Genomic DNA, 144,179 nt, shown 5'->3' with positions numbered 1-144,179 from the left:
TCTTTTTTTCTCCAGCATTGACCGACACATAAACATTGAAGAGGCAAAAGGTTTCTTTAGTAACTAAGTGTTGCATCTTTAGCATCAACCAGTGGGTATTTGAAATCTCAGTTATTAGCGAAAACGTGCTATCATTCCAAAGAGTTCCCAACCCTCTTGAGGCTCCTCGGGCTGAGACAGCTGCTACTTTTCTCTTATTCCAGAGTTTTTTACTTGAGTGGAGAAAGTCTGAATCCTCCATCTTAGTCTCCTGGAGAAGGAGTATGTCTGGGGCTTCTATTCTTATTAAATTTCTTATAGCCTCTTCTTTGATTTTGCTCCCCATACCCCTACAGTTCCAGGAGATTATTTTCATTATTTACCTTTGCTTTGCTAGGCTCCCTTGGAGCCTTGATGCTGGTTTCTTGCCATCTTCAGATTTTTTGCTAACAACCTCTCCAAAGTTGGTTGGCTTCCCTACAACTTGTCCTTGTACGTTTCGTACTCCCTTTTCTCCCGATCTGTTTTGCGCCCTCTTGTAGATATCCTTACAGAGGCTTGGGAATCACCTATTTCTCCTTCCTCCTTCGAGTCTTCCGATTCTTGTTCCTCTTCCTCAACTTTTTCTGGGGTTCCTTTTGAGCTTTCTGCAACACCTGAGTCCTTGGAAAGATTGGGCTGAATACCTTTCTCTAGAGTCACTGATTTTTGGACCACGACTTCATGGGTGTCCTATAATTGAGAGCTAAGAGGATCGAACCTATTTTCTGGGGAAGTCTTAGGCGGGATTTGTTGAGCAAGGGTCTGATGAGGACCTTTTCCATTAGTGCCTCCCGCCTTCTGTGTCTTATGAGAAGATTTAGATCGTTTGAATTGGTTCCAGTCGTCCTCCTTCCCTTGCACAGTTTCAATATTGGATGGGCAGCTTCTGGCGAAGTGGCCATAAACATGGCATTTCCGGCATTTGAAGGGCAGTTGTTCATAGTCTAGCTTCTGCATATGCGTCCAGCTTCCTACCTTGATTTTGATGGCCTCTGGAAGTCCCACCTCCAGATCTACCTCTACGCAGATCCTGGCACAATCATATTGGTCCTTGTTATTCGCTCGATCTATGAATTTCCCCAGGGCGTTTCCAATATGCATCAAAGAATCCCAATTCCAGCAATGCACTGGGAGGTTTGGAAGCCTGACCCACACTGGGACAGCTTTGGGTACATCTACTGCTGGATCGAAGTCCGGAGTCCATTTATTTAGGTACAAACCCTGAGGGCCCATGAAGTAGGGGCTGTTTCGAAAGATCAGATCTTTTTCATCCTTAGAAGTGAATTCGAAGAGGAAGAATCCTCGCCCCAAAAAGTAAGAGGTCATACTTTCTTTGATCAGCGGCACCCAATTTCTGTTGACCCAGCTCTCAGTGGTTTTGGGGGACTCATAGTCTAGTGAACTGGCCGATAAGAGCTTGTTCGGACAAAGACAATGCAACTTGAATCGGGGTTTCCGGGGGAAGAGAGATCTCTGGAATATCATCCAGTTTCTTGACGAATTTCGCAGCTTCAACATTCTTCTTCTTTGGGAGTCCTTCCAAGAGCCGGTTAAAGGCCTCAGCTGATGAGATCGGCGGAGGGGGGCGTGCCCAGCACCTCCATGGACGCAAGCCCAAAGGGGAGCCTGCCAAAAACTCAAAGAGCAGCTCAAACCTCCATGTATCAGGCCGACCGCAGGATGGGGAGGAGCTTCATGCGGGCACGCCCGCAGAGGGCTGGACGACATAGTGCGGGCTCGCACGCTGTCTGCAGAGCGCGCGAGGAGCGCACGCTGTCTGCAGAGCGCGCGAGGAGCGGATCTCAGGGGGAGCCGAGGGCAAGCTTGTTCTCTCAGAGCCGCAACTGCCTTCCAAGCGCGCGATCTGAAAAGTTCCTACTCAACATTTATAACATCTTACAAAATAGATTAAACATTATTTATTGCTTCCAAGTGAGTTGGGTAGTTTGTGTTTTTATAATTAGTAATGAATTCATATAAACATTACACTCTAACGTTATAATAATAAGAAAATTAAGAAAATTGAAATTATAATCTACCTTTTGAGTCTATAATATTTCATGAATATATTATAGTACATGTGTATGTACTCGGTGTTTGTTTGAGTACATCATGTTTTATTAATTTTAAAAAAGTAGTGAATTGGATTTGGGAGTGATGAGGAGCATGGAAGGAGTGGAGGGTTCAGTCGTTGGAACCTAGTCGTATTTCCCTCTGGTTCATGCCACTAGAACCCTTATTTCCTTGTCTTCTAGTGCATTTGGCGTGCATGCATCGTTCGTTCTTGGGGGTTTATGATGGGTATGTTGTTGTTGGTTCCGAAAGTCTTCGTTATTGTTGTTGCCTATTTTGGGTGTTGGATTAGTCATGGTCTCCAATCTTCACTGCTTAGGTTATCTTCCATGTCTCTCCTTCATCTGTTGGTATCTGCATCGTCATCCGCTAATTGGGGTTTGTTGTAGGTGAGCATTGTCGCTTCTCTTGGTTCTGGCAATGGTTTTTTTTCTACCACCGTTATATTTTGTTATGGGCTAGATCTATGGTTGATCATTCGTTGTCAAAGGATTTCGACTTGGTATTTTTTTGTAATCAACGGTTTTGTTTGTGGGTTTGTTGCACACTTGTTGGACATTGTTTTGTATTTACTCTAGACCGTTTTTCGTTTTTCATGTTCTCTAGGAATTTTGACCTTTTTTTCTACCTGTTCAAAGTTGGTTTGGGCTCTAGGGTTTTTGCAATGCAGGGTTCTTTTTAGAACCCCTTAGGCCATTGATGTATCACATTTAGTTCCTCTACTAGGGGAAACATTTTCTTTGAACCGAGTGCTTAGTTGTTTTCTGTTCATGAGGCATATTTCTTGAATGTCTTCAACATATACAAAATGTAATTTTATCTTTCGTTGAGATAAATAAACTTACAGGGGTCTTTTTCTCCTGAAATAAAAAGAAGTAATGAATTTGGAAAAAGTGGCTAACTTGAAATTTTGATTTATTTTGCATGCAAAACCTTAATTGGTGTTAGGTTCCTATAATGCTAGTGTAGAACCCATATTGTATTGTTGTGCCCCATGTAGCTCCATATTGTTATTGTTGTGCCCCATAGAAATCCACTATTGTTATTGTTGTGCTCTTACATTATTATTGTTATGTAGGCCTTGATTATATTGTGACCCTTTAGACTTTTACATATGCCAAGGAGGTCATGTCATTTGTATCATCTAATAATTGTTCATTTATGTGATGTAAAAGGAGATTTCCCCCTTGAATAGGCATATTTTCAAGTTGTTGGTCTATATTTTCTTTTGTTTTGTGATCTGGTTACATGACATTTGGAATCATGGCCCTGGATCCCAAGGTTTTGTTGTTTCAAACAAGTTATCTTGGAATTTTCGCTATCTTTTTTCTTGCGAGGCTTCAGGAGCTAAAATTTCAACCCCATGGATTTGAAATCTTGATGAACATTGTGCAAAAAAATTAAATCTTTTTTCACTATAGTTTCAAAGATATGGTCCAAATAATTTAAGGTTTTTGCATGCTCCAGAATTCAGTCTAAAACAACTTTTCCAAGAAAAATCGTCATAACTTTCTCTTCGTGCATCAGAGTTAATTTCTTAAAAAGTTATTGAAAACGCATAGAATTTAGTTTATCTTGTATCATTTTCAAGACCGAAGGTCGAATGAGTGACACATTGTATCTCGTAAAAGTTCACTCTACTGAACTAGTCCGTAATCAAGTCATCATGGGATATTTCACATAACTTTATCTTGAAGAACAAATCTTGATCTGACTTGGGGCATTAGAAAGATGACTCATAGGGATACCAAAAGATGAACTTTCAGACCTTGGAGAGCCAAAACTACAAATTACAACATTTTCAAGATCGAACTCATAAATTCCAAAAAATGGTGTGTATTTTTTTAGTTTGCATAACTTTTGTGTGAAAAATCAGTTTGAAGTTATTCAAAGGCCATAGTGAAGAATATATGTCATTATTTGGTTCCAAAATGACAATAATAATAATAATAATAATAATAAATTTTGAGACCAAGTGCAACAAATTTCGCTCTGGCAAAGAGTAACAAAAATTCAATTGGAAGCTAATTTGGATGATTTAGAAGCAAAAATAAAAGGGAACATGGAATTTTTGAAGGATGATTTAAAAGCAGAAATAGAAGGTTTGAAGGAAGGTGTAACAAAGTTGCTACATGAAATGCTTCCAAATGGTTATAAGGTAGTCCATGAAAAACATGATGAGAACAAAATGAACGTGAATCATGATTTTAGAGGCTCCAACTTTGGGCTGAAGACCAACCATATCCCAAAGATCAATATGAGGAAGTTTGATGGCAAGGATCTAGTAACATGGTACTACAAATCGAGCAATTCTTTGATCTACATGATGTGCCACACACATAAAAGGTATGCATTGCATCTTTATATTTATAACTAAATCAGTTTGTGTGGTACCGATGGCTTTGTTCTCGTAAATCAATTGTCACTTGGACACTTTTTATGGAGGAATTGGTAGCACATTATGAGGACACAAAGAGCAATACCTTATTTATCCAATTGATAAATCTCAAGCAAAATGGTTCAATAACGGAGCACATTAAGGACTTCCAAAGATTGAATATCAAGGTAACTGATATTCCAAAGGCATATGAGTGATGATCCGGATTTAAACAGGAACGCAACAAATTACAGATATAACCATAAATACATAGATGTAACAGAAATAATACTTCATTTCATTAATATCAAATACTCAATTATGCTTACAAAAAAGATGGAAATAAGACGAGCTCGAGCAATGGTACCTTATCTCTCATAAGAGATGTGACGGCTACATGCCTCTAAATTGTGTTACAATGAGGCTTGAGGGCCTATTTATTATTGAGAAACAATGGAAAACCCCAAACATAAAAAAACCTAACCCTTGGAGATGAAACACCAAACTATGGGCCCCGTTGGGGTAAATTAGTACATCAACTTCCTGGGGTCATAACTTTGGCATACGATCTCCATTTGACACACACGATACCTCACTAGAAATATCTATTCGATAACTACTACTAATCATAATAAATAACACATTACAGTAAATATTTGCCATCGATTATTTTCCAAAAAAATGTCGTTTAGGGCCTCAAAACGACTTTGGAAGTTCAAGACCCGAAAAACTGCGAAAAATACTACACTGTGCTACAATTAAGGAAACTAAAAAACTGAAAGAAACAATGGTGGGGGTCCAAGTGGAATAGGCGGGTGGCCACCAATATCCACCTGGAGTATTCCTTCCCTCTTAGGAAGCAATGGTTCCCATTATGTTGAGTCCCTCCATGAGATGAGGAAACTTCTGTTGAACTTGGTCCCTCGTGAGCCACTTGCCCTAGTGAAGGAGTTGGCCTGCTTTGAAAACTCGATATAGTTGGATCCTTTGTTGTCAGGTGTTCTTTATCTATGTGTGAATGATCCTATCAGTTGTGGCTTGTTCCATGCAGTATGGATTTAACTCTGTAGGTGTGAGTTGTTATGCAATGTTTGATGTGTCCAACAATGGTGGGAAGTATGGTCGAAGGTGGTCCACATTGAACCCGGGTGCAGGCCAAGGTGGGGGAATGATGAGCTCAAAAGCATTGTCTCCCACAACCTTAATAATGGTGTAAGGACCATATCGGAGTGGTCTTAGCTTCCTATGGGCTCCGGTAAGGTGTTCTTTCTGAAAATGTAACCAAACTTTGTCACCCACCTGAAACTTTTGTGGAACCCAATGTTGATCATGTCATTGCTTGTACTTGGTATTTTCCATAATGGAGCGGCAATATATCGGCCCGTTGGGTAGAGGTTCCCTGGGAGTTAGATCGAACGAATGCTCAACCTGACAGTGCAACGGTACCCCTGTGGGTGAGGAGAAGATGTCCCTGTATTCTTTCATGACTGTATCCACTTGCTTTTGTTGTGTGGAGGAACCCTTCTGGGGGCCATGGAGGTGGCTACGAGCTTCCCCTTACTTTGAGAGCGAACCAGAAAGAAAATAAATTTCCTAGTTTGGTAGATGATATTACTGCATTGCTTCACAGAGATCAAACAGGTGGCAGTAGGTGGGGCTACCTCCAATATTTTGTATAACGTATTACCCAAAGAAATACTAACAGAGATAGGTCTAGACTCATATACAACATGTCGCTTCCACAAGTATGGTTGTCCTAATAATACATCACAAACGTCAAGAGTAGAAACATCACACAATACCTCATCTGTGAAGGGCTTGATGTTGTAGGCAAGGCGACACTGCTGGCTGACTCGAAGATCTCATCCTTGGTGAAGCCACCCGATGCTATATGAATGCAGTTGTGGTGTGGTCCGTAGACCCAGCCGATTCACGGCCTTTGCTGAAATGAGGTTCTTTTGGCTCCCATTGTCGACAATGAATTGCAGCGGTGAATCCTTCATCCACATTTGTGAGTGGAAAAGACTCCCCCCCGGTCTGGATCTTCGGGCTCATTCTTATGGATCTTGGTGGTGGCAATAGTGGTGCTGGGCTTTGCATCAACAGTCTCCTTCCCTTTGTCATTCATCTTGTTGGTTTCTAACTCAGAGTTGGAACATGCATCTGATTCTGAAGCATTCAACTTGCCCACCAGCGACTTCTTGGCCCGACACTCACTTGTGTTATGAGTGGGGCTCTTATGGAACTCACACCACTTTCCTGTGTCCTTCTTTGACTTTGTCGCATCATTCTTTTCTTACGACTTCAACGAGTTGTCTTGGGTCACACCACCTTGGATTTGTCCTTTGTTCTCTGGTTTGGGGGCACCTTTCCCTTGCTTCAAATTTGTAGATCCAAAGTCTTGCTTCTTTTGTTTAAACTTATGCTCGATCTTGACAGTGTATCGGTACATCGTGCTGAGTGAGGACATGTCCAGGAACTCCATATCGTCCTGGATGTACCTATGTAGGCAGTCGTGGTATTTGAGTACCGAATGTCGCTCTGAATCCTTGATACCCAACTTCCTACGAAGGGTATGAAAAACATTGGTAAACTCTGGCATGTCTCGGTCCCTTCCCTGTCATAGCATGGTCCACTTTATGTATTTATCTTCATAGTTCCCGACAGGATAGTACTGCTCCTTGATGGCGTCTCAAAATGAATTCCAATTGGGTGCAGATGAAAATAGTGAGGGTTCCCTCTCGTCCTTCTACTCGCAGTAGGTTTCCCACTAGTCCTTGACGTGGGGACGGCTTTGAGAAGAGAAAAAGTAATCTTTTCCCGGTTGGAAAAATCATGAACAAAAAAATATTCTTCTAGAAAATTTAACCATTTATCTACAACGTCTGCATCTGTCTAACCCTCAAATATGGGGATGTCAAAGTTGAATTGTACTTTAAAGGGTATGGCACTTCTAGAGTAGCCGCTAGAAGTAGATTTGTCGCCCTTGGGTAGTCGCTGAAGGATCTAGGCGAAGTTGTCCATCATCGCGTTTCTCTGTTGCTCGAGGGCTTCTTCGAGCAAGATTTTGAAAGGATCTCCTACCCCTCGTCTTTATTTTCTTCCGCCATGGGAGGCCATCAAGATTTGCGAGGTTGGTCTTGCAAAGGTTCAACCAGTTCAAGCCCTAACTCCTTATATCCCGACCTCGTTATGGACATGCAAACAAAAATAAAGAAAGAGCAGACCGCTCTATACCACTGATCCAAATTTAAACAGGAACACAAAAAATTACAGATATAACCATAAATATAGAGATGCAGCAGAATAACACTTCATTTCATTAATATCAAATACTAAATTATGCTTACAAACATAATGGAAATAAGACTAGCTCTGGCAATGGTAGCTTATCTCTTAGAAGTGATGTGGTGGCTACATGCCTCTGAACTGTGTTACAATGAGGCTTGAGGGCTTATTTATTTTTGAGAAACAATGGAAAACCCCAAGCATCCAAAAACCTAACCCTAGGAGATGAAACACCAAACTATGGGCCCCATTGGGGTAAATTGGCACATCAACTTCTCGGGGTCGTAACTTTGGCATACGATCTCTGTTTGACGCACACGGTACCTCGTTAAAAAGATATATCCGAGGACTACAACTACTAATAAAAAATATCATGTTGAAAACTCATATTCACCAGCAACGATTTTCCAACAAAAAAAACGTCGTTTAGGGCCTCAAAACGGCTCCGAAAGTTCTGGACCCGAAAAACTGCCAAAAATAGTAAATTGTGCTACAATTAAAGAAACTAAAAAACTGAAAGAAACAATAGTGGGGGTCTAAGTGGAATAGGCAGGTGGCCACCAATATCCACCTAGGTAATTCCTCCCATCTTAGGAAGCAATGGTCCCCATTGCATTGAGTTCCTCCATGAGATGAGGAAATTTTTGTTGAACTTGGTCCCTGGTGAGCCACTTGCCCTGGTGAAGGAGTTGGCCTGCTTTGAAAACTCGATAAAATTGGATTCTTTGTTTTCGGGTGTTCTTTATATGTGTGTCCATGATCCGATCATTTGTGGCTTGTTCCATGCAGTCTGTATTTAACTCTGTGCCTGATGTGTCCAATAATGGTGGGAAGTATGGTCGAAGGTGGTCCATATTGAACACTGGGTGTAGGCCAAGGAATGGGGGAATGTTGAGCTCAAAAGCATTGTCTCCCACAACCTTGGTAATGGTGTAAGGACCATATCAGAGTGGTCTGAGCTTTTGGATGTTTGGGGTTAGGTTTAGAAGCACATACCACTCTGATATGGTCCTTACACCATTACCAAGGCTGTGGGAGACAATGCTTTTGAGCTCAGCATTCCCCCATTCCTTGGCCTGCACCCAATGTCAATGTGGACCGCCTTTAACCATACTTCCCACCATTGTTGGACACATCAGACATTGCAAAACAACTCACACCTACAGAATTAAATCCAGATTGCATGGAGCAAGCCACAACTGATCGGATCGTGGACACATAGATCAAGAACACCTAACAACAAAGGATCCAACTATATCGAGTTATCAAAGTAGACCAACTCCTTCACTAGGGAAAGTGGCTCACCAGGGACCAAGTTCAATAGAAGTTTCCTCATCTAATGGAGGAACTCAACGCAATGGGGACCATTGCTTCCGAAGGGTGAAGGAATGATCCAGATGGATTTCCAAAAAAATGTCGTTTAGGGCCTCAAAACAACTCCAAAAGTTTAGGACCTAAAAAACTACCGAAAATAGTAAATTGTGCTACAATTAAGGAAACTGAAAAACTGAAAGAAACAATGGTGGGGGTCCAAGTGGAATATGCAGGTGGCCATCAATATCTACCTAGATCAATTGATGTCTCTATAGGGACTTTAAAGTATAACAGCCAACATGAGGTTCACCTTTGAAAACCTAATTCATTAGAGAATGCATTCAAGGTGTCAAGAAAAGTTGAAAGCAAAATTATGGCAACAAGGAGGTCTACCACTCACAACTAAATATGGAAGTGTTACTACTCCTAGCCTCCCACAACCTACAAGGTTGACACCACAACAATTGGAGGAAAAAGGAGCAAAAGGGATTTGTTATAGTTGCGAGAACAAAAACACTAAAGGTCACAATTGTATTGAGAAGAAATTATTTTACATAGATTGTAAAGAGGAGCAAGAAAAGGAACAAGACGCATCAAAGGAAGAGGATATACACCATGAACTAACCCCAAAGGAAGAATAAATGAATCCAACCATATCTTGTAATGCATTGGCGGGAATTACCACTCCTCAAACTCTCAAGATAAAAGGATATATCAAGAAGAAAAAGGTAATAATGTTGATTGATTTGGGTAGTACCCATAATTTTATTCATTGTAAGATAGCCAAGGAATTGAATTGCTTCCTATATCCAACACCTGAGTGTCAAGTGATGGTTACAAATGGAGGAACTATAAATTGCTAAGGGAAGTGCCATAATATCAAGCTAACCATGGAGGAATATGTATTGAATAGTCCAATGCTTTCCATTCCAATGGGTGGGGTTGATGTTGTATTAGGATTCTAATGGTTACAATCTTTGGGGACAATAGCTTTTTTAATTTCAAGAACTTTTCTTGAATTTTTTCTAGGAAGGAAAGGACATTGAATAAAGGGGTATCGCAAGGAAATTGGGGAAAATAATCAACTCTAACGGCATGACAAAGTTTTTGAAGAAAGAACAACAAGGTGTAATTGCACAATTATGCTCACTATATGTTCAAACATAGAAATCATCCATTTCACCAAATCTCTAAAGAAACATAGACAATCATTCCAAGATATTTGAGACTCTCAAAGGTCTCCCACCTATTCATGATCGTGATCATGTTGTTCACTTGATTCCAGGAAGTTTTCCTCCAAACATCATATGTTACAAATATCTCTATGCCCAAAAGAGTGAAATTGAATGTATGGTTGTGGAAATTCTAGAGGCACATATAATTCAACCTAGCCAAAGTTCTTTCTCTTCTCCAGTATTATTGGTGCACAAGAAGGAGGATCATGGCATATGTCTCTAGATTATAGAAATCTCAATAAGCTCACTATTAAAGATACATTTCCCATTCCTGTCATTGATGAATTGTTGGATGAATTACATAGAGCAATTTACTTCACGGATGCTGATCTTCATTTTGGATATCATCAAATTAGAATGAAGACATAAGACATTCCAAAAACAACATTCAGAACTCATGAAGGTCATTATGAATTTTTGGCCATGTTTTTTGGCCTTAATAATGCACCTTCGACATTTCACGGTTTGATGAATTCCACTTTCAATCCCTTCATTAGAAAATTTGTGTTAGTATTTTTTGATGATATACTAATCTAAAACAAGTCTTGGAAAGATCATTTTCAACATATTGATAGGAGCTTAAACTATTGAAGGATAAACAATTGTATGCAAAACCCTCCAAATGTTGCTTTGGGGTACAAGAGGTGGAATATTTGGGTCATATTTTAACTCATGAGGGTGTTAAGGTAGACAATAACAAAATCAAATCCATCAAGGAAGGAAAATCCCACAATCCTAAAGCATCTTTGAGGATTTCTTAGGTTGACAGGGTATTGTTGCAAGTTTGTTAAGAATTATGGGAAAATAGAAGCACCTCTAACAACATTATTGAAGAAAGATGCATTTTCTTTTTACTCCAGAAGCAACTAAGGCCTTTGAACAACTGGAAGAGGAAATGTGCCAAGCTCCGGTCTTAGCTACACCAAACTTCACAAAAGCCTTAATTGTGGAATGTGATGCCTCATGAAATATAATTGGTGTTGTTTTAATGCAATAAGGAAGACCTGTTGCTTTTGAAAGTTGTCCAATCAAGGGATAGTATTTACAAAAACCTATTTATGATAAGGAAATGTTTTCAATACTACACGCCCTAAAGAAATGACACTCTTACCTAATGGGAAGGCACTTTAAGGTAAAAACAAATCGCGATAGTCTTAAATACTTTTTGGAACAAATATCTTCTTCAAAAGAGCAGCAAAAATGGGTCACAAAGATGTTGAGTTATGACTTTGAAATCATCAACAAAAAAGGGATGCAAAATGTTGTTACAGATGCACTCTCATGAAGGGATTAGGACATGGAATCATTGTTATGTGCCATTTCAATTATACAACCTGATTGGATAACTTAAGCAACAAATGAATGAAAGAATGACGAAGAGATGTGGACACTTATTCAAAAGTTGCAGCAAGATCCCAATACATTTGATACATTTATATGGAAAAATGATTCATTATGGTACAAAGATCACTTATATCTATGTAAGAACTCCCAACTCAAACAAAATATTCTTTTTGAATCGCACTCCTTTCCTTTTGTAGGACACTTGGGTTTTTTAAAAACTTACCATAGGGTCAAGAAGGAATTTTGTTGGGATGGCCTTAAATCTAATAGTTAGAATTTTGTGGTGGAATGTTTGGTTTGCCAACAAAATAAAGTTGAGACAATTAGAGTATCCCAGGTCTGTTACAAACTTTAGTCATTCCAAGTAAGCATTGGGAGGATATCTAAATGGATTTTGTCACAGGTTTATCCAAGTCCGAAGAAAAGAGTGTCATCATGGTATACCAAGTATGCACACTTTTGTGCACTATCTCATCCTTTCAAAGCTAGTATAGTTGCTACTGCATTTATGGACACAATTCAAAAGTTACATGGAAACCTAAAAAATATTGTAAGTGACATAGATCCAATTTTCATTGGAAATTTTTGGACATAATTATTTTCTTGTCATTGTACTCAATTAGCTCATAGCTCATCTTATCATCCTCAATCCGACGGGCAGACTTAGATAGTGAACAAATATTTAGAAAAATATATTTGTTGTTTTGTATCTAATAAACAAACACAATGGGTCAAGTGGTCACCTCTCGTAAAATGGTGCTATAACACTTCCTTCCATACTGCAACAAAAATGACCCCATCTATGGCACTTTATGTATATCATCCACCATCTGTCACATCACCTCTAAGAGAAAATTCTAAGTTTTAAGTAGTGGAACATCACATTGAGCATCAACAACAAGTTCTCCAACTCTTAAAGGATAACCTAACTCTGGCGCAAAATCGAATGAAACAACAGGCATATCAACATCATAGTGAAAGAAGTATCGATGTAGGCGATCAAGTATTTTTATGGCTACAACAATAAAAACAAATGTCCCTCAAGTAAGCTAAGAAAGACAATAAATTATCACCCAAGTACTTTGGTCCTTACAATGTGTTGCAAAAGATTAGTACTATGACATACAAATTGGATTTGTCTGCATCTTCTTGAGTACACCTAGTTTTCCATGTTTCATGCTTAAAGAAGCTTATAGGTGACAAACTCCTAGTTCAAACAATATTGCCAGAAATTTACAAGGAAGGAAACAAAAACCCAACAACTATGGAATCAATCAATTTTAGAGTATCTAATTAAGTGGAAGAACTTATCTGCTAAAGGTTCCACATGGGAGGATGAGTCTTTTGTACAGAAGCATCCAGAACTACTCAAGCGTTGAGGACAACAATTTTTTGAAGGAGAGGGGCATGTTAGGTCCCTATAATACTAGTTTAGGCCCGATATTGTTATTGTTGTGCCCCATAGAAGCCTACTATTGTTATTGTTGTGCCCTTGTATTATTATTGTTATGTAGGCCCTGATTATATTGTGACCCTTTAGACTCCTATATATACCAAGGAGGTCTTTTCATTTGTATCATCCAAGAATTGATCATTTATGTGATGTAAAAGGAGGTTACCCCGAAGAGACATATTTTCAAGTTGTTGATCTATCTTTTCTTTTCCTTTGTGATCTGGTTACATAACAACTGGATTCAATCCTTTTTTAACCTATAGTTATTTTTCTTGATTTATTGAAGCTCTATGCTAATGAATTCTCTTCTTGATGTACTGAAGCTTTGTGCTATAATAAAAGTCATTTAATATAACTGGTTCTTGCTTCTCTTCTTACCTCTCAAGGAAATTTGAGATTAATACATACCATTGCCTCTTACATTGGAGATTATCATTTCTATCATTCCAGTGAGCATCAAATTATAGATGTCTTGTACTTATAGAATATTTTCCCCATACTCATGGGGAGGACAAAGTTCTCGTCAATTATATTCAGAAGAATGGGGTTGGTAACTAATGTGCTCTTTCCAGGCTTACTGGTGTGTAATAGATATTATATTTATACATACATTGTACGCACTTTGTTGATTGTTTTAGTGCTTCTACATGTGCGTATACATAGAGTATAGGTACAATTTCGAATTTTCACTTATTTTTGTCAAAATAAATTGATTTCAGATTTTGAAAAAGTTCAAAATATGAGAAATTACATCTTCAACAATGTCAATAATTGTGTATGCATAAAATGTAAAACTATCAATCACAAAATTGCTTATAAAGATGTGAGATCCCAAATATGTATTACTTGGTGTTGGTTTCACCGATTGTTAACCGAGCACTAAGTCTTATTGTGTTGTGTTGACCTTCACAATCTTAATTATCATATTACATGTTTTATTATAATTGTTGTCCATCGTGACTATCATTGGATATCATGTTGGATGTACGGTAGCTAGAATTTGTTTAAGTCGTCTCAGGGTTTATATTTATGTTTATGCATAGGAGGTTAGCCTCAATGTGAAAAAGGTTTTATACAATGTGTATACTAAAAGTACATATGTTTTGATTGCATAACTCTTAAATATAAATTTAATATGTTGAGCCAACATTTAAAAATGTTTATATACTTTCTTACATTACATCTAAACATCTCTCCTATACTAAGTTGTAGAGTGTCTCTTGACACAATCATTTTACCCACCACACAATTTTATTTTTGAAAAATTTATTTCATTATTCTATAATCTTTTTCCAAAAATGAATTATTAACAATCATTTACACTTTTTGGAAGCTCTGAGCGATTAGCCCGAACGCTGCTCCTCGGCCCTCCTCGGCCTTTCCAATCCCTGCGAGGCCTGATCTCCCCTGATCCATCGCGGGTCTGCCCGGTGGATCTCATCCCGACGAGCAGTCTCGGCACTGAGGCTATCTTGGAAGGCCACCCTCCTCTGAGATTCTGCGAGTTCTCAAATCGGTGGATCGGCCTTTTTCCTGGGGCTCCTCCTGAGCGACTCTGGGGGATATGATCGCAGGTTCTAGGTGAGCTCGATTAGATCGAGCTATGGCTGCCTCATCAGGGTCTCCCTCACCCCCTTCTTCTGAAGTCGAGGCTTTTGTCAATCTGTTGAACTCTCTTCCAAAGAAGAAACCGACCGAGGCCGCGAAATTTGTAAAGCGTCTGGATGACATCCCTGAGATCTCGCTTCCCCCTGAGAAGCCGATCCAGGTCGCCCTTTCATTAGCAGAGCGAGCCTTGGTTGGGCAGTTCACCGGGCTCTGGCCCTCCCCCAAAACCACGGAGAGCTGGGTAGCAAGGAACTGGGCGCCGCTCATTAAAAATAGAGTCACCTCGTATTTCCTGGGGAAGGGTTTCTTCCTGTTTGAGTTTGCTGAAAAAGAAGATAAGGAGCTGATATTCCGCAATGGTCCCTATTTCATGGGCCCTCAAGGTCTATATCTCAACAAGTGGACGCCCGACTTTGATCCATCAGTTGACGTCCCCTCAACTGTTCTTGTGTGGGTTCGTCTGCCCAATCTGCCAATGCACTGCTGGAACTGGGAATCCCTCAAACACATTGGAAATACTCTAGGCAAATTCATTGACCGCGCAAATAGCAGAGATCAATTTGACTGTGCTAGAATCTGCGTCGAAGTGGACCTCGAGGTCGGTCTGCCTGAGGCAATAAAGATTAGGGTTGGAAGCTGGTCGCATGTTCAAAAACTGGACTATGAACAGCTTCCGTTCAAGTGCAGGAAGTGTCAGGTCTACGGCCATTTTGCTAGGGACTGCCCAAAAAACAGTGAAGTAGAGAAAAGCAAGGGGGAAGGATGGATGCAGGTCAAAATATCCAAAAGCAAAGCCCCAAGAAATGGAAACAATAATACCAAGGCTCCCCAGACAGGCCCTGGGTTTTATACTCCTCACATGGAAGATCAAGGAAACAAATACATCCAGCTAAGCTCAGCAACAGAGGACACTCAAGGTATAGAGATACAGAATGAAGGATCGCCTCACAAAGAGCCCCCCCTGGAGCCAAAGCAAGTCGAAAACAATGCAGACAAAACGGAAGAGATACCCTCAGAAGAGGCTGAGGAAGTGCAAAGCTCGGAGGACTCAGAAGAAGAAGGTGAAATAGCAGGCTCGCAATCCTCGGCCAAAAGATCACTGAGAGGCCGAAAAACTGCCCACGAAAAAAGGGAGCATGAGACTTACAAGGAAAAATTGCAAGGAAGTCAGCCTACCCTTGAGAAACTGTTGGCTAAAACCTCAAAGATGACCAAAAATCAGCTCCAGAGCTCTAAAGGAGCTCCCCACTCCAAAAGTAAGTGATGAAGATCGTCTCTTGGAATTGTAGGGGTATGGGAAGCAAAAGAAAAGAAGAAGTCGTCAAAAGTCTGATAAGATCTGACTCTCCCGACATACTCCTAATCCAGGAGACCAAAATGGAGGATAAGGTCTTCCTCCATATCGGAAAAAACTTATGGAAAAGAAGTGAAGGACAAGCAGTCTCAGCCAGGGGGGCCTCAGGAGGCCTGGGCACTCTCTGGAATGCAAACAAATTCTCAAAGGTTAAACAGGTCGCCAACCCACATTGGCTGTACACTAAGCTGAAACATGCAGACTCAGTGGAGACCCTCTGCCTCTTTAATGTGTATGTTCCAGTCAGCGCAGGAGAGAAAAAGATCTGCTGGGATTCCATCAGAGGACTGGCAGAATCTGAAGACTTATCAAATATCATCATTGCTGGAGATCTAAACCTCACTTTATCTCTAGCGGAAAAATGTGGAGGAAGCATAGTAAGGGATCCGGTGCGCGAATGGGTGGAGGATCTACTCCAGGATTGGGATATGATCGACATCAAGCCTTCGGCGGGCAAGTACACTTGGACCAATAGAAGGCTCGGCCCGGGACACATAGCTGCAAGGTTAGACAGATTTCTTGTTCAAAGTTCCTTTCTTCTTCTTGGTTTAGAATCTAGAATGCATATTCTCCCTTGCAGTGTTTCTGATCACAGACCCATCAAACTTGATCTGGTGGCCCACATGGATCAAGGCCCCATCCCTTTTAAATTCAGTTCCCTTTGGGTCAAGGAACAGTCCTTTCTGCAATTAATAAAAGACACTTGGAAGCATCTTGTTAACAACTCAGCCTTCTTCATTTGGGAAGAAAAGCTTAGGAGAGTGAAAGCAGCCTTGAAAACCTGGGCAAAATCCCTTCCTAACCCAGCAATGGAAAGGAAAAAGATTCAAGAATGCCTTGAGAACCATCACCTGAAATCGGAAAAGGAAGTGATCACAAAAGAAATCCTTGATAAGGAGGCAGAGCTTCAGCAAAAACTTCTCAAAGCAAGCTCGGCCGAGGAAGAGTACTGGAGGGTCAAATCTCGGAGGCTTTGGCTCAAGGCAGGAGATAGAAACTCTGCCTTCTTCCACAAGCAAGCTCAAGCACGGAAAAACTTCAACTCCATCTCAGAAATTAAGGTAGAGAATATCACTCATAGAGATCTGCAAAGCATAAAAAAGGTTGCCTTCCTTCAGTTCAAAAATTTGTACAGTGGGAAAGAGACCCTGGGGTAGACTTCCTCCTTATTCAATGAGGTGCCCACTCTGATATCGGCTAGAAAGAATCAGTCCTTGGAAGCAGAAGTCACCAACGAAGAGATCAAAATCGCTCTTTTTGCCATGGAACCGGACAAGGCCCCGGGCCCAGATGGATTCACTGCCAGATTCCTGCAGAATTGTTGGCAGATTGTGGAAAAATACTTGTGTAGAATGATCCGGAAATCCCAAGTTTGTCAGAAGTTAGGGGGCAGTACCAATTCAGCTTTCCTGGCCCTTATCCTTAAGGAAAAAGGTGCCAATACTTTCTCCAGGTTCCGCCCCATCTCCCTTTGTAACATCAGCTACAAACTGATAACAAAAGTGATTGCCAACAGGCTGAAAACTATCCTTCCTTCCATTATCCCAGAGAATCAGGGAGGATTCATCGAAGGAAGACAGATAGTTGATAATTATATCCTGGTCCAAGAGGCGATTCACTCAAGCTTGACCCGGAAAGAGAAAGGAATGGTGGTCAAATTAGATCTGGAGAGCACCTTTGACAGTGTGAGACACAGATTCTTGTTTGATGTTCTGCATAAGTTTGGATTTGGGGCCAAATTCATCAGCTAGATCAAGGCATGCATCAGTGAGCCATGGATCGCCCCCTTGGTGAATGGGAGGGCCACTGACTTCTTCAAATCTTCTAGACGGCTGAGGCAAGGGTGTCCCCTATCCCCCTTGCTCTTTGTTCTCCAAGCCTCTTTCCTCAGCTTCCTCCTGAATAAAAAGCAGACTGACCAAGAAATAATGGGCCTAAACATAGCAAGAGGTGTAAATAGCATAAATCATGCATTGTTTGCGGATGACACTCTCTTGTTGGGTCCTGCCACCTTGCCCTTGGCTATAAGATTCAAAGAAGTGTTGGATGTCTACTGCGAAGACTCATGAAGTAGCCTCAACAAAGGCAAATGCCATATTTACTGTTGGAATGCAACGATCAGATCGGTCCAAGCCATATCTAACTGTTTTGATTTTGCAGCTTCTTTCACTTGGTCATCCTTCAAGTATTTGGGCCTCCCGGTCTTCCAAAAAAGAGCCCTCAGCAGAGATTGGCTGCCTCTGATGGAAAAGCTCAAATCTAAAATTCGTTCATGGGGCTTCAACTCGCTCAATTTAGCAGGCAAGACAGTGCTTATAAAGGTTGTTCTGAATAGCCTTCCCATTTACCAGGCTGCAGTGATGATGGCTCCCATTGGCATCACAAGGAAAATGGAGGAATATATCAGAAACTTCTTTTGGAAAGGCAGCAAGGTTAATGAGAAGAGAATTCCATTAATAAGCTGGGATACAATCTCCTTGCCCATAATGGAAGGCGGATTGCATTTTAAGAATATAAGCAATCAAAATATAGCATTGGGCGCAAAGCTATTATGGAGGATAATTGCCCCAAACCCAGGCTGGGCTCAGCTTGCGCTCTGGAAAAAATACTTCCGTGGGCAAAGAGTACACTGCCTAGACAACCCTATTTCCTCCACTGGTACCATGATACATAAGTTGTTCGAGAAAGCCTCAGCCTTAATCAAACAGCACGTTCATTGGATACCTAGCAACGGAAAGCATATTAATATTTGGGAGGACCGTATTATGAGCAGTGATCCCATTGCAGATGATAGTTCCCTGTCTCAGTTAAAAGAATGGATGGATCGAGCAGGCGTTAAAACGTTGTGGGATCTCTCGCAGTGGGAGAACAGAAGCTGGCAGCGATGGAGAAATCTGGAGGTGCCATCGCATTTATCCAATGATTACGCCTCCCTCCTCACTCACTTAAAAGGTAAAGCCCCTTTGAATACCAGAAAAGCTGACACGAGGGGATGGGGCTCGGTCCCGGGTACTTATACAGTTTCAAAAGGTTATAATCAGCTCTCCTAGAAACCGTATGCGCCGCCAGATCCAAAGCCATGGCAAGGGGTATGGTCTCAGCCAACGTTTCCCAAGATTGACATTTTTTGCTGGCTCCTCTGTCATCACAGGATCTTGACTGAGGACAGGCTCCGTAAAAGAGGCGTAATTGGTCCCTCGCGTTGTTCGCTGTGTGAAGGCCACGAAGAAACCGCCGCCCACATGATGCTCTCCTGTAGTTTTGCAGCCGATCTATGGAAAGAGGTGTTAACGCCTTTAAACATTGACTTCGCCCCACCTGTTCACTGCTCAGAATTGTTCTCTATATGGAAGCGCATGTACCCAGGTGGATCACCTTAGAACCTACACATCAAACAAGCGTGGCTCGCCATTCCTAAAATAATTTTCTGGCACATATGGCTGGAAAGAAACCACAGGATCTTCAATGGCAAGAAGAGTGATTTCAGGATAATCTGGACAAAAATCAAATGTCATTTGAAAGAATTCTTGGGCAATCAGCTAGACAGAGCAGACCTTAGCAATCAGGACGCTGTCTGGGGCGATGCTTTGGGCCTCCAATTCATTGAAAAAGTCAGTCCCCCTCATATCCTTAAGCATTGGCAAATACGCCTCAATGCTACAGAGCTCGTGGATCTTTGCAAAAGGAAGGCAAGGGAAACTCTATTCTTCGATGGTGCTGCTAAAGGAAACCCCAGCAGCTCCAGAGTAGGGGGTGTTATTAAAAACGTAGATGGCAGAATCGAAGCCAGATATGCTTGGGGAGTGGGGTTTAATTCCAGCATCCAAGCCGAAGCTCTAGCTCTTCTCCAGGGCCTCAAGCTGCTCCTTTTTCTGGGCATCAAAGAAGCAACTATTTTTGGAGACTCCCAATCCATTATTAAGGCCATGGTGGACAATTCTTCTCCCACAGACTTAAGATTATCAAGACTTCTGAGCAGAATCAGATTCCTGACAAATACCTTTCAGAATGTGGAATTTCTTCATATAAAGAGAGACAACAATAAAGATGTCGATGCTGAAGCCAACAAAGCTGTTCTCCTCCCTCCTGGAGTCCTTCTAAGAGACGGAGACGAAGGTTGGGACTCCATCCCTTAACCATCTGTTCAAAATGTTTTATTGCCTCTTATTACAGCAGTTTGTTTGCATTTGTAATTGAGGAAAAATAGACAAAGCTACAAGAATCACAGCTAGTAAAAGTCGTAGGCTTATTAGAAAGGAAGTCATGTGGTGCCCGGTAACTGAGAATTCTGATCTCTGTTCACCTCATTGTAACCTGAATTAAGGCTTTCCAGCCAAAAATTAATATATCAACATAACCGTCCCTGTTACAAAAAACAATCATTTACACTTTTTAATTTGAAAATTGTAAATATTTTTAAAAGAATAATATTTTCCCAACTTGTAACATTATTAACCCACTTATAAAGAAATAAATACTTCATTAAATCATTACCAACATCTAATATCTTTTCATACGAATGGCATATTTCCAACCTAATGTAATTAAATCAAATACATTTTCTTTTCAAAATTTAAGAGTTTTATATTTATTTGAAAATACAAAAAAAAATCACAAAACCTTCCTCTTATTTATAAATATGGTTTACAAATACATTTTATTTTCAAAATTTAAGAGTTTTACATTTAATTGAAAATACAAAAAAATCATAAAACCTTTCTCTTATTTATAAATATTGTTTATTGATTTAGTATAAAGAACAAATATACTCTAACTAATATTAGAGATAATGAAGTATTTAATATCAAATTATAAATATTATATATTTATTATAAAAATACGAATATTTATTTATTATAAAAAATATAAATATATTATAATCCACGTTTTAAAATGATTTAAAAATTATATACATCAACATTGTTAACTTTTTTTTAAGAATAATATATATTTTTTAATTACAAAAAAATCTTCGTATGAGAATTACATTATAATAAAAAATAAAATACAATATAACAAAGAGCTATTATTTACACAAACATAGTGACCATAAGATAATTTAAAAAAATAACACGCCACAAATATCATAAGGGGAATCGTTACAATGCAATATAGTTCATGTCTCTACCGCTAGTTAATCGATTAAAGGTTAGAAAGCTCTCCGCATAAGTGTGTTGCAATGTTTCGCACTTGAGTATACGTATTATTGCTAATATTTTGATATTAAATAATCCATATATTCATATTGTCGTGTTTTTTTCGAACTTGCGTATACGTATTATTACTAATATTTTAATATTAAATAATCCATATCTTCGTATCATGAATATCGCTAGGTCTACTGTTATTCACAATAATACCGATGCGAGCTCTCCGCTCAATAAAATCTCTTCACAGAAAACTCTATGCATAAGCAGTGCAAGCTTTCTTTATGGTTCTCTTTGTGAAATTAGGTTAAAGATATAAAGTTACGTAAGCAATGGACCCATGTGATATTTTTTTTTTTAACAAAGTCGGTTGCTATATTAAGGGCTGAAAAAAGGAGAGGAGTCAGAGCTCCTGAAGTACATTAGATATCAATAGTAGCTTGGATCAGGAGAGTTACAAAATAGGGATCTCTCCTTGATCCTTTTCCTGCTTGTTCTAGTTCTAAAACTACCTGAGCTGTTGTAGATTCTTACATATTGAGATAACCAAAATTGACATTTACAAAACATTTTAATCTATTTCAATATGGCTAATTTGTCTTGCGGTAGATTCCTCCGGATTTGGATCCACTTCAGGCTGTTTGGCACTTGAGGAACTGGGAGCAGCTTTGTTTCGCTTATCCATCATATACTGCAGGATTGAAATCGATTCTTCCGCGTGGCTGCATCGGTTTGATAAGTGACTGAACTGGTCATGCAGAGAGGCCACCCTGTGCAGAAACAGATCTATTTCAGCCCGGTATTTCTCGTTCAAGATGCGGTTCTGATCTTCAAGCCTCGTCTCTAAAATCCTTTGTTGATTCTCCAGAATGCGTTGCTGGGCCCTGACTTCCTCTAGCTCTGCTTGCAAGTCTGCACAGTGCAGACAATCTTCGCTGCGTGCCATAGAAACAGTTGCGGGAGATTGGGAGGATATGAAGATGCGAATGAAGGAGGATGTAAAGCTCACAGCGCAGTGATCCGAAAGGGTGGGGAAGGTAAAGGGTTCAGCGAAGGATATGAGAGTAAGACGCCTGTAGGCGTAGCAATCTGAAGAGGAGTAAAATGAGACAGTCCAGAGGCTCGTGACAGAGCTTTGGGGCCAGAGGATGATTAAGACGAGAATAAGCTGATCCTGATGAGTAAGACGCCTGTAGGCGTAGCAGTCTGAAGAGAAGTAAACTGAGACTGTCCAAAGGCTCGTAACAGAGCTTTGAGGGCAGAGGATGGTTCTGGGACAGAAGCAGAGAATTCCGCGGGAGCCAAGCGACGAAGGGAGATAGCAGCAAGAGAGAAAGGGAACCAAGCGACGGAGGGAGATAGCGCTGGGGAAAGAAGGAGGGGGGAGCTGGGATGAAAAGAGGCGGGAGAGGGGCCGTCTAGTCACGGGGTACTGGAGGGTGGTCTGCTGGCAGACCTGAATAAAATCCGAGTGAATCCAAGAGACAGATCTGTTGGGAGATCTGCCGGCGGGCGTGATACGATTATCCCACTTGATGATTATCCTGTGGATTTCGTGCCCTTGTGCTATCTTTTTGCAGAGGTCAATCCCAATGACAGCCCAAGTAATGTGACTAATTTCGGGCCTGACACCGATTTTGGGCTTGATGTTGATGTTTTCAGCTGAGATCATGGCAGATATTGGAGAGTTTCCCTGGAGTTGCATCTTAAGGTGCCAACAGGTCTTCCACACGCATTGTTGGCGTTATCATCAGCCTTCTTGTTAAGGTTTCGGAGAATATGATAGTATTGGATGTCTTCCATCGCCTGATGAAGAATTTGGTTTCGTCTGTTAATTTGTTGGAGCAGAGTGTTGGGGGAGTTTTGCTGATGAACCATTAAGCGAATTATAACTGAGGAGTCCCCAAATACCTGTGCTTTCTTTATTCCCAATTTGCCTAGCTGAGTTAGGCCTTGAAACAAAGCTAGAGCTTCGGCTCTGTTATTCGAAACCTTCCCTAGGCTCCACTCATATTGAAGGATACACTCCCCTTTGGGATTAATAATCAGTCCCCCTGCTCCAGCTATACCAGGATTTGATTTGGATGCCCCGTCGAAGAACAAGGAGTAACAGTTGCTCTTTTGAATCCAATTGGCAAATTCCTGTTCTTTTAGTCTGACTTTCCATGATCTAGCTTCTGCTTTGTTCTGAACTTCGCTCCTGTTGCCTTCCAATACTTTATGCTGTCTGTCCAAGATGTAGCTTATTAAATCTCGTTCCTCGACACTATATTGTGTTGCATCGATTTTCCCAGTGGTGTTGGTTGAAATAGTTTCCAAAGCGAGAATTTTAGCTTTGCTGCAGGTTGTTCTTGTATTTGTGCTCTTATCTTGGAATTTTTTTTTGTTTCTAGCTAGCCAGATTCGCCACAGCAAGGTGTGGGGGAGAGCGTTCCATACTCTCTTCACCAAGTGACTTCTTTTTTCTTTCCAGGGACAGCATTTTCTCCACTTATAGATTGTCTCAGCTATGGTATGCTGAGGGTCCCAGTTTAAATTGCCAATGAAGGACATCTTTCTCCAGCATTCTACAGCAAATGGGCATTCTATGAATAAATGATACATTGTCTCTTCGGCTTTGCAGCAATTGGGGCATCTGGATGGCCCATTGATGCCTCTTCTTTTAAGGTTCTCTGCTGTTAGAATTTTGCCTTTCAGCAGAAGCCATATAAAAAATTTTATTTTTGGGAGAGATTCTGTTCGCCAAGCAATTTTCCAATGAGGCCACAGATTAATCTGAAAAGTGCTGTTGCATATGTGTTGGTGGCCTACTCTGACTGTATAATCTGTTCCTGTTGGATCCCAACGAAAGTCGTCCATTTCATCTTCTTTGATAGGAGCCTTGCTACCCATGTGATATTATTGATAATATTTTAATAGTAAATAATGCATATCCCCGTATTATGAATATCACTACTCAATTTAGTAAAGGTTGTGCTAAGTGTGGACAAAACTGTGTATAATGAAAGCTCTTTGCACAATGAAATCTCTTCGCAGAAAACTCTCCACATTGGCACTATAAGCTTTGTTTATGGTTATCTTTGTGAAATTAGGTTAGAGTTATAAAGTTATTTTTGCACCTCTACTTTCTCGCACATATCGTGCATAGGTAAATCTGTAAAAGTTTTAAATGGAAAATAGTTTAAGATTAATTTTCCCTTTGCACACTCATTGTCTCGTGTAGCTTTACACAATGAAAGCTTCATACAAGGAAACATAATAGTACTAATTCGAAATTTGTTCAATATTAAGTTAATTATGCATCGACATTGTGCAATGTTTCTAGTATTGCATTTGATTTTCTTGATTGTTTGGTAGTTCTAGAGGCTTAAGACCGTGGCACAGGTTGAAGTTTATGGAGCGCAAACAAAAGTATGTACAATGAAAGCTCTCCGCACAATGAAATCTCTCGGTAGAAAACTCTCCACATAAGCATAGGCTAAGTGATTTGTTCGCAGCAGAAAACTCTTCGCATAAGCACAAATGTCAGTGAAAACCTCTCGGAGACAAGTATTTTTTTGTAGTGTAGCAGAGGCAAGTTCTTTTGTGCTAAAGACTTTGTCAATCAATTGATTAAAGGTTGTAATGAAAGTTCTTTGCACAAAGCTCTTTTATATTTGTGTAATTTGGCATATGTGTGGGGTTGTGCAGGAAGTCCATTGTGCAGAGGAAGCTTTCAAGGTTTCATTGTGCGGATCTATGCATTTCTTTCAATGAAAAACCTTCTGCATGATTCATACACATTCACACTTATAAACAAGTTTTTTAATCACAAAAGTTACAAAAAATGTTGGTCCCCACCACTATCTTATCTTTTACAAAATTATCTATGCAGGAGAATAGTGGCATAGAGCTAATTAATTTATCAAAGGTTGTGATCCCATAATAAAGGCTCTGCACACAGTGGAAGTTCTCTCCACAAGCATTTGTTAATATTTATGCGCAATTACAGTTGCATAGAGTTGTGAATAAAATTTATTATTAAATAAATTTGATTTGGTTATAAAGTTAATTTAATTTAATTTATATTTATGATTTTTAGGTTTATAGTTTTTTAAGTGGGGCTTTCCTTGTGCAAAGCTTTCACTATGCAGAAGAAGCAACCTTTACACGATGAAACTTTTCATTGTAAGCTCTGCACAATGAAAGTCTTGCACAAGGAAGCTCCACATAATGATCCCTGTTGAATAAAGTTCCCTATGCACCCCTGTTCTACCACACATACCCCATCCTTTGCATAATAAAAGCTTCGCACAATGAAACATAATAATATTAATTTGAAATTTGTTCATATTTAAATTAATTAACATTCCCTTTACATCCCCGTTCTGCTGCACATAGCCCATCTTCTGCACATCCTTCATTCTGCAAATATTCATAGCTCCACGTACCTTGAAATGGCCTATCAGATGTCTGTAAATAATTACAATCTATTTCTCGGTTGAGTTTGAAGGAGATAGCATGACATTATGCACTCGACCAATCAATGTAATAGCGGTAAGGTTGTAATGAAAGCTTTTTGCACAAATCTATTCGCACAGTGAATGCTTTGTTTATGGTTATCTTTGTGTAATCAGGCATATGTGTGTGGGGCTGTGCAAGAAGTCCATTTTGCAGAGGAAGCTTTCAAGCTTTCATTGTGCAGACTTTTGGATTACACACAATGAAAGACCTTTCACACGATTTATACACACTCACACTCATAAACAAGTTTTTTAATTAAAAATTTTACAAAAAAATACTTTTATTTATGTTAATACCTATAGATATTGTTGGTCCTCACCACTATGTTATTAAGTGGCTTTAGGAACAAGTGTGGAATACCATTGAGGCAAATGGTAGGTCCATATGGTATTATTGGTGATATCTTAATAACAAATAATCCACATTTCTGTATTCTGAATATCATTACTCAATTAAGTAAAGGTTGTGCATAGTGCGAAGAAAACTTTGTACAATGAAAACTCTTCCACACAATGAAATCTATAAACAATGTAAGTTTTGTTTATGGTTATCTTTAGGAAATTAGGCATATCTGCAGGAGTCCTAAGGAAGTCCATTGTGCGAAGGATGCTTTCAAGCTTTCATTTTGTGGACGTCCACACTCTTCATTCGAATGGAAAATGACATCCACCCATGATATTCATCCACCCCTGGTATTCATCCACCCATGGTATTGTAAGTAGCATCCACCCATGGTATTGTAAGTGACATCCATCCATGGTATTCATTCACCCATGGTATTTTTCCATGATATTGTAAGTGGCATCCACCATTTGTATTCATCCTCCTATGGTATTTATCCATTCATGGAATTTACCCATGATATTGTAAGTGACATCCACCATGGTATTCATTCGCCCATGGTATTTACCCACCCATGTTGAAAATAGCAACAAGAAATGCTAAATATAGAAGTGCTAAATTTAGTACTACTATAAATAGCATTTTGGGATACCTTCCTATTTTAGTCAGTCCCTAAAACTTAAATAGTGAAGTAAAATTTGAATTTGATCTTAGCAGCTGTTTGTAAAATAATTAATTAATTCACCATGAGTTAATTAGTCAAGGAAAATCAAACATGAAGTCTATGTGGGGACATGCAACAATTTCTCCATTAGTTGAGGAATTTATCCATCAGTTAAAGAGATAAGGATGAGTTGTAATTAGTTAGCCCAGTTAACTTAGTCAAGTCCAGTTAGATTAATTCAAACAATTTGTTGAATTAATGTAAGTTCAGTTAGTTAATGCATGCATGCATGTAACTACTGCACTTTAGATAACTGAATATTCTCTCATAAATAACTCATGCATGTCAGTTCAGTCAGAGACCCAGTTGAGATCAGATGGAGGGAAAGTGTACTATCAGTTGCTAGAATATTCCATTGTGAATATCCCTTGCATGCAGAAGGAATTCTTTCCTTGAGGATTGCGCAGTTACTTCTTCAGGTTTTGTGAGTGTGATGAGGCCAATTCACACATGTGGCTTCACTGGACCCCAAGAAAAACTGCGCAAGGAAGTAGGAGGCTTGGAGGGCTTGAGGAGGACATATACTATGTCTATTCAGTTTGTGAGTTGTATTGTTTGATTGCAGAGAGAGCAGGATAGCTTGAGGGCTGATTCTTTTTGTAACTTGAACAAGATTTCCACTTGTATGATAATACAGAGATTGGGGTTTTAGGCTGAGGCTTTGCCCGGGTTATTTCTTCTGTGTTATGTGTGATTGATTTCTCATTCTTAGTTATATGTGTTCTCATTGATCTTGCTCAATTCGATTAAGCTTCCGAAAAGTGTTGTAGAAGTAGATCTTGTATTTTGCTTTAGTCTATTCAATAATCTGTTGATCTACAGTGGTAATTTCTACATGGTATCGGAGCAAAGGTAATCAAGGCGAAGAAAAATATACAAGAAGGGAGAAGTTTGAAGTTTGAGGTTCATGAATATAGAAATCAAGTTCTTATCACATCTCAATTTCACCAATGGCGTTCAACGGTTTAAGACTTGAGTATGCCCTTGATGGAAGCTTGAATTATATAGCCTGGAAGGATCGCATGGAGGCAGTATTAGAGGATAACGGTCTAAAGGACTTCATTGATCAAGAAGTCCCCACATTAACTGATGCTACTCAACTGGTGGAATGGAAGAAATGTGTAGCTAGAGCAAGGAGAATCCTCCTGGAGGGAGTTTGAGACCACATTGTCTCAAGCCTCCATGGAAAGGAGACATCGTTTTCGATGTGGAAAACATTGAAATATCTATATCAGAACAACAACGATCAGAGGAAGCTGGCGTTGAAAGACAAGCTTCGTAAGATCAAGTGTGAAAAGGGCGACACGATCTCTACATATCTGAACAAGCTCACCGCCTGCAGGGAAGAGCTTGGAAGTGTAGGGATCACAACTGCTGATGATGACATGGTGAGTCTTGCACTCCTCAGTCTTCCTAAGAGCTGGCATAGCTACCAAGACTCGGTTAATGGAAGAGGAAAACTGCCAGATTGGGAATGACTTTGGTCGAATCTGATGCAGGAGGAAATAAGAAGAAACACCAGAGATGGATCCTCATCGAAGCAAGATGATGAGGAAAATCTAGCCTTAGAGAGTAAGGCGAGGAAAGGGAAAGGGAAGGTGTCCCATCCCAAATCCGGTTCTTCCCATGATGTGAAGAAGATTGACAAATCGAAAGTGTGATGCTTTCATTGTTGTGAAGTGGGTCATTATGCTACGAATTGTCAACAGAAGAAATCCAAGAAGGGTTCCTCGAAGGGATTTAATGGTGAGGCACTGGCCTCACAGTTTGAGCTGGATTTCTCGCTTATCACATGCATGGTTTCATCCGTGGTGGGATGTGTGTGGTACTTGGATAGTGGAGCTTCATTCCACATGTCAGGTGACAAGAATATTTTCAGTACCTTGGAGGAGAAAGATCTCCAGATGTGGATCGATATGGGCGATGATGGAAAGTACTGTGTTTCAGGTGAAAGTACGATTGTGTTTCAGAGGGAGCATGGAGCTCCCCTCACCCTGGCTGATGTAAAGTATGTACCAGGCCTGAAGAAGAATCTTGTGTCTGTCGCTATGCTAGAAGATAAAGGCTATGATGTAGTCTTTAGTAAAGGAAAGGTATTCCTGAGGCATATCGGTACTGGACAGACAAAGTGAATTAGGATTCGAGTGAAGAATCTTTACAAGCTGGAGGTAGACGACTGTGATACATTGAGTTCCAAAGCTGAGATGGTGCAGAGCCAAGATATTGGTGAGCTATGGCATAGAAGACTGAGCCACTTGCACCATGGAGCCCTGAAGATCATGCAACTGATTTCTACCGGATTACCTTAGGTAAGTATGCAAAATCTTCCTTTCCGGATCGAGACAGTAGAGCTAGAGCAATCCTAGAGCGATTTCACTCAGATGTTTGTGGACCATTCTCTACAACCTCTACCGCTAAACAAAGGTACTATGTTATTTTTATTGATGATTTTTCTCGTAGATGCTGGATCTACTTTACGCAAAAGAAGGATCAGACCTTCTTGAGGTTTTGTAAGTTTAAAGCCTTGGCAGAGAAAGAATCTGGAAAGAAAATAAAAGCCTTGCGTAGTGACAATGGTGGAGAGTATGTCTCCCAACAGTTTAAAGACTTTTGCATTGCAAAAGGAATTAAACGAAAATTGACGGCACCCCATAACCCACAGCGGAATGGGGTGGCCAAAAGGAAGAACAAATCGATTGTGGGAGCAACTCGAGCGATGTTGCATGACCAAAGCCTACCACTACATTTGTGGGTTGAGGCATGCCATACAGCAGTATACTTGCAGAACAGAAGCCCGCACTGTATACTGGGGATGAAGACACCTATGGAGGCCTTTTTCGGGAAGCGACCTGATGTAAGTCACTTCTGAATCTTTGGATCATCAGTTTACTATCATGTGACCAAAGATGCTAGGAAGAAGCTAGACCCAACAATTGAGTTGGGAATACTTGTGGGCTACACCGATACACCCCACAACTATCGAGTGTACCTGCCTTCCACTCAGAGGATAGTGGTACGCAGGGATCTTAAGTTCTACGAGTAGAAAGCCATGCACTTATCACTTGAGAGGGAGCTCAAGTTGCATGTAGAGGAGGAACTTTCAGTTCCTAAGGAGGAGGAGCCTCAGATTGATGCGAGCAGTCGCATGCAAAGGATCCGGGAGTGGAGACATCCACTCATGCTGATACTTCTAGAGATGGGAGGAAATGCTCAATGGAAGCTAACAGGTTGATGCTAGATACACGGGAGAATGTGGGACAACCATCTTCTTAGCGTAGACATAGGAGGTCACCCGAGCGGTACACTGGGTACATGGCCCTAGTTGGGGAGTGTGTAGATACCAAACCTTCTTCATTTGAGGAGGTAGTGCAGTAACCAGTCTGGGTTGACGTAATGGTAGAGGAGTACGACTTTATCATTCAAAAAAGTGTGTGGGATGTTGTCCCAAGACCTCAGGGCAAGTCAGTGGTGAGTTCTAGATGGCTTTACAAGGTAAAGCAGGTAGCTGATGGTAGTGTTGAGAAACATAAGGCAAGGTTTGTTGCCCGAGGTTTCTCATAGGTAGAGGGGATTGACTACGATGAGACTTTTGCTCCTGTAGTAAGGTACTCATCGATTAGATCGATATTGACACTATCAGCTCAGATGGGGTCGAAGATCCACTAGATGGACGTGAAGACAACATTCCTCAATGGGAAGATTGAGGAGGAGGTGTACATTGAGCAACCAGAGGGTTTCAAGACCTTCGATTGTGAGTCGCATGTGTGTAGACTCAAGAGGGCTTGTATGGGCTGAAGTAAGCACCTCGTGCTTGGTACACCAGGATCGAGCTATTTCACCGGTTTGGGCTTCACCAAGAGTGAAGCAGATACGAACCTTTACCACATCATGGTAGAAGGTAAACCATTGATCATTGTTCTTTATGTCGATGATCTGATTTTGACAAGTGATGATCAGCCAATACAATCTTGCAAGGAGGACCTTGCAAGAGAGTTCGAGATGAAGGACATGGGCCTTATGCACTATTTTCTAGGCATGGAGGTGTGGCAGAAAGATGGTGAAGTATTTGTGTCTCAAGGCAAGTATGCAAATGAGATACTTAGGCGCTTTCACATGGAGAAGTGTAAGCCCATGCAGACTCCTCTAGCTAGGAACTAGAGGAAGGAGGATGCTACTTCAGGTGAGGTAGTAGCTGCTATTGTTTATCGGCAGCTGGTGGGTTCACTTATGTATTTGGTGAACACATGACCCGACTTATGCTTTGCGGTGAACTAGTTGAGTCAAGCTATGGTTCAGCCTACCAAGTTGTTTTGGAAGGCAGCGAAGCATGTGTTGAGATACCTCAGAGGCACATCTCAGTTTGGATTGTGGTACAGACGGACAGAGGGAGTGAAGCTTCAGGGCTTCACAGATGCGGATTGGGCAGGGAGTCCATCAGACCGGAAGAGCACTTCTGGAGGAATCTTCAACCTTGGTTCAGCTGCAGTTTCCTGGTACAGCAGGAAACAGAGATCAGTTGCACTTAGCTCAGTAGAGGCTGAATACATGGCTGCTAGTCAAGCTGCATGTGAGGCCATTTGGATGTGAAAGATTCTAGTGGGATTGTTTGGTTAGAGGATGGATCCAACTGTGATCTATTGCGATAATCAGAGTTGTATCAAACTCTCTGAGAATCTAGTTTTTCATGACAAGTCCAAGCACATTGATATCCGGTATCACCATCTTCGAGACTGTGTGGTCAAGAGGATCATGTTGTTGCTGTATGTTTCGATCGAGGAATAGGATGCAGATATTTTGACTAGGGCATTGTCAAAATCCAAGTTCGAGTTCCACAGAGACAGGATTGGGGTTACTAATAATCCCTTTCTTGTTGAGAGGGGGTGTTGAAAATAGCAACAAGAAATGCTAAATATAGAAGTGCTAAATTTAGTATTACTATAAATAGCATTTCAGGATACCTTCCTATTTTAGTCAGTCACTAAAACTAAAATAGCAAAGTAAAATTTGAATTTGATCTTAGCAGCTATTTGTAAAATAATTAATTAATTCACCATGAGTTAATTAGTTAAGGAAAATCAAACATGAAATCTATGTGGGGACATGCAACAGTTTCTCCATTAATTGAGGAATTTATCCATCAGTTAAAGAGATAAGGATGAGTTGTAATTAGTTGGCCCAGTTAACTGAGTCAAGTCCAGTTAGATTAATTCAAGTAGTTTGTTGAATTAATGTAAGTTCAGTTAGTTAATGCATGCATGCATGTAACTGTTGCACTTCAGATAACTGAATATTCTCTCATAAATAACTCATGCATGTCAGTTTAGTCAGAGACCAAGTTGAGATCAGATGGAGGGATAGTGTACTATCAGTTGTCAGAATATTCCATTGTGAATATCCCTTGCATGCAGAAGGAATTCTTTCCTTGAGGATTGCACTGTTACTTCTTCAAGTTTTGTGAGTGTGATGAGACCAATTCACACATGTGGCTTCATTGGATCCCAAGAAAAACTGCGCAAGGAAATAGGAGGCTTGGAGGGCTTGAGGAGGACATATACCATGTTTATTCAGTTTGTGAGTTGTATGGTTTGATTGCAGAGAGAGCAGGATAGCTTGAGAGCTGATTCTTTTTGTAACATGAACAAGATTTCCATTTGTATGATAATACAAAGATTGGGGTTTTAGGCTGAGGCTTTCCCCGGGTTATTTCTTCTATATTATGTGTGATTGATTTCTCATTCTCAGTTATTTGTGTTCTCATTGATCTTGCTCAACTCGATTAAGCTTCCGCAAAGTGTTGTAGAAGTAGATCTTGTATTTTGCTTTAGTCTATTGCATAACCTGTTGATCTACAGTGGGAATTTCTACAACCCATGGAATTTACCTATGGTATTGTAACCAAAAAAAGACTATTAGTAAAAAGTCACATTTTTTAAAAGGACAGAGTGTCCACCACAATGTACCTTTTACAATTATTCTCTAATTTAATAAAAAAGATTCTTTGTGGTTTTGTTTACTGTGTGTTCTCATATTTTTTTATCATTTCAATTTTTTAGATATTGGGGGTCTCCCCCCAAGATATGGATCAATGGTATCAAATTCAGGTTACGACTCCATGGGAATGAGGGTTTGAAGCATATTTCAATTTCAAAATTTTGCAGCAATCTTCAGAAAAATTTATGCAAGTGCTACGACCTCCACAGATCATTCTAGAAGGTGAAAAATAGCTCATTTGAAAGTATTTTTCGTTAGCTCAAATGAATTTTTTTATGGAATTTGATTTCGTTTCTTGGTTTGAGAGATATGAGCAATTGAAGTTACACATGTCTGGAACGTTGTGCGATCGCGCGTACCATGAGTTTCTGGAATCATTTTCTCACTCCATGGGTCATGAAATTTCAAGTGTCTTGTATCAATGGAAATATCTCTTCAATACCTCAAATGGGTCTTTGAGGGATTTGATTTCATCACATGTAGCATAATTTATCAGCAAAGTTGTAGCAAGATGTCTATAATGTGAAAGAAGCCTTTACAACATCTCATTGGATAGGAGAATCTACAACACCCATGACCACTTTTGTTACATGTCCACAACACATTTATAGTTTAGATACATCTCAGGTGTAAACTGGTTCTGTACCCCACCCAAAATCCATGAGTTTTTATATTTGGAGCAACATTCAGAGTGGGTTCCCTTTGGAGACGTGCCCTCCCACCTTTCTTTAGTGGGCACCTGCTTCACATTCATCAGTTTCAGCATAGCAACATCTGGCTTGGGTTCTTGGAGGCATGCCCTTCTACCCGAGGCTATGTAGGAACCTGCTACTTCATCAACAATTAACATCAAGGTTATGGGTCAACCTCACAAAACCCTTGTCATTAAAGTCCATTTGTAGGTCGCACATTGTTAGTATCACAGTTGGTCATAAGAATTACAGGGTATCTCTATCCTCAGATCTTCATTTTTCATGGTTATGGGTCATCCACAAACCCACGCTTCATCAAAGTCCATTTTCTAGGCTGCACATTGTTAGTATCACAGTTGGTCACAAGCATTACAGGGTATCTCTATCCTCAGATCTTCGTTCATCATGGTTATGGGTTAACCACACAAAACCCTTCTCTTCAGTGGCTCTTCATATTCAACAAAGGCTTCTCAAGAGGGAACTTCATGCAATGGGGACCATTGTGGTGGACAATCTGTCATTTTACAAAATGCGACTTCTTACTTATAACCTTTTTTTGGTTACAGTACCACATGTAAATTCCATGGGTGGCTAAATACCATGGGTGGATGTCAACTTACAATACCATGGGTAAATTCCATGAGTGGATAAATACTATGGGAGGATGAATAGCAAGGGCGGATGCCACTTACAATACCATGGACAAATACCATGGTGCATGAATACCATGGGTGAATGCCACTTACAATACCATGCGTAAATTCCATGGGTGGATGAATACCATGGGTGGATGCCACTTACAATACCATGGGTAAATTCGATGGATGGATGAATCGCAGGGGTGGATGAATACCATGGGTGGATGCCATTTTCCATTCGGATCAACCAAATGGATGTGAAAACTACATTCCTCAATGGATTTATTGAGGAGGAGGAGGTGTATATCAAGCAACCAAAAGACTTCGAGACTTTTGATCGAGAGTCTCGTGTGAGCATACTCAAGCAAGCACCCCGTGCTTGGCACACCAGGATCGATCGCTATCTCACCAGTTTGGGCTTCACCAAAAGTGAAGCGGATGCAAACCTCTATCATATTTTGGTAGAAGGTAAATTGTTGATTATTGTTTTATATGTTGATGACTTGATCCTTACTGGTGATGAGCAATTGATCCTTACTAGTGATGAGAGTTTGAGATGAAGGACATGGGTCCCATGCACTACTTCCTTGGATTGGAAGTATGCAAGGTGATGGGGAATTGTTTGTCTCTTAGGGGAAGTATGCCAACAAGATACTTTAGAGGTTCCACATGGACATGTGCATGGAGACTCCTCTAGTGACCAACTGGAGGAAAGAGGATGCCACTTCAGGTAAGGAAGTGTATGAGATTGTTTACTGACAATTGGTGGGTTCACTCATGTATCTTGTGAACACACAACCATACATGTGCTTTGTAGTCAGCTAGCTAAGTCAAGCTATGGTTAGGCCAACCAAACTGTTTTGGAGGGAAACTAAGCATATTCTACGGTACCTAAGAGGCACTACCTAGCTTGGACAAACAGACAGAGGTAGTGAAGTTGTGTGGCTTCACCGATGCAGACTGAGCGGGGAGTCCATCAAATTGAAAGAGCATATTAGGTGGAATTTTCAATGTTGGGTCTGAAGCAATTTCTTGGTACAACAAGAAGCACAGATCAGTGACACTCAACTTAGCTAAAGCAAAATACATGGCTGTAAGTCAAGCAACATGTGAGGCGATCTGGATGAGAAATATGCTTGTTGGCTTGTTTGGTCAGATGATTAATCCTACTGTGATAATTAGAGTTGCATCAAGCTCTCTAAGAATCCTGTTTTTCACGATCGATCCAAGCATATTGATATCTGGTATCACCATCTACGGGATTGTGTGTAGAGGTGGATTATGTTGTTGCAATACATTCTGACAAAGGAACAAGATGCTGATATTTTAACAAAGGCCTTGTAAAGAGGGAAGTTCGAGTTCTAGAGATGCATGATAGGGGTGGTTGATAATCCCTTTCTTGTTGAGAGGGAATGTTGAAAATGTAACAAGAAAATCTCAGTTTGACTTTTCCTTGGTCAAACTAGAGAAAAATCGAATTTCCACATCAACAGACAACTTGGATGTTGTTAACTGATGTGACATGGCTTGTGTCACCTAGTTTACTAAGTGAATTCGAGTTCGAAGAGTTATATTTCAATTCTGCATGTTTGATTGCTAATTTGTAGCAATCTATGTCAGTTAATTTGAGTTATTGTCAGTTTAACTAGTTCTAATTGTCAGAAGAACTAGTGGAGGTCAAGTTGTGGAAGTGAAACTTCAACCATACTCAGTGATCAACCAGTTAATTGATCAATCCATCCAAAATAATTGTTCCATGTAGAGAATTCAAGTTACCCAGTTGGGATGGAGATTCCAAGGCAGTGTACTATCAATTGTAGCATATTCCAATGTGTACAATTGGTGCATGCACTTAGAGGAAGGACCCTAGGGAATTGTGCAATTCAATAGTGGAAAATTCCTAAATAATAGGGGCCAATTTCCCAAGGGAACAATGCACGGAAATAAGAGCTTGGAGGGCTTGAAAATAAGCTTAGTGTTGGCCAGAGTCAGTCAATCAAACAGAGGGATAGACTATACACTTGCAAGTTGTGCTTATGCTTGAGCAAGCATATGTATTTCATCTCTATTACCTGATTAATGCAATATACATAATAAGGGGTTTTGAGCAGTTGCTCTCCCCTAGATAAATCTTTGTGCATGTGTGATGTTACTTTTGCATGTCTATGATTTTCGTTCTAGATGGTGATTAACTTCCACAGACCAGTAGAGTAGCTTCAAGTCTTGTGATTTAGCAGATTTCATGATTTAGCAGATTTCATGAGCAATTTTGAATCTACACATTAATTTCTACAATTTTACCGAGCATTTTAAGGTTGCTTTAACAAGTTTCAAATTTGTCTCCCAAACATAGCTAGGGATCCATTGGTTCTGGTGGGCCAAGCTAGTTGGATTAATTGTTTAACATCCTCATTGGTGGAACAAAGAGGGTTATATCAAAATGGGAGTGGTCTTCAGTTGATGCTTTCGCCCAAGATTAAAGTGATGGGTTTATGATTAGATGCAACTATTGAAATAATTTTAGATGAGGCCGTTCGAACATTTGCGGTTAGACTCATAAGGATTAAGAATTGATCCAACCTTTCTTGTATATTACCCAACCCTATGCACCTATTGCTCAAGGTATACTTGTCATTCTTTGGTTTGACATCCATTAGGCTGTGCTAAATTATTATGGCCTCAAGCTTATCTTTGCTTAGATCTAGAAGGTATAATCCACCTCGCTTTTCTCTAGCATTTATAACAAGTTTGAGATCACCACCTAGTATGACATGTTGATTTCCTTCAACTTCTAGATTGGTTGCTAGTGAATTCCAATGTGGTTCTTTGTCTATGTAATGTGTAGGGGCATATATGTTATATACTGCAAGGTCTTTCCCACTTTCTTTGTTATGGAAATCCGTGTTAATCCAATGTTGGTCTTTGTAAATTATTTGTATATCCATGATTATTTGGTTCCATATAGTGCAATGCCTCTTGATGCCCTTCTTACACTAATTATTGCTTCTTTGAAATTCCTAGTCACCTTGACTACATATGTCATTTCCTCCTCACTAAACTTGGTCTCTTGAAGTAGTATAACTGTAGGGTTTTCTGATCTGATTAGGTCTTTAATTACATTTGTTTTGGTTGCATGCCCAAGGCCTCTGCAGTTCCAAGAGACCATATTCATTATTTACCTTATGAGGGGGTGGTAGAGCCCTTGCCTCTCCCTGCCTAGGTCCATGTTTCTTTCATTACTGTTCCTTTGTCTAGATATGTGTCCATTGGTTGTTGAACATCCGTTGTCATGTCTTTTTGCACTGCTTCATCTCGAACTTCTTTATTGGTCTTTCTTCCAATTTTTTTTTTAAGCATTTATGGAGGTGCTAGAACCTCTTTAACTTTGGTTCTTGTTAGAATCCCTGCAAAGGAGGTTGCATACGAGTTTAAGGGAGCATGAGGCGTCTTCAATGGGAAGGAGGAAGGATCTATGAGAGTGAGACCAGATGCGGGAGAAGAGAAAGCATGCGATATTTACCTAGAATGGATGGACATATTTGACTAAAGGTAATGAATTAGACTCTTCATCCAAGTTCATTATGGAATATGTGTCAAATCAACAAAAAAATATATTTAACAAAACAAAAAACAATTAAAGGTTTAATGAGGGAATAAATATATTTACCTAGAGTGGTGGGTGAATGGACTTATTTGACTAAAGATTGATAGACAATCCATAACCGTCATGCCAAACAATATTAAGCGTTGCATAAAGTCACATATACACCTTTAAATTTAAAAAACACTCTTTGATTAAATAAATCCTTTCACATAAATAATGCACACTCCTTAAAACCTTAATTATCTCTTATTTTATCAAAATATTCTTTATTATTTTTACACTTATTCCACCATAAACTTGAATGAAGAATCTAATCACCACTCCAAACTAATCATTACTCCATTTCTTCGTGATAAACATTTTGATATATAAAAATTTAATACTAATAAACTTGAATGAAGAAGCTAATCACCACTCCAAACTAATCATTACTCCAACTTGAATGAAGAAGCTAATCACCACTCCAAACTAATCATTACTCCAACTTGAATGAAGAAGCTAATCACCACTCCAAACTAATCATTACTCCATTTCTTCCTGATAAACATTTTGATATATAGAAATTTAATACTAAACTCTTCTCTCTTTTAAGTGCAGGGATATATTTCAACTTAGATCGGTGATTCTTTCTTGATTTATTGAATATAAATGACCATCCTGTCTTAAATAACTAGGAAATTTAATTTATTGTCCACTTTAAATACCCTTCATGTTTTTTTTCATATTCATTGCAAAAACATTATTAAAATGTAGAGTATATACATTTAAATATCACAATAAAGAGTTTTATAAAAAAGAATGTACCGTCTAAATGTGATACATAGAGGTTTAGTCGAAAAGTAAGAGAGTACATGCATGGCCATAACGTCTATCTTAACTATAAGCGTCTTACAAAAAAATTAATCACGGAGGGTTTTAAGGGGTTTTTACTCGCGGCATTTGAGGTCGAGGAGTGCCAGGCAAGATTGAAGGGTAAGAAAGGACAGTCTGTGTGTCGGGGTAGATCGAAAGGTATGGAAAGCAGAAGGGCGTTGATGTGGGCATGCAGAGTTCTGCAGAGAGGATTTAGCGCCGCCGCTGCTAAGCCCACTGTAGGGGAAGGCGCAGTGGTCAAGAAAAATAGGAATAATAATAAGAAGACATTATTGCAAGCTGCCAAGCCGCTCCCCGAGTGGGGAATTGGCTCCAATTTGGCTAAACGCTATTGGAAATACAAGAACTTCTACAAAATCACACGCATCAAGCTCAACAGAGTAAGTCATGCGATTCATTCATGCCTAGTTTAGCCCGCTTTTTGACATCTTAAATGTGATGGAAATGTGGTTTGCTTTCATTGCTTCTTTACAGGATTGCTGTCATGGAAAGGCGTGGGGGATTTTCCACAGAAATGGTGTGTCACTCTTTATCACGATCCCTTTCTTCATCTTTTCAACGTTTAAAAGAATGATTCTTTGTTTAGCTTTTGCAATGCAATATCCAGAACAATGCTTCTTTCTGAAAGCATTACCAACACTAATCCAACGAACTGTAAAATGGCAAAATCCCATAGATGACATACTTCTTTCCAAGAACACAATTTTCAGTCACTATTTTTCTGCGATGGATAAATTACACACAGCCCTTATATGTAGTTTTTTTGGTTTTGAGTTGGCGAAGCTCAAGGATCAAACACAACTTCATACTCATTAGGCACCTGCATTCTCACATTGGCTCATGAGGTTTGCACTGGTTGCTTATGAATTTTCCATCATCACAATTCATTCGCTTCTGATTGTGCTCATGGTGGTTCAATGACCCATGACACTCTCTACATTCCTTGCCCCCAGAGGGGTGAATCGTAGAAGTCCATAGTTTGCCTTGGCGTGCCCTGAAGAGAAGGGAACTTTACCCACACGGCATTGGTTTATGGAAGGGCGTTAAAGTCTTCAAAGCTTGTCCACCTGTTTGTACTAGTTCAGGCAAACCCTTGTCTGTTTGGGCTTCTGTTGTAAATTGCTTTAAGTGCTCTGTCTCGAAAATGATCTTGTAGATGTAGAGTATTTGGCATAATAATTGATATGAGATTAGTTGTTGCATATTAAAGGAAATATATGGTTTTGTCGCTACAAATTACGTGTATTTGTTCTCCATGTCTTTTGAGGGCAATGTTGCCTGTGTCTCTACTGGAAGCTGCATAAGCTGCTTCCGATTGATGCCAGTGTCTGTTCTCTGCAAAAACCTTTAATTGATGGAATGGTGAAATCCAGACAAAATCAATGCATTCAATTGACAGAGAACTATAGCAAAAAGCTGCATGGTGAGAGAAACACAATCTAAAAGCTATTTGTGCCACCAGTCAGAGGATTAAAGTTTGACCCATAAACAGTTATGCAACAGTCCAGGAGGCATGCCACTTTTGTGTCTAAAAACATGGGAAGTAATGAGAAGATAAATATTATGACATATAATGCTGACAAAAATATCAAGAGAATTTAGATGGATTCCATTGCTGACTGCTGTAAGATAAGATAAGGTAAGATAATTATATTTATGTCCAACTATTGACTACAAAGTAGGTCAAAGGGACTGTCAAGTACAATGATGTCTGTACAATGTGGGAGAACCAAACGTTCTCCTATAAAAGTTACAATGCATGAATATAAAAGATACAATGCATGAAGTATAAAAGATACTGTGCATGAACATAAAAAATACAATGCATGAAATGCCTTATCGGAGAAGATCCTGGAGCAAATGGGTCTGAGGATTAGACCCATCTCTCCTAACATCCGAGGTTGAATGAAGAACGCTGAAGAAAACTCAACAGAGTTTGTTGGCCGATGAAGAGCCGGGGAAAGTGCGCACTGTCTACTAAATCGTTGCCTGGGGGAGTTCGCACGCCACTGAGGTCTGGAGGACCTACTCCGTCTCCCAAGAATGGATCTGAGATGGATTTGCTACTGAGATCTTGTGTGGTGGGGTGAAGTTCCATGGATCCTCATTGATCTAGAGTCTGGATATGTACTGGTATCAATCGGTCTCTTGGTGCCCTTGTTTGAAGGTAGTACCCTGAAAAATGCCGTGATCCTCTGTGTGGGGTTTGGTCTGATGGGAGGCTAAAGAATATGCGCTTGGAACCTGAGAGTCTCCTGCATATATAGGGCCAAACATCTCTGATCAGGATACCTGAAAAAGTCAGCGAGGGTCTGAGAATCTCTGAACAAGCAATGGAACCTTCCTTTGATCTCGTAGTAGACAGGGCAATGTTGTACGAAGCGGGGACGAAACAGAGACGTTTTTTGGAAGTCGGGGACGCGGAAGCGTCATTTTCCAAAAATCTAGGAAGCGAAGCATCTGCTATATATATATATTTATATTTTTTTGCATTTATACTCAAAACAAACATCCCAAATACCAAATTAGTTGTAGAAGACATGAAAACATGCATATTTTTGCATAAATCAAGATAGATATGGCATCCATGATTCCATTGTAGTTACTAGTATGTACATCAATGATTAATTATTCGAACATCAATCATCTATAATATATATTCTAGCAATTACGAACATACATCAAATTTTTAAGCATATTATAAAACATAAAACATTTAAGCATATTATAAAACATAAAACATAGAGCATATTATGATTTATCTAGCAAGTGAGCAACTGTCAACATTTGTCATGTCCAAAATTCAAATAATAATGTTTACAAAATAGGTCACTTGGTCACTGCCAAGACAAAAAGGTTCAAATTCACAAGCCTATCTAATGATTAATCTATGACAAAAGTAGTAAATTGTGAATATATCTACTAATCTCTCCTCCTTCCACCACGAAGAAAACGTGGTGGCGGGCCTCCACGTGTTGGCAATGAAGAAGATGGTGCCTGTGGAAGTTGTGGCACTAAAACTGATGAAGACGAACCCCTTGCTGTTGGTGTTGAACCATGGAACCTAGGAACCAAGGGACCAGATGGGGGTGGCATCTCAACACGATCATCATCATCCTGGAATTGCTCAAAAAATTCATACAAAAAAAAGCACTAGTTAACAAAAAAATTAAAAACATGAATTAGAGAAATGCTTTATAAGCAAAATTCATACCACAATGGACATACCTGAATAAGAGCATCCTCTAATTGCTCTAATTGCAACACTCCATCCTCCAAATTGGGTTCCTCTGGATTCTTTTCCCAAATCTTAAGGTCTTTATTAGTTTTTGCATCATCACAGTAATGGGACAACAATCGCAAGTTGTAATGAACATAAACCAAGCTCTTTGCCCGGTCTAAACTCAACCTGTTCCTTTTAACACTGTGGATGAAAGAATAAGAGCTCCAAAACTTCTTTGCAGAAGAAGTGTTTACCACCTGTGATAGCACCCGCAATGCCAAAGTCTGTAGAAGTGGAGTAGCCCCTCCATGCATGTTCCACCACTCAAGAGAAGAAAAAGTCTCTCGATCTCTAATTGCATGCATGCTCCCAAATGGACCAGTGTCAAGCGTATAGTTGCTCAACTGTCTCCGTACCATGGCAGCGTCTTCCTCATCAGGGACTAATTTACTCAACGCAATCATATATTTTTTGTGAACCTCTTGATCTTGGTGTGGTTTTCTCCTGCTTTCCCCCAAGGTGCTGGTGTTGAAAGCCATGATGTATGATAGTATTTAGGTGTCAAAACATATGCTAATGCATGCAATGGAACATTTAGCATTTCCCATTGGTTTCCACCTCTGCACGAATATAATTGTACAAGGTGATATCTCTAGGCTCAACAATGTCTTTAATCTGCCCCAACATGCTATCCATTTGCTCATACACCTCCCCAATTGTTGGTCGATCTGAATCTCCAAACTTGATCATGTAATAAATTGGTTTGGTGAATTGCAAAACATATTTAACCTGTGACCAAAAGTACATATCAAGAATAGTGTCCTTGGCTGCATTAGCACCATCTCTATCAGTGTTAATTTCATCCCATGTTTCAGCACACACCATATTAGTTAAAGCTTGTCCCACCTTCACTAGCCAGGGAAACATGAGGTAATAACTGGCAAATCTTGTCTTTTCAAGTTTAAGCAACTGCAACTTGGAGTAAGTGCCATAGAAGTAGTTTACCCTTGTATGCCCTGTGATGAATTTAATGAGTTGCTTCCTTCTCCTGTAAAGCTCATTAATCCACCCACGTTCTTTATGCTTCACAATATCATGCATCAAAAGGTTCAATGTGTGAACCAGGCACCCAGACCAAAAGATGTGTGGATGAGTACGCTGAATAATTTTTCCTGCTGCCTTACAATTTGTTGCATTATCTGTGATCACTTGAACCACATTATTCGGACCAACATCTTTGATTGGTTGCAATAGGAGATCTGCAATGTTTTGGGAAGAGGCACTAATGGAGGAGGAGTCATGACATGTAATAAACACTGCACCACTAGCAGAAACACCAAGAACATTTATCAAATGTTGGTTTCTAATATTTGTCCACCCATTTGATACAATGGATACCCCACAATCTACCCACTCATTTGTAAAACGTGTCAAAGCTCTTTGAACCTTTGCTTTTTCTCTTTCTAATAACACTGTTCTAGCTTTCTCATAGTTGGGGGACTTGTATCCTTTTGGGACTTCATTGATGGCCTTTACTAGTTCATGCCAATAGGGAGAGCGAAGCACATTGAATGGTACACCGCAAGCACAAAAAAATCAGACTCTCTTTCTATCCACATCATTCCTCCCAGCAACATTAAGGAAATCCCATATGGTTCTTTCACCTCCAGAGCTTCCAGAAGTACCATGAGGAGATGAGCTACCAAATCTAGAGGTTGCACTTGATTCAGAATGAGTTTTTTGTTTCTTGCTTTTTTGTTGTGCAACCTCCTCTATTTGGATGTATTTTTTTCTTTGTTCAACTGAAATGTTTGGGCAAATTTGTATTCCCACAACACCCTTTTTATCATCACTCTCCATCACCCCACAAAGATGTCTCCTCACACGGGTATATGAACCACCAAATGGTTTTCCTCCATGACAACCAGGGCACAAAAATTTGTAGCTTCCACCACCCTTTCCCCCTTCAAGTTTGGTCACATAGTTCCACAAGGGTGTTAATGCAGCTTTCCCCACTAGTGTTTCAGTTTCCCCTTCAGGTTCAACTTCATCCCCTTCCTCTTCAAACCCTTCCGCCTCATCATACATTGGGTCACTCATATTGGGACCACTATCCTCTTATGCTTCTTCCCTTCTATTCCTATTCCCCCCTGCCATCATTAAAACCAAAAGTGGAATGATACATAGAAGCCAAAAGAACACCATCTTGGAATATGGATATAGGTGGTGGACAACCTGTAATTAAATGATCAAGTAGAAACAATGGTAAAGAGTAGGAGAGGGAGGAGAAAAATACAAAAAAAAATGTCAAAAAAATAAGGGAGTTTGGGTTTGCACTTACCTCTTTAGCTCTTGTAGATGGAAGTCCTCCAAGCTCCTACTCCAAGCTCCTTCTCCTTCTCCTAGCTCCTCCTCCTTCACTCCTTCAAGCTCTCCTATCTTCTCCTCTCTTCTCTTCTCCAAGCTCTCATAAACTCAAAGTGAGAAAATGAGAGATGAATGGGGGGTTGAATCCCTTCATTCCTCACCCTAACCCAAGGTGGACCCACCCCAACAAAGCAAAATGCCAAAAATAAAATAAAAAATTAAAAAAACAACGCTTTTTTTGGCCGCGCGGCGGAAACGGAGGAAGCTGTACAGAATCGCTCGCGATCTGTACGCGTTTCGATCACACACTTCTGAAATTTCCAGGAAGCGTGTTTATCAGCCCGAAACGCATTTCGGTTTTTCCGAAACGCGCTTCGTACGATGCTTCCCCCACGCATCTGTACGGATCACGGATCGGGGTTTTGATCCAGGGGGGCGGTTCCTGCAACACTGAGACAGGGCATCCAAAAATGAAGTGCACCTTGGTCTCCACTTCCTGTAAATGACATACCTGACAAATTTTGTCTGGTCTATCAATCTAGTGGTCTGTCTTTACCCGAAGTCTACAACAACCTACTTTGAATTGGTCTAGAGGAATGTGGAGAGCATGCATCCAATGGCGAAATGTATACTGGGGTCAAACAATGAGCCCATCTCTCAACTCCAAGAAGTGCTCAGTGTAGAAGGCCATCTTTGGGCGCAACCCCTTGGAGGATTGACCTAGGTGACCTGGATGAACTGCTTGTAGATGTCCTCTCTGATGATCTTGTTCAACTCCTGTCTAGTAGGTAAAAGGTGACCAGGAGCATCTAAGGAATATCAGAAAGAGGGGAGATGATCCGCCCACTGACTCTAAGAGATCTGAAACTCTTGTAAAGCAACATCTGGCCCGACTCGAGGGAGTAGAACGAACAATAGTCTCAAAAGAGCAATATGCCAAGTAAGGATATCGGTCCCTACTCTTTATCGAGTTTGCAAAGCCCTGGACACGATGTAAAAATGAAACCAATCTGAAGACTGTTTCAAGCCGAAAGGGCTAAGCTCCAAACTTTGTAAGGATGATGTGCTAAGGTACTGTTTGTTTGCATCTAATGATGCGTTGGAGAAGAAGAATCTAGACTCTCTCAGCTGAAGCCCACTCTGGCTTATGTAAAGACGGTCCCCAAATCTTTGAGCCATATAGAACAGTGGGACGGATCAAGTTGTCCATGAGGCTCATTTTGGACGAGATGTCGTGGAAGTGATGTCGAAAGCACTGTCTCTCAAGAAGGGCTAAGGATCCATATGAAGCGCTGGTTGTAAACTGAAGCAGGGACCTAAGAATTGCACCCCCAAGTAACTATACGTGCTAGTGATCTCAACCTCCTCCCCTCTGAATAAGGTGTGAAGGTCCGAAGTTTTATTCACCCCATTGAAGATCATAACATTGGTTTTACCCAAGTTGACCGTCAACTGTCGAAGATCACAAAATAGAGCTAAGGCATCCAACTGCCTCTGTAATCCTTTTGGGGATGAGGAGAGGAGGACCACGTCGTCAACAAATAGTAGAATAGATATTAGAACTTGGTGAAGAAGGTAACCATCGGTGTCCTAGATATGCTCGTGTAGAAATGCCTCAAACTCATCAATATAGATCCCAAACAGGGTAGGGGACAATGGAAAACCTTGTTTAACCCCGATAGTGCTTTGGATGAAATCAGACATCCCATGAGCCGTGCGAAGACGACCAAGGACGGACTCATATAGGCGCATAATAGCTATGAATAGGGTCGCGAAGATGTCAATATCTCTGAGTCTCTGGCGTAAGGCTTCCCTCGGAACAGAGTCAAAATTTTCTGAAAATCTACGAAACAATAGTAGACTTTCGAAGAGCGGTGTCGTGCCTCCTCAATCACGGTGCGAAGGGTGAAGATGTGGTCAATGGTTTGATTAGCCGGTCGAAAACCTGCTTGTCCCCTAGCTCCGAGTTGTCTTTGCTCAATGTCATTGGAGAGTGTCTTATATAGAACAGTAGTATACAACTTCGAGAACGTGTGGCACACCATGATTGTTTTGTAGTTATTGGGATTTGAGATGAAACCTGATTTGTGGATTAGATGGATGATGTGGTGTGACCATGCCAGTGGAAAACCTTCACGAACTACATGGTTGAAAAGATTAGCCAAGTAGCTAACCAACACACGGGAACCATGCTTAAAGAACTCTGCTTGGTGTTGATTTGGGGTAGCATCGGATGTGCTCTAGCCACGAAAATTGGTGGAGAGGCTAAGGCACATGAGATCTCCAATACCTAGAAAGGGTTTGGGCAGATTCTAAACAGTTTGGGAGATATTAAAATAATTAATATTTTTAATGGAGTCCCTAAGTCTAAACTGACTTAGGGAAAATAAAATATTAACGTGTATTAATATAAAACTGTGTTAGAATGGTCCAAAAGTCATGGATCAAGCCAGATCTAATCTTAGCCGTTGATTAGGGACTTAATCTCGGCCGTTGATTTGTCAACGAGAAAAATATAAGAGGAGGTTTGAGGGTCACTTGGAGAATACATCAGAGTGATCAATCATTCTTTTCTCTAGAGTGGGGTTTGCTAAGAGAGATAGAATCAATGATCAGTTGCAGCGAGGGGCAGTGAGTACGAGGCAGAGAGGTAAAGACAGTGCCGAGAGACCAGCGCAGAAGCAGAGAGAGGCAGACGTAGAGCCAGAGGGAGCCACGTAGAGGCAACAAAGATTGCGCAGAGCCAGAAGGGCCTGTGTCATCCACGTAGGGGTTGCAGGAGTGACACAGAGAGCCAGAAAGGCTACGCAGAGCCTCAATAGGTTGATGCAAAGGTTTCAGGCTGATGCAGATGCAGAGGCCAACAGGGTTGATGCTGAGCTTCAGATTGTGTTGGAGAGGGATTTCGTGGAGCAGGCTTTCCGAATACCTATTTCCGAAGAGAGGTATTGCTGCCAAATTTTTATCTCTGTCAGGTTAGCCAGTTTGGCACCCAATGTACTCAGAAAAGAGCTGCTTAATAACCCTCAGATAGCTGCACCGGTTTTCCCGCTTTGGGTTTTTCCGGGGACATTAGTCCAAAAATAACGGTGTCATTTGTGTGCTTGTTTCTGTTTCCTTCAGTTAATGATCTATAATGTGTTGAGCATGCACTTGTATTTATTTTTAGTATTTACATGGTAAATAACTTGTTAATTAACAAAACAAGTAGGTAGGAATAAATTAGTAAAGTGCATGGAGGGTTTCTAATTGTTAGACTTAGAAACTTCAACATGGTATCAGAGCGTGGTTGCAGATCACAGGAGAATTGAGGACATCAATAGAGCAGAGCAACAGCAGCAGAAAACAACTGTCCTGAGTGACAGAAGTTGTTCCTAGCAGCAAAGTAGCAAGGAAGGGGTGACGCAGTGCCTGCGTCATCAAGTTCGAGCCAAGAAGAGGCTACGCAGAGGCTGAAGGAGGCAAAGACAGGCTCACGCAGAGGCCAGGAGGGTTGACGCAGTTGGCTGAGGGAGCTAGTTTACTGGTGCTAGAATTGCGTAGAGCCTAGGAGCTCTCACCTTCAGGTTGCTAGGGTTTAGGAGGTTGTGGGTAAGTTGCAGAGTGGAGCTGGTGGGGTACTGTAGTCAGAACAGTACCTAACAGGGCAAGACTAAGGAGGAGGGAGTTGCTACCGAGGGTTTCTAGCCAAGAAATCTGGATCAATGGTGCAGTTGCATAGACGATCAGAGTAGGGGGCATCTCAACATCAGCAGAAGGGTTTCCAGGAGGGAAATCAAGGCTCAGAGGGAGTCACATCGAGAACTTCCAGGAGGGAAGTAGAAGAGAAGCATGGCACTACACGAAGTAAGAGACCAGGACAGACTGGACGGAGCCTCAAACTTCCTACACGAAGTAAGAGACCAGGACAGACTGGACGGAGCCTCAAACTTCGCAGTCTGGAAGGCCAAAATCTTATCCATACTTGACAGAAATTGTGTCAAGCACTTCGCCTTGAGGATGATAGCAATCCCAGTTGACCCAGCTGATAACGACAAGTACGAGGAGGCAATGGCGAGGGCCAAGAGCATCATCCTTGATGGGGTCAAGGACCATGTAGTACCACACATTGCCGAGAAGGAAACGACAAATGAGATGTGGGAGGCCCTAAAGAAATTGTACCAACATACTTCTGTGCAGAGAAGGATGTTACTAGAAAATCAGTTGCGGTCATACCAGATGAAGAAGGGAGAACTGATCGACACCTTCCTCGGTCGACTGAATGAGATCCGGGATCAGCTGACTTCCATAGGGGCCACGCCGGATCAGGAATTGATGGTGAGAACAACCCTGAATGCAGTCTCAGAAGACTGGGAGGTATTTGTCCAGAGTATACTGGGCAGAGCGACCCTTCCACATTGGGAGGAAATGTGGGCAGCTCTTCGCCAAGAAGAGATTAGAAGGCTAAGCAAGGAGGGAAGCAACGACAAGGGGATCAAAGTCAAGGAGGAGGAGGATGTTGCCCTAGCATCTGAGGGAAAGCAAGAGAAACAAAAGAAGAAGGATCACTCCAAGATCAAATGCTTCCACTGTGGGGAGCTGGGTCATTATGCGACCCAGTGTCCAAGGAAGAAGAACAAGGGAGAGGCCTCCGAGACCAAGGCAGCGCTAGCAAGGGCAGAGAAGGAAGTGGAGACAGACGATGACTGTGCCATGAGTGCACACATGCCACTTGAGCAGAAGTGGGGAGACATCGCGCTGTAGTCAGACGGACTACAAGCGATGAGGGGCAGGATCCTCGAGGTACCCAGCCTCTTGGATTAGACCATGCTACGGGAGCCCCGAAGAGGAGTAGCAGGACTGGCGAATGTGGGTAGAGACGGATGCAGATGAAGCGACAGAGAGAGCTACAGTGCAAAATTCCCAGGACAGCGCGAGGCTAGCAGGGTGCAACAGTGCGAGAGGAACGGGAGTGTTGCACCAGTGCAGGATGGCACATACAGGTGTGCAATGGTGCGAGATGCAGGGAGCTGTTGCAGCAGCGCAGAGGTCAGAGAGGGAGCACTTGCCAGCGAAAGAGGGAGCTTCAACATCAGGAGTACTCTAGCCTGACAGAGAAGTCAGAGTTTTGAGATCAGTGACTTCTCAGTAACTGAGTTGCAGTGCAGCAGTTAGCAGTGGTAGTGCTATGGGTAGCACGATGCAACATGATGAGAGGAGATGCAGTGCAGACACAGTAGTGGCAGTGGCAGGGTCATGGGCAGTAGCACGGATGCAGAGGGAGCTGTCGTACAGATGCAACAATGGCAGTGGTAGAGCTATGGGTAGCAGTACAGGATGCAACAGTGCAGAGGATGTTGGGCAGGGAGGCTTAGCATCAGCACAGGGACCGATGCCGGATGATCAGGGTGATACTCAGTGAGGAGTATTACTAGAGCATAATCCTCGCTAAGAGGGAGTGTTGATTTGGGGTAGCATCAGATGTGCTCTAGCCACGAAAATTGGTGGAGAGGCTAAGGCACATGAGATCTCCAATACCCAGAAAGGGTTTGGGCAGACTCTAAACAGTTTTGGAGATATTAAAATAATTAATATTTTTAATGGAGTCCCTAAGTCTAAATTTAGGGAAAATAAAATATTAATTTGTATTAATATAAAACTATGTTAGAATGGTCCAAAAGTCATGGATCAAGCCAGATCTAATCTTAGCCATTGATTAGGGACTTAATCTCGGCTGTTGATTTGTCAATGAGAAAAGTATAAGAGGAGGCTTGAGTGTCACTTGGAGAATACACCAGAGTGATCAGTGATTCTATTCTCTAGAGCGGGGTTTGCTAAGAGAGATAGAATCAGTGATCAGTTGTAGTGAAGGGCAGCGAGTACGAGGCAGAGACAGTGTTGAGAGACCAGCGTAGAAGCAGAGAGAGTCATACGTAGACCCAGAGCGAGCCTCGTAGAGGCAGTAGACATTGCGCAGAGCCATAAGGGCCTGTGTCATCCACGTAGAGGCTGCAAGAGTAACGCAGAGAGCCAGAGAGGCTACGCATAGCCTCAGTACACTGATGCAGAGGCCAACAGGGCTAATGCTGAGCTTCAAATTGTGTTGGAGAGGGATTTCGTGGAGCAGGCATTCTGAATACCTGTTTCCGAAGAGAGGTATTGTTGCCAAATTTTTATCTCTGTGGGGTTAGCCAGTTTGGCACTCAGTGTACTTAGAAAAGAGCTGCTTAATAATAAAACCCTCATATAGCTGCACTAGTTTTCCTGCATTGGGTTTTTCCGGGGACATTAGTCCAAAAATAACAGTATCATTTGTGTGCTTGTTTCTGTTTCCTTCAGTTAATGATTTGGAATGTGTTGAGCATGCACTTTTATTTATTTTCAATATTTACATGCTAAATAACTTGTTAATTAACAGAACAAGTAGGTAGGAATAAATTAGTAAAGTGCATGGAGGGTTTCTAATTGTTAGACTTAGAAACTTCAACACTTGGTAGCCTTCCTCATCGACTGCTTTGCTGTTGTTCATCACCCAAATGGCTTCTCTAATATCTCTGTCTGAGAATAGTAGGTAACAGGAAGAGGGTGGGGAGGTAACATGAATTTGGGCTTGCCCGGGAATATCATCAAGGTTGGAAGTGTGAGAGAACATGGATGTAGGGTCGAAGTCAGATGGAAGAGGGGAGCGTCGGGCAAGGATGGTACGCTAGAATTGTTTAAGAAAATGGGCAAGGAGAGTAGAACATTCTCGTCTTCTATGAGAAACAAAGAGTCGTTTCTTGTGATGGAGGAGACGATGATATGAAGCTTTGAGGTCGGAGTAGAAGGGTTGAGAGTGGGTGAAAGCATATCAAAGTTTTCAATGTAGAGTCTTGCATTTGTCATCGTACCATTTGTTCATGGGGCAAGATCCAACTTTTGGGGAGATGGAAGTGGAATGAGTGGAGTGGGGGAAGGATTTGGGTGTTGCTTCCCAAATGGTAGATGAAAGATAGGTGTATTCAGTGGAAGCAGAATCAAGCAAGGAGAATTGGGTTTTTGATGGGAGTAGCTTGCATAGGGTAGAGGAGAAGATGCAAGGTTGCCTTCATCAAATTGAAACGTGGTTCAGGTTGGGCCCTGAGGGGAAGGATGGGGTGGAAGGGGAGGGTCAAACCGAAGAGAGAAGGAAAGAAGTGCATGATCGACAAGGGGGATGGGGGAGACTGATAGATGGCGAATAAAAGAGAGCGAGTTTTGGCTAGTGAGGACATAATCAACTACACTTGTAGCCTCGCCATATGGCTGACATGTGAAAAAGCGGGAATCTGGGAAATAGGGGAGACCATTTAAAATCAACAACTCTTGGGAGTCTCCCAATTGCAATAGATGCTTACCATAAATTGTAGTGGGTCCCAAAGTATCATCTGACATCCGGTGAAGCGGTATTGAATCTGGATCTATCCCTTGGGTACAAAACACATCCTCTGATCAATCGTGGAGAGGGATCTGGAGATCTCTAGTACGAGCATTGACGTCACCTAGGAGGATGACTTCCCCATCAACATAGTACTTGGTGATGCCAGTGTACAAGTCCATAAATGGGTCCCCATTTGAGCCATTATGGATGGCAAATGGTGAAGAGGCCGGGGGAAAGTAACAAACTGCAATGTAGATGTCCCTCTGTTATGAATATAATTCGTATAAAATAAAATAAATAAAAATAAATGTAAATAATAAATAATCAAAGTATTAATTATTTTAATAGTCATTAGTTTAATGAAAAGACATTCCCAGTCATGAAGGGGCACCTGCCTAGGTATATAAGCGGGTCCTCATTGTAACATTCATCATCCTTGTACATTTCATCTTATTAATAAAATATTATTTACAATACAATTGTGTATTTTACATATTTTAAAGCACAAACAAGCTATAAGATTTGTCGCTTCAGTGGTATCAGAGCCATTCGAGCCTTTGGATGTTATCTGCTGCACAAATCTACCATTAAGTTCAGGCCCTGAAAATCATGGAATTAAGTGAATATCATAAATCTAAACTGTTAAAGGAAATTGGAGAAGCATTACAACAACTAAAACAAATAAAAAGATCACTTGCAGAATCAATAAAACAATGAAACATGTCTAACAAAAGAGAACGTTGACATGAAAGAGACTAACGATAAAGAATGCTCTAACCAAGAAAATGATGTTGAACATGTTGAACTAGGATCTCTTCATGGTGACATAATGATGATGTGATTGGACTGTGGGAAATAAGACTTGTAATTACATCTTGGGATGTACAACCACAACCACAGGTATCATTATCAAATGTAGAATCACAACCACAAGTATCATCATCAGATGGAGAAGTTAGTGTTATAGAAAGGGATGCATCCAAAGTCATTGATAACATTAATGTAAATATGCCATATTCCAAATCTCTTGTTGTGGAGCAACTCCTTGAACCAAGACTTGTTAGGGTTTTTGTCACTGTACCACCAAGTATTTATATTGATGGTCTTGAAAGTAATTCTTCTACAAGAACAAGGGTTGTGATCTATCATTCTAAGACGCTTGGAATAGTTGCGGTTGACAAGAATATAGTGCCCATTTTTGTATCAGATATTGTCATAAAATTGTGTACCTACCCAATTGAGATAACTGGAGATGTTTTGTTTCTGCACCCTGTACACAACTTTGCATTAGTAGCATATGATCCTGTGGTACTAGGTTCATTTGGGGCTGCAGTAGTACTTGCAACTGCTTTTCTTCCTGAACTTGCTTGCCGTAAAGGTGATGCAATATATCTTGATGGGTTGGATTGGAACTTACATGCTTCATCACACAATTGCATCGTCACAGATCCAAGTGCCAATTTAAGGATTCCTTCATTTCATCGTTATCCATGCTATAGACAAATTAATATGGAGGTTGTCAAATTAGATAAAGATTTCAGAGTTAAATATTCTAGTGTACTAGCAAATGAGCAGGGGAAAGTTCAAACTTTGTGGGGCAAATTCTATGTGGAGTTAAAAGGGGATATTGATGATTTCGTTAGAGGAATTCTGATTGATTCCATTGGTGATGTGTTAAGCAAGATTATAAATGACACTGAAGGCCCACATTTTCTTATAAACGAATTTAACAAGACCATGCCTCTTGTCCGCTATTTAGGGGTTGAACCTTATTGAACTCTACCTTCAAAGGGTGAACATTTACGACTTTATATTGCAATAACAAGTGTTGGAGTAATGCTACGAACAATTGAAGCCATCCTGACTCTATGTTGCAAGAGTTATCCGGAACCCAATTATGAATGTATCAAGAATGATCTTACAATATCCGAGGATGTTCTCGGTGAAGGACAACATGGAGTTGTGAAAAAGTGTATCTGCAAAAAAACAGGACGAGAGTATGCTTGCAAAATTATGTGCAACAAGGAAGCTGCACAAAGTGAGATAACTTTTATCCTCCGTCTATCAGGCCATTCACGAATCCTCTAGCTCGTATTTGTATATGAAGATGAAGATTTTATTTACATGATTATGGAGCTCTGTAATGGCGGATATTTGCATAGAGTGATTGAGCAAAAGGGTTTGTGTTGTGAGAAAGAAGCTGCCAAAATAATCAAATCTCTGGTAGAGGCTCTCAATTCACAGTTTGATCACATTGATGAATATAAAGAAGGGTAGATGATCTATAAGGATCGCGTTGGTAGTCTCTATTATGCAGCGCCAGAAAAGCTGAATGACGGTTATTCCAAGGAGTCAGATTTATGGAGCACAGGAGTGGTGCTATATTTTATTATATCCGGACACTTTATTCCAAGGAGTCAGATTTATGGAGCGCGGGAGTGGTGCTATATTTTATTATATGCGGACAACTTCTGTTCGACGGGGATAGTGTCTATCTTGTGTGTAGAAAAATACAGAGAGTATCACCAGATGTTACGTCCAGTAGATGGAACAAAGTTTTCCAGCTCTGCCAAGGAACTTGTTTTGGGGATGTTGGAGAAAAACCCTTTTTGTCTTGATGTTAAATTGACAACGCAACGATCAAATTCAAAGGAATCAAAAAGTCAACCAACACAAGGGCCATGACCATCCAAATATTTATGGGGACTATTCGACATATATATAATAATAATAATGATGATAATAATTGTAACAAATTACATTTAAGTCACTTTATAAAAAACATTATAAAGTAACTTTTAAAAAGTTACATTATAATAATTTTTTATAAAGTTACTTCTTTAAAAGAATAATTAATATATATATATATATATATATATATATATATATATATATATATATATATAAAATATAATATAATATAATAAAATAAATAAAATAATATAATATTAAAAAATAATAATAAATACAAATACGAAAAAAAAATCATAGCGAAATGGATAAACCATACTATTGATGAATACACATGCCGAAATGACGTGGGTAAGGGAAGAAAGTATCAATGATTAAGCTTTGAGGACAAATCTTTGAAGGGAGGGGCAATGTTATGAATATAATTCCATATAAAATAAAATAAATAAAAATAAATGTAAATAATAAATAATCAAAGTAGTGATTATTTTAATAATCATTAGTTTAATGAAAATGCATGTTCACCCTCGGAGGAAAGACTTCGACGCTAATCCGAATCCACATAAACCTGACAAACTCATCTTCGGCTACCAAAAATACCCTGTTCCGGAGTGAGTCTCTAGCCAAACAAGCAACTCCACTTGATCCTCTGACCCCTCCCGAGCTCCTCGTCTCTTGCCTGCAAACTGAGAACCAATGGTAACTTGCAATATCCGAGAGAGGTCGAACAGGGTTTGCATGAGTGTCGGTTACGAAGAGGATGTCCGCTGATTCGAGAGCATCATACAAGAGTCTTGACGATGACCAAAAAGATCCATTGACATTTCGACAACGGATAGAAATGCCTGTACCCTGTCATCTCCCCAAGCGGGCCTGTCATTTGGAACCTCCAGTTCGGGGTTCCCACCCAAGTGGGAAGGAGTCCCGAATGACTGCCTAAAGATTCCTGATAATTGCCCATTTCCTTGCTTGTTGTGCTGCCATAACCTGTTTTCTGGATTGTTTAAGTTCCATTATGTTAATTTTAGATAATAATTGTATGTTCTATGCTTAAGAGCAGTTTTACTTCAATTTTCTTATTAGCCCAATACCAATATCCAGTTTAGCAATCACATCAACATGATAGTAAAATGCATATAGAACATAAACAATAATAGTAGAAGACAAGCCAAGACAAGAGGACACAAGATATGGTACCAGCTAGGAACAAACCCCATTGTGGGAAAACCCTTGATCAATTCTTCTTATAATTCTTCAAAAGTTCAGTAGAGAGAGAGAGTACAATATACAATTTTCACTTGCCCAATCAAAGTAAAATCTAACCAGTCAAACAGCAGTAACATAAAGCCCTAACCAAAAAGTCAACGCTGGTCAACAGGGCAGATTTTGACCTCCAAAACAGCTTGGTCAAACTCGTTCAACTCGGCCTCCAACAGCTAGTCAAATCAGCCCAAAAACAGTCTGAAAAAGTCCAGTCAAATCTGGTCAACAAAAGTCAACGCTCAAACAGCCTCAGTTTATGTGCCCAGAAATGCGGCCTACCCAAACAGAGATCCTCCACACAAAACTGCAGTCAAAACAGGTCAACGCTGGTCAACACAAGTCAAAACAGCCTCCTGCAATTTTGGTCAACTCTGGTCAGCGGCTGGAACAGAAAACCCTTCTCTTCTTCGCATGTGTGGAGAGCTGCCTCTGAAATTCATACCCAATCAATGAAGGAGAGAGAAGAATGAGTGTGAGATGAGTTGCCAAAATGAGGAGGCTCCTTGTATTTATATCCAATGTTGTGGGTGCAAATTTGATGGCTAGCCGACCTTGACAATTTGTCCATAATCAAAATAAATTCATAATTGCATTTGTACATGTTAGAATGGGATGATCTTTAGATCAATCCTACACCTCGCGGAGAGAGGAATCCAATAAAAAATATCAGCTGTCTCATATGAGCTGTCCAAGGTGAAGTTTGGCCCTAGTTGCCAAATTTAACACATAACTTGTGCTCGGGTGAGGTCCTTGTTCAAGAAAATCCTGCTGGGAAGATAAAATAACTTCCTGCTGCAATGTTTATTTCATGTGGCATTCTAATTCCTCAGTCATCCATATAGAATGCTATAAGAGACTAGCTATTGGCACAATGGAATTTTGATACAGACACACTTAACAGTCCCGGGGGCATGTCATTCTTGTGGCTAGAAACACAAATGAGACATGCCAAGACAATTTTGGGTGATTACGTTGCTGACTGCAATGTTTATTTCATGTGGCATGTTAAGTCCTTAGTCAATTATATAAAACACTACAAGAGACTAGCTATTGGTTCAATGCATACTTTTCAAGAGAAAGACAGCCACCGCTGACACATCGGGCAATCTATTTATTACTTCATATAATTGATTCTTTGCTACAACGTGATCTGATTTCTGTAAATAGAGTATTTTTTTTATTAATTTACAGGTAGAAAAGAAAATCAAAATAAGAACCAGAGGAAGGAAATAAATCAATTCCATTACGAAGTCTGCAATATCTTAGTGAGCACTGAGCAAGTAGAAAACACTATATTTACTCCTTATTCTCTGGCCCACATAGAAAATCTGGCTTCTGTACAAATACATATTTGGACGGGAAGTTGTCACAGTACATACATACATGCATACTCATTCATGCACATATGTACGTAATCATAAACATGTATATGGCACAATGAAAAGGAACTGGAAAGTCTGACAATGAGACTGAACAACTGTGAAAAGGGAAATCCGAAAAGGGGTAAGAGGAAACATAACAACTTTGAGAAGGAAATCAAATTATTTAGAAGCTGTCAAGCAGTTGGGCATAGAGTAGAATAAATATAAGCTGTCAAGCAGTTGGGCATAGAGTAGAATAAATATAAGCTGTCAAGCAGTTGGTCATAGAAGAGAACAAACATACATAATGTAAGTACATTTGAGAGGCGGAGGAAATTGATGATTAAGCATTCGATTAGTATTCTATGAGGCTTGTGAAGTTAAACATTTCCCAGTGCACATTCTTCACAAGGAATGCCTATCTATAAGGTTGTTTTGCAGCATTTATATACATGGCATATACTAAATAGTAAATTCTAAGATGTTCAACAAAATCACATTTTTATCAATTTTAGTTGATTGTATTAATGATAAACTCGTCATACATCCCTGTGCAGTTTAGGAAATCTGATCTTTATTAAGCTATATCTGTATAAAATCAAGCTATTTTGTAAAAGTAAAAAACAATAGTTGATACTACGAAGCCTGCTGAAGTCCACAAATTTGTACGCCAGTCAACCTCACCATAGGACACATTTTAGAGGCAAACCTGGTAAATTAAAAGCCCTATTGTGTATTTTTAAAACTTAAAATTGGCAACTAGGGCCAAACTCCATGTGGGTCATCTTATTTATGGCAGCTGATATTTTTCTTGGATTCCTCTTGTAGAGTTGTGTAGGATTGATTTAACAATCATCTGATTTCGACAAGTATTTATGGAGATATGAATTTATTTGTATTTACTTGACAAATTGTCAAGGTCGGTCAGCAGCTAAATGTGTGGCACACATCCTCAATGTTTCATATAAATACAAGTGAGGTTGAGGCATTATTCACTCATCTTATCTCTCATTCTCTCTCTCCTTAGTTTATTGGGTTTACACACAAAGGAGCAGCTCTCATGTGGGAGAAGAAGGACGCAGCAAGGAAAGAAGACACAGTGAGGAGGAGGATGCAGGTCTGTTCCAGTGTTGACTGTGGTTGACCTAGAAGCAGCAAGCTAAGGGTGACTGCGTTGACCAGCAAGGAAGGTGTTTTGACTTCGGCCTAGTGTGAGGAGTCTCCATCAAGCAAGCTGCAGATCTGAACAGCAATCCGTTGACCTGATTTGACCACCAAATTGACCAGCGCTGACTGGTTAGGGTTGACCGCAGGGCTGCATATGCGTTGACCTGTTTTGACCATCTCTTTTGGGCTGTTTTGGGTTGACCTTCATTGCTGTTGAAGGCCAAGTTGACCAAGGTTGACTCAAGGTCATTTGTGGACTGTTTGACCAACTTTGCAAGTGCTGGTTAGGGTTTTATTACTGCTGTCATAAAATTACAGAACTGTACATTTGTACTATTTCTCTCTCTGCTGAACTATTGAAGATTATAGAAGAATTGATCAAAGGGTTTCCCCACATTGGGGTTTGTCCCTGGCTAGCCGCCACATCTGGTGTCTCTTGTCTTGGCTTGTTTTCTGTTGATCTATTAATGTTCTATCAACATTTTACTTTATGTTAATGTGATTGCTAAACAGTGGCTAATAAGAAGAAATTGAAGTAAACTACTCTAAGCATAGAACATACCATAAATTAACATGTATGCTTGTATGGAAACATGAATACAAGTTCATGCCTGGCCAGTGAAGATACCAAACAGACTGAAATTCAAATCAGCATATCCACCGAGTAAGGTCCTTTAACACTGCAATTGTCGTGGGGTAAGTAGCGATATAATTTTTTTGGAACTTCTCTGCCATGATTGTGCAGGGACAATATTGTAGGAATGTGAAATGAAGAGCTTGATATTGCTAGAGTTGTCTTTCAGGGAAGACTTCACTGATCTATAGCATTCACCCTTTAGACTCCCTTTTGAACAAAATAACAGGTCTAGACACTAGTAGGCTAGCCTTAAGAAACTTGTCAACAATCACTCATCTTTGCAAAATAGAAATTCAAATAAACTTCTAAAAGACTCCTAAGATTCACATCAAAAATATCTTATATACTATAGTGACCAATTCCAATATGTTGCACAAGGCAAATAGTTTTATAAAAAAGGTGTAATTGTCATACAATCTTGTAATCTTAGGTGAAGTCATGTTGGTCTAGGAATTGTTGCATTAGTTATAGCCCCTCTGTTGTTTCTTATGACACATTGATTGTAAACTGCCGTGGATATTCCATTGGACAGTTCGTCACAACAGATTTGATAATAAAATATTAAAATGTGGAATTTCTACATTATCACAGTTTTATTAAACTTTAAGATTTGTAGAATTAATTGTAATTAGTGCATACATGCGAATGAAAATTATGCAGAAAAGTAGAGTGACAAAAATAAGCTCACACACACACATAAGACACAAAATACGCTGTGGGAAGACTTGTAGAGTTTTAAATTCTCCACGTTCACAACTGAGTAAATGCGCGTATATGGTGGTAAATTGAGTCGATAGGCATTATCACCTACCTTTTCTAGTATCTCAAATGGACTATATCTGAGAGCCTTGATTTTCCTACCAAGGCCCCTGCAACCTCTCCTTGTTCAACTGTAGCTATACCCTGTCTCCCACCTTGAACGATTTCTCTGTTTTGTGTTGATCATGCCGGGCCTTATACTTCTCCTACGACTTCTGCAGTGTGTCTTGTACCTATAGATGGATTTGTGCGATCCCCTCAAAGCATCTCCTGTAAGATCTTTCCTCACTCCTCCTTGTTGCCCATATGCAATATCCAAATGTGAAGGTGGCAAATATCCAAACAAGTCTCAAATGGGGACTTTCTTGTAGAAGTGTGGACTATTTTGTTGTAAGAATGTTGTATATATACCAGATTTTCATCCCAGGGCTTCGGATGATTCTGGTTGTATCCCCTCAGAAGCTGCACCAAAGCCTAGTTGACTACTTCTGTCTGCCCATCTGTTTGTGGATGGAATGTTGTAGATCTCTTCAACTTTGTGTCTAGCTTCTCCCACAATGTAGTCCAGATTCCAGAATGCACTGAGAAATCTTGTATCCCTGTCTGAAATGATGCTTTTTGGTATCCCAAAATGCACCCAAACCTGTCCAAAGAGCAAGTTTGCTGCTTTTTGTCTGCTGATGGTCTTTTTATAGGGCATCATAACACACATCTTGCTGAACCTGCCAACTACCACGAATAGGTAGTCATGTCCCTTCCAGGTTGACGGTAAACCTCCCACAAATTCCATGGAAATGATTTCCCAAGGACAAGTAGGTATAGGTAAGGGATGATATAGACCTTGTTTCCTGTCGCTAGGCTTGCTGGTACAACAAAGCATGCATCCTCTTATGAACCTAGCTACTTGATCTTGCATTTTGGGCCAATACATATACCTCTGCAAGTTAGCCACAGTCTTCCCTACACCAAAGTGCCCTGTAACCTTGGACGTGTGAGCCTCTCTAATTAGTTGCAGTCGGTCACCTTTAGGAACACATAACTTATCCAACCTATAGAGTAACCCATCCTAGAGACGGTAGTCAACGATGTTATTGCCATTGTGCACGACTCTGGCTCTGCAACTGCTGATACACCTCCTTGAAGTCCTCATCCTCTGAATATGCTTCTTTGTATGCATCATGGGTGAATGGTTCCATGTGCATAAGAGTCCCCAAAGCTGTGATCTTTGATGTGGGTGGCCTTGAAAGCATGTCAACCAACTTGTTTGTATTGCCCTTCTTATATTTGATCACCAAATGAAAATGCTGTAAAAACCCCATCCACTTGTAATACGTGGTCGGCTATAGCTTACTCTGAGCCTGCAAGTACTGTAACAGCTAGTGATTTGTGTGGATTACTATCTCCTTTCCCATTAGATAATGCTTCCACTTCTTCACAGCTTGCACCATGACATAGAGCTCCTTGTCGTAGGTAGGGTAGTTAAGAACTGCCCCATGAAATACTTCAAAATGGTAGAATACAAGCCTTCCTCCTTGTATCAAGACAACTCCCATAGCATACCCACTCGCATCTATCTCCACTTCAAAGGGTCGCTGCAAGTTTGGTAATGCCAGAACTGGTGCTTGGTTGATCTTCTTCTTTAGCTCCTCGAAAGCCTTTTGCTGACCTTTTCCCCACTGGAAACTCTTGCCACTCGCTGTAATGGCATGGAGCGGTGCTACTACCGCTAAAACTGAGGCTATGAATTTCCTTAGGTACTGTGCTGCCCCAATGAAACTCTTGACCTCATAAACATTAGTAGGCACTGACCATTTCATGATGGCTTCTCCTGATCTCAGAAACATTAGTAGGCACTAACCATTTGATGATGGCCTCCATCTTGAAAGGATCTATTTTCAACTTTCCTCTATCGACCACATACCCCAGAGACACCCAAGATTGTTGTGCAAACTCACATTTCTTGAAATTTGCTAGCAGTTGGTGCTTCTTCAATCTCTTCAGCACTTGCATCAAATGTGAAATATGCTCCTCCCAGATAGCACTATATACCAGTATATCATCCAAATAGACAATAACAAATGAATCTATAAAAGGGCGTTGTACATCGTTCATTAATCTCATAAATGTAGCTGATGCATTACATAAACCAAATGGCATGACTAAGTTACTAACCACTCATACAAACGTTGCCTGGTTTTGAAGGCAATCTTCCATGGTATCTTCTTCTTTGACTTGAACCTGGTGATATCCAGACTTCAAGTCCAGCTTGGTGAAGTACTTTGCTTGTTGCAATTGATCCAACAGATCATCTATCCTGGGTAGGGGGTATCTGTTCTTGAGCGTGATTTTATTCAACGGCTTGTAATCTATACACATCTGCCAAGTCCCATCCTTTTTTGGCACAATGATGATGAGTGACTCACATGGTGATGTACTTGGTCAACTGACACCCTGTTCCAGCAGCTGCTGCAATTGTTTCTTCACCTCCCTTACTTCTATAATACTCTGCCTATACAACCTAATATTTGGTAATGGGGAGTCTGGCAATAGCTGGATCTTGTGCTCTACTTCTCTCTTAGGTGGTAACCCTTTAGGCTTTCAGAACATATCTCTGTATGCTTGTAACAACTCCTCCAATTGTTGTTTTGATTTCTTAGTACACCCCTGCAGGGATGCCTTGCCTTTTATTGACTCCTCTTCAGACTGACTTTCTCTTACAAACATTAAAACATACTTCTTGCTAGAACCGATCAATTTCTTGGCTTGGTTGGCACTTACCAGTGAAATTTTCAGCTTACCTTTGTGTGCGTTGATGACGAACGATTTTCCATCCTTGACGAGCCGGTACTGGTTGGCTTTCCTCATGAATATTGCATCACGCATGTACATGTATGGACTCCCAAACACGACTCCACATACATAAAGGGGAACCACATCTAGATCTACTTCATCAATAAAATCAACATTGATAACAAATCTAATTTTGCACTGTTTAGTTACCTTCAGCTCTGCATCCTTATTTACCCATCCCAGTGGATATGGGTTTGGATGATCATGAACTTCCAGCCCCAACTTCTTGACTAGCTCTGCTGCAATGAGATTCACCTGTGATCCTAAGTCAAATAGAGCATCAATCTTTGTCTTCTTGACTTGTATCTTTATATGGAAGAGTTTGGTCATTTCTTTCTCTTCCTGTTGCTGAAGGCTACTCAGATTCACCTCCTTCTGCATTGACGTACAAACGATCTTCTCATCCACGTCTGAAATACTTTCAACTTGGTTGCTCAAATCTGTGGCCATGAGATTTTTCTTCTTGTTCTTCGAGTTTAGCTCTGGATGCAACATCCAACACTTCTCCTCTATATAGCCATCAATGTTGCAATGGTTGTTAAGATCTTTGCATTGGTGTGATGTCGCTGTCGTCTTTTTATCTTTCCCTCTTTTTGCTTCTTCTTCCCCTCCTGGGAAACGTCCTGCTGCTCCTTTTGCTTCGATCCACTTGATTGCGCTCTCTTCAGCCCTATGTTTTCCAGGTACTGTGCCTGTACACAAGCCTCGTCCATCGATTTGGGCTTGAACAACATCTCTTGTTAACGCAAATCGTGGTGCAGACCCCCCAAATACTTGAGGAGTACATATGGGTTCTTTGGAGAGATACCCAACATTATGAGCATCTTTCTGAATTTCGTGGTGTACTCTTGCACACTTTGGCTTGACTTTTGCCTAAAGTAATGCCACTGGATCCACTGGTCTTCCATGTACGTGCAATGGAATAAAACTATGACTTAATGAGGGTTGTGAATTGTTCCCACTTAGTCACTGGAGGTTCTCCCTCCAACCTTAGGGTTTCCCTCCAACCTTAGGGTTTTCATGTGGCTTTCACACCAAGTCAATGCATGGCCCTCTAATTTTAGCCACGCGAATGAGATTTTTTGTCCTTCTTCAATCTGATGGATGCTGAAATAAACTTCTAGTTGTTGCAACTAATGTTTCAACTTCAAAGTGTCGATCTCGCCATGATATGACTTGATATTGACTTTTGCTTCAATTTTAAACAGGGACTGATTCACGACACTCTAACCAGGTTGATCTTTCTCAGATTCTTTCTTCAACTAGTTCACCGTTTCTCCCCATATTCTGATCCCCGTTCAGATTGTCCTCTGCATTCAAACTCCCATCTTCTCCAAATATCCCCAACTTGCTATTCAAGGCCGCCATGAGGAGGCTTACATTGCGATTGATATCTGCAACTTGTTGTTCTAGCCGCGTAAACCTCACCTTTGCAGGATCACGAGGTTTGTTTACAGATTCATTGGCCATGATTAGGGTTTTATGATTTTCGGCCCCGTTGATCTAGATCCCTGCAATCTCCACATAATACCCAAAGAAACTTGCTCTGATACCAAATGATCCGTAAACTGTCATAGATATTCCACTGGACAGTTCGTCGCAACATATCTAATAATAAAATATTAAAATGCAGAATTTCTACACTATTACAGTTTTACTAAACTTTAAGATTTGTAGAATTAATTGTAATTAGTGCGTGCATGCGAATGAAAATTATGTAGAAAAGTAGAGAACGACAAAAATAAGCTCACACACACATAAAACACAAAATTGTTTTGGGAAACCCTTTCGGGAGAAAACTTAGCTGGAAGGTGAGGTCACTTCGCTCTCTTTCTCTGTTTGGAAAATAAGGCTACAAGTGGAAAGAAGTAATGCCTGTGGCTCTTGGGTTGCTACAGTGCATAGATCCTTTCTGTGTGTTCTACCTCCTATCTCTACTGACTATCTGTGCTCAACTATGGAACAAAATGCTCTCGAAAGAATGGAATGCCTCTTCCTCCTAGTGGCTCGGTTATAACATAGCCTGATAGCCTACTAATGGTTAAGTTGACTACATCAACTCTTAACTAGCGTTATAAATTATAATATAGACTCTTCTAGAGTCTTTTACATTAAAAACATGTGGCTAGTCCCTTTTCCATGAATAATGGGGGTTGATGCGGCATCCTCCTGTAGAAATTTCTGTTTTGCCACCCCGGTTTTCAGTTTCACCTTATTTCTCCTTTATAGTTAAATGCCCATTCCCATATCCATACATTTAACACTGAAAAAATAAATTTTTGCTGAAAACACAAATTCTGGAAATTTTACAGAATGCTGGAAAATGTAGAAATAAAATTCAGCAGTTACAAACAGCCATTAAAACACATTTAAACACAGAGATTTTTGGTCAAGGTGACCCTGGAAAAACCCCTTACAACTCTTGGGGAAAACCCGTTCGAGAGCTCTTCTTTATTTCTGAAAATTGCCTTTTTATAGTGAGAAATATTCAGCGAAAAATCAGCAAACAAATTTACAACTTATCTCTTTTCCCGTGCCTCACAGCAATCTGGAAATTACAGCAAACAGGACAGCAATAAATGCTATACGGCCTCCTCGACTTTCGTGCCCACTTTCAGCATTAAATGCTGCTGTACAACCATCATTAAATGCACTGTACAGACTGCAATAAATGCGCTGTACGGTCCTCGTTTTGCGTGCAGAAAAACCAGCAAACTACTCCTCGATTTTTGTGCAAACCACTCTTTGAAAATCGTGTCAAAATCTGCCTTTCACTGTGTGCTGAATCAGCTGTACAAATATGCTCAACTGCTGCCTTGGAATGTGTGCCAAGCTGCTGTCTCCTTCTCCTCCCTACTCAGAAATTTCTCTTGCTCTCTTGCTCTCCTTCTCCCAATCTGCTCATGAAAGAATGAATGACTTTTTCCTCATTTTCCTCCTTTAATCTAACCCTAAGTGACTTTTGGGTGATCCCTAAATCCAATAGCTGAAATAGATTGAGATCTATGGCTGAGATTAAATGCTCATTTAAATCTCACTTTCTATTTTTTAATTCACCCCACTTTAATAAAGACCCACTTAGTCATTTATTTCCAAAGTCACTTTTCCTTTCTAATTTTTCATTGACTTTATAAAAGTCACTTTAAAATTAGACTTTAGTAACTTTATCAGTTAAAGTCACTTTTAAATTTGTTAGAAAATTATATATATCGGAGCAATGGAACACATAAAATATTGCAGAAATATAAACACAGAAAACGCACAAAACAAGAGAGACACAGATATACGTGGTTCACCCAGTTTGGGCTACGTCCACCCCGAACAGCCAGTCCTTCCTTTCTATTATCCAGCAAAATGAAGAGACACAACCTACAGCAAATCCGCTGTAATATCCTCTGTTTTCTCTCACAGTCTCACCTCTCTGTTTCTCGCTCACACAGAATACACATCTATCACACAGCCTCAAATACAATACCCTCATACAAAGAGAGGGGTTGCCTTCTAGGGCAAAAAACCCTAAACTAAACATAAGTTCTACCGTCAGATCATCCGCTTAATGAACGGCCCAGATTGAGTAGAAATTACTATACTTTTACAAGGCAATTTTACAGCTGTTTTTAGCTTTGGGGGCTCTGCCCCCGAAACCCCCCGCCAGGGGGCCCCCCCTGGACCCCCCCTGCAGCGAACATTTTACGGGCGGCGTTGCTGCTCCCATTTCGAGCTGGGGTCCTGTGTGGCGATACCTTTGAATATAGAAGATAATCAGGCTCCACACCCAACAAAATTAGATTTAACTTTATAAAAATTATAAAGTCACTTTAGGAGAAAAATTAAATTCTTTTGGACACTTTTCCCTAGGCCAAAGATCAAAGCCTTAGGGAACCACCTGTCCTCTGGTACCAAATTTCAACACTCCCTCTTACCGAGGAAGGTGTTCCTCACCACACCCATCTTGTTCCTGAAGTAGTCATGCTTGCCCCGTGGTAAGGCTTTGGTAAGAATATCTGCAACCTGCTCATCAGTGGGAATATACTCAAGCTTCACAGCGCCCTTCTGAACACAGTCTCTGATGAAATGATATTTGATCCCAATATGCTTTGACCTGTCATGAAATACTGGATTCTTCGTGAGTTTAATGCAACTCTAATTATCACAGTAAATCATTGAAGGTCTCAACGGCTGACCAAATAAGCCAAACAACATCTTGCGAAGCCAGATGGCCTCACAACTAGCTAGACTGGCTTCCATATACTTTGCTTCCGCTGAACTCAATGCTACTGACTGCTGCTTCTGGCTGAACCATGACACTACCGCTGAACCCAACCCAAAACAGCACCCTAAAGTGCTCTTCCTATCAGAAGCACAACTTGCCCAATCAGAATCAGTGTAACCTGCCAATCTCACTCCATCCCCATGTCTGTAGTCCAGACCATAATCCATTGTCCCCTGCAAGTACCGCAAAATGTGTTTTGCAGCCACCCAGTGAACCTTCCTAGGTTCACACATAAACTGACTCATCGTGTTGACTGCAAAACAAATATCTGGTCTAGTGTTGACCAAATACATCAAGGAACCAATCAGCTGCCTGTACAATGTGGGATCCACCAACTCAGAATCCGAAGCATGAAGCTTCTTCCAGTTGGTGATCATCGGTGTCGACATGGGTCTACAATCCTCCATGTGGAATCTGCCAAGGATGTCCACAATATACTTCCCCTGCCCCAGGAAGAAATGCCCCTCCTCCCGCCACACCTCCAAACCCAAAAAGTAATGCATCAAGCCGATGTCCTTCATCTCAAACTCCGCCGCAAGATCTCTTTTGCAGTGCTCTGTGAGTCTCTCTGCACCTGTAATGACCAAGTCATCCACATACCGCACCAGAATGAGAGGCTCCTCACCTATCACAATAAAGTAAAGGTTCGGATCTGCCTCGCTCTTTGTGAAACCCAACCCCTGCAAGTATGTATCTATCATGGAGTACCAAGCTCTGGGAGCTTGCTTCAGGCCATAGAGGGTCTTCTTCAGTCTGCACACATGGGACTCCTTCCCATGCACCTCAAAGCCCTGTGGTTGCTCAATGTACGCCTCCTCCTGTATGAAGCCATTGAGAAATGCAGTCTTCACATCCATCTGGTGGATCTTCCAACCCATCTCTGCTGCTATCGATATAATGGAGCAGATCTAAGTATATCGAGCCACGGGAGCGAAGGTCTCCTCATAATCAACTCCCTCTACTTGGGAGAACCCTCTAGCCACAAACCTCGCTTTGAATTTCTCAATGCTGCCATCTGCAGCATGCTTTACCTTGTAAAGCCATCTGGAAGTAACCACGGATTTGCCCTCAGGCCTCGACACCACCTCCCAAACATCATTCTTCATGATAGAAGAATACTCCTCCTGCATGGCCTCTCTCCAGACCTGCTGGCTAGCTGCCTCCTCATAGCTAGAAGGCTCAGAGTCAAGGATGCTAGTAACCATTGCCATATAGCTACAAAACCTCTCAGGTGGTCTACTCTCTCTGACCGGCCTCTTCGGCTCAACAACATATGTGGCATCTCTCAAGGTGTCCTGAAGCCACTTGGGCTTCCTCTTCCCTGAGTGCACTTCTCCCATAGGAGAATGAAACTCCTCCCCATCATCATCAGGAGCCTGAACTCCTGACTGTCTGTCTGCTGTCCTCCTGCCTGCACCTGAACTTGTAGAAGCTGAGGTACCGTGTGAACTGTCCATCAGTGGACTCCCTAGTGAACTGCTCTGTATGCTGCCCGGAGCACCACCCCTCTAGCTCGGCGAGCCACTGCTCACTGATGGACCTGACATCCTCATAGATGTACCTCCAGATCCCTGCCCACTGGATCCCTGCGACTGACTCAACTGCTGCTGAGGGTTTAGCTGATCCATATACTCTAACTCCCGTGATCTCCTAAAGGCCCTGTCCTCCTCGAACTTCACATCCCGCCTAACAACAACTCTCCTCTGTGCAGGAATGTAAATCCGAAAGGCCTTTGAGGTCTCACTGTAGCCCACAAAGATACCCTTCTCTGCGGTGGGCTCTAGTTTGGTCCTCTTCTCCTTGGGTATGTAGGAGTATGTAATGCATCCAAAGATACGAAGATGACCAATATCAGGCTTATTCCCAGAGAAAGCCTCCTTCAGAGTCATGTGCCCCAAGGCATGATGCGGACTCCTGTTTTGCAAGTAAACAGCTGTGTTGCAGGCCTCTGCCCACAAGAACAATGGCAACCCCTGATCATGTAACATGGCTTTGGCAGCCCCTACGATGGATCTGTTCTTCCTCTCCGCAACCCCGTTTTGCTGGGGGTTGTAAGGAACAGTGAACTCCCTCCTAATGCTTGCCTCCGCACAATAGTCAACAAACTCTCCAAGGGTGTACTCTCCCCCATTGTCCGACCTCAGGGACTTGATCTTCCGACCTGTCTGTGTCTCCACAAGAGCTCTAAACTCTTGAAACCGCTTGAAGACCTCACTCTTGGTCTTCAAGAAATAAATCCAGGTCCTCCTGGAGTGATCATCAATGAATAAAACATAGTACTCATATCCACTCAAGGAAACATGAGACATCCGACCGCTCACATCAGAATGAATCAAATCAAGTATCCCAGTCGCTCTGCTGTCACTGCTGGGAAAAGGGGATTTGGCAAACTTGCCCATCGCACATCCTCTGCAAGTATCAAAGTGATCAGTGCTGAAATCTGGCACACCTGTAGTGATCTCCCGCAAGGTCCTCAAGGCTCCATGATACATATGTCCCATCCTGCGGTGCCAAATCTCACACAGCTCAGAACTGCTAGCTCTGCTGTCGGTACTCCTGCTCAATGCCACAAGGGATTGGAATGCAAACTTGTACACCTTTGCATGGCCTACACCTATCACTCTAGCTAAATCAGCTGGAGTGCCCCTGGGATACATCAACACCTGTCCTCCCCTGAACAGTACCTCATATCCTCTGTCCTCCAAAGTTGAGACGGATATGAGGCTCTTCCTCATCCCTGGCACATAAAGAATGTCTGACACCTTCAAGGGAGGTTTGGACTCCCTCTGAAATGTCAGTCTCCCCACCCCGACTGCTCTGACAACTCTGTCATCACCGAGTACTACCTCAATATCAGTGCCACTCTCTGAAAGCTCTAAGAAGTACTCCCGGACTCTTGTCATGTGACGTGAAGCCCCACTGTCCACATGCCAGATACTTGAAGATGCTCCACTAATCGAGGGAAAAGCATGCTCCCTCTGAACCTGTGTGGCAGGTGATTCTGCACTAGGGGACTCATACGCAGTGAACCCAAACTCTCGGTCAAAACGAACTGCAAAGTCCTCAACCTCTGCTGAAGCTGCCACGTTCTAGTTCTTCCCCTTCTTCTTCTTCTTCTCCGGACACACAACTGCATAGTGTCCCATCTTTTGACAATTCCAACACTTCACCTTGGAATAGTCCTTCTGTGTGTCACCCTGTTTACCTTTACCTTTGCCTTTGCCCCCACCATTGCTTGTGGAAGCCTGCTTCTTTCCTTTGCCTTTGCCCCCACCATTGCTTGTGGAAGCCTGCTTCTTTCCTTTGCCTTTCTTGCCTCCTGTCGACAGTGCTACATCCTCATCCTGCTCAACTGGCTTGGCTACCCCAAGCTGACCTTTCCTGATCTCTATCTGAATGCAATCATCCCAAAACCTCCCCCATGTGGGAAGAGTCTTACGTGCACAAACCCCATCAGCAAAGTTCATCCATGAACGGGGGAGGCCATTCACTGCAATCCGCACCAACTCAGTGGGTTGAATGGCCTCTCCAATTGCTGCCAACTCATCTCCCACATTAGTAATCTTTGTGAGATATCCAACTGCACTATCATTACCCATCTTAATGTTCTTCAGCTTCTCCTTCAGGACCATTTTCCGGTTCTCATTGGTATTCTGGTAGAGATTGGACAATGCTGTCCACATCTCATGGGCATTTCTCTTTCCTCTCACATGAGGAATGCAATGGTCTTTGACTCCGTCTAGAATCAGCCTCTTACCCTTGTTGTTCTTTTTATTATACTCAGCCAACTGAGTAGCATCAGTAGGCACAACAACAGGGTTTTGTGTGGTATGCACCATGATATCCCAGACTTCTGCCTCCTCAAAGATACTCTGCATTCTCTCCTTCCAAACGCTGTAATTTGTATGCCCATCCAACCTATCCTCCACCCTCAATCCCAATGACATCCTGCTGTCCTAAAACTGAAAAATAGCACTGCTGTAGTAAAGATAAAACTGCTGTTTGTGAAAAATCAGCTTGCTGGAATTTTTTGAGTGAAAAATCAGCAGTTGTAATTTTTCTCCTTGCTGTCCCAAACTGCACTTCAGCACTCAAGCTCTAATACCATGTAGAAATTTCTGTTTTCCCACCCCGGTTTTCAGTTTCACCTTATTTCTCCATTATAGTTAAATGCTCATTCCCATATCCATACATTTAACCACTGTTTTACAAACCGGCCGTTTCGAAACCGAAACGGCCGAGTCGAACCGTTTCAATAGCCTCAGGACTGACCCGGCCAAGTAACCGGTCCGGTTGACCGAGTCACACATGACTCGGCCGAGTCATGTGTGACTCGGTCAACCCGGCCGGGTCCGATATGACTCGGCCGAGTCACAAGGGGACGGCTGGGCAGCGTAAAAACACAAAAAAATTCACTTTTTTGGTCCTGGTTATTTCCATTTTCTGTAGTTATTTCCAGCCCGAGTTAGCAAGATGATTTCAGGCTGTTTTCCGGGTTAAAGAGGCCCCGTTTCAGCTCCCTGTCAGCGTTTTATTCAGCTCACAATGCAAGGCTGTTAACAGCTGGATAGGTGGCAAAAAATCCCAGTACTTTCATACTCAGTTTCGCATCAAGATTCAACACAACCCACTGTTAGTTGCACAAAAAACTAAGCTAACTCAATGTGAGTTTATGACTGAGGGAGAGGGCTTGATTTTCAATCTGACCTGGCAATGACTTTAGCAAGACAACAAGGGAGATAAGATTAATTTTCTCTGTGTATTAATCTCCTTAAAGCAATATAAAATCCCCTTGTGGATTTTTCTAGTGTCTTAGACCAAAAATAAGTATCTAAATTTCCATGTTTGTGTGCTTGCACTAGTTTCTTGTATCAGCTGAAAAGTGAAAGATAGTAGAGCAGTTCTTTATTTCATGTTAAATGCAAATTTAATGTTATATCAGTTAGCTGATACAAAGACCAGCAAGCTATATTCTGCAGAATCAGCGAACAACAGTTACTAAACCTCAGTCAGAAACCCAAAGAATTGTTGGTTGAGAGGGAGGAGATTGCCTAGTAACAGATTTGTCTCTATTTGTTGGTTGTGGGGATATCAGTTATATGTTTATGATAAGTTTTGGGCATTAAACCATGCAAAAACTTGAAACTGGGTGGGCTACAGCAATACAATAATTTTCTACATGGTATCAAAGCATGAGAGAAGTCAATTTTGATATAGTGGATTGGTTCATGAGCCTACTTTGATCATATGTTGTCTTCCATCTATATTATAATGCTGTGTGTTTGGAAACATGAATGAAAATCTTTAAAATTATGTTCTTTAATAAAAAAATAAATATGTAATGTATTTTTTACAACGACCGAGTCATTGAAATCGAGCCGGCCGAGTCATTACCGTTTCGGAGTCGGAGTCGGAGTCGATCCTCGGCCGAGTCGGAGTCGGAGTCGGAGTCTTAAAACATTGCATTTAACACTGAAAAAATAAATTTTTGCTGAAAACACAAATTCTGGAAATTTTACAGAATGCTGGAAAATGCAGAAATAAAATTCAGCAGTTACAAACAGCCATTAAAACACATTTAAACACATTTAAACACAAAGATTTTTGGTCAAGGTGACCCTGGAAAAACCCCCTACAATTCTTGGGGAAAACCAGTTCGAGAGTTCTTCTTTATTTCTGAAAATTGCCTTTTTGCAGTGAGAAATATTCAGCAAAAAATCAGCGAGCAAATTTACAACTTATTTCTTTTCCCGTGCCTCACAGCAATCTGGAAATTACAGCAAACAGGACAACAATAAATGCTGTACGGCCTCCTCGACTTTCGTGCCCACTTTCAGCATTAAATGTTGCTGTACGGCCAACATTAAATGCGCTGTACGGTCCTCGTTTTGCGTGTAGAAAAATATGCAAACTGCTCCTCGATTTTTGTGCAAACCACTCCTCGAAAATCGTGCCAAAATCTGCCTTTCACTGTGTGCTGAATCAGCTGTACAAATCTGCTCAACTGCTGCCTTGGAATGTGTGCCAAGCTGCTGCCTCATTCTCCTCCCTGCTTAGAAATCTTTCTTGCTCTCTTGCTCTCATTCTCCCAATCTGCTCATGAAAGAATGAATGACCTTTTCCTCCTTTAATCTAACCCTAAGTGACTTTTGGGTGATCCCTAAATCCAATGGCTGAAATAGATTGAGATCTATGGCTGAGATTAAATGCTCATTTAAATCTCACTTTCTATTTTTTAATTCACCCCACTTTAATAAAGACCCACTTAGTCATTTATTTCCAAAGTCACTTTTCTTTTCTAATTTTTCATTCACTTTATAAAAGTCACTTTAAAATTAGACTTTAGTAACTTTATCACTTAAAGTCACTTTTAAATTAGATTTAACTTTATAAAAATTATAAAGTCACTTTACGAGAAAAATTAAATTCTTTTGGACACTTTTTCCTAGACCAAAGATCAAAGCTTTAGGGAACCACCTGTCCTCCAGTACCAAATTTCAACACCTCCCGAACTATAGGTGTGAAAACAGGAAGGTCAACTTCTGAGTGACATAACTTTTGCATACGGACTCCGATTGATGCGCTTCTTGCGTTGTTGGAAAGATCTCTGTGTAGAACAACATGAAAAGGTGCGACGCTAAAGCGACAAAGTTTTACCCCCAAAAAACGTTGTTTGATGCCTCAAAACATTCCTAGAAGGTTTCATACCCCATTTCAGTGATTCCTCCACTTTTTCCACTCCGAATGCATTGAGATGGATGACAAACAATATAATGATCCAATCCGGATCACACATGTTTTCTGATATATATGATTCGATTTCAATATTTCATGCTTGTCATTTTGCAGATTAAGCCCCTCCCGTGCAACCATCCTTGATAGTGTAGTGTAGCTCTGACAATGTAGATATGCCAGATATTATATTTGCTAATGCCATTAGGTGTAACTTTACTATGGCAGGTTTTAAATAGTGCATCACCCCTTGCTCATGGTAGGAGAACCATCAGACCAAAATATACATTCAATATGCTAATCACATAGTTGGCTAATGTGTCAACTTTGAGTTCAACAACATGCGTTCTGTTGCCTTACAACTGCAACCTTCTATGGCAGCCTCAGACAACCACTTTTGGCTATGCTCAAACTTGTTGAGAAGGAAAAATGAACTTGGAGATAACATGCCTCACCATTACAATAAAATATTGTATTATACTATTATGATATTGAAAACTCTTTGGAATGATAACGAGGTTCCTTTTGTGTTTGTGAACAGATGCGCTGATATTTTCTACTACATTGAAACCTATTTTCAGAAACTGCTAAAAAAATCTCTTAGGTGTCATATACCTGACACCTTCACTTGGCAGGGATGATCAGATTTTATCCTTACCTACTTTTAATTTAGATGTAACTCATTCCCAACCCAATAGGCACATAATCAATTCTATATTCCCTATTCTTTCTTTAAACTGGTATGCTGAAGTGCACTCATAACATGAAATCATAGATTTCATAGTACACTTGGACAAACTCAATACAATTGATTTTCTTTTTTGTCAACATTGAAGTGCACGATAGTGTTGCAAATTAGCTTGAGGCTTTAGTACTTTTTTTCCCGAGGAAAAATCGTAACTTTTCATTAATTTGAAAAATTACATGTAGTAGATGCCTATGGCATATGCAGTCTGCTGGCCGTAGCCTTCAAGTAGATATCAAAAAACAGATGGCCGAAACCATGCAAAATGTATAGTTTTGTACATATATTACCACGCAGGGTATACTGATAAGTCCAAAAGCAGGAAGAAAAATATATACATTACATCAACAAGTAGCTGTAATAAACACTACTAAAAATTGCAAAATAACTTAGGGCCTGACTGCCCTCGGATATGCCCTATCAATATAGGGCCGATGATAGTACTGGTATTGTTCCTCTCCAAGCTGCTCTTGTATTAACCACAGGCCTCTGGGATGTGTCGTAGCCTCCTTGGAAAGTTTGTCAGCAGCCGAGTTACGTTCCCTGTAAATATGATGACATGAAACAAAATTAAATTGTGCTTTTAAGATCATGATTTCATCCAGTATGTTCCTGAGTGAGTGCACATGACATGTAGAAATGTTATTGAACCAATTGATGATGATTTTTGAGTCACCGAAAATCTGAATATGATTGCATGCATGTGCCAGTGCAAAGTGTAGGAGATGTCTGAGGGAGATTAGTTCTGCAAAATTGTTTGTTCCCACTCCTAACCCCATTTGTATTTTGAAATGGTGGTTTTTAGTTATATGAAATAAGATTCCCCCACCACATCCCTGTGCTTGTGCTGCGCCATCAAAAAAGGCCCAGGGAATAGAATGATCAATGGTTTCTGGTGTGACTACCCGACCCACAGGTGTATGATCATCATTAGGTATTTCATGATATGCAGCAATGATTTTTGCAGTGGTGTAAGGCCATCTAGCCAATTTGTCTCTGAAAATGATCCCATTCCTTGTCAACCAAATGGACCAGCATATAAGAAGGGGTAGGCAATGTACTTTTGTATCCCAACTTGCAGCACGCCAGAGATCCCAAGCATCTGTTACAGATTGTCCATGCCATCTGATAGTAAGAGATAGCGCATCTAGGACTTGATTCCAAAGGTGAGCTACCATCGGGCAAGATAGGAATAGGTGTTCATTTGTTTCCTCTGCCTGTTGACAGAGCACGCACCAGGTAGGGCCATGGAAAGATCGATGCATTAAGTTGTTTCCAGTAGGAGTCTTGTTTCGAATAACATTCCACATGAAGAGCTTCGTTCTCGGAGGCGCTTTGAGCTTCCATATCTTTCCCCACCAGTCCAAGAGGACAAGCGGTCTGTGCACAAAGTGGATAATGGGATAGCCCGCCTTCGGGGAGTATGTGCCATGTTCTGCAGGGGTCCAGATGAGCTCATCAGCCCCTTCTTTGATACGGACGTGAGATTTAGTTAGGGTTGAGGCTTTAGAACTTATCTTTAGATGAAATGAACTATGAAACTAATTGCCATGGGTCAGATTCACCATCCAACCTTAGGTACTCTAGCATGAATGCTACCCCTTGTTAGTTTCTTTACCAGGTGCTCCACAGTTGATTCCCCTTAAGCAAATTGGCATGCTCAACAGAGTTGTACAACCTTGTTTTCTCTATAACATGGAGTTCTATGGATGAGGGCACCATGTAGAAACGACCTCTGATGCGCAGCAGAAGGACAAACATATGTGATAGAGGTTGGTGCATGCACTATCTGTAGCATGCTTGATTTAGAAAGTGCTTTTTGGTTTAGGAAGACTCTGTGTTTCCAATATTTAGAGTATTCTTCTCAGTTCTATTTTAGGCACTATCTTTATCTTTGGGAATTGTTGTTCTAAACTTAGATAAAGCACATGGCATAGGTAAGTGTCCAGATTGAGCCTAGTTGTTGTATCCTAGGTAAGATACCAATGCATACTTGGACGTACTGATGGTTGGTGTAGATAATGGTTTCCTTACCCATCAGATAGTTCTTCCAGTTTTGAGTAGTGTGTGCTAAGTGTCAAGCCAAGTATTGGTAACTCCAAGAATTGTTTCTTTTCCATTAAGATAAATCATTAATATATACAAGGAGAGGGAAACCCTTGGAATTCATATTCCAGCGTCTCTTCATCTTCTTTATTCTAATATTTACAATATTTTCCCAATCCCTAAAGATTAGGTGTCAACATTCCCCCCCTTAATCTGAAGGGATGTTGGTGAGTCCAAGCATCATTTCTAATCTTTCAAACTTTTCTCTTCCAAGTGCTTTGGTGAAGATGTCTGCAATATGCTCATTTGTGGAAGAATGGCGTAGGTGAATAGTCTTGGCCTCAACATGATGTTGAATCAAATGATACTTTGTATTGATATGCTTGGTTCAATCATGAAAATTTGGATTCTTGGCCAATTTTATTACGGAAGTATTGTCAATCAAAAGAGGAGTAGAATGCATTTGTTTCTCCTGCAAACCTTCAAGAATTTTTCTAAGCCACACAATTTCCTTCATTGCTTCTGCAATTGCCACATATTCTGCCTCTGTTGTGGAATTTGCTGGAACTGAGTGTTTGCGTGACCTCCAAGAGACTACTTTTGATCCAAGACTCATAACATAACTTGAAGTAGATACTTCATTTTCATCCAATTAAGCTAAAGTCATCCACCTGTGTATACTTGAGTCCAAAGCCTTGAGTTCCCTTCAAGTACCTTAGCACTCTTTTTGTAGCTAAGGAATGACCCTCACAAGATTTTTGCATAAACCTGGAAAGGATTTTGATAACAAATGAAATGTCTGGTTTGGTAGTAGTGAGGTAGTTAAGACTTTCTATGAGCTGTTTGTACTTTGTTGCATCCTCAAATTCATTTCCTTATTTGGATGCAAGCTTTAAATTTTGTTCAGTCGGTGTGGTCAAAGGATTGAACTCAACCATGTCAAAATTGTTCAACAAATCTCCAATGTACTTCTTTTGAGAGTAGAGTATAAACTTTTGATGTTGGGTTGCTTCAATACCTAGACGGTAGTGAACATATCCCAAATCTGTCATCTTAGAACCTTCCCTCAATTCTTTATTTATGGATGCAATATAATTTTCATTGTTCCATGTCATCAGTAGATCATCTACATACAACACAAGATAGACAACTATTTTACCAACTTTCTTGACAAATAAAGTTGCATCATCAAGATCATAGTGTTTGAAATTTAGTTTTTAGAAGATGATTAGTGAATTTCTCATATCGTGGTGCTTGTTTGAGGCAACACAAGGATTTGATAAGCTTGCATACTTTGTGATCCTGTCCCTTCACAACAAATACTTCTGGTTGAGAAATAAAAAGATGTTCTTTCAGATCTCCATTCAAGAAGGAAGTTTTTACATCCATTTGATGACTTTCCATCAATTCTGAGCTGCCAAGGCAAAGAGAGTTCGGATGGTAGCCCATTTTGCCATGGGGGCAAAAGGCTCCTCATAATCAACCCCTTCTTTCTGTGCAAATCCTTTTGCCACAAGCCTAGCTTTGTGCTTGTCAAGTGAGCCATTTGCTTGATACTTGTTCTTGAAGACCCACTTGTAGCCAATCGGTTTAGTTCTAGATGGAGGGTCTACCAGCTTCCAGGTTCCATTCTTTATCAAAGCATTATACTCTTTTTGCATTGCTTCTTTCCATTCATCACGAGAAGCAGCTTCTTTAAAGGAAGTTGGTTTGAAATCTGTAGACGAATTTAATTCACAATAATAAAAAACATCCATATCAACAGTTAAATCAAAATCGTCTACATCACCTCCATCCTGTCTAGTAGAGCTTCTTGTTCTTGTCTTTCCAACCTCATCAGGATGAACACTTTCAAGTGTTTGGGAGAGCCATTTTGGAGGACCTTTTTGAGATGGCCCAAGTTGTTCAGTTGACTGAGATGGGGCTGAATCAAGATTTATCCTTCCAATTCTCTCAATCACATCACTCAAAGTGTCTTCTTGATCAGTGGGTGGAGCTTCATGAGGGGGAGAGAGTGCTTCAGAAGGAGATTCCACATATTGATCTAGAATAGGGATCCCCCCTTCAAGATGTGGAATCTCATTATCAAATTCCTAAAAGGATTTTGCATTCCTGAATCTGTCCAAGCAATCAAGTTGCCGCTCAACAACATTGCCATTCTTGGAAGATTCAATAAAAATCACATCTCTAGACAATATAAACTACTTTTTACTTCATCGTAGAGACGATATGCTTTGGATGTATCTGAGTACCCCAAGAAGATATTTTGACTCCTTACACCAAGTTCGTTTCTCTGTTCCTTGGGTATCAAGGCATAATAGGTGGAACCAAAAACCCTGAGATGCCTCACCGAAGGAATGTGGCCATACCACATTTCATAGGGAGTCTTGTTTTTGAGAGCATGAGATGGACATCTGTTCTTAATATACATTGCACATAGAACTGCATCAACCCAGAACATCAACTTAACATTTTTGAAAAACATCATTGAACATACCATATTTAAGATTGTCTTGTTCATTCTTTCGACTACACCATTCTATTGAGGATTATAAGGCACAATTGTTTGATGTTGGATCCCATGCTGGCGAAGATAGTTTTCAAATTCATTTGAAGTATATTCTTTTCCATTATCAGTATGAATAGAGCCAATATGAGATTGTGTATTGTTTTCAATCCATGCATGAAAGTTTTTGAAAGTTTCAAAAGCTTCAGATTTGTTCTTCAACAGATATACCCAACACATTCTGGTGTAGTCATCAATAAAAGTCATCATGTATTTATTTCCATTTGTAGAAGGAACACACATAATGTCACACAAATCAAAAAGAATTGGTTCAAGCTTTCTATGTGCTCTGGAAAGTAAATCATGAAATGACTGTTTGTTGTGTTTTCCTAAGATATAAGTATCACATTGCTTAAGTTTCCTAGGAATTGTAGGTAAACCAGTAACACCATTTCTCTTCAATAAACGAAGATTGTCATAATTCAGACCTCCAAATCTAGCATGCCATAAGAGATTGGATGGTAGTGTACCTTAATCATACTGAGAACTATATGCAAAGTTCTGTGCACGAGTAGAGGTTCCTTGCAGCTTCAAGAGTCTTTCTTCTTCTATCCTAGTCATGACAAGTGAGTTGTTTGATGCTTTTCTCACCTCAACCTTGCCATCAAACATGTGAATGGAGTGCCCTTACTGTCTGATGTGAACCAAGGAAAACAAGTTTCTCCACAACTTTGGGAGGTAGAGAACATCATGCAAAAGAAAGTTAGGGAGACCAGGCAGTTTGCGCTCAATGGTGCCAAGTTCGTATGGCTTGAGTATTGATTTGTATGCAAAGTAGACTTTGACTACTCCATCTACATTGTCATTGAATCTTTCAAAGAAGTCATTCTTAATCAAGCAACCATGCATCTTTCCACGAAGCAAGTGAAGCATTAAACAAGTCTTCAATTACTCCAATATTGCAATGTGCCACAATATAATGAGCGGATTCAGGTGCTTTACCTTTCCCTAGATCTGGTGATTTGCCTTTCTCTTCATTTCTTTCTTGTCTGATTCTGTCCCAAGAGAGCTTGCATGTGGAAGCATCATGTCCATTTCTGTTGCAACGTATACAATGAAGATTAGGTCTTCCTCCTTGGTAATGTTGCCCCCCCTACCTTTGTTATTCTTCTTTCCACGTCCTCTTTTGCCACCTCTTCTATAGAAGAATCCTATGCTTGATTCTTCTCTTTTTGTGCAGGCACACAACTTCTTCAGAAGATTGAGCAACTGTCTTCTTCATCGAAAAGCTTTCTCTCTTTTAGCAGACTTCTCCACAAGAGAGTCAAAGGAAATCTCTTTAAGTTTGCCACTAGCTTGTAATGATTCTGGATAATGAGAATATGTGGGATATAGTGCCTTGATGAAAGTTATGAGAGGGACATCTATTTTAACATCGATGGCTTCTACATCATGCATAATAGCTTTGATTTCAGAGGCTAGGGCAAGGGGATCATCATCTTTCAATTCAAGATTGAAGAATTTGATCATTAATTGGACTACTTCAAGCTCAAAGTGTGAGTCATATAAGTCTTTCATCTTCTTTAAAGCACTAAAGGCATTTGTAAATGGTGCAATGTGATGACTCACCTCCTCATTTTCTATTTTTGTTCTCCTATATGGCAAGCTCTTTGTCATATGTGGGCTTTTCAGGTGGATTCCAAGCTTCTCCTTCACATACTCCTTTCCACAATTCATTGAAAATGAGGTTATGCTTTATCTTTTTAGACCATTAATGGCAGTTCTCTTTGCCAGTGAGAACTACTCCAACAATGGAAATAAGAGAGTGCATTTTCAAAAAGGAACTATTTGCTGACAATTCTTGTGAAGGGTAATGACTCCAACGTCTAAGATTTGGCTATGAAAAAAAGCTTTCAATTATTGACTAAAAACAAAATTTTACTCTCTCTGCCTTTTTGTTATTGTAATTATCTCAACAACATAAAATATGTCTTGACAATACTTGTATAACAACAAATAAAGCAATCCAATACAATATGCACATGTATAAATTATATGACCCTTAAGCAAGCACCAATACACACTTTAAAGCTCAATACACGTACCATGAATATTCAATGTAGGAGTAATGCATAGAGATTCATCGCCAATACAACTTCATAGATGTATCACAAACAAATGCATATAAACCTCGAGTTGCACAAGTCGGCTTCATAACTAACGTACATTCAAGAAGACCAATATATATCATGCAACACAAAATTTCAGGTGGAGTAGTACACGACCTAGTACTCTCAGACATCAACGTAATGCATAAACTCTGCACGGACTAACATATATACCACTGATTGCATATGATGAATCAACACTGTAATGCTTTTAAACCATGGCATATGAATATGTTCCCAACCGTATCACCCTTCAATGCATATGAATCACTATAAGTATTAATGCACATACCAGGATTTCAACGTACAAAGAAATTGGCCTTCAATCAACGCACAGAGAAATCGACCTTCAATCAATGCACTAAGAAACCGACCTTCAATCAACGCACCGAGAAACCGACCTTCAATCAATACATAGAGAAATTGACCTTCAATCAATGCACAAAGAAACCGACCTTCAATGCATTGGTACAACACCGAGAGTTACACACGGACTCAAGGCTCAACGCACAAAGGTGTTGGAGATTGTTTAACGCACAGAGAATTCAACACTGGAGATTGGCATGTACACTGCCCAAAATCAAAGTCAATTTTAGCTCAGTCGCATAAAGAGAAAACATTGAAGTTTGACAGGCGTTAGGGCAAAACTAACAAGAGTTACAATGGCAAATGGATGCCAAACTTGGACCTGCGGACCTGTGCTCTGATACCATGTCAAGCTAGATATTCGTAACTCCACAAATTGTTTCTTTTCCATTAAGAAAAATCATTAATATATACAAGGAGAGGGAGACCCTTGGAATTCATATTCCAGTGTCTCTTCATATTCTTTATTCTATTATTTACAATATTTTCCCAATCCCTAAAGATTAGGTGTCAACACTAAGGCATAGAGCTCCTTGTCATATGTGGGGTTGTTTAGGACTGCTCGATGAAACAATTTAGAATGATAAAAGGGTGATGTACCTCCTTGCATCAACATTGTTTCCATTGGATGCACACTTACATCCATCTCCACTTTGAAAGGCTTTTGGAAAGTGGGCAGTGTCAGAATTGGTGCTTCATTGATTTATGCCTTAATTATTCAAAAACCTTCTGTTGATTCTTTCCCCATTGGAAACTCATACCATTGGCTTTTATAGCATGGAGTGGTGTAGCCACAACTGAAAAAACTGTGGTGAACATCCAAAGGCACTTAGATGCTCCCACAAATCTCCTTACTTTAGTGGTTTGGTGGGTGTTTTCCATTTGACGATGGCCTCCAGCTTAAGATCAAACTTGGGTTTTCCACCACCAATCACATACCCTAATACACTAGGAATTTTTGGGCAAAGTCATGTTTCCTAAGGTTTGCCAACAACTAATGTTTCAACGGTCTCTAACACCTGCATTAGACGTGAGATATGCTTTTCCTAGGTAGAGGTAAAGATGAATGCTTCATCTGAATACACTATTACAAATGAATCTAGGTAGGGATGCAGTATATCATTCATCAAATATATAAATGTCGTTGGTGCATTATTGAAACCAAAAGGCATTACCAACAATTTATATAGACCTTGCCTTGTCTTGGAGGTAGTCTTCTAGGTGTCCTCTTCTTTGACTTGCATCTAGTATCATCTTGATTTAAGATCTAGTTTGGTGAAGTATTTGGCATGTAGTAGTTGGTCCATCAAGTCACCAATCTTGCGCAATGAGTATCAATTCTTGAGAGTAATCTTGTTAAGAGCTTTATAGTCAATACATATTCTCCAAGTTCCATCCTTATTAGGTACTATGACGGTGTGTAATGCACAAGGTGAAGCACTTGGCCTAATATCTTGTGCTGCGATAATTGCTGAAATTGCTTCTTCACTTCATCTATGTTTGGTATGGACTTTCTCTACAATGCGATGCTTGGCAATGGAGACTCAGGGAGTGATTGTATTTTTTGCTCCACTTCCCTCTCAGGCAAAACCCTTTAGGTTCTTGGAACACTTCTCTATAAGCTTGTAGAAGCTTCTCCACTTGATGTGTTTGCTCTTTGATGCATGCTTGTAGTGATTCCTTTAATGTTGAGATCACAAGAAGTTAAAAGGGATGGAATGGAACCAACCAGTCCCAAATCAACATAGAGAGAAGAGAAGATGAATCCATGAACAAGAGAAACAAAAGATGTAGGTCCTTTTAGGCTAAAGACTCAATCACTAATGAATGAATACATGTTATAAATGAGGCACGAGTCTTGTATGTATATGCAACTCATGAGGTGGGCCACTTTTCACCAAGAGGGGTATGGGACTATTTCAACAAAATCAGGCACCGATAAAGTATAATGTTCCAAGCACCAAAATACTAGATTTGTGTCACTAAGGAAGGTTACCTACTGTCATATATGTAGATCTTCCTCTCTCTTTAGGTTTGCTTTTCCCAACACAAGGGAGGTACCTCTAAGTAGGATTGTTAAGGCTATGGAGTGGAGGCTTTAGGTGATACTTGAAGGGTGAGCCTTAACTAGACAAAGGTTGTAGAATAGATGGGAAAATGAATGGTCTGAGAACAAAAAGATGATGGAAAATCCCAAGACTAGTGCCTACCAAATCTTGGGCAAAATGGATTCGAAGTGGCATGGATACAAGAGGGTGAGTGCATTAATAGGTAAGGCGAACATGGGCTGCTATACATTAAACAATTCATACTTAGCTTCCTCAAAAATTAATGTAGAAAATTAACCTTGGACAACTATGGGTGCTACTCTAAAACAAAGTCATGAAAGTCACATTATATTAATTCAAGCAACAATCTAGCTTGTTAGATGCATGCTTAATATAACAAGGAAAATAAGAGGGACGAAATCCTCACATTACTTTACCCAAATAGTAGATAATCCATTTAAAGGCCTTTATGACTAGTTACAATGGTTTCCTACAATAATAAACATGCGAAAAGATTGCAGGCATAAAACCTCATATAAGATAGATTTGATATGTCCAATCTTCCATTAAGCTTGCCAAAAATTGTCAATGGATGAAATCCTCACATTACATTATCCAAATAGTAGAAAATCCATTATAAGGCCTTCATGACTAATTACAGGGGTTTTCTACAATAATAAACATGTGAAATGATTGCAAACATAGAGCCTCACTTAAGTTAGATGCAATATGTTCAATCTTCCATTAAGCTTCCTAAAAATTGTGAAAAGATTGCAAACATAGAGCCTCACTTAAGATAGATGCAGTATGTCCAATCTTCCATTAAACTTCCTAAAAATTGTGAATTTCCTAACTGTAAGTGATTGTCACCCTAATATTTTGTTAAGTAAATAACTCGTAAATTAATTTCTGAATATTACAACAATCATACAATAGCTAGAACTGGTAAATAGGAGAAACGTAAAGTAATTTACCCATACAGAGGTAATTTTCTCTCTCAGATTTGGTTATGATTCAACTAATCAAAGTTTACAAGGCAATCTCCAGAACTACTGAAACCTAGCAATTGTACGGTAAACAAATCCACCCCAACCTAAGGTGTATGACTTGTTGAAGGGAGGTATGGCCTGCATGAATACTAAGAAAACAATAGCTATTGTTACGCAACTTCTTGTACAATACCATGTGGCTTGTTGAATGGTATTATACAAATTTGTACCATTGTATGGATCTTCTGTACAATTGTATTGTACGATATTTGTTGTACAATACTGCTTCTCTTGGCTGATGCAGTTTGCACTTTCTTTTGGTTGCTCTCCTTATCCAACAAGAATTAGATCTGAACTATCTATCTTGACCCGACTTTATACTTTTTGCTAAAACCCTAATCCCTTGATGAGAATTATGGTTGAGATTGATCCTAGTCTAAGTCATTAATGCATTAAATACACTTTATTAGAATTGTGGCTTGTTGAATGGTATTATACAAATTTGTACCATTGTATGGATCTTCTGTACAATTGTATTGTACGATATTTGTTGTACAATACTGCTTCTCTTGGCTGATGCAGTTTGCACTTTCTTTTGGTTGCTCTCCTTATCCAACAAGAATTAGATCTGAACTATCTATCTTGACCCGACTTTATACTTTTTGCTAAAACCCTAATCCCTTGATGAGAATTATGGTTGAGATTGATCCTAGTCTAAGTCATTAATGCATTAAATACACTTTATTAGATTCAATAACTAAATATATAACTTCTCAATTTTCTATAAAATGGATTGCAAAATAGAATTAACTTTTGAAATACCTACGTTGGAAATATTGAGAGGGGGGCGGGGTTGAATCAATATTTCATTATTTTTAACTATTTTTATCTTTTAAAACATTTGATGCACATAAATCTTTACATAAGAAACACTTATACAATTTTTCTTTGTAAATATTTTGTAAACTTACTTGTACAAAGTAAGCATCAACTTACAACTTTCATAGGCACGAACTTATAGGAGATTTCATTCCCCTAGTTGAGCACCAACTCACCTAATTTAGGCACCAACTTACAAGACACATCAATCCCCCAGTTGAGCACCAACTGAACAAACCACAAGCACCAATCTACGTCTTCAAGTTGTTCCTTGAGAGGTTGCCCACTTGGCACTTCAACATCCTCAACTCTTACTATTTACTATTCAACTGTCATTGCTTAGGCTCATTATATGTTCAAAGAGAAGGTCTGCCCACTTGGCAACTTGTAATCAACACTGTAGATTTCTTTTTTGTTAAAATTGGCAACTAGGGCCAAACTCCATGTGGGTCATCTTATTTCTGGCAGCTGATATTTTTCTTGGACTCCTCTCATCGAGAGGTGTAGGATTGATCTAAAGATCATCCGATTCCGATAAGTATTCATGGAGTTATGAATTTATTTGTGTTATAAGACAATTCATCAAGGTCGGCCAGTGACCAAATAACCTACACAGGTGCTCAAAATTTTACTATAAAAGGAGGTGACTTGATAGTCATTTCTACACACTTCACTCTTGATTTCTCTCCACTTGTTTTGGGTTTTAGTGGAAGAGAAATCTAGAAGAGGAAGCCCTAAACGCAGAAGGTAAGGAGCCCTAGTACAAGCCCTAGACGTAATCAAGAAGGGTTACTATGATGCCCTAACTGCAGGTCCATGATGCCCTAGCCGCAGGCCACTTCAAGTGACCAAATTGATGGATGGAGGGCCAAGGATCTAGGGCCGAGAACGCAGGTTGCTAGGCCGAGTAGAGGGAAGTTAACACTGGAATTTGAGTGGCCATTTGGGCACGTTGAGGAGGCTGAAAGCTACAGCAAGCTAGGCTGCAAGCCATAGCAAGCTGTTGGAGTTATTTCATGGCTGCGTTGAGCGGATAACGTGGCATGGGAGAAGCCTCTTCAAGGCTGGCTGCAGCACTAGAGGGCTAGTCTTGCTGTGTGTTGGGTTAAGGGCAGTGGCAGTGGCACTTACCCTAACTAGAAGTGCAGTCACAGTAACAATTGGGACGACAGCAATAATGGGACAGCAGCAATGCCATGCTAACAACTGGGACAACAACAACAATTGGGATAGCAACATAATGGGACAACATGGTAAGCATGGTGCTGCAAACATAATGGGACAGCATGGTAAGCATGGTGCAGTGAGCACATTGGGACAGTTGTATGGTAAGCAAGGTGCAACAAGCACACGGTGACAAGCATGGTGCAGCAAGCACATGGGACAACAATGGTACATGATGCAGTACATTGATGGGTACAGTCATGATGAGATGCAACATAGTGATGATGGGTGCAGCATGATGATGAGGAGTAGCACAATGATAGGTGTAGCATGGTGATGGAGTCTCCTGGGAGAATTAGTTGAAGCAGCATGTCTTCAACTGAGTTCAGCTACCTCATGTATCATCTACTTAGAGATGATCTATGCTCTTACTTAGATAAGTCAAAGTGTTGACTTCTGTTGTATATGTACTATCTCTCTCTGTCTCTGTGCTGAACTATTGAAGAACATATAAGAAGAATTGATCAACGGTTTCCCCACACTGGGGTTTGTCCCTGGCTAGTGCCACATTTTGTGTCCTCTTGTCTTGGCTTGTCTTTTGTGATCTATGTTTATGTTCTATCTGCAATTTACTTTAATGCTGATGTGATTGCTAATCTATAAAAGATATTGAGCTAACTCTGAAAATTGAAATAAATTGCTCTAAGCATGGAACATACCTAAAATTAACATTTTTTCTACTTAGGGCTTTTAAAACACTTGGAACCAAATAGGCTTTTACAACCTTGAAGGTCTACTTTTGGCAACCTATCAACCTTTGCACTAAATACTCACCTTTACAGCCCACACACCTACCACAAAAGTTGTCCACGATAGCCCTATTTTTACTGCATCTCTGTCCACAATAGGGGTCGGTCCTATCATCACCTTAACATCACAACTACTTTAGCTAACGTCTCTGTAATGTCCCCTATGGATTAATTACCCGTGGAAGGACGAAGTGGCCTATCCAAACTCGTAGGACATAGTCTTGATAAAGGGGAAAACCCAGTTATTCAATGCATGGGACAACATTGGGTAAATTTTGGTTCGGCTGGGGTAAAAAAACCCAAATTGGGGGTTGCACTTGCAACCCCTCACATGAGAGTGAACCCCATGAGAAAGTCTATAAATAAAGGGGAGTTGGAATCATTTTGGATCAGGAATTTGGATTGGAATAACTCTGATTTTCTTGATCCTAAGGCTCTTAGGGTTTTAAAACCCCTTCTCTTTTGATTAGCTTCGGTGGAGGTGATCCCATCCTATCCAATCCCTTTTGTCTAGTTTTGGTGGAGCTGATCCCACCCTACCTAGACACCTTTTTCTTGCTTTGGCACAACATATTTCATTGGAGTACGTCTGATCTGATTTTGGCACACAAGGAAGAATCTGTCTGAGGCTGTCCATTAGGTCCATTTCAAGACAGTGAATGTCATCCCTGTTCCTAAAGGGCTACCATCTAGGCTCTCTCTACACAGATATTGAAGACTCCTCTGTAAATTCTCTTAATTTTTTTGGTCGCCAAGTCTGGTCGAGGAAGGATCACACCACAGAAATCAACCTGAAGGTACTGAGGCCATCCAGGCTTATGGCCTCTCTAACGAACCCACCTGAGGCACAGAATAAACTGTGATAAGGCAGGCATATTTGAGGAACGAAGTTCTGGGCACAGACAAACCACAGGGCCACAGGCTTGAGGGCCTCGAGCCCCAATTCTGGTAGCAAAGCACAGGCGGGGTTGATGCAGCAAGGATCCACTGTATAGCTCTCTGGTAATTGCAAAAGGTTTTTGTCAAGTAGTGTTGGAAGTCTTGAGGTGCCTCACAACCACTGAATGCCTTTCTGAGGTATTGGATACACCCTTCTGCTATTTGAGATCATATAGAGCTCTAAGGCCATTTGTCATCAGCCCAGGCATCAGTATTGGACAATGGAACATCTAGACCAACCTTCAAGACCGTAATCTGCTACAACAGTAAAATCAGGGTACCTACAGGCTAAGGGACCACTCCAACAACAAGGAAACTCAGATAAGAAGGGACTGTCACAAGTCCTATCGACAACAAGAGATATGAAGCAGCACAGCCCAAGAAAATAGTAGACAGTGAGTGGTTAGTTAATATAGTGACAATAAGATTGGATAAGTTTAGCTAGTAAATTATAGTTGGAATAGTGATCTGTTGAATATTGAATTATAGTTGGGTTTTATACATGGTGAATTATTAACTGAATAGTTATATTGTTCATTGGGCAGTTAGCCCCAACTCATTGTGGTTTATTGAAGAGTCAAATTGGTGTTGGAAATCTTTTATAATGTGGTGCATTGCATTGAGGGATGCCTACTGTTAGATAATGTGCATTGGTCTTTCTGATTTATAAAAAAACCCTAGACCAAGTACAAGCATAGGGCAAAAATTACCTTGGACATTACAGTCGTATCAGAGCCAGGGTCTCCTGCCATCTTGGAGGGTTATGTGAAGATTTGGCAACAAGTATTAGTTCCCCCCTTAGGGAAGGAGAACGCCGAGTTTCTGCAAAAATTTGAAGATCGTGTCAAGGAAAGTATTGAAAGGGGAAAACAAATTGAAGCGTGGATAAAGGCACTCCCAAATGATTGGTCATGGCTATACAAAAATCAGACGAGTGCCCACGGAAATCTAGCAAAAGAGGAAGGCGTGAAGTATAAAAGAGCCTGTACAGTTTAGCTAGTAAATTATAGTTGGAATACTGATCTTTATAAAAAAAGCCTGTACAGTTTAGCTAGTAAATTATAGTTATATGAGTCAAACAAGGTGAATTTTAAAAATTCAAATGCCTCATATATTGCCAAATTAGATTCCAAAGCTGCTTTGGAAGAAGATTCATTAGTAATGGATTTATCAGATCAATTTAATAATTCATTGTACCTTGTCAATAAAGACGAAAGAGTCCTCATACATCAACGATTTCTTTTTCTAGGTCAACAACTACTAGTAGTTGTGGAATGATCATCAGTATGATGATTCTGAAGAAGAAAAGGAAGAGGAGGATGGAAAATCAACAAGATTTATGAGAAGAGCTCAGTTGTGAACAGTTTATGAGGAAGATTCATTAGTAATGGATTTATCAGATCAATTTAATAATTCATTGTACCTTGTCAATAAAGACAAAAGAGTCCTCATACATCAATGATTTCTTTTTCTAGGTCAACAACTACTAGTAATTGTGGGAATGATCATCAGTATGATGATTCTGAAGAAGAAAGGGAAGAGGAGGATGCAAAATCAACAAGATTTATGAGAAGAGTTCAGTTGTCAACAGTTTATGAGGATATCAGGGAAGGAGATGGAATACACGAGGATACTTCAGGAAAAGGGATCATTTCCAATTATATAAGTTATCTCTGATCAGATTTTGTGGAAGCAAGGATTGTCAATGGTTGTTGCACAGAAAGCAAAACTGATGCAGACCATTTTGAACCTAATTCACAAGGAGAATTTTGTTTAAAGGACTGCAGCAACCCTGCGCTCAAGAAACAGGTAACGGAGGGGAAAAATGACAATTTGGTAGGTGAACTAGCTAAACCTGTAACAAGTTCTGATACAAACCTATCTCATGAGAATGTGGGTAAGAACTCTGGTATGTCTTTAGCTACTGTTGAGATAGCATGCTCTTGGAACAACAAGGTGACTGATGCGAATGGTGCTGACCATGGAGACATTCATGCCACTATGGATTCTAGGGAAACTGGCAATTCAAAACTTGTTAACAGGTACTCTGTCATGAGTGGATCTGAAGGGGAGGAGAATGCCAAAGAAGATAAAGGGAATTCTACTGGAGCCCAAGTAGAAAACAGGAGTTCTGTGGGACTGATTATAGACAATACAGATGCTGAAGGGGGACAAAAGCTCAGTTTAATAAAGCTTGCCAGCCTTATTGAGGTAACTGCCAAGGAAGGTGCTGAGAAGTTGGATCTTCAAGGAAGATTGATGGACTCGGTTGAGTGGCTGCCTGATTCAATTGGAAAGCTTAATAATCTTACTGAAATAATTTTGTCTGAAAACAGAATAATGACCCTTCCTAGGTCAATGGAAGGGTTTTCTAAGTTAAAGAAGCTGGATATTCATGCAAATCAGCTGATGAATCTTCCAGATTCCATTGATGAGCTGTCCAGTCTAATCGATCTAGACTTGCATGGAAATCGCTTATAGACTCTGCCTACTTCAGTTGGAAAGCTTTCTTGGCTTGTATCCTTGGACTTGAGTTCAAAATTCAAATCAGATTTCGTCACTGCCCAAGTCTGTTGGACAGCTTCACAATTTGTAAAGACTGAGTATTGAGACGAATGAAATTGAAGAGCTACCATATACCATTGGTCGATGTACTGCTTTTACTGAGCTTCAAGCAAATTACAATCAACTCAAAGTTCTGCCTAAAGCTGTTGGCAAGCTTAAATCATTACTAGTCCTAACATTGCACTATAACAGAATAAAGAGCCTTCCGTCAACCATGGGTTCTTTAACCAATTTGAAAGAACTTGATGTAAGCATCAATGAACTGGAATTGATACTAGAGAGTTAGTGCCTTGCCACAAGTCTTGTTAAGCTGAATGTTGGCAGCAATTTTGCTGACTTCCAGAAGCCCCCACGATCTATTGGAAATCTTCGGATGTTTGAGGAGTTAGATATTAGCAATGATCAAATAAACATCCTTCCTGACTCTTTTCATATGCTTACAAATCTTCAAATTCTTAAAGTTGAAGAGACATCACTGGAGATATCACCAAGGCATATTGTTGAAAGTGGAGCTAAGGCCGTGTGCAGTTTCTGATTGATTACGTTGCAAAAAGGGATGCAGCAGTAAAAGAGACGAAGCCAAAGGGGAGGTGGTCAATATTTTTCTCGCGTTTGAGGAAACACAAGTCGGCTGAAGCTATTGAGGAACACCATTCAGCACACCTAATGCAGAAGCAAGCTTGTCTGGTAATACATAATCTGGCTGTTTGAAATCCTGAAATTAGATCAATCATACTGGAGAAAGGTCTGGAAAAGCTTGTAAGAAATGCTGAGGCAAATCATGAAAGCTGCAAAGATACTGCTACCCCAGTGAATAATGTTGGACAAAGACTAAGGTTAAAAGAAATTGATGAGAACTTGAGAAGATATACCAGATACAAAATAGAATTGAGCACGAGAGTATGGTTTTACAGGAAGAAACACAGTTGCTACATGACATGAAAGAATCATTTGGCCACATTGATAGAATTCAAGAACCTAGTAAAATTCCTGATTGAGGGTGGGATTCCCTGAAAAAGCAGATCCTTCAAGCAGAAAAGAATGTGCAGGCCCATTAAGGAAGAATTTGGTACCTTGAACTTTGGTTTAAGGCAATTACAAGGTCAATGGGTTGACGCAGATTTCGTTTGGAAAGAAGCTTTGAAGACTCCACAAAGCCAGAAGGATGAGATATTTGCTGAATTGAGTTGCAGAATTGGTGTAGCATATCAGGACTGGCTTACAAAGGTGGCTAGAAGGAGGATGTTGACAAAAATCCATATAAGGCAGGCAGGACAGGAGACAGAAAAGATGGATAGAATAAAAAAGACTAAAGTGATCAGACCAGGACAGCTTCGTTTGGAAAGAAGCTTTGAAGACTCCACAAAGCCAGAAGGATGAGATATTTGCTGAATTGAGTTGCAGAATTGGTGTAGCATATCAGGACTGCCTTACAAAGGTGGCTAGAAGGAGGATGTTGACAAAAATCCATATAAGGCAGGCAGGACAGGAGACAGAAAATATGGATAGAATAAAAAAGACTAAAGTGATCAGACCAGGACAGCCCTTAAAATATCTGCTCGCACATTCTCCTCAGGATGTCTTAACAGCTATTGGGTTATTTGACACCAACTTGGTTGACATTGATGATAGAGATTTGGCATGCTTGGCTTCAAGAGCCTTAGCAGGGCCACTACCTAAGGGTGATTATATTCTGCAGGTGAAAAACTCGTTCTTGTCATCTAAAAGTAGCTATCATTCAAACCAAAACGAAGAGGTTTCTATAAATGCGGGTAAGGAATATGAACCCCAGATGATTGATAAAGGATGTGATAGTGATGAAATTGTTGGAACAAGTAAAATGGAGGTTGAAAATGCATGTCTAAAAGCAGAACTTGCTTCAGCAGTAGCACATATTTGTACTCTTGACCCAGGATTGAACTACAAACCAGTGAATGAAATCAGTGACTATTACATGAAGACATCTCTAACCAACATGTTGGTTATTGGGCTACAAGGACTGAAGAAGGATACTAATGTTCTTGCTATGGCAGTTGTAATGGTCGAAGGAAGCTTTTCATTCTTGGGAATTGAAGGAAAAATTGTGCAACACCCAGACATGCCATTGCTTGAGGACAAGCAATGTCGGGAAGGGGGGACTGTAATGTCTCCTATGGATTAATTGCCTATGGAAGGACGAAGTAGCCTATCCAACCCCATAGGCTATAGTCTTGATAAAGGGGGAAAACCCAATTATCCAATGTTTGGGGCAACATTGGGTAAATTTTGGGTTGACTGGGGCAAAAATCCCAAATTGGGGGTTGCACTTGCAACCCCTCATATGAGAGTGAACCCCATGAGAAAATTTATAAATAAAGGGGAGTTGGAATCATTTTGGATCAGGAATTTGGATTGGAATATCTCTGAACCACTCCAATAGCAAGGACAATCGGATAAGAAGGGTCTGACACAAGTCCTCTCGACAACAAGAGAGTTGAAGCAACACAACCCAAGAAAATAGTAGACAGTGAGTGGTTAGTTAATATAGTCATTAGTGACAATATGATTGGATAAGCTTAGCTAGTAAATTACAGTTGGAATGCTGATTTGTTGAATATTGCAATTATAGTTGGGTTTTATACATGGTGAATTGTTAACTGAATAGTTATACTATTCATTGGGTAGGCAACCCCAACTCATTGTGGTTTATTGAAGAGTCATATTTGTGTTCAAAATCTTTTATACTGTGGTGCATTGCGTTGATGGACACCTACTGTTAGATAATGTGCACTGTTGTTTTCGATTTATTAAAATACCCTAGTCCAAGTATAACCCTAGGGAAAAAATTACCATATGACATTACAATCTCCCTTAACATTGCCTTAGCCAACTAGACTCGCACTACAAAAGATCCCTACAATAGTTCTCCAACAGAGCGTGGCCACCTCAAAAATCAGAGTAGAACTTGGTCTATAATAGGACTACAACTTCTACCACAAACTAGACTTGAAATCGACCTTCAAAACACTTGAAATCAACCTTCAAACCAGACCTTAACTCGACCTTCAATACACCAGAATCTGGCCCTCAAACTAGACTTGAATTCAACCTTCAAAACTCCAGGACTCAGCTTGAACTTGGGCTTCAAACACCAAAATTTGGCCCCCAGAATAGACTCAGAACTCGGCCTGAGCAGGTTTGAAGTTTGGACTTCAACGGGGCTAAAACTTGCCTTCAATAGTGCTAAAACTCGGCCTCTAGAACAATTCTGCAACTTTCCTTCTAACTAGGACCAAAAACCTTCCCAAAGAGTGCTAAAAACCCTTCCAAAAATGTGCCAAAAACCCTTCCCATAGAAAACCTCTCTAACTTAGCTTCCCTTCACTTGGTTCATGAGGTATGAACTTTAGAATTTCTCCTTCGATCGCTTAGACAAACCCAAATTGGATTGAGTGAGTGAGTCCTACTTTCCTCCAAATAACACCTATATATAGTGCATTTGACCCCCAAAAGCAGGGCCAACTTGCCCACTAACTGGTCCAACTTATGCATTGGTTGGGCTGACTTGGAAAATTGTATAATGAATATTCAAAAAATCACTTCTCCTCCACCATTAGGAGTTAGAGGGAGTGCCATATACCGTTGGAAAGGTCTTTTAATAAGTTTTCCAACCATATATATTATGCTCCCATTTGAGCTAGGTAATTGGAGTAAAAATGCATTCAAAGCTAGGGAATCTAAATGGAGCATCAAAAAATCTAAAAACAATATATCCAGGAGACTTGAAATATGATATTTGACTAAATTTTCTCTTCCATTTGGACAACCTTTGACATCAATAACAACCATTTTCAACAACGTTGATCTACTTTCGACACATTCACATTGAACCTATGTAGAAGTTCTTGTTTGAGCTATATTTTTTAACACTTCCTCTTAGTGAGGAAAGAGTTTTGCACCAATCAAATTTGTCTCTAAATGCTTTAAACCTCCCTTTTGCTAAGGGAATGGTCAGAATATTAGTGATTTGTGGGAATATATTAGAGCTTTACTCTCTTCTTAATCTTGTCTAATCTCTATGTGCTTAGACCTATAATGAAACACTAGATTCTTAGAGTTTTTGATAAAACTCTAATTATCATATTGAATCACCGTTAGATCCAACTCCTAATCAAATACTCTTTCAAGTGACTTGTGCTTGATGTCTCATAACTAGTAGAACTTGCTACGATATACTTTGCCGCTATTGAGCTAAGTGTCAAGGAAGTTTTCTTCTTGCTGAACCATGATATTGTGGCAGATCTCGGGCTAAAGCAACATCGTGAGGTGCCCTTGTCTACTACACTGTCTACCCAATCTGAGTCTGTATGCCCTTGCAACTTCACTTCACCATTGCCAAGGTATCTTAAGGCTAAACTCCACTATGCTTGTTAGGTATCTGAGCACATGTTTTGATATTGCCTAATGCTATTGCCTTGGCTCAAAATGTTCAATACAAGACATGTATTTGGCCTAGTGTTAACTGTTACCCACCACCAATGGGTGACCCTATAAGGGAACTTTTATCCTAGTTTTGTCTTCAACCGACAGCTAACAATGCTTTGCAGCCACCTGACAAATCGTGCTGCTACTGTTCTCCGCCACTTGATAGCTCGTTGTGCTACCGTTCTTCGCCACCTAAGCCAGCCATTGTGAGCCCTTGTTCATCTGTCATGATCGTATGTTTGAAGGTTGGAAATCCAAGCTCGAAAGTATGTTTTTTCATTATGTAATTGGGTGTTTATGCTTACTTTTCTTGGGCATGCTTGGTTATGGAATAGTGGGGGAATTTGGAGGAAAGAACGAGCTTTGACTGTATTGTTCCCTTACCTCAACTGGGGGTTAATCCTGTATCCTAGTCCCGTGGGATCTCCTCTACTGGCTACTAACTTTAGGAGTGGCACTACATGGGAAACCTTGATTGTGGTTGCATGGTCTTGCTTTCCGAGACCATATATCTCACTCCCCTTTGCTCATTACAAGCCTTTTTCACATTTCCCCATTTGGGTCCACATTTGTCCATTGGGTCCACAAGGTGTTAGCCTCCTCCTCCCCTTGTCCACACCTTGGGTCAGGCCTGGAATGATGCCCCAGAGGTTGATGCAACTAAAAAGAAAGATAAAAGCATACTATGGCCAATGCCACATATTACAGGAAATGTAGCACAAAATGCAAAATATGGTCGGGACTATAAAATTTAACACGTGGCAAAAGGAAAACATGAGCTCTACCCCCTATCATTATGGCGATCACCCTGGTTCCTAGGGCCCCTATGAGTGCCCCTTGCATCATTGAGGTACCCATGATTTTCCCAACCCCTGGTGGGCGATGAACTGCATAGTGGGGGTTCTGAAGAAGCCCATGGCATGGAAATCAATGCTCTACATGATTGGAGGCCCATGGCTCTCAATGCTCACCATAAATGCCATTGTGATCCTCTGGAGGGCTTGGATCCCGTATAGGGAGGCCAAGTCCAAGATGAAACCCCCCCTGCAGTCCTGTATAAGATCCAATGTATCTCCTCACCTTCTAATACAATGATCCATTAGTGCAATTGAGTAAATACGCTTGCTGATTAAGGGAAGAAGTGGACACTTCATAGTGGATTTCCCTTCCAAATGGGCTTTGAACATATATTGGTGTTACCTTCCTTGACAAGAAAGCTTAATGAAGGACCCTATTAGGTGGTTTCAACCTCTAAGGGAATGATAGGCCCATGGTACACCCACCAAATGGTAGGTGTCATGTGAAATAGTGATGGAGAAGATTGGGGGAAAAAGGGGAGGCTCCAAGCCACATGCCAGGGTACAAGGGTAGCTATGATGAGGGAGGACCATATGTTGGGTGTATGAATGTAGGAGGGAGCAATCGTGGCACATGAGTTACCTCAGCCTTTATTTTTCCACTCTTCTTCATATGCCTTTCATATGCCATAATATGGCCACATATAATAGGAAATGTACCACAAAATGCAAATGATGGCGGGGAATATAAAATTTAGCGTGTGGGCAAAAGCCAAACATGAGCTCTAACCCCTATCATTATGGCCATCACCCTGGTTTCTAAGGCCCCTTTGAGTGCCCCTTGCATCATTGAGGAACTCATGATTGTCCCAACCCCTAGTGGGCGATGAACTGCCCCACCTTAAGGGGGTAATCACTACTATATCTTACACATCATGCTTTCATCCCAGTGAGCCCTGAGCAGTAAGATGAAGAAAAATCAATAAATGTGAAAGACATATGAAGAAGGGTGGAAAAAGAAAGGCTGGGGTAACTCATGTACTACGATTGCTCCCTTCTATATTCATACACCAAAGGTATGGGCCTCCCTCATCATAGCTACCCTTGTAACATGGCATGTGGCTTGGAGCCTCCACTTTTGCCCCCACTCCATTCCATCACTATTTCACATGAAACCTGCCATTTGATGGGTGTACCATGGACCTGTCATTCCCTTAGAGGTTGAAACCACCTAATAGGGTCCTTCATTAACCTTTCTTGTTGAGGAAGGTAACACCAATACATATTCAAAGCCCATTTGGAAGGGAAAGCCACTATGAAGTATCCACTTCTACCCTTGATAAACAAGCTTATTTATTCAATTGCATTAATGGATCATTGTATTGGAACGCGAGGAGACGCATTGGATCTTATATAGGATTGCAGGTGGGTTTTCATCTTGGACTTGGCCTTCCAATATGGGATCCAAGCCCTCCATAGGATCACAATGGCATTTATAGGGTGAGCGTTGAGAGCCATGGGCCTCCAACCATGTAGAGCGTTGATTGACACGCCATGGGCTTCTTCAGAACCACCACTTGCTTGTTTATGCCCTAGTTATACAAAGATGATGATGCACTTGGACCACGTTGCTTAGCAGGCTACGCATTGCACCTGACGCTTGGCAGCTGATCCAGGGCCCAAAGGAGGTTATGTCTTTCCTAGGGAGACATGGGAGGTTAAGTATCATCTTCTAGTCCTCATTTATGGAGCATCGACTTGATCTTGAGCCATTTGGAGCCCACAGAGCCCAAATTGGGGTTTGGAGATGTTTTGCAGCATTTGGAGTGTACCCCCCTCTTATTCATCATTTTTGAGGCCCTCACTCTCATCCTTAGCACATGAGGCCTTAGTGCTCTCCTTTAAGCCTCCACGTCAGCCTAGCATGGGCTTAAGAAGGCTTATTCGATATGATTTTTGAGCTATCATGGTTGGCTTGTAACTATGGGTTACTTGACATTTTAGGCATAGTAGGGGCTTTGTCCTTTCATTTTTGAACTCACAACTCATGTATAAATAGATGAGACCTAGTCTCATTCAAAACATCATCACTTGGATTTTGATATCTCTACTTGAGAATTTTGGACCTGCAATTGTTGGACAAATTTGGATGATTTAGATGCTTTTTGATGTGTGGAAACTTTCGCTATCTCTCTTGGAGCTTCATTTTGGCATTTTGATGGATGGATATATTCTTCATTGTCTTGTAAATGGTATTTAATGCCTATATTTTGATCTTTGATTAATGTCTAATGCATGTAATGCTATCTCATGGTTTTAAATGTGCCCTAATTAATGAAATTTTGTCTAAACATTGAAGCTATTGGGAAATTTGCATGTGTTATTCATGGATAATGAATGAATGAATGTTCCTAGAGGTTCTATTGCATTGTGCATCCTTGAAACTCCATTAAAAGTGTCATTGAAGTATAAACATCTAGAAATCGTTTTGTTGCTGCTTCCATTAAGGGTAGCGAAATTCCTTCTAGGTCTCCTTGAAGAGCGAAGTTGTCAAATCAAGATAACCTTTGACTCCAATTCTCCCAATTGTTAGGCACTGGTCTTAATCCTTGGTGATCACTTCTAAATTGATAAATCATCTTTCTTTCACCTCCTTTTACCTCTATTTCTTCGTCCCCTTAAGGATAAGGAGGCCTCTCTAGGGCTTGGTGCTAATTGTAATAGAGGAGGAGATCTTAAATTTCGTTTGGATAAGATTCTTCCTTAGTGTCTCCTCTAGGCATCCTCCAGTTTTTTAAAAGAATTATGATGGTGGAATCTCCATAAAATTGATGCCCTAGCCTTCACATCAAGTGGGAACCCTAGAAGCTAATCCTTCAACTTGGGGATTTCTTCAAGGCTTGTGCTTTAGTACTTGTTGAAGTATATTAATCGTAGCCTTTTATCTTGTCTACCCGAACCTTGGATGAGCTCATATATTGCTAAATATCTCAACCCTAGGTCTCGTGTAGCCTTATTTTCAAGGGGGTTTTTGCGGAAGGTCTTACAAGCTTCTCCAAAGCTCACAATTTCGTTGAACCTTTCCATTGAATGAGGCACCTTCCCTCACTTCAAGAGTGAGAAATACTGGGACTCCTACCGTTGGTGAAAATATGAGAAGAGAAGGGGACTTAGGTTGTGGTGACAATGGGCCTCTGTCCTAGGGTGTTGTTGTGCCCTCTAGCTCTTGCCCATTTACAAGGTCTGCTTGTTTGTGTAGCAACATTTTTGGTGCCGTTGCCACGGAGTAAGCAGGTCTACCTTCTGTGTGAACCATTGAGGAATTGATTCATTGACGACATTATAAGTATTCCTTTGCTGACTCTACACCCCTCCCATTGAGATTGAAGACCCATCTATTCTAACTTATCAATGGACAGGCGATGAGCCTCCTCATACTTGTTTATTTGATAGGGTTGCTAGGTGGAGAGTCTTGCATACATGGGAGAAACATGCGCTCTATCCGTTAAACCTTGGCAATATATTAGGAGCGCCCCACTGTCCTTTTCCTTGCCATAAAAAATTACCAAAATTCTATGGGAAAGACGACAAAGAAGCTCAAGAGCATCTCATACAATTCGAGTTTCTCATGAGGAACCTAAAATACAAAGAAGATGAGTGCATGATCATTTTTGCTTACACATTTTGAGATAATGCTCGTATATGGTTCCAATTATTAGATGCTGTCTCTATTTTGTCATGGAATGACTTCGTCACTAAGTTCAAGAAGAAATGGTTCAAGGAGCAAGACGTTGTTGAGTTATACAAAAGGTTCCTCTATGGTAAAAGAGAAGAAGAAGACCCTGTTAAGTAATTCAACCAAAGGTTCAACACCCTTGTGCACCTCTTCCTGGAAGAACTTAGACCCCCAAACGAGGTTGTCCTTGTGGCCTACCTTAATGCATTTACTGGAAAGCTAGGTTGTAGGAAACGTTGGAGAAGGGTCCGTTTTCGGCCGGAAATGAAGAAACTTGTACTGTACAGCTCGGAAACTTGTTTCCGGCCGTACTGGGCCGTTTCTCGAGGAGGAAATGTGGCCAATACGGTTGAAAATGAGTTTTTGGGGCCTACAACGGAGTTTCCTCTTCCAACTTGACTTTTCCTTGTATTTTTTTTAATATTGTGTCTTCTAATTTTTTATTGGGCGACTAAAGTGACTTCTAGTTGCTTCTAGATGCCTCTCTCAAGTTATAAAAGTGACCCTCGCCTCATTATCTCATCATACAATTGAGCAAGTCGTTTCTCTTAGAGACTGGCGATTTTAGCAAAGGAAGAGAGAGGAAGAGAGAAGTGGTTTAAGCTAGGGCATTTTCAATAGTGAGCAAAGGAGATTTCAGCGGCAAGAGAAAGATATTTCAGCAGTGGATTTGGAGTTCAGAGTTTCCAGCTACAACATTCTTGGCTTTTGGCTCAGCTACAACCATATTTCTCATCTTTTCTAGCATTTTGGGGTAGCTTCAGCTACAGAAAATTAATTTGGGTAAGCAACATTCATTTTCTTTGCTTTTTCCTACTATTTCTTCAATTTTTCGAGGGTTTATGCTGCCAAAAATATGAAAAACGTTTTTACTTTACATATTTGTTTTTTTGTTTTCTTTGTTTTTTGCAGCAATGGCTTCCAACCAAAGTGCAGCGACAAGTTCAAGACCCAGGGCCAACCCAAGGGCTGAATATTATCCTCTTTGGAGGCATGTTCAGAAGCTTCAAAAATGTGGAGGTGGTGGTTCATGGGAATGGCGATGTAATCTTTGCAATAATTCGTACAAGGGCAACTATGCAAGAGTGAAGGCACATCTTTTGCATGGAGGAGGATAGGGGGTTGTAGGTTGCACAAAAATAGCAGATCCATTGGCAAGGAGGGCATATCAAAGAGAGCAAGATGAGGCCGATGTTATTAAGAGAAGGCATGATGAGCTTAGTCAAGCTACTCCTCAAGCTCCATCTAACATTGAGCCAAGGATTGTAGTTGAAGCAAGAAAGAGGAGAGCCAGTGCCACTTCAACATGAACAACCAGCACCCAAAAATACCAGAGGGGCATCCCCTTCAGTTCAGGATAGCAGAATTGCTAAATTGGTGAATGTGAAAGCGAGAGAAGAAACTGATTCCAAAGTGGCTAGGTGCATTTATGCATGTGGTATCCCATTCAATGTTGTTCGCTCTCCTTACTGGCAAGATATGATAGGGGAAATTAACAAAGCTCCTCAAGGGTACAAGGGGCCCAACTATGAGAAAGTCAGAACTCAACTTCTCAAAAATGAGAAGGAGCTTGTGGAGGATATTTTATCACCAATTCGTTCTTCCTGGAGTAGCTCTGGGGTTACCATAGTCTCAGGTGGATGGACAGATACAAGGTGCAGACCACTGATAAATATCATTGCCACTTCCCCCAAAGGAGCAATGTTTATCAAGGCGGAAGACTGCTCAGGAGAGGTAAAAGATGCACAGTTCATTGCTAATGTTATTATAAAAGCTATTGAACAAATAGGGCCTAACAAGGTGGTGCAAGTTATCACGGATAATGCACCAATTTGCAAAGCTGCATGTTTAATTATTGAGGGGAGGTATGACCACATCTTTTGGACACCATGCATTGTCCATATTCTGAATCTGATCTTAGAGGAGATCGACAACAAAGTTTCATGGATAAAGGAAATCACAGGGGAAGCAAGGGAGATTGTCAAATTCATCACCAACCAACACCAATCTCAAGCAATATTTCGAGAGTACTCCAAATTGGAGTTGTTAAAAGTTATTGAGACAAGATATGCCTCAAACTTCCTGATGTTGCGCCGCCTTGTTGAGGTTAAGCATGCATTAGTTTCTATGGTGGTGAGTCAACTTTGGATTGAGTGGAGACAAGCAGATTCAGAGCGAGGATATATGGTGCATAGATTGTGCCTTGATGAGGATTGGTGGAGCAAGATAGATTTCTTGCTAAAGTTCACAACCCCTGCATTTGAGCTTCTGACACTGACCAACCTTTCTTGGGAGAGGTATAAGATGGCATGGATTCCATGGTTGAGAAAACTATGGAAATCATTTTGCAAGAGTCTCCACAACTCTTGTTTGTTGATGATCATTTTGCTGATTTAGTCAAGAAAATCATTGTTGATAGGTGGAACAATTTCGACACTCCATTGCACACTTTAGCATATGCCTTGAACCCCAAATTTTATGATGATGAGCTTATTGCTCAAAGCAATGGGAAGAGGAAGGCACCCAATAAGGATAGAGAGGTTGCTAATGGGGTGGAAAAAGCCCTTATGAGAATGTGTCCTGCTCATCTACACAGGGAGTTAAAGGAATAATTTGCCAGTTTTGCTGCAGGAATAGATGATTATGCAGATATATCAGCTTTGGAGGAGAGAAGCACCATGAATCCAGTTAGGTGGTGGATTTGTCATGGAGCAAATGGTGTGCATTTGCAAAACCTTGCCATTCGTATTCTTTCACAAGTGGTAAGCTCTTCATCAACAGAAAGGAATTGGAGCACTTATGGTTTTATTCATTTTGTGAAGCGCAATAGGCTAGGCTCACAAAAGGTAGAGGATCTTGTTTATATGCACTCCAACCTTCTCCTTGCATCTCGTAGGGGTCCAAAATACAACAATGGTCCTTCTAAAGAATGGGATGTGGATGTCGAAAGTCCTGATTTGGATCTCTCTCTTGCTGCCCTGAATATTGAGGTCCAACCTGGAAGTGGAATTGGCCCATCATCTTCTTCAACACCACCATCCACTGTTGAGCATGCTTCTGCTTCTATTTTTGATGACGATTATGATGATGAGGATTAGTCTTTTGTCTTTATAGTTCTTGCAGCCTTATAGTCTTTATTGTACTTGTAGCCTCATATATATAATAAAGGCTGATTTTGAGATTTGGATATATAATAAAGGTTGATTTTGGATATTCCAATATTGTTATTTTCATTATATGGCCATTCATGAGTAAATGTGATGTAAATTTAATCATAATGTTTAAACTTTAAATGTAATAAATTGTAATGTATCATGTATGCTTTTATGATTGCACATAACATTTCTTAAATGTCCTAAATTCTAATATATATATATATATATATTCGTGTTTCCCCGTTTCCAAAATTTGGGGGGGGGGTCGCGTTTCGTACCCGTGCTCGTTTCGGAAACTCGTACTTGTTTCCTTGTTTCGTGTGACTTAGTTGGAAAGATAGCATTTGATGTAAGGAACAAGAAAGCTACTGACCTCCTTCAAGCCCAAAACATCACTTTTTATCTTGATCAAGCCATGAAAGAAGCCTTTGTCAATATTGTGCATTTAGATGACCAAGATGATCCTGCAAGTGAAGATGATCCAACCCCCTAGTAGGGACACCACTGTGCCAAAGGTTGGCAAATTAAAGAAAAATAAGTGCAAATAAAAGTCTCATGAACTTGTTAAAATCAACCCTACCATTGTGGTGGATTTGAATAAGAAAGATCCTTTCTACATTGCCTTGAATATTGATGAATGTGTCATAAGGAATTTCATCCTTAATTCTGGATCTTTGGCCAACATTATGCCTCTAAGAATAATGCAAGACCCAGGGTTGGCTATATCTAGGAAATACTTAGATAAGTTTATAATTGGCTCTAAGGAAATTGAAGTCTATGGCATGATAAAAGAAAAAAAAGTGTACTTGCAGAGTTATCCTCAAAAAGAAATTATCATGGATATAGTTGTAATACACATCCCTCCATCATGGGGAATGATCTTGGCCAAATAATTTGTAGAAGATCTAAAGATTACCACGGACAAAGACAAGTCTGGTATCGGGGTGCCCTTGGGAGAAAATTCTTGTGCCATAATACCTATACATGTATTCACTAGAGTAATGATTACTCGCTCATGGGAGTCCAATGAGGATTTGAGGGAGGAAGTCTATGAGTTCAGTGAATGAAGGTTGTTTAAGAACAAACCCGCCATAACCCCTATGCCTCTTGGAATGTGGACTATGTACTTTGATGGGGCTTGTTCAAAAGCTGGCTCTAGGGCTGTTGTGGCCCTCATTTCCTCGTTTCAAGATTATACGATGTTTTCTCTAAAGCTTGAGTTTGAATACACTTACAATGTAGCCGAGTATGAAGCCCTCTTATTAGGACTTGATGCCACTAAATCTAAGCAAATCCAACGATTGACCATCGTAGGTGATTCTGACCTGATTATTTCTCAAGTAAAAGGATCTTTCAACACCAAGCATGAAAGAATAAAACCATATAAGGAGAGGGTTACAAATGTGCTCAATGATTTCCAAGAATTTTCTATCCGAGCAGTCCCTAGAACCCTTAATTCCATTGTTGATACCCTTGCTGTGGCTCTATCAAATTCCCAATACCTTGATGAAAATATTTCTCAGTTGGGAAGATGTATAGTTGACACCATATACCAACCAACCATTCCTGATTACGATGAACACTGGCTTGTTTTCAAGAGTGACAATGAGATAAATGGCTTTCTCCAAAATAATGATGAATCACATACCCAGGAGGAAGATTTGATTAATGAACAACACTTTGATAGGAATGATCATAGTATAACCAAGCCTGAAGTTCACGACTCATCTAATACCATGGATCTCAATCTAGGGACCTCATCTTCCCCCCAAATGGTCAAAATTGGAAAGGGGTTAACTAAGGAAAAAAGGGACTAACTTGAATGATTGTTAAGAGAATTTAAGGATGTGTTTGCATGGTCTTATGATGACTTGAAAGCATATAGCCCAAAGATCATACAAGTACAACATACCATCTCTCTCAAAGAAGGGGCTAAACCTATTAGGTAAAAATTGAGAAGAATGAATCCTAAGCTTGCCTCCTTAGTTAAAGAGGAGCTTCAAAAGATGGTGGATGCATGCATTATTGCCCCTGTTCATCACTCTTCATGGATTTATAATCCCGTGATTACTCGAAACATGGCTGATAACATTAGGATGTGCATTGATTTTAGGGATCTTAACCAAGTATGTTTAAAAGACAATTACCCATTACCCAACATGGAAAACTTGTTGCAAAGAATAACTGGTACAAATGATGTCATTTTTGGATGGTTTCTCTAGGTATAATCAAGTTGTGGTAAAAGAAGATGATCGATTGAAGATTGCATTCACCACTCCTTTGGGGACTTATATCTATCTTAGATTGCCCTTTGGTTTATTAAACGCAAGTTCCACTTTCCAAAGAGCCATGGATTTTTCTTTCAGGGACCTTATAGGGAAGATCATGGAGATATACCAAGATGACTTAACTGTGGCATCTAAAGAAAGGAAGGATCATTGCAAGCATCTAAGAAAGGTATTTGAAAAATGTAGGCAATATAACATATCTCTCAATCCTAAGAAATCCATTTTTGGGGTCGATCAAGGTAAATTATTAGGTCATGTTGTATCTAAAGAAGGGATTAGTATTGACCCCGAAAGAATTGAAGTAATCAAGAAAATTCCTATCCCCAAGGACAAAGGAACTTTGAGGTCATTCTTTAGCAAGATCAACTTCGTGAGAAGATTCATAACAATTTTGCAGAGATTGTCAAACCAATGAATGGCTTGTTAAAAAAGGATGCCTCCTACTTATGGGATAGTACAAAGGAGAAATCTTTTGAGGAAATCAAGGAAAGAATTGCCTCTGCCCCTATCCTAGCCAGTCCAAATTACGCTAAAGACTTTATCATATATTCTTTTGCTTCCAAGGATACTATCGCTAGTGTACTCATGCAAAATGACAATGAGGGGAACGACTGACCTATAGCTTTCATGAGTAAATTGCTTTGAGATGTTGAGACAAGGTATATTAGTATTGAAAAGCAAGCCTATGTCCTTGTCAAATCTCTCGAATACTTTAGAGCATATGTGGGGTACAACAAAATATATGCTTATGTCCCTTACCCCTTTGTAAAAGATGTGCTATTGCAAACTTGCTGTCTTGGATCAAGGGGGAAATGGTGGCAAAAATACAAGAATATGTCCTGGACATTTGCCCTAAGAAGATCATCGAAGGGCAAGGTTTGGTTGAAATGTTGATTGTGTTGAGAAATCTATAGGGCTACAAGAAGGATGATTTCTCTTAAATTTGATAACTGCTTGTGATGTATTTTTATTTTTTTCTTACTTATTAGCTTCTTCTCTAATTATCATGTTGTTCTTATCATCAAACAACTACCAAAACACGAAGATCAACAATACACAAGAACACAGGATGTAGGCTGAAAGCCAAGGCCAAAACCTCTCCACTTGAGAGGAAAACCCACAAATATCTTCTCTTATAGATTTTTCAAATGATGAATTTCAAGACCTCTAGACCAAGATCGATACCCTTCCAAGACCAAGTTGACCTTCTTGATGATGTGCTTCTTCTATCCAGTCAAACCCAGTCAAATCTCTTCCAACTGCACAACTTCGACCCCTAGTTACAAAATTTGGGCCTCCACTGCAGGTCTGAAATTTTTTCGGCTCCTGAAACAATCACTGCTTCCACACGTGAGCAATTTCAGGGCTTCCAAGGTTTCCTTTGACCTTTGCTTGGGTTCCTTCGCCTTCTAGGGTGTGTAGGCGACCTAAGAGTCCCTTCTTTGACCTTCTCTCTGCAACTTCCAAAACTTTGACCTTGTAGGTGCAAAACCCTAGCCTTTCTTTTGCACGTGTGAGAGAGAGAGAAATAACTCAAGAAATTTGTCCTTCGTCCTTCTATCCTTCTTCGCTTGCCTTTCTTCTGTTGCTTCTTCACTTAGATGATAAGAAGTGAGTGAGTGTCCATAGGAGGTCGAGTTCCCTCCTATATATAGGCTCCCAAGGAGGACGACATGCCCTAATGAAGCCGACTTCTTAGCTCCCAGGCCGACTTGGTCTTGGAGGGTATTTTGACACTTTCAAATACAAAAATAATTCTTTTGACATGTTATAATGTGCCCAATGGGGTCTTTTTCATATGACAATGACTCTATTGACTTCTTGACACTAGGACAAACCCTAGAAGCACTCAATGGGTGCTTGACCTCTAAATAAAATGACCTTGACCATGAAATCCATGCTATAAAAATAAAAATAATAATTTTTCTTTCTTTTTACAATATACAAGAATAAAAAATACATTTCATATTTATGAAGACCGAACCTAGTTATACATTTCAACACTCCCTCTTAACTAGGGAGGTATTCATAATGGTACATGGACATTCTCAAATTCAAGAGATCTCATAAGAAGAGTTGGATTGGTAAGCCATCTCATAAGCTATCATTTCAGCTTATCTCTTTGCATCATACCAACCAACATTGTCACATAGCAAGGCCTTGACTAACAACTTTATCTCTCCACAAGATTAGAGCATAATGCTGGTGAGACCAATGACTGATAAACACCATCATCATTGTCTCTCAAGGCACATACCCCACTTAGGTGTTCACAGGGTATGTCCTTTTAGGACAATTCCTATCTTGGAATAACACATCCTCAAGGAATTTCCTCTTCAACTACTCTTACCTATTGGATGCCCTACCTCATCCTCAAAGAGTATCAGAAACCAAATGCTTACCCAATCCTCCATTCTTTCTTCAAGAAGTGAGGACAAGAAGTATCTCTACCTCTCAACTAGGGAGGATATAGTGACTAATCCAAGCTTGTATCTCAAATACACAAGCTTCTTATTAGGAAGAGATTTTGTCAAAATGTTAGCTACCTGCTCATCGATGGAGATATACTGTAGCTGCAACACTCCATCTTGCACCAACTTTCGTATGTAATGATACTTGTTATTTATGTGCTTTGTCTTTCCATGGAACACTGGGTCTTCAGACAACCTTATACAGCTGGTGTTATCACAATGTATCACCGTAGGGTCCATCGATTCTTCAAACAAGTCGGAAAACAACTTCCTCAACCATACAACTTCTCTGCTTACTTCAGAGGCTGCAATGTATTAAGCTTGAGCACTACTTAAAGCAATTCATTCTTTCTTTCTACTCGTCTAGGATATCATAGAGAATCCCAAACTAAAACATCCTTTAGTAGTGCTTCTCCCATCCATCTCACTGCCTCCCCAGTCAGAATTTGTATATCCAATCAAGTGGATATCATTCTTTCCATCATACTTCAGGCAGTAGTGGATTGTTCCTTGTAGATATCTCAGTATATGCTTGGTTGCTATCCAATGGTCATGCTTGGGTTCTACTTGGCACTGACTGAGAATATTCACTACAAAACAAATGTCTGGTCGAGTATTCACCAAATACATCAGAGAGCCAACCAATTTTCTATACCTTGTCAAATCCATAGGGCTTGAATCAGAACTTCTCAGCCTCTTCAAATTTGTGATCATAGGGGTTGTCATAGGTTTGCAATCCATCATGTCAAACCTTTTCAACATCTCAATCACATATTTTTCTTGAGTTAGATATATCTCATCAGGTCATTGTCAAACTTCGAACCCTAAATAATAGTGCATCAGCCCTAGATCCTTCATATCGAATTCTGCTGCCAATTGCTTCTTGCACTCTTGAATATGACCTTCCACACCTGTCATGAGAAGATCATCCACATATAGAAGAATGATTATGGGTTCATTCTTCACAACCTTGATATAGAGATTCAGATCAACAAAACTTTTCGAGAAGCCCAATCTTTGCAAATATGTGTCCATTCTAGCATACCAAGCCCTTGGTGCTTGCTTAAGGCCATAAAGTGCCTTTTTCAACCTGCAGACATGAATCTCTCTATCATTCACTTCAAATCCCAAGGGTTGTTCTAAATGGACCTCTTCATCGATAATATCATTCAGGAATGTTGTCTTGACATCCATTTGATGGATGTTCTATCCCTTTGATGTTGCTAAACAAACCAACGATTGTATTGTTGTATACCTAGCTGTAGGTGCAAATATCTCTTCATAATCGTTGCCTTCTTGTTGGGAAAAACCCCTATCCACAAATCTTGCCTTATATTTATCAAGATTCAATACTTCCATTTGCTGCATGTTTAGTCTTGTAGAGCTACTTGGAAGCTACCACATATTTGTCTTCAGTCCTAGGAATGATTTCTCAAACTCCATTCTTCATTATCAATTGATATTCTTCATTCATAGCATCTTTCCATTGTTGATGTTTGACAACATCTTCCAAGGTGGATGGTTCTGCTTCGATTAACTTATTCATATAGGCTGCATACCCTGAATATCTTTTGGGCTTCTTACTTTCCTTGAATGTACCTTTGGCTACTCCATATCCTTCCGCATCTAGAAGAGTAGGCTTCAACCAATTAGGTCTTTTTTCGCTGTCAGGGATAATGACTTGTTGCACAGGTTCACTGGGACCTTCTTCTTCATGATTTGAATTCTCTTCCTCTGTAGTACTTTCTTCAAATATTTCATCATTAGAGTCAATCGGGAGGTCCTTTGATTTCTTGAATGCAATACTTTCATCAAAGATCACATCTCGGCTTACTTCTATTTGGTGCCATTCCTTTATGTAGATCCTATATGCCTTTGAAGAGTTACTATAGCCAACAAATATTTCCTTTGCTTGTGGGATCCAACTTTTTTCTCTTATCTTTCGAAATGTGAATGTAGACAGGACAACAAAATATTTGAAGATGGTCTACACTTGGTTTCTTCCCAGTGAATACTTCTTCAGGAGTCATATTGTCTAGTGATCTGTGAGGACTTCGGTTTTGCATGTAGACAACAATTTTTGTTGCTTCACCCCACAAAAATTTAGGCAAGTCTTGATCATATAACATGGCGCTAACACTTTCCTCAATCGAGTGATTCTTTCGTTCTGCTACTCCATTTTGCTTTGGATTATAAGGAACTATCAACTCCCTCTTAATTCCAACCTCCTTATAGAAAGCTATGAGCTCCTTTCAAGTGTATTCTCCTTAGGCAAGTCTTGATCATATAACATGGTGCTAACACTTTCCTCAATCGACTGATTCTTTCATTCTTCTACTCCATTTTGCTTTGGATTATAATGAACTATCAACTCCCTCTTAATTCCAACCTTCTTATAGAAAGCTATGAGCTTCTTGCACTCTTGAATACAACCTTCCACACCTGTCATGAGAAGATCATCCACATATAGAAGAATGATTATGGGTTCATTCTTCACAACCTTGATATAGAGATTCAGATCAACAAAACTTTTCGAGAAGCCCAATCTTTGCAAATATGTGTCCATTCTAGCATACCAAGCCCTTGGTGCTTGCTTAAGGCCATAAAGTGCCTTCTTCAGCCTGCAGACATGAGTCTCTCTATCATTCACTTCAAATCCCAAGGGTTGTTCTATATAGACTTCTTCATCGATAGTACCATTTAGGAATGTTGTCTTGACATCCATTTGATGGATGTTCCATCCCATTGATGCTGCCAAAGAGACCAACGATTGTATCGTTGTATACCTAGCTGTAGGTGCAAATGTCTCTTCATAATTGATGCCTTCTTGTTGGGAAAAACCCCTAGCCACAAATCTTGCCTTATATTTATCAATACTTCCATCTGCTGCATGTTTAATCTTGTAGAGCCACTTGGAAGTTACCACAGATTTGTCTTTAGGCCTAGGAACGATTTCCCAAACTCCATTCTTCATTATCGATTGATATTCTTCATTCATAGCATCTTTCCATTCTTAATGTTTGACAACATCTTCAAAGGTGGATGGTTTTGCTTCGATTAACTTAGTCATATAGGCTGCATACCTTGAATATCTTTTAGGCTTCTTACTTTCCTTGAACGTACCTTTGGCTGCTCCATGTCCTTCCACATCTAGAAGAGTAGACTTCAACCAATTAGGTCTTTTTCTGCTTTCAGGGATAATGACTTGTTGCACAAGTTCACTGGGACCTTCTTCTTCGTGAATTGAATCCTCTTCCTCCCTAGTGCATTCTTCAAATATTTCATCATAAAAGTCAATTAGAAGGTCCTTTGATTTCTTCAATGCAATACTTTCATCAAAGATCACATCTCGTCTTACTTCTATTCGGTGTCATTCCTTTATGTAGATCCTATATGCCTTTGAAGTGTTACTATAGCCAACAAATGTTCCCTTTACACTTGTAGGATCCAACTTCTTTCTCTTATGTTTCAGGATGTGAATGTAGACAGGACAACCAAATATTCGAAGATGGTCTACACTTGGTTTCTTCCCAATGAATGCTTCTCAGGAGTCATATTGTCTAGTGATTTGTGAGGACTTCGGTTTTGAATGTAGACAACAGTTTTTGTTGCTTCACCCCACAGAAATTTAGGCAAGTCTTTGATCATATAACATGGCGCTAACAATTTCCTCAATCCATTGATTCTTTTGTTCTGCTACTCCATTTTGCTTTGAATTATAAGGAACTATCAACTCCCTCTTAATTCTAGCCTCCTTACAGAAAGCTATGAGCTCCTTTCGAGTGTATTCTCCTCCATTATTAGATCTTAGTATCTTTATCCTTCTTTCTGTAAGATTTTCCACCTTCGCTTTGAATTCTTGAAATTATTCGAATACTTCATCCTTGGACTTTAGCAAATAGATCCAAGTTTTCCTCGAGTGGTCATCAATGAATGTTAAATAATATAGATGACCTGCAAGAGACTTTGTAGACATAGGACCACAAACATTATAGTGAATGGGATCTAGGATTTCTTTTGACCTTGAAGCACTGCTTCCAAATGGTTTCATAACATTTTCCCCTAATGCACATTCCTTGCACACTCCTTCATGATCCTCTTTGAGTTCAGGGATGCCATTCACCATTGAATTTAGAGTTGGTAAGATTTTGTAGTGAAGGTGTCCAAACCTTCGATGCCAAAGTTCACATGGACTTACTTCAATGTGAACCAATGCTTGAGAGAGAGGTGTCAACAACCTGTAGAGTCTTCCTTCACGAATCCCAATGACTTTTGCATTGTTGATGCTAGAGTCTTTGTCCCATACCACAACTTTTCCATCTATGAAAGTGACTCTATCTCCCTTATCTTCTAAACATTAAATAGAAAGTAAATTCTTTTGCAAATCTGGAACGACTAGAGTTTTGTTGAGATGAATGTTTTCTCCATTCTCTAGCTCCAACGAGGTTGATCCAATTCCTCTTACAAGATAGCTCTTCTTGTCACCAAGTTCAACAGAGTAGGAAGATTTTCCTCTTGATAAGGTCTTTAGTTGTTTGTGCTCTCCTATCATATGTCTGGATGCTCCATTGTCGATTACCCATATATTTTCATCTTCAAATGTACCTGTAAGTGTTGAGAATAACCCTTTGTCCTTTGTAGAAGTCTTGGTCATACGATTCTTGATAGACAATAGGAGATTCCAAAATGATTTGATGCCTTGCTTGAGATGACTTGCCATTATAGAAAATTGCTTCAATGACTTCTTCAATGATGTAGTGATCTTCATCATGCCCTTAGTCAATCTTAGCTCTGAGACCATGTTGAGAAATCTATAGGTCTACAATAAGGACGATTTCTCTTAAACTTGATAACTGCTTGTGACGTATTTTTATTTTTTATGCTTAGTTTTTTCTCTTATTATTATGTTGTTCTTATCGTCAAACAACTACCAAAACAAGATGATCAACAATACACAAGAACACAGGATGTATGCTGAAAGCTAGGGCCAATATCTCTCCACTTGAGAGGAAAACCCACAAATCTCCTCTTCTTATAGATTCTTCAAATGACGAATTCCAAGACCTCTAGACCAAGACCAAAACCCTTCCAAGACCAAACCAGACCTTCTTGATGATGTGCTTCTTCTATCTAAGTCAAACCCTGTCAAATCTCTTCCAGCTACACAACTTTGAGCCCCAACTACAGAATTCCGGCCTCCACTGCAGGTTTGAATTTTTTTTGGGCCCCTGCAACAGTTACTACTTCCACACGTGTGAGCAATTTCAGGGCTTCCAAGGCTTCCTTTGACCTTCGCTTGGGTTCCTTCTCCTTCTAGGGCTTGTAGGTGACCTAAGAGTCCCTTCTTTGACCTTCTTTCTGCAACTTCCAAAACTTCGACCTTGCAGGTGCAAAACCCTAGCCTTCCTTTTGCACGTGTGAGAGAGAGAGAGAAATAACCCAAGAAATTTGTCCTTCGTCCTTCTATCCTTCTTCGCTTGCCTTTCTTTTGCTTCTCCTTTGCTTAGATGATGAGAAGTGAGTGAGTGTCCATAGGAGGTCGAGTTCCCTCCTATATATAGGCTTCCAAGGAGGACGACATGCCCTAATGACGCTGACTTCTTAGCTTCCAGGCTGACTTGGCCTTGGCCTTGGAGGGTATTTTGACACTTTTAAATAAAAAAATAACTCTTTTGATATGTTACAATGTGCCCAATGGGGTCTTCTTCATATGACAATGACTCTATTGACTTCTTGACACTAGGAAAAACCCTAGAAACACTCAATGGGTGCTTGACCTCTAAATAAAATGACCTTGAGCATGAAACCCATGCTACAAAAATAACAATAATATTTTTTTTTCTTTTTACAATATACAAGAATCAAAAGTACATTTCATATTTATGAAGACCGAACCTAGTTACACATCTCAACAGACTGAAGGTAATAGAAGGAGAGAAAGAGCGAGTGTGTGCCACCTCCATTGAACTTGAGGATGATGAATGGTGTTGCGATATCATCTACTACTTGTGTAACTTATCTACCCTTCCTCAATTGGTTGATCACAAGAGAAGAGCTCTTAGATTAAGCGCAACCAAGTATTACTTGACTCAAGAAGGCCTTGGTTGGATGAGCCCAAATAGAGTGGTTCTCTGATGTGTAAGTAAAGAGGAATCCAAAAACCTAATAAAGGAGTTTTATGCTATATTCTGTGGAGGACATTATGCTGCCAAAACTACTGCACACAAAATACTAAGGGCAGGATATTATTGGCCATCCATCTTTGCTGATACTTTGAATTTTATCAAATGATGCCAACCGTGCCAATTATTTGCTGGTAAGCAATGACTTACCACTATGCCCCTAAAGAACGTCATTGTGGATGCACCCTTTCAACAATGGGGCCTTGATTTCATCGACAAATTCAAGGATAATTCAAGCAATGGGCATAAATGGATCCTCACTGCCACCGATTACTTCACCAAATGGGTGGAAGCCATACCCACAAAGAAGGCAACCGATCAAGTAGTCATGGATTTCCTTGAGGAAAGAATTATTACTAGGTTTGGTGTCCTGGCCAAAATTGTAACTGGTAACGCAAAAGCATTCGATTCTATGGCTCTGACATCCCTATGTAATAAATATGGAATAATCTTGTCTTACTCGTCTAACTATTATCCTCAAGGAAATGGGAATCTCATAAAGATAATCAAACGAATGATGGGTGAAAACAAGCCAAATTGGGATAGCAAAATCAAGTATGCCTTGTGGGTCGACCATACCACTGTAAAGGCCTCGACTAGATACAACTTGTTTCATTTAGTCTACGGGGCAAAAGCTAAGTTGCCTATCCAACTCCAGTTTCCTGCCCTTGAGTGCTTAAAGGTTTTTCCTGATCAACAAGATGCCATACAGGCCCAAATTGACCAACTCATCGAGGTTGATGAAGTTAAAAGGAAAGCCCTTGACCAACTTGGCCACAACCATGAGAAGATGATGACTGTCTTTGATAGACATGTCAAGAATAAAGCCTTTGGGCCAGGAAGCTTAGTTCTTCTATGGGATAAAAGAAGAGAAAAGCCTGATATGCATAAGAAGTTGGACAATCTATGGGTAGGTCCCTATAGGATATCTGATATAGCTGGTATAAACTCCTATCATTTGGAAACTCTTAGTGGAGAGTCCATTCCCCTTCCTGTAAATGGGAAACTCCTCAAGGAGTACTTCCCTTAAGGCACTTGACATTATACCATATGCATGTTAGATTAGGAATCATTGCATATTGATTTTTGCATTAGGATTTAATATCATACTATGTTATCATGCTAGATTAGGTGTATTTAGATTAAACTTGCATTTTAGAATATATTTTATTTCTTGTTTGGTTTTATTGGCTAACAAAAGCATGGGCGACCAAAGGACACCATCAAAACATGCTGCCCCTGTTTACTTTGTCTGTGATGTGCATTTAACAAATCTGTGGTCCCAAGAGATTGTTGGTGTTCTCATGACCTCCCTGTTCGAGTACATGGTTCATACACTCTATTGAGAGCTCATGTCCCAGTTAGAGCCAGATGTTACCCACCACTAGTGGGTGACCCCTATAGGGGGGATTTTCTCCTAGTCTTGTATTTAGCCAACAACGAACAACCCCTTGTAGCCACCTGATAGTTTGATGTGCTATCGTTCTCGATCATTTCAGCTAGCCATTGTGAGCCCTTGCTCATCTATCATGATCGTATGTTTGAAGGTGGGCCATCCAACCTTGGTTTTTCATTCTGTTATTGGGTATTTGTGCTTGCTTTTCTTGGGCATGCTTGGGCATGTAATAGTGGGGGAAGTTGGAGGAAAGAACATGTTAGAAAATAAAAAAGGCAGAAAGATTTTCTTATCTTGATAATTACTTGTGATGTATATGTACTTTTATTATCTTCTTTATGTCTTCTTTAACTTCTTTTCATCAAGCAACTACCAAAACATAAATGCATGAAGATCAAAACAATAAAGGCCACAGGGGATAGGATCTCGGCCAAGGCAAAACCCCTCTCCTAGGGGAAAACCCAACCAAAATTCTTTTCTTCTTCAAGAACCAATTCAAAGTGAGACAACCAAGACCATTAGACCAGCAACAAGACCTAGTCCATCCACCAAGCCAACCTTCCAACCACTCTTTCTTAATCAAGACAAAGATGCCCAATTCTACAAGCCTTTGACCATCCAAAGTCAAAACAATTCAAAGTGAATTTGCCCCAAAACAAAGTCTCGGCCTTCCTCCTTATCTCTACAATTTTGGCCTCCACCTTCGGCCCTGCAACTCACTTTTGTACCTTAGTCCTCTTGCACATGTGGGCAGAAAATGAAAAAATTTCAGACCTTTTCTTCTATGCTAGTTTTCTTCTTCTCTCGCAATGGTATATGCCTTCTTTTACCTAGCCTTCTTTCACTTCTTTTTGCACTTAAGATTGCAAATTGAATTCTTGCTTAATTGATGCCACAATAGGTCGAATACATCACTTATTTATAGTCCTTTTGTGAGGTCGAGTTCCCTTCATGAGGCCGACTTGATGGGTGAGGAAGTTGACTTGGTGGAGGGACAAGACACATTTTTGACATAAAAATATTTTTCTTTCTTGACATTAATTGCCCAAGAAGTGTCTAATACATGATGACAAGGACTATGACTCATGACACAAACCTAGAAGCACTAAATGAGTGCTTTAACCTATAAACATGATAAATTGGGCATGAAATCCATGCTTATAAAATATTTTTCTTTGATTTTTACAATGATTTTATTTTCTTTTCTTTTGACAAATACATAAATATTACATCATGTCAACAATCATGAAGATTGATACTAGTTACACTTTCAACACTCCCTCTTAACTAGGGAGGTATTCATAATTGTTCAATTGGTACAAGGTTGATCTCAAATTGAAATGTTCTAATAAGAGTACAACAACATATACAATGCTAGATACCATCTAGGTCAAAACTACCAAGGTATCAACTCATCAAGGTACCATCTAGGCTACCTACCAAGGTTCCAACTCAACTCATCAAAGATCCAAGTGTCATCTAGGCTACCTGCCAAGACACTAATTCAAGGATCTAAGTGTCCTACCAAGACACTAATTCAAGGATCCAAGTGTCATCTAGGCTACCTGCTGTTAGAGTCCTATAGTGATAGGATTCATAATTTTGAATCGACTATGGTTAAGTCTTGTAATATTGTACATACCTTTGCTTTCTGCAAATGTTTTCCACATTAAAATTAAAAAATGTGAAGAGGGCATGTCTTAAAAGAAATATCAAAGGACAAAAAGAATAAGAAAAGATAAAAAAAAAAGTGAAAATATGAACCCCAAACAAAAACAGATCATGAAAGTGTGCAAGTCCAAGTGCCACTACTCTTTACTTTACTGTCTAAAATAATGGTTGTGTGCAGTTTGTCATACATGCCACAACCCATGATAGTCAAACTGTTTAATCTTGACTACTTCATGCTTTAAATTTCCTATTTATAGTTAGAGAATAAAGATCTAGCCAAACAGTTTAATCTTGGCAGATCAGTAGATAGGTAGAGAAATAAAAGGAGCTCATCAGTTTAATTTGAGCCCTTGGAAGATATAAGGTTAGAAGTAGATAGTTTGTTTCATAAAAGAAAAAGGAAAGAAAAGGGTTTGCTAGCTTAAGTGCACCCAATAAAGTAAAGAAAAAATGTTAGGGTGAGTAAAAGGGTAAGTAGAAGAAAGGTTGCAGAAAGTACAAAGTTCATTGAAACAAAAGCACACTTATCATGTTTAATCACATGTTTCAGTGTGCATGAGTAGTTATGAAAGCAAAAGGATGTTCACAAGTTCATTTTGCTAACTTCCCCTCATTTCATTTCACCCCCCACTAAATACTTACTAATTTCCCCTTTTACCTCTTCATTTCTTATGAAAATACTATTTTCCCTTCATTTTTGACCCTTATCGCTTGGTTTCACACTTTTCCCTAGCAAATTACTCGCCAAAAGTCATTTCCCAACCCAAAACCCCTTTTCCCTAGTGTGAAACCCATTCCCATGAAAAAAATCGCTTTCCCTTGATTAATTTTCCTAAAAACCCCAAAAAAACCCACTAAAACCTCTTATCCTAACTATTATTCCCCCATCCACTTTATAAAGTTAAACCTTTGCCAAACCCATCTAACCCCGCAAATTCGCTTTTTACCCGATTTTAACCCACCCCCCCGGTGCAGTTAAATAAACCCCTCCACAGTTTAATTCCATAAACCCATGCATTTTATTTAACCCGCATTATGTTTAATCCCGACTTATCCATTAAATAATTACAAAATCCTTGTAATTAAATCCCTGGGCCCCGCTAATATCTGTCCCCATTTCCCTCCGCGCAACTCTGCCACGCGATGGCACCCCCAGATCCTACAACCCTCGCCCATATCGCGCCCATTCATCTCCCGACCTTTACCGGCCCGAGAGCACGCGATATGGGCGGTATTGCTCGGGCCCCCTTGGGTTACGTGGCGGCACCACGTTAAGTCGCGTGCTCTCGGGAAAAAACCACCCATCGCTCAAAAGCAGTGCGATGGCCCCCGAAACCACCTCCCCGCCGAAAGCAAAAACCGCTCACTGTTCACTAATTTAATCTCGCGCCAATTTCTAACTGTTCCTGGTTAAAAGCCCGCAGACCCCCAGTTTCACCCTTTTCGCTCATTTGCTTTGCGAAAGCGTCCTAAGCTTTCCTGCGCCCCTCGAGCTTCTGCAACCAGTTCTGACCACCAATTGCCTCCTGAACACACTCCAGAAGCCCAGTTCAACCCTCCAGTGTGCGACTGAAGCCACAAAATCCTCTGTAGCCGCCATCAAAACCAATTTGCAGTCTGAACCTCAAACTCCATGTATTTGACAACAAACCACAGGGAACCCTCTCAAATTCAAAAGTATACAGTAAATTCAAACATTAAAGTAATTGAATTTAATTAATTTTCCTTAAATTGAGAGTATTTCCCCCCAAATACCAAAACCCCTATCTTGCAAATTGCCATTACCTTATCCCTATACTAGAGTGGTCAAGACTTCATTTCCACAAGCTGTATAAGCCCAATTTCCACATTTATCACAAAGATGGCTGCCCAGACTTACTTGAATGTCAGACCTGTATCAACCCCTCACCTGGACATTGACCATTTGGCCCTAGCAGACATGGATTTCCAAATTAAAGACATTGCTACTCCAGGCCACCTTTTGAAAATCCACTGTTAGAGTAAGGATAGGTTCCTAAACCATGCTGATGACATCAACTTTTGGGAATCTAATTTACCCAAGTATACATTCCCAGAAGTTCACCCATTCCCAGACATTGTATTTTTTTGTCATGCCTGTTATATTCCAAGCCAAATGGCTATTGTGGCACCAAACCATGAGTTATGATTCACCATTATTTCTGAATCCATCAACCAGATGCTACAAATCCAACCTAGTCTTAATCTGACCCCTTTGTCCATTAGAAACCTATTGGACCTGTACATCACGCTAGACCCAGTCAAAATCAAACAAATTTTCCAAAATTTCATCATTGAGGAATGCCATACTCCTACAGACACTCCACCCAATGCTGCCACTATTTTTTCAGACACTGGCAGGCGCATAACAACATGCTCTCATGCATCCTAGGGTACACATCAGATGAGCATGTGGATGAGGTCATCATGGCTTTCATGTCCATTTTCACTCTAGGCAAGCCTCCTACTATTATGTCTGATTATGCTCAGTTCATTGTAGACAGAATGCATGAACAATTCATCAGACTGCCCACTGAAAGAGTTTTCAAATACACTTCAGTGTTGTTTTATATGTTTTTGTATTACCAGACATACAAGTTCCCTGTGAGGATCCATAAATTGGACACCAAGGGAAAAGAGAGATCAGTCATCTACTGGACACCCTTGGTCCAAAAGTTTTCCACAACATTCACCTACAAAGACTTCATAGACTCTTTTGTGTACCCAGTCATGAACATGCTGACTTCTAAGACTCAGCCTAGAATCAACCCAGAGATCAAGAGAGTACTGCAACTGGCCAAGAACAACAAGGTGGGAGTTTGGTACTTCTACCAACACCACACTGAGATCAAAATTTATGGCTTTGAGCTAGCCCCCTATAAGTTGCCCAAATACCTACCTTTGAGGATATTTGCTCTTGAATACTTCAGAGAATCATCAACTTTGATGAGGTCCACTTCCTAGCTTATAGAAAGAAAACCCAATTCAAAGTGAAAAACCAAATGGGCCCATTCATTTGAAACAACAGAGAGGCTGGACCAGAGGCCGACAGGTTACTTCAACAAATGAAATTCAAAAATAGTTTCATCTGGCACTATGACCCTCATGGGGTCATAAACAAGCTCAAAGTTAGGGTCAAGTTGGGAGCATACATCCACCACCTAAGGCCTGACATTGAACAGTTTTCTAACTAGGATGAGTGGGTGGAGAACACCTTGATTGATATGGACAACACTGTTGTGGATGTAGAGAACACACTCTGTTGTGGATGTAGAGAACACACTCGTTGATTTGGAAAGACAATTTGATCACAACTCTTTCCTGTAGGTTCTAGAACAAGGGGAGCCAATGAACATTCCTCCTATCATACAGACCCCAGCCAATGAAGAGAAGAATCCTAAGAGGAACAGGGAGGAGGCATCTAGCTCTGCCATGGAGACTACTGATGAGCTGTTTGAGCCAAGCAAAAGGCCCAAGTTGAATCCTGTGTCTGAATAGGAGGAGAACATTGCATTAGAGGAAATAACTAACACTGAGGCAATGGGGCAGAGAAGTAAAGAAGCAGCTGCATCAGAGGAAACACAACAACCATCAACCTCCAACACACAGATGATGGATAGACAACAGAGTATGGAGATTTCTTCCTATGTCAGGCCAACTGACAAGGAAAAGGATATCAAAGACAGATTCAAAGAGATAAAGATGAGGAATGAAAAATTGAAAGCAGAAACATATGCCAAGTACCTCAAGCTTACACCACCAAACTAGACCAGACTGATGTCAGCCTTTGACATCAAAGAAGGAAAAATGCAGGTCTCATTTTTGCAGTCCACTGTACAACAACCAAAGACCTCAGTAGATTACAAGAAAACTAATTTTGAGGTCTTGGCCAGGGATGTTCATCCCATTGATCAGATAGAGTTTCACAAGCAAGCTGGAGAAATGATCTACTCCACCCTCACAACAAAGACCATGGCTACTTACAAGCTGCAAGATTCATTGGACAATGTAACAACTCAATACAAATTGGAGAAGGCCTCTTCACAGGCTAAAGACACCAGGATAAAGTCCTTGGAGGACTTGGTTATTGAACTGGGCCATGACCCAGGTGATATTAAGGCCACAGAGAAACTGATCAAAAAGAAGAATGAGGACATAGCAACCCTCAAGAAACAGCTCAAGTTGCCTCATTTGCAGCACCCACAAACAAAGGAAGTTCTAGAAAGCCAGACCAATCATGAGGAAATGATGGACTTAGTGTTGCAGTTGAATGACCAGTTAAAGGAGATGGAAAAAGAGTTAGATAGCTTGATTCAGCTCAAACAAGCTAGTATTGATAATGCTCCTGCAACTGTCATTCCAACAGTGACCACTGCTCCAATGGCCACTGCGTTATCGACATCTGCACCAACTGCATCAGCAACAAGATCAACAGCAACAACCTCCACAAGTGATGAAGCAAACAGGCTGGTCAAAGCAATGGAAGAAATGTCCATTCAGACCACTGAGATGAACAGACTGAAGGAGAAAGTCACCAGCCTGGAGACAGATTGCAGACTTGCCCAGATCATGCATAAAGAAGAACAACAAAAGGCTACAAGGATGAATGAAAGAAAAAAAAGCTTGGAGAAAGAACTGACACTCAATGAACCTATAGGTAAGGCTAAGGAGCAACTGTGGGCCAATATCATTAACTCTGTCAATGATATTTGGCCATCCATTCAGGTTATTTTTAAACAAATTGATTTGATAAAGCAGGCCACAGAAGCCATTCAGAGAGTCAAGGAAGAACTTGGAGATATGCCAGAGGAAGCTTCAAGAATCATCCACTTCCTCAACTCCAAGAATAAGTATGAGCTGCAAGAACTTGAGATACCTGATAGGATAGGTACAATTTTGGAAGTTAGAAAAGTCCTCACTAAGAGGAATTTGATGTTGAACTTGGAGGATAAGTGTCAAACCATGCAACTAGCCGTTGACAGGTTCATGGTTAAGTTTGAACTTTTGAAGGAAAAGGGATTACCTAATCCCTTAGTAATAAATGATAAGTTAATGACACATGAGGATTATAATAAGAAGATCAGGGAAGTGGCCAGAGAACAGGTAATCACTTCATCCATGAAGGGCTTACCAACAGGCAAAGTGTTGTATCAAACTTTTGAAAACTTGTTTTACCTCCAACATGAGGTAAAACACCTGTTTATTAATAAGCCAACTTTTGCCAAATATACAAAGGCAGATGAAATATACAGAAAGATGCTCAATATCCAATTACCAGATGAGGAAAGATGGGAAAAACTCAATGATTTACTGTAGTAAATACACAGTAAAAATATAAATGTACAGTAAAAAGTAAAACAACAAAGTAAAAGGATATTGACAGGTCAGCAAGGTTAAAGTGTATCAGATGAAAGGTTAAAGTAAAACAGAACATCCAACGTGAAGACCAAACAACCAACCAGCTTAAAGGGCAAAAGATCAAAGAGCAAAGCCAGCAGAACCTAAATAACAGGGACAGCAAGCAGCAGTTCAATCGCTGTCTCTATCTTCTTGCATGAAGATATTTCTTTTTCCTAGATTAGTTTTCAATGCAGTTTGAGATATTTTGTAAATCCTTTTGTATAAATACTAAATAATTCGAAGTATTAGGGTGGATTATTTTACATTTGTAGAGTTATTTTGATCTTAAAACCTAAGGGTGATTGTACCACTTTCAAGTCAACAAACTGGAGCAAGTAATAAAAGCATTTCACTATATGATTCATGAGATGAGCTATTTGCAGTGAAGTATCTTCTTTGTTTGATCATGTTACCTTCTTATCTATTTCATAATCTTAAATGTGTTCTAAATTTGAATGAATTAACTGGAGATATCACTCAGAATTTGTTTAAGTACACTCTGTTTTGCACAGCGAGTCATTTACATGTTTTCCTCTGATACCCGGATTTGAAAACCCTTAATTGTTTTCCCATCCCGGTTGGCTTCTTTCATTCCTTCTAGAGTTCGGCCTAGGGAACCCTTAATTTCTCCTTGGATCTGATTTGAAACCATTTCACCATTTAGCCTTTGAGATCTGCAGTAATTCATCTATCTTGCCCTATAGACACTATTTTTAGAACTGAATCCAGTCTTGTTTGTCTGACATTCGACTCCATAGCCCAATGGTAAAAACAAACCTCTATTCATCTAAGTAAAGTGATCCCACCATCCAAATTCAAACCAAAAACCCAAGTGCAAACAATAACTAGCCTAAAATCATCTTAACTAAAACGAAGTTAAATTATAAAGAGAGAGCCCTCTCTGAGCATCAGGAAGGCTAGGTCCTGATCTCCAAAAGTGGTTTGTGGTTACCTTTGACTTTTCTTCCTTCATTAACTTCAAAAGAAATATCAGAGTGATAACACCTGCCAAGATACTAATTCAAGGATCCAAGCGTCAAGACACTAACTCATTGTCAGGGATCCAAGTATCAATCACCAAGACACTAACTCATCAGGGACCCTGGTGTCATTCAAGACACCTACTTATCACAGATCCCGGTGTCATCTAGGCCAATATATCAATTCCAACAGAGCTCTGAACATTATCCAGGCCAAGACACCAACACAAACAAGGGATCTAGGTACCATCTAGGCTACCTGCCAAGGTACCATCCCAATAGGGACTAAGGTGTCATCTAGGCCAATATATCAACTTTAACTGAGATCTCAATACCAACTAGGCCAAGACACCAACCCTCTCAGGGATCTAGACATCATCAAGGTCAAGATATCCACCCTAAACATGGATCTCCATATCATCTAGACCAAGATACCTTCCCTCACAGGGATCTAGGTATCTACACCAAGATGTCCTCCCTTACAGGGATCTAGATATCATCTAGGCCAAGGCACCATCCCTAACTGGGTTCTAGGTACCATCTAGGCCAAGATATCCTCCCTAATAAGGTTCTATGTATCGTCTAGGCTAACTGCCAAGATACCAAGCCTTTCACCATTCTCTCATCAAGGCCTTCACTAGACATACGATTGTTAGTCTTAGCGTGGTGCATGACACTTGAAGTAGAGAACCATGTCCTCCCTCTCAATTAGAGATGATATATGTTAAAATTGGCAATTAGGGCCAAACTCCATGTGAGTCACCTCATTTATGGCAACTGATATTTTTCCTAGATTCCTCTTGTCGAGAGGCGTAGGATTGATCTAAAGATCATCCGATTTCGTCAAGTATTTATGGAGATGTGAATTTATTTGTATTTACTTGACAAATTGTCAAGGTCGGCCAGTAGTTAAATGTGTGGCACACATGCCTAGTGAATCATATAAATACAAGAGAGGTTGATTCATTTTCTCATTATCTCATCTTACTCATTCTTCTCTCTCTCTCCTTAGCTTTGGGTTATACAAGGAGCAACTCACACATGGGAAGAAGGAAGATGCATTAGGGCAAGGAGGACGTTGAAAGGAGGATGCAGGATTGCTAAAGGTCTCTTTGACCTGCATTGACTCATCAAGGGTGCGGTTTTGGTGTGGCTGCCTCTCCTGGGCAAGTCGTAGATTTTGGCACAAAAATCGAGGCAATCCGTCCACAGGTTTGACTAGCGTTGACTGCCCTAGTTTTGGGCAGCAGGTTGACTTCAGTCAACAATAGTTTGACTGTGTTTTTGGGGTTGTTCAAGGGCTAGTTGACCGGAAATTGACCAAGCATATTGGAGGTCAATTTCAACTTGTTTGACCAAGTTTGACTTTGTTGATCTAGGGTTTGCTGCCACTGATATAAAATTATAGAATTCTGATTTTGTACTATTTCTCTCTGTTGAACTATTGAAGATAAAAGAAGATTTGATCAAAGGGTTTCCCTGCATTGGCGTTTGTCCCTAGCTAGCCGCCACATCTTGTGTCTCTTGTCTTGGCTTGTTTTCTGTTGATCGTTTAATGTATTATTTGCACTTTACTTAATGTATATGTGATTGCTAATTTGTGGCTAATAAGAAGAAAAGAAGTTATAAGCATAGAACATACCATAATTTAACAATATACACTTTCCTTCGCAAAGGAAATATATCCAAGCTCCCTCTCAACTAGGGAGATGTGTCCAACATCAATTATTTTATTCTTCCAGCCACACAGGCTCTTCTTTTTGCATCATCACATCATTAGAGAACTTCAACCTTCCGGAACATCATTCCTTTCATAGAATTCGACTTCAGCTTTCAATCATCAATGTAAACTTCAATGTCATCAGGGTTTCTATAGCTCCCTCTTTCCATCATGCTCATCATCAAGCACGAGGCAGGCTTACAAATTTACAACTTTGTACCTGCAAATCTCATCAACAAGTACAACACAACAAACTATACATGTACAAGAGCATGAAGTTAACTTTATCAATCTAGGGTTTCAATAAGGGACCAAGCCTAAGATATCCCAAAATCTAAACCTTGTTAGGGTTTTAATCAGTGGAAGCATTTACACTTAGGTTTTGACTTCAATGCCCTAGGCTCTTATATCAACCTCTGTGAGGGTTTGTCATAAACCCTAGATACTATCAACAAACCCTAAAAAGATAGGGTTTTACGAAGGTGAACAAATAGCAAAATATGGTACTACAAAAGTTGATTTAATCTAAGAATCAAACATCCTAACAATACAAGAATTTTTATGAAAATATAGCAAAACCCTAAACATTAGACAGTGATTAACATAAAGAAATTTTAAAAACAAATTATCGTACCTTTAAATCCCAATGGAGAATTGCTACAAGTTTTATAATGTTAAACACACCTTGAGTTGCTTTTGCTACCAACCTTGAAAGGCTCCTTCTTGAGTAGCTTCTTTTACAAACCTAGAAGGGCTCCTTCTTGAGTGGCTTCTTTTACAAACCTAGAAGGGCTCTCTCTGCAACAAAGCTTCTTTCAGGATTCAAGTTTTCCTTTGAAGGCTCCCTCTGAATTTAGCCATAATCCTTTCTTTTACAGACATTCTTTAGAATATACCTGCAAACCTCTTTCCAGGGAAAACATAAGGGAAAGGAATTTGTAATCAAGTAGCAAAAATAAAGCTAAATATATAGAGGAAATCATCAACAATGTAATGAAAGAAATAAATAACAAATACTTATCTTTGAAAAGGTGGAGGCTCCGTTTTGATCTGTATTGATATTTCAGGGTCCTTTCAGTTCCTCCTATCATCATGCTTTCCAAAGCACAAGGGCTGCTTTGGTTCTCATTCCTTAGTCCTTCATGATCACTGGAAGTTTGCTACAAAGCCTTCTTCTTGATTTCATTGTCCAAGGTATTTTCACTTCCATTGTTGAAATGAACTTCTTACTGGTATCAAGAGAAACTCTGTCCCTACTTCCAATTTTCTGCCCACACTTGAGGGTGATTATAGTTCATACAAAGAACTAGAGTGCATAAGTCCTTTATCACAGAGATATCTGTGATATCTCAGTCATTATTTCACCAAGGATCTCGGCCCTCACCAATGTGCACAGAAACTAGGATGAATTTTATCAGACTTGAGGACAACAATTCTGCATTTATTTCGATGCCTTAGAAATCTCTTGAGAGATCATCTTTAATTTCTTCAAATCAAGATTTTTCAATCTTTTTATTTCGCTGATTTAAATAGGTCTATTATGGTCACTTGAAGCCTTCAAACTTGATCCCTTAAGTTAGGGCTTTTATACTTCCTATTAGCTTCAGAAATTCCATAAAACTTCACCTTATCCTTTCCATACAAAGAATTGTTCTCTTGATGACTTTATTTGCTTTCCAAGGACAAGTTCTTGTTCTCATGGTTTTCTATCTTCAAAAAGGTGTCAAGATAAGATGCTAGTCAAGATGGTTGATAGCTGCTCTTTTTAAATTCTGGTTAGCGTATGTTGTAGATGCTTTAAAGGTCTTCTAACTGTTATTCTTCTCTTACTTTGGACACTTCTTTGCTGGCTTAATGTCCCTGATCTAAATGAGTTCAAAGGCCTTTTGGTTCTTTCAAACAATCCATTATAGGACCCATGAACTTTCTTCAAGATGTGACTCAATTTCTGAACTATCACTTGTGCAATTTTTGGACCTTTAAACTAGTACTGTTCCTTTGTCCTGAAGACTTCGGATCGTTTAATGGTACTGGTATGACGTTCAAGGTTGCCTCATAATTTCGGACCTTAGGTCATTCTAAAGAAGTGTACAGGACTTCAGATTTCTTTGATGATTCCATAGGTATACTTGATGAGGTCTTAATTTCTTTGAGGTCTTCTATTGAACCTTCAAAGGGTTGCTTGCTATTCCAATATATTTTTCAAGGGAGGTCCCAAGACCTCAAAACTTTTCAAGACTTCCTTCTATCTTCCAAACAAAAACCCAAAACTTTTCTTCTTCTCCTTGAATCCTTACTAGAGAGCAAGTGATCTTCAAGCTACCTTTTTCCCTTATTCACCTTAGCTCTGATACCATGTTAGAAAATCAGAAAGGTGGAAAGATTTTCTTATCTTGATAATTACCTGTGATGTATATGTACTTCTATTATCTTCTTTATGTCTTCTTTAACTTCTTTTCATCAAGCAACTACCAAAATATAAATGCATGAAGATCAAAACAAAAAAGGACACAGGGGATAGGGCCTTGGCCAGGGCAAGACCACTCTCCTAGGGAAAAACCCAGCCAAAATTCTTTTCTTCTTCAAGAAAAAAATTCAAAGTGAGACAACCAAGGCCATTAGACCAACAACAAGACCTACTCCATCCACCAAGTCAGCCTTCCAACCACTCTTTCTTAATCAAGACAAAGATGCCCAATTCCACAAGCCTTTGACTATCCAAAGTCAACACAAGTCAAAGTGAATCTGCCCCAAAACAAAGTCTCGGCCTTCCTTATTATCTCTGTGATTTTGGCCTGCACCTTTGGCCCTGCAACTCACTCTTCTACCTCAGTCCTCTCGCATGTGTGGACAGAAAATGAAGAAATTTCGGACCTTTTCTTCTATGCTAGTCTTCTTCTCTTGCAATGGTATATGCCTTCCTTCCCTAGCCTTCTTGCACTTCTTTTTGCACTTAAGATTGCAGATCAAATTCTTTCTTAATTGATGCCACAATAGGTCAAATACATCACTTATTTATAGTCCTTTTGTGAGCTCGAATTCCCTTCATGAGGCCGACTTGATGGGTGAGGAAGCCGACTTGGTGGAGGGACAAGACACATTTTTGACATAAAAATAATTTTCTTTCTTGACATAAATTGCCCAAGAAGGGTCTAATACATGATGATATGGACTATGACTCATGACACAAACCTAGAAGCACTCAATAGGTGCTTTAACCTATAAACATGATAAATTGAGCATGAAACCCATGCTTATAAAAATAATTATCTTTGATTTTAAAATGATTTTCTTTTCTTTTCTTTTGACAAATACATAAATATTACATCATATCAACAATTATGAAGACCGATACTAGTTACACTTTCAACATAACATGGTTTGACTGTACTCTTGTTCCTTTAGCTCAATTGGGGGGTTGATCTTGTATCCTAGTCCCCTGGGATCTCCTCTACTGGCTACTAGCTTTAGGAGTGGCACTACATGGGAACCCTGATTGTGGTTGTGTGGTCCCACTTCTCAATACCATATATCTCACTCCCCTCCGTTCATTACAAGCACTTTTCACATTTCCCATCTGGGTCCACATTTGTCCATTGGGTCCACAAGTTGTTAGCCTCCCCCTCCCCTTGTCCACACCTTGGGTTGGGCCTGGAATGATGCCTCAGAGGTTGATGCAGCTAAAAAGAAAAAAGCATAATATGGCCACATATAACAGGAAATGTACCACAAAATGCAAAAGATGACCAGGACAATAAAATTTAGTGTGTGGGCAAAAGCCAAACATGAGATCTACCCCTTATCATTATGGCCATCACCCTGGTTCCTAGGGCCCCTATGAGTGCCCTTTGCATCATTGAGGAACCCATGATTGTCCCAACCCCTGGTGGGCAATGAATTGCCCCACCTTAAGGGGGTAATCATTGTTATATCTTACACATCATGCTCTCATCCCTTTGAGCCTCAAGCAGTAAAATGAAGAAAAATCAATAAAAGGTGAAATGCATATGAAGAAGGGTGGAAAAACAATGTTCGGGGTAACTCATGTACTACAATTGCTCCCTCCTAGATTCATACACCCAAGGTATGGGCCTTTCTCATCATAGCTACCCTTGTACCATGGCACATGGCTTGGAGCCTCCCCTTTTGCCCGCACTTCGTTCCATCACTATTTCACATGACACCTGCCATTTGATGGGTGTACCCTAGACATGTCATTCCCTTAGAGGTTGAAACAACCTAATAGGGTCCTTCATTAACCTTTCTTATCGAGGAAGGTAACACCAATACATGTTCAAAGCCCATTTGGAAGGGAAAGCCACTATGAAGTGTCCACTTTTCCCCTTGATTAGCAAGCTTATTTACTCAGTTGCACTAATGGATCATTGTATTGGAAGCTGAGGAGACGCATTGGATGTTATACAGGATTGCAAGTGGGTTTTCATCTTGGACTTGGGCTCCCTATACGGGATCCAAGCCCTCCAAAGGATGACAATGGCATTTACAGGGTGAGCGTTGAGAGCCTTGGGGCCTCCAAACATGTAGAGAACTGATTGCCACACCATGGGCTACTTCAAAACCACCACTTGCTTGTTCGTGCCCCAATTATACAAAGATGATGATGCATTTAGACCACATTGCCCAACTGGCTACACATTGCACTCGACACTTGGCAGCTGATCCAGGGCCTAGAGGAGGTTATGTCTTTCCTAGGGAGACATGAGAGGTTATGTGTCATCTTCTAGCCCTCATTGGTGGAGCATTGACTTGATCTTGAGCCATTTGTAGACCCATGAGATCCATTTGGAGCCCACGAAGACCAAATTGGGGTTTGTTGATATTTCGCAGCATTTGGAGGGCATCCCCCTCTTATTCATCATTTTTTAGGTTCTCACTCTCATCCTTAGCATACGAGGCCTCAACGTTGCCCTTCTAAGCCTCCATGTTATCCTAGTGTGGGCTTAAGAAGGCTTATTCGATTTAATTTTTGAGCTATCATGGTTGGCTTGTAACCATGGGTGGGTTACTTGACATTTTAGGCATAGGAGGGGCTTTGTCCTTTCATTTTTGAACTCAACTCTCTATAAACAGATGAGATCTAGTCTCATTCAAAACATCAACCCTTGGATTTCGATATCTCTACTTGAGAATTTTGGACCTGCAATTGTTGGACAAATTTGGATGATTTGGATGCATTTTGATGTATGGAAAATTTCGCTATCTCTCTTAAAGCTTCATCTTGGCATTTTGATGGATGGATATATTCTTCATTGTCTTGTAATTGATATTTAATGCTATATTTTGATCTTTGATTAATGTCTAATGCATGGAATGCTATCTCATGGTTTTAAATGTGCCCTAATTAATGAAATCTTGTCTAAACATTGAAGCTATTGGGAAATTTGCATGTGTTATTCACGGATAATGAATGAATGCATGTTCCTAGAGGTTCAATTGCACTGTGCATCCTTGAAACTCCATCAAAAGTGTCATCAAAGTATAAACATCTAGAAGTCGTTTTGTTGCTGCTTCCATTAAGGGTAGTGAAATTCCTTCTAGGTCTCTTTGAAGAGCGAAGTTGCCAAATCAAGATAACATTTGACTCCAATTCTCCCAATTGTTAAGCACTTGCCTTAATCCTTGGTGATCACTTCTAAATTGATAAATCATCTTTCTTTCACCTCCTTTCACCTCTTTTTCTTCGTCCCCTTAAGGATAAGGAGGCCTCTCTAGGGCTTGGTGCGAATTCCAATAGAGGAGGAGATTTTAAATTTTTCTTGGACAAGATTCTTCCTTTAGTGTCTCCTCTAGGCACCCTCCAGTTTTTTCAAAGGGTTTTGATGGTGAATCTCCATAAAATTGATGCCCTAACCTTCACACCGAGTGGGAATCCTAGAAGCTAATACTTTAACTTTGGGATTTCTCTAAGGCTTGTGCTTTAGTACTTGTTGAAGTATTTTAATTGTAGTCTTTGCTCTTGTCTACTTGGACCTTGGATGAGCTTATATATCACTAAATATCTTAACCCTAGGTCTCGTGCAGCCTTATTTTCAAAGATTTTTTCGTGGAAGGTCTTACAAACTTCTCCCAAAGCTCGCAATTTCATCGAACCTTTCCATTGAATGAGCCACCTTCCCTCACTTCAAGCCTATCATAGATACATCTATCACAAGTGAGAAATATTGAGACTCCTCCCATCGGTGAAAATCCGAGAAGAGAAGGGGACATAGGCTGTGGTGACAGTGGGCCTTTGTCCTAGGGTGTTGTTGTGCCCTCTAGCTCTTGCCTATTTACAAAGCCTGCTAGTTTGTGCAACAACATTAACCACATACATCAAACAACCTATCAACTACTTGTGTAATGTAGGGTCCACTAGCTTTGAATCTAGAACTATCACCTTCTTTAGATGAGTTATCATGGGCATGGCCATAGGTTGATAGTCCTCCATCTGAAACATCTTCAAGATCTCAACTTTATACTTACCCTATCTAATGAATGTCTCCCATGGTTTGTTTCGAACCTCCAAACCCAAGAAGTAATGCCTCATGTGAATGTCCTTCATCCCAAATTCAATGACCATATCTGCTTTGCACTTTACAATGAACTATTAGAAACAAGCATTAACATACAATACCAAAACAAGTAGATTAGTCCCACCATATATATAATATAAATTAAAATCGTTTTCACTTTTGGTGAAGCCCATACTCTGCAAATATCCATCTATCATAGAATACCATGCTCTTGGTGCCCACTTGAGTACATATATGGCCTTCTTAAGCCTACTAACATAGGACTTCTTCCCATTTACCTCAAAGCCTCACTTACCCTAGCTAGTGAATATTTTGCATGGTCTTTGTCGAACCTCCAAACCCAAGAACTAATGCATCATGTGAATTCCTTTCATCTCAAATTCAGTGAACATATTTGCTTTGCACTCTACAATGAACTATAAGAAAGAAGCATAACAAACAACAAACAACACCAAGACAAGTAGATTAATCCCACCAAATATATAATATAAATGAGGACCTGTTTCACTTTTGGCGAAGCCAATACTCTGCAAATATCCATATATTCTAGAATACCATGCTCTCGGTGCCCACTTGAGTCCATATATGGCCTTCTGAAGCCTACTAACATAGGACTCCTTCCCATTTGCCTCAAAGCCTTGAGGTTTCTCTATCTTCACTTCTTCCTCAATGATCACATTAAGAGAGGTTGTCTTCACATCCATTTGATGTATCCTCCTTTCCATAACTGAAACTAAAGACATGATTGGTCTAATGGAAGTGTACTTGATGATTGGAGCAAATGTATCCCTAGTAGTCCACTCCTATTTGTGAGAAGCCTCTTGCCACAAACCTTCGCTCCTAAAATCGCTCCTGCCTGGGAGCTTTTGAAAATGTCGCTCCCCACTCCCACTTTCCGTTTCCGCTCTCGCTCCCAAGCAGCCTTCGATAATAGCATTTCTTTTTGGTCTTTGATTATATATGTGTTTGTTCTGATTGCATGCATATTTTATTATGAGCCATTGATGAAATATTTCCTAGGCCCAAGTTTGACATACAGAGTTTATCTGTATTTTATGAGCATGGACTGACTGCAGTCGTTTTGTTTTGGTCACATGGACACTTAACTGGGGCAAATAATAGCAACATTATTTAATATTCATATCTTATTCACCATAAATGACTAGGCTTTACCTAGTGTTTTCTTTTCTATGATATGATTGTATTATTGGCACTGCCACATGTCAAAGCATAAAAAATCTAGCTAAATTAAGGGAGGAATAGTGCTTTGTTTGCACAACCCTACCTGCCAACTGTTGTGCGTTAACTTGATAAGGAGCTTCAAGGTGCTAGGTTAGCCATTTTGTACCCTTGGCTATTAGTCAAGGTGTAGAGTCACATCAACATGTGAACAACCTACCTTCTGTGATGTCTGTTGTTACTGTGTGGCACTCACTTTTGGAGGAGAGTCTCCATTAAGAGGTTTGCACAGGCAGTATCTCTCTAATGATGTTGAGACTTCACTGTGAAGGTAATGCACAACTTGATCGTCACATCCCCATAGTTGATTGAGTAGGCATGCCTTACACAATAACCATTATAGCTCTCTTTCTTTCTCATGCTTCTGTTGTAGCCATTGGGTGTGGGGAGCTGAGCTATAGCATATTTGAGCCATATTATCCTGACAGTGATTTTCAAAGCAGATTTTCATAACAATTACATTTAGTTATTTGTTTTGTCCACTGGAGTATTTTGTCAAGCAACAGTTCTCATTTGATTTTTAAATATATTGTGTCAGTAGCTTGACATGTCAAGTGCAGTGTAGAACACATCCTGCTGAAGAATTATGATTATATACAAACTAGTGAAAGGGATATTGAATTTGACTGATTATGAGAAAATTTTGTTATTTTTGACATTTTAATGATTAAATACTAAATCAACGCGTGAGTTTAGAAACACAGTAGAAAATTCTCTCAACTGTGTAATGTTTTCTTAACAGGTGAACCAACAACAGAGACCCCTGTAAGGATTAATGGTGCAAACAAACGTGTGTGGAAATTGATTGATGATGTCCCTAAGGAGACTTCTAAGACTTCTGAGACTACACGAAAATTTAGATTAGTGATTTGAACATGTGAAGTCAATGCTAGAGTAAATGTTCATTTGTTCCATTGGTTTTTATCAATCTTGAGACACTTCAATATGCAGAACGCCATTAGAAATTTTATTGGCACGAGGCTTAATACTTTAGAACTTCGTTCCTATTTGAAGTGCCGGTCATGGGCAAGCATCGCACAAGGCAGAGAGGAAAGCATGAAAGCTTAAAAATTGTACGAATATATTTGAAGCACATTGAACAGAGAAGGTGCTATATTGGCATTGTTATGGACCATCGCATATATTGCCTATTGCAAATAACTGCAAAAACTGAAAATACCTTGGACTCATTTTTTTAATTATGAATATAGCTTCTACAAATCTGTGTTAACCTTACCAACCACCAAGCAAAAAACTTATTATGGGATCTCTAATTCAAATTTTATCTTGTTTCTTTTATGAAAGAGTAGCGTCGAGACAGCACCTTAAATGTATGTTATCAGGGTGCATGTGAATATTTGATATATTGTTTCTATGTGTTTTTCTCAACTTCAGATAATAACAACAACAACAACTGAAGAGGAAATGTGCTTTGTAAGAATATCTTTTTGTGGTCCTGTGTTTCTTCTGATGTCTTGACAAATTTTACTCAATGTTCTACCAAGTTTCGAGGAAGAGGAGGTGAGGGAGCGGGGATATGCAGGAGTGGCCCATGCAAAAGCTCCCCACCAATTTTTAAGAAACATGGGGGGACGTCGGGGTCTTAAAAACTTACAAATATAAAATATAAATCGAGGAATCATATAACTGAAACAAATTTAAAACAAAAAACATGATCATTGATATCATTATCATATAAATTATAATCATACATCATACATGTAATTTTGTAACTGTACAGTGTAACTACTAGTCTACTAACTTACTAACAATGCACATTGAAAATAAATTATAAAATTATAAATGTTTTAAACTTTAAACCATATTGATGTTCCACTTCCAACTATGAACATTGAATATTGAATAATACAAAAGTCAAGTCTGATACATCAGCGGCAACGTTCCGTTCAACGAAGGAGTAGACAGAAGGCTGCTTGGCCATGGCGGCAGTGTTCAATTCAATGAAGGAACAAAGAGAAAATGAAATGTGAAATGAACATAATGTAAACCTTTCCCGAGAAGGCAATGTTAAACCCCATTTCTTTTAGAAGGTTAAATAAAGTAATATTGATTGCATATTTTAGGAGAGTATTCTGAATGAGGGACCGCTAATATATTATTTCCAAAAACATGATTGTTTAATCCATGCTCTCAAAATTAATAAAATTTGGAGAATCAAAGCTTGATAGGATACATAAATAAATCTTACATGCGAAAAGTTAGAACCATCATATATTTCGTGAATCATGAAATATTTTTTGTTATGGAGTTTCTATGGTTATGATTCTTATTTGAGTTTATTGTCATCCTTTTCTTCAAATAATATGTTGTGTCAGAACTTCAATTTTTTTGGCTACAGCGGTTTTAAATTTAAGGCTTCTGTCAAAAGTACTATGTTGCCGTGATATTATCAAGCATTTGGAAATAATTTGTGTGAGAGGTTAAATAATGCTTGATACAGAAACACTTCGAAGTTTTACATTTTTTTCTTTCTAAACTCCAGAAATATGTTGTACTTGATTTGGTACATTTTGCCCATTTTAAGTTTCAGCATGGCAATATCCGTGACACAACCAACAACAAATAAATATCAAAATACCCCAGGCTCAACTCTGAGAAATAAGCATGTTACTTTGTTCTTGAAGGCCTCGAAGGAGAGTTTATTGATAACTAATATATGAAATTAAATCCACCAGAACAAACCTCCTTCGAAGCCATCTTATGGAAAACAATAAGCAATGACGAAATAGATACGAGAAGAGATAGAGATATAGAAATGCTACAATGGACCTTACAGAAATGTATTCTATTATGTGCCTTTGAACCCAACAGAAGTGTTCCCTTATGTTCCTTAAATCCCAACAGGTTGAGGTAGATTGAGGTGCATTGACATTTCAAATTATTTCTGTGGTAAAACTTGTTGCGTGATGTTCCTTCAAGCCCAACACATTGAGGGTTTCTGAGTTTCCAAAAAAAACAAGTCCTTAGATTAATTGTATTGTGCAACGTGTATTCAGTTCTAACACATTGGGTGTTTTTACCTTTCTAAATAACACATGCTATATATGAGCATAGATAAAATCTACTATGCTTGTTGCTTGGATGAGTGGGGGCTTATCTCGGACAACAAACTATTGTTAGCAAACTTCGTTGGCCCCATAACACAATGAGGCAAGTTGGAGCATTAATTTGGATAAGTCTGTAGCTGCTTCTTAAGAACCTAACCGGTACATAATTGTGGGAATGTTTGGATTCCTAAGTACATGTGAGGTTTTTTTGAAAGCTAGATCAACACCATAGGAAGGTTTAGTTTCAAGCCTTCAACATAGGTGAACACTTTGAAAGTGGGTTATGGGCGTAACTAGATTATTTGCTCAGTGAAAAACAAAGATAAGACGGGCGAAAATAATTGCTAGATTATTTGCTCAATGAAGAATACAAATAAGATGGAAGAAAATAATTTCAAGGAGGAGCTCATTAACAACCACTTCCTTGGGTGAAGAGTTCATTTAAAAACCTCCCCCTTCCTAGGGTTACTTGGGGGGATAGATTCACACCCTTGCTATTTTGTGTTGCTATGAGATTATTTACTTGTTATGTTTAAGGCATTGTTCTAATGGATTTTTGGACCTTTTTTATACTAATCTAGATAGAGTGACTAACCATGATATATGAGGCTTTTGTGACAGTGAATGTGATGTCCGTATGGTCAACACCAATACGACGAGCTGGATTGCATTGACTAATATGTAACAATGTCCTTGTGTGTTGGCGGACAATAACACAAGTGGCTCTATTGTTTAGGCACCTTATGAGTGGTAGCAAGGTGGACAAAATCGTAAGTATGGACAAGACACCAAATTCGAACCTTTTATTCCTTCTCATCCATATCCAAAGAACATATTTGTGCCTAATATGTATTTGTCTATATAAAGATTTTGAAACACATATTATATTCCCTCCTCTTTTGGTATATTGAAAGAACATGTTAGTGCCTCTGTAAGAAACTCTTAACTTTGTTTTGATCCAATCTCGAGCATTTTAACCAATTTATATGTTTTCATATAAATAATTCTACATCCTCTGCATTTTCATCTAGTTTTGTTGTGTAATAGAATGCTTGAGATGCCTTCATCTTTCTTCTTTCTTCTTGTCTTCTTCTCCTTCACTTGGATGCCCAAAACATATCTTATTGTCGTGTGATATGAATTGTGCTTGGAGGAGGAGGTCAAATGCCTTATATATAGATTTCTGAAAGGCCAAATGGGTGTCACTCAATTGGGCTGACTTGAACACTCTGGATCCAAAAATTTAAATTTTTCTCTTTTGAAACTGACATGAACATGTCTTAATTTTGTTATTTTTTTTTTTTAACCACATGGTGAATCGGTAACTGCTAGTCCTAATCTATGGGAGACCCAGGATCAATCCTTGTAGCTGCCACTATAACACCAAGAGTACATCCAACTACCTGCAAGTTGATATACTAAGATCCTATGGTTTTAGCAAAGCGAGACTCTCGTGCCGCCAAGGCAGGGGTGGGGAATTTGCTTCTCGAGCATCCACCACAACAGGCTAGTGTACTCAATGAGATTTGAACTACGGTCTCCCAGGCTTCGCCAAAGTAGACTTACCGTCAAACCACACATCACTGTACTTAATTTTATTATTACATAGGGCTAAAATATTAATTATGAAGACTGACCATAGCTACACAAATACAATAGATACATCCTATCATTAATTAGGGGATTTTTGGCACATCCCAACACCATAGCTTGGCATCATCAATTTCAATTCTCTAAAATGTATAAACAATATTCAAATTAGACGTTGTATTTTTAGTGGCATCATTCTTCATTTTTATTTATATTAATGTTTATACAAGTTAGGGCAAGGACTAGCTTATCCTTATTAAGCATGTGTTATATATGTATTAAGCATATATGTGTGAAGCATGTGTTAGTTATATATATATATATATATATTTTTTCTTAATTGTTTATATAAATATTTGTATATAATTTTTAAATCAATAATTTATATAAATTATATGTATATATGTTACCTAAAAGACAATAAAACAAATAGACATGTATTTAAACATTATATTATTTTTAAAATTTTTCCTTTGCATGGGTCATTAGACAATTTAATACCATAACTTTCTCAATTGGAGGTGAATTTTAGCTGGAAAACAATGTAGATGGCCACAACGGAACGTAAAATCTAGGAACAACCAACATACTTAGAAATTCAACCTATTTCTAGTGATACTTTCAGGTGAGTTAGGGACACTGGTTTTGGCTTAGAGGTAGATTCCAGGATGTTTAATTGGAGGTCTCTGAGGCTGAATTCTTGGAAACCAAGAGACCCTTTTCAGATACAAACTTGTAGATATGTAGCAACCTATTAATTTTGAGTTCCAAATCATAATTATAGATTCAATTTCATATTTTCCTCAAATCATCCCCCAAACCATTGCTTTGTTGTGACCCTTTTGGGGCCATATATCACTCACCCTGAGTTTGATTGGTGCCAACTGAAAGGCATTAGGAAGTTGGTGAATAGCATATCACTTTGGATGCATAAAATTTAGAATGATGGCTTTTAGATATAAAATACCAACCTTCCAAGTGTTAAGGCCCTAGACTAAAGCCATGCTTCATTAATACTTGGGGCAACCTTATAGGTAGTTAGGGGGTATAATTTGTGTACAATTTCAAGTTTGAAAAGTGCTTGAATGGAAGGCATTTCCTTAATTTCAATGGTTTATGCCATGATGCCCTACTCTCCCAAGTAGCCCAATCCTTCCCCAAGCCATGGACCTTCCCTCTTAGTGGATCTAACAGCCATGGATGGCCTTTTGATACCATGAATCCACCTAATTTGCAATTGCAAATTGTTGAACAACAATTAAAGATGCCAATGGCATGGCAGAGACAAATGTTGGTGCAGCACCAAGTTTATCATTTTCCTTCAGGACTTTTGTCAAATGTTAATTTCCTTGAATGTTTTACTTTTGAATTAAATAAAGCAATATAAATTTGAAACCAAATTAGATTTGATTTGGTTTTGTTTTTTTAAGTCAGAGAATTTTAGAGTTGGTCCACTTGTCAATTTTCCAAATGTGATAAGTGTCCTGTGACTTAATCCTAGGCTTCTCTTTTCGTATCAATAAGAGGAAGACATTTGTATTAAGGAGGATTGGTTAAGCATATCACCTATGCTCTATTAGTTGTTATATGGAGTTCTTAGTGATTGTGCTTGTTCTCATCAATTGTTGGGATTGAATCTTAGCTAGTTGAGAGTTGAGGGTAATAATAAATGCTAGTTATGTTAGCTATCTTTAGAAGGGATTGGTTAGCTAGGTATTTCTTACTATTGACTTGATTCTTTTACTTAGTAATAGTTCTTGTATATCTTTTTGTGTAAATGTTTGTGCAAATTTCAGGGAAAAGCTAAACATACTAGCCTTAGTTGGTAGTTAGGAGGTCTAGGGGTCCCTTAGGACAACCCTTAAGCCCACCTTTCATTGTTGGTTAGAGTTGTATCATCCATCTTCTTACACTTCCCCACTTTAGTTGACTTGTGATAAAAAATATTTTGATTTTGAAACAATGCTATGACATACACCTATTCTTTGAGGACATCATATTTGATGATCTGATCGTTGTTATTTCATGTGATGAGGACGTATGATGTCTAATTCCTATTTCAGTAGACTATGTTGATGGTTATACTATTTGTCATTATTGATGACTTCAATGATGTGCTATCATGTTTATATATGTTGACTATTTTGTGATTAGATGTTACTGATGATTGTTTGAGTGTGGCAGGGACTTGGGGCAGATGCGCATGATGAGTCAACAATTTTGGTTTGGGTCATTTCAGTGTTATTGATGCTAGAATTTCATTTGTAAATATTATATAATGCTATGATTTTTGATGACATGTTAGTGTTTTGCAGGCACGTGTTAGGTGCTTGGCCGAAGAAATCACACATGGGTGATGGGGTTGTATGGAGCAGCTTTGACCTTCATAGGGGTGGGATAGTGAATCTGATTCCACCCTTTAGCACTCTCGTTGTGACTTGGGTGGAATGTGTCAGGACACCTTTGCTTTGAAGTTCACAATGTCGTGACCACGGATTGTGAATTCAGTCACTCACAAGGCTTACTGAGGGGCGTGCATCGAGGAGTCCTTGATCCTTTGCACCATTAGTCTCATAATAGAGGACAACCTAGGAGTGAACAATGGACTACATCCATGTTTCCCTTTTTTAGTCACAAATGTTTGAAGGGCGAGTCGTGTGGCACTCTTGGAACTTTGGGAAGTTCTTGAAGGGCACAACCAACTTAGCACCGTTGACATAAGGAAATTGTAGGTAATTAAACACTAAAAAAAATCAGATAAATAAAGGGGATAGCTAAATTAAATTTTAATTGGAAGGTTAAAGTTTGGAATGGGGAAATTAAGGTTACACTTCTAGAGCTAAACTTAAAGTATAAACAAATTATTCTCTCTAATCACCCTCACACTTAGAAAAATATTAGTAATAAAAATAAACCCTTAGAACATTTAAAATATTCTAAAATATGGGGATGGATGGATTCTAATTTAGAAAATAGGGCCAAAGAAATGGGTGATACATATTTACAATAAGAAAGGGGAATCATGCATGAAATTAAAAAACACTAGTTTTAAAAGTGAGAAAAATAAATTTATGAGAGAATTTCCATGTGACTAATGCATAAATTAAAATATCCAACTAAGATTTAATTGAGAAAAAGTAGAGATTAGTTGGGAACATTAATCTGATACCTACCCATTGACTCTAGTTGATTAAACACTTAGGCATTAAAATAGGAAGTCTAGTTTGGGATCAAGGGACAACTAAGAGAAGAAATAGAGAAACGTGTGGGTAAGAGAAATTAGCCCTTTTAAAAGAAAAGAAGAAGAATAATTTCATGACATCCCTAATAACATTTTGAGACTTGGATGGGTGAATAATCAAAATTTTGAATTAAAGAAAATACTTCTTTTTGCAGGGAGAGCCAAGTGACACTACCAAAACCTTCTATAAAAGGAAGAGCAAGTTATGAGAAGCACACTTTTTGACACCCTATTGTTGGACATATGTCCTAATGCCATTTTTGCATATGAAGTGACTTTTAGAAATTTGTTGTGAGTTTGGTGTGTGGAGTCTTCCTAGAGTGAGAACCTTTTGAGTTGAGAATTGGCCTCCACACTACTATTGGATTCATCTTCTGCATAACCTCATTGAAGCTCAGGGGTCCACGGAGAATAAGAGTATCCAAGGAATAGGTTCAGTGGTCCCATGTGAGTATGACGTGTTTAAATAAGTAGGAGACTTCAACAATTACAAGAGCTCAAGGACATAATGCTTCATCAACTTACACAAGTTTCTTTTTATGAAGTGCTATCAATAGGTGTTCAGTATTGTGATTGTGTTGAATTTCACAGAAAACTAGTATTAACTAAGCGTAACATAATAGTAGAATTTCTTCAGATAAGGATAGAAGATATCCCTTTTATGTATCATTGTGCTTCTTATGTTATCCTTTTCTCTTATAGATAAAATTTTATTTTATTAAATTTATTTTCTATTAGCAAATCTATATATATAATTTTCTTATTATCAATTAAAAGGAGATTATATGAATGTTGAACAACTATTATTTCAATTTCTATAATTAGGAAGATTTGAATCAATTAATAAAACATTTATCGTAAATAATACTTGTAACTACATTTATATCATTGAGGTAATATAAATGGTTGAGAAAAAGACTAACAAATAATCTTGTTGGATTCACAATTATACTAAGAGGAGGGGGGAGGGGGGTGTGAATTATTATAATATCAAATTTTACTTATTTAAACATTCAGACATCATAAAACATCAATCTCATGTGTTGTGCAAGTAACACAAGATGTATGCGGAAACTCTTACAACAAAATACCACAAAAATTCTTTATATGAAATATATTGTAGGCACCAACCTACTATTACATCAATTTGTATGTACCGACCTACACAAGACATCAATCCCTATGTTATTTTGCAGGCACCAACCTACATGAGACATCAATCTCCCGTGCTTCTTTATAGGCACCAACTTACAGGAGACACCAATCCCTTTTGTTGCTCTGTAGGAAGCGAACTACAGGAGACACCAATCCCTTTTGTTGCTCTGTAGGAAGAAACCTACAGGAGACATCAATCCCCTTTGTTGAAAGATTTGTAGGTACCAACCTACAGGAGACAACAATCTCTACTACTGCAAATAATTGTAGGCACCAAACTACTTCATTGTGTCTACTTGCTTCTTCACAAATGTTTGTTATTTTCATCTACTTTCACCAAGTCTGCTTGTTGCTTCTACCTTCACTAGATTTGCTTATTGATTCTGTGTTTCCTGGGTCTATCTGTTGCTTCTTCTTTCACCATGTTTACTTCTCCCAAAACTTGTTTCTTTTGGTTTCTTCATAAGAAATATCTTGCACAAAATCCCATGTTTCCAATTTTGTAAAAAAGGTTATGGATTTCTATTACAAGTACCTAGAAATCTCTTGTCTATCTCCCCCAAATGTCACAGTTTGAAACATATCAGAAAGAAAGTTGTAGCAAAAATGCCAAGCTAACCTATTTGAAGGATGTTTCAGGAGCATTCAAGAACACTAACTTCCTTATATCATAACTCCAAAAAATAGTGAAACAAGGTTTGGAATATCTACCATAGGTTCCTTGAGATTTCTTCTCTGTTGCTTTCATATTTCACAGTTTAAAACATCCCAAAAATAAATTTATAACAAAAATACCAAGCTTACATGTTTGAATAATGTTTCAAGAGCATTCAAGAACACTAAATTCCTCTGAGCATATCTTTGAAATTATAGTGAAAAAAAATATGAAATTTCTACCATTGGTACCTTGAGATCTCTTCTTTGTCTCCTCCAAATTTCATAGTCTAAAACATCTCAAAAAGAAAGTTATAGCGAAAATACCAAGCTGACCTTGTGGAGTATATTTCAGGAGCATTCAAGAATCCTAAATTTCTCAGAGCATATATTCGAAATTATAGAGAGCCAAGGTTTGGAATTTTAATCACAAGTACATGAAAATCTTATTTCTGTACCACAGTTTGAAGCATCCCAGAAGAAAGTGATAGTGAAAATTCCAAGCTAACATATTTCATGAGCATTCAAGAAGCCTAACTTCCTCAAAGCATATCTTTGAAATTTAGCAAACAAAGGTTTGAAATTTGAACCACATGTACATGAAGATCTATATGTATCCTCCAAGTTTGACAATCTGAAACATCTGAGAAGAAACTCTATAGCGAAAATTCCAAGTTGACTTTTTTGAAGCAGATTTTAGGAGCATTCAGGAAGCCCAAATTTCTCAAAGCATATCTATAAAATTATAGTGAACAAAGGTATGAAATTTTAAACAGAAATAATGAATATTGTCTCTATAACACTTCCAAGTTTCACAGTCTGAAACATCCCAGGAACAAAATAAATAAATAAAATCTATAGCAAAAATCCCACGCTGACATGTTTGAAGCAAATTTCAAGAGCATTCAGGTTGTCCAACTTCCTCAGAGCACATATTTGAAATTATGGTGAAGCAAGATCTAGAATTTTAACCACATGTACTTAAATATCTTATATATGTATCCTCCAAGTTTGACGATTTGAAACAACTTAGAAGAAAAGTTACAGGGAAAATTCCAAGTTGACTCGTTTGAAGCAAATTTTAGTAGGATTCAGAAATCCTAACATCCTCAGAGCATATCTATGAAATTATAGTGAACCAAGGTATGAAATTTGAACCACAAGTACATGACGATCTTTATATGTATCCTCAATTTTTCACAGTTTGAAACATCTCATAAGAAAATTTATAGCAAAAATTCCAAGATGGCTCGTTCACTCCATAAATCACATTTTTGCTTATATCTTTAATCTCCGAGAATCACCCCAAAAATATTTCTCATCTCCTCTTGCAGATATCAAATATCTTCTTGCTAGGATAAACATCAAATGAACTCACAAATACTTTATTTATAGTGTTTCTATGTTCACTTTGTGAAATTGGTTAGGTTGGCATACTTGTACATTAGTTAGGTCATCCCAGAATAATCATTCATTTCTCCTCATTCCTATGGAGTTAGAGGGAGAGTCATACAATGTTGGAAAGATATGATGTTAGAATTGGCAACTAGGGAAAAACTTCAAGTGGGTTATCTTATTCATGGCTGATAGTATTTTTATTAGATTTCTCTCGTCGAGAGGTGTAGGATTGATATAAAGATCATCTGATTCCGATAAGTATTTATGGAGATATGAATTTATTTTGATTATGGAATTATTATCAAGCCGACCTACAACTCATGTAGGCTCAGAAGCCCAACAATCGCATCTATTCAATCACCAACGTTGTGTATAAATACAGGAGGACTTTTCTTCATTTGGACTCACTCACTCTCATCACATCTCTCTCTCTCTACTGCACAGAAAAGGGTCTCTCCCTCACACATGTGAAGCCGGAAACTGCTGAAACTGAAACTGAAACTGCAGAAGTAAATAT

The 144,179-nt window shown here is 39.7% G+C and overlaps 3 protein-coding genes and 1 pseudogene across 3 annotated transcripts; all 4 read left to right on the top strand.

Annotated features, from left to right (window-relative positions):
• The first annotated feature begins 16,090 nt into the window (after nucleotides 1–16,090).
• LOC149150660 (uncharacterized) lies at nucleotides 16,091–17,224 on the top strand. Its single transcript, XM_089442890.1, has one exon. The coding sequence runs from the start codon at nucleotides 16,091–16,093 to the stop codon at nucleotides 17,222–17,224; it is 1,134 nt and encodes a 377-aa protein (XP_089299016.1).
• A 1,086-nt stretch (nucleotides 17,225–18,310) lies between these two features.
• On the top strand, nucleotides 18,311–20,203 carry LOC149150659 (uncharacterized). Its single transcript, XM_089442889.1, has 2 exons — nucleotides 18,311–19,097; nucleotides 19,590–20,203. Exons 1-2 carry the CDS (start codon nucleotides 18,311–18,313, stop codon nucleotides 20,201–20,203), a joined length of 1,401 nt encoding a protein of 466 aa, XP_089299015.1.
• Nucleotides 20,204–38,555: 18,352 nt separating this feature from the next.
• LOC149150657 (uncharacterized) lies at nucleotides 38,556–133,839 on the top strand. The gene is made up of 3 exons (XM_089440982.1): nucleotides 38,556–38,961; nucleotides 39,056–39,098; nucleotides 133,299–133,839. Exons 1-3 carry the CDS (start codon nucleotides 38,560–38,562, stop codon nucleotides 133,427–133,429), a joined length of 576 nt encoding a protein of 191 aa, XP_089297108.1. The 5' UTR covers nucleotides 38,556–38,559; the 3' UTR covers nucleotides 133,430–133,839.
• LOC149150658 (uncharacterized) lies at nucleotides 86,207–91,217 on the top strand (annotated as a pseudogene).
• Nucleotides 133,840–144,179: the final 10,340 nt, after the last annotated feature.

This window comes from Pinus tabuliformis, chromosome 9, assembly GCF_031772625.1.
Source record: "Pinus tabuliformis cultivar Carrire ecotype Pingquan chromosome 9, CPIR1, whole genome shotgun sequence".
In the NCBI taxonomy this organism is placed as follows: Eukaryota; Viridiplantae; Streptophyta; class Pinopsida; order Pinales; family Pinaceae; genus Pinus; species Pinus tabuliformis.
Note: the sequence above shows the minus strand (reverse complement) of the source record. Positions and strands in the feature narration are given on the sequence as shown.

What these genes read in the sequence shown, in the direction of transcription:
- LOC149150660 (XM_089442890.1), top strand. Translation starts at nt 16,091, where the DNA reads ATGGAGGATAAGGTCTTCCTCCATATCGGAAAAAACTTATGGAAAAGA.
- LOC149150657 (XM_089440982.1), top strand. Translation starts at nt 38,560, where the DNA reads ATGCATGGCCATAACGTCTATCTTAACTATAAGCGTCTTACAAAAAAA. An exon ending in CACGCATCAAGCTCAACAGA is followed by an intron (nt 38,962 to 39,055) that starts GTAAGTCATGCG and finishes GCTTCTTTACAG; the next exon opens with GATTGCTGTCATGGAAAGGC. An exon ending in GGGGATTTTCCACAGAAATG is followed by an intron (nt 39,099 to 133,298) that starts GTGTGTCACTCT and finishes TTTTCTTAACAG; the next exon opens with GTGAACCAACAACAGAGACC.
- LOC149150659 (XM_089442889.1), top strand. Translation starts at nt 18,311, where the DNA reads ATGGAAAAGCTCAAATCTAAAATTCGTTCATGGGGCTTCAACTCGCTC. An exon ending in TACTTATACAGTTTCAAAAG is followed by an intron (nt 19,098 to 19,589) that starts GTTATAATCAGC and finishes GTCATTTGAAAG; the next exon opens with AATTCTTGGGCAATCAGCTA.